The 144,179-nt window shown below is 44.1% G+C and overlaps 2 protein-coding genes and 1 pseudogene across 2 annotated transcripts; all 3 read right to left on the reverse strand.

Moving 5' to 3' along the window:
• Positions 1-1,366: 1,366 nt before the first annotated feature.
• LOC136651439 (transmembrane protease serine 11C-like) lies at positions 1,367-62,322 on the reverse strand. Its single transcript, XM_066627816.1, has 10 exons — positions 61,981-62,322; positions 41,433-41,554; positions 39,709-39,827; positions 30,503-30,570; positions 22,145-22,308; positions 12,452-12,490; positions 11,749-11,929; positions 9,986-10,245; positions 6,593-6,735; positions 1,367-1,560 (listed from the first exon to the last, which is right to left on the reverse strand). Exons 1-10 carry the CDS (start codon positions 62,139-62,141, stop codon positions 1,399-1,401), a joined length of 1,419 nt encoding a protein of 472 aa, XP_066483913.1. The 5' UTR covers positions 62,142-62,322; the 3' UTR covers positions 1,367-1,398.
• Positions 62,323-82,651: 20,329 nt separating this feature from the next.
• Positions 82,652-113,995, reverse strand: LOC136651928 (transmembrane protease serine 11E-like). The gene is made up of 9 exons (XM_066628679.1): positions 113,878-113,995; positions 109,144-109,262; positions 105,923-105,990; positions 104,345-104,508; positions 100,684-100,722; positions 90,013-90,181; positions 87,436-87,701; positions 85,851-85,993; positions 82,652-82,813 (listed from the first exon to the last, which is right to left on the reverse strand). The coding sequence occupies exons 1-9, from the start codon at positions 113,993-113,995 to the stop codon at positions 82,652-82,654; spliced, it is 1,248 nt and encodes a 415-aa protein (XP_066484776.1).
• Positions 113,996-121,754: 7,759 nt separating this feature from the next.
• On the reverse strand, positions 121,755-121,875 carry LOC136655180 (5S ribosomal RNA; annotated as a pseudogene).
• Positions 121,876-144,179: the final 22,304 nt, after the last annotated feature.

Raw genomic sequence — 144,179 nt, forward strand, 5'->3', positions numbered from 1 at the left:
GCACAGTACAGTATTTTTAAAGGGTGATACCAGAATGTAAGCCAGAAGAAAATGATTTGGACGATATTATTTACAGTATTTTTATCCTACCTTTCTCCTCAAAGGAACCGAAAGCAGTTTATGAAAGAGGTTTGAAAAACTTTGTTCTAATTAACTGGAACAGCAAGTATCAAACTTCTGAATCTTGCTGTTTAAATCAAAATCAAATCAATTTCTGATAATGTTCAAGGATATTTTAATGGCATAACTTTCAAGTATGAGTTTATGATTTTTTGGGTAAGCTGCTGTGGGTGCCCTTGGTACAGAAAAGCAGAAAATTTATTAGGTATATAAATTTTCACTTTCCATTTCACTGCAGATACTGAACAAGATGTGTATATTTCCATCACAAAGTGCCTCAAACTTTTCTTTACTGTACTGTATAATAGCAGCTCTGGAGACAATAGTTGCTCCCAGGAAGAAGCTAGGCTTGCAACTTTCACAGCTTGGTTAGATGTCTTTTTATATTACTTTCATATTCACCCTTATGTTCTCTTTCCATGTTTCCCCTGTACTTCAGCATTGATCATTACGGCTACAGCCACTCTCAAAAGAGTTCAGTGTCAGTTAACACAAGAATGTTAGTCAGCAGGAGCAGCCAAATGCAGAGAATGAACAAAATGTTATGGACTTCCAGGAAATCATTGCACCCACATACTTTACTGAGTTTAAAGTGCCAGTAATATGTTATGGAGTTCACATTAAAAAAAAAAAAGTTATGTTTTTGCCACTGGTTGGAAGCATTCCAACAGCTTAAAAATTCTGAGACAGCATTGGAAGCCGCTACATGAAAAGCTAGCATTAACATACTTCAAGGTTACAGCACACTGAAATCCAGCAATGATACTGCACAACAAAGTAAACTTAATTATTTCATTTGGGACAACAATATATATCTCACAGGAAGATGTTGCTGCCTCCCACTTTCTACGAAAATTCCACAGGAAAACACTATGCATTCAATTTCTGCAGTTCAGCCAAGCTTTCCATCCTCTCAGTAATACTGTCGTGTTGCAGCTTGATGGCTGAAGGCAATCAGTTGTTCTTTGGGTCTTTACTATCTTCCACTAATAGAATCCGTGAAGGAGATATGTGGATATGGGTCAAAAATGGTGGTGAACATGGAGGGATGTTATGCAACAGTTACTCTCTTTTAAAAGGAAACAGGGGCTCCACAATGGGTGCTTCTGCATTCAAAGTTTTCTTCCTAACCTCTCAGAGCAATGTTGCTGACTTTGGAAATAAGACAGATACTTGTACACAAGCTTACTATACTTTTGCACAAGATACAGAGAAGTATGGCCTGCATACTTGTTTCAAGCCTACATTTATGTATTTTGAAATACATGCAACTTTTTATCAGAGTCCAGTCTTTTCAGTAATCCAGTTCCGGAAATAAGTTACTCGTGTGTAGACTCCAGGCTTATTTGGTTTCCCACAGTCATATCCCCAGCTCACAATGCCAACAAGATACCACATGCTTCTTGAATCAGGTGTAACCAATGGACCACCAGAGTCACCCTAGAGAAGAACATTTACATATGAAGAAAATGAAATTATATACTTCGTTCATTTTTATGCATTTCACAAAAACAAAAAGTTATCCCTTGGAGATAAGGAAGAGAAAGGGAGGGCTTTTGTTGGAAGATTTTGCAACAGTTCAACCAACTCAAGAAAGGTATTGCATGCACAGAAGGAGAATACTATGTGCATGTCCTGCAGCATCAGGAACTTGGCAGACCAAAGGGAAGTGCATGCCATTCCCAAGGGTGGAACTCTGCCTCTGTTACTTGGGACTGCCATCTCCATCAGTGGCTTGGGAATCTTATATGCAATGCCTGACAACAGCTGGTGAAGGTACTGAATGCAAGCGTGGTCTTTCCTTCTGTTCCCCATTTTAGGGTGGCCACATTAGTTTCAGGCTACTCACCTCTTTAAACAAGTAATCAGTGCCATCAACTTTAGAACGAGCTGCCACATGACCAATGAATGTATAATAAATGTGACCCCCTCATATAGTGAAATACAATAAAATCATTTAATTTTTTTAAACAGAAGAACCTGCATTATTTGTTCTGACCTCTGTTTTATCATATACTGCACAATTACATGAATAAAAACAAGTACACAAGGGCCCCCACATCTATGGATCCTGTATTGGCAGATTGTGTCCGTGCCCCCCTGTGCCCCTCTGGAGGGTCCTCTGGGCCCAGCAGAGGTCACAGATGGCCCAGGCAAAACTCCAGTCATGTTCGGAGCACAGCAGGTGCAGAAATCCACAAATTTGATTATCCACAGATTTCGGTATTTGATAGGACTACTTGTTCCCTTCAAAAAAAATGAATGCGTAAATGCAATTCTAGAATTTGAACTAAATTGTGCATATAGATTTTATATGATAAATACAGATCTTTCGGATGCTAAAATTGGCTTTTACAGGGCAACAAAATTAGGATTGTTTACAGAAGAGAATTCAATATTTCATCCTGGGACTCCCAAGCATTTTTTTAATGTTGAAAACAGACAGGAACCCAGATGAAATGAAAATGAATTCTCTTTTCATGAACTTCCTGCTTACTATATGTCATATTAATTAATTAATTAATTGATTGATTGATTGATTGATTGATTAGATTTGTATTCCGCCTTTCTCCCCGAAGGGTACCCAAGGCAGCTAACAATCAAGTTAAATACAAGGAAACAAGGAAACAGATAAACATTAAAAATACAAAACACTTAAAAACAATTAAAACAAGATAAAATACATAGCAGCAGATTAAAAGCACACAGTAAAAGACATAATTTATAAAGTTATAAAGACAGCCCTTATAGTTCCTCGAAGGCCAGATTGCCAAAGCTCTGTTTACATGAACAGTCTCAGTCCATTTTGGTTAGATAAAGTACCGTATATACTCGTGTACAGTCAAAAAATTTATGCCTTAAAATTGATCTGGAAAACATGGGCCAATGTACAGTACATGGGTACTGTACATGGGGATGTACAGTAAATAAAGCTTTAAAGACCAGCTGCTTGGTGAGGTGAGGGTGGGACTGGGTTGAGAAGTAGGATGCAGGGGGGGAAGGGGCAATTTTACTTACCAGTAGTACTGAGGTAGCAACAGAAAACAAGCAAAAAAAAGGGAGCTATTTTACCTTTTTCTCCAAATAGGAAGAGAAGTGAAGGTATTTATGGAAATTGTAGTCTGTATGAGGGCTGCTGCTGTGGAAGTGTGACACTGTACTCCTCACAAAGCTTACAACACCCATAGGAACATAAGAACAGGCCCATCTAGTCCAGCTTCCTGTATCTCACAGTGGCCCACCAAATGCCCCAGGGAGCACACCAGATAACAAGAGACCTCATTCTGGCACCCTCCCTTGCATCTGGCATTCTGACATAGCCCATTTCTAAAATCAGGAGGTTGCACATACACATCATGGCTTGTAACCCGTAATGGATTTTTCCTCCAGAAACTTGTCCAATCCCCTTTTAAAGGCATCCAGGCCAGACGCCATCACCACATCCTGTGGCAAGGAGTTCCACAGACCAACCACACGCTGAGTAAAGAAATATTTTCTTTTGTCTTTCTAACTCTCCCAACACTCAATTTTAGTGGATGTCCCCTGGTTCTGGTGTTATGTGATAATGTAAAGAGCATCTCTCTATCCACTTTATCCTTCTCATGCATAAGCACTTTCATCTCCCTTCCTGTTTGGAAAAGAAACTAAAATGGCTTTTTTTCCTATCTGGCTTTTTGCTACTACCTCAGAACAATTCCTTGTCAGTCATTTTCAAAAAGTTTCACACCCCCTCAGTTTTATTCCCTCTCCAACTTATCTGAGGGTCATAGAAAATTTCTTGAGCTTTGGCTCAAAAGCTGCCCTTGATTTATCTGTGAGATCAACTTGTGCTCAAGTGTCTCCAGTGACTGGCTCCACAGAACTGACTGTTCATAGAGCTTTTCCAGGAATTATTACACTAGAAGGCAGCAACTGGTGGATAAGTAGAATTCTACATATAGTGCATTAGAGGTGATTTGTTCAAAAGCCTTGTTTTTATTGCCTGATGCAAAATCAGCTGCATGACATGCAAGGATAACATTTCATAATGAGCTGAAAAATTACTCACTAGATATGTCTATATTTTATTTAAGGAAACATTTAACCATACTGAGACTCCAGCAAATGCTCTCCATCATTCTAGATGGATACTTTATTTCAAGGTGCCTTTCAGATCTATTACATTGTGTGTGTGAGGAGAAGACATTCCCCTGTGTTATTTACAGGAACATTTAGGGCCCAAACTTGCCAGTGTTGATCAAAAGCAATGCAGTTCCAAGGTAAGGAACAAACAGTCCCTTACTTTGAGGAGGTCTGCCTCCACCACCACCACAGAGTGCAGCATACGCCTGCATCAGTGCTGCAAAGTTGCCTAGGATTGGGTCCTTAGGTGACAATCTTATACACCAGTGTTTCTCAAACTGTGGGCTGGAACCCACTAGGTGGGTTGCGAAGCAATATCAGGTGGGTCCCCATTCATTTCATTTCAATATGTATTACATTTTTAATATATTAGAGTTGATGCTACTATGGTATGTGACTGCTTTTGGGGAAATGTTACAGATCTGTACTTTTAACAGGCTAGTCTGCATATGCTTTTAATACTGATAGTCAATGGGGCTTCCTCCTGGGTATGTGTTTGTAGGATTGCAGCTGACGATTGTTAAAAACTTTCCTACTTGATGATATCACTTCTGGTCATGACATCACTTCCAGTGGGTCCTGACAGATTCTCATTTTAAAAAGTGAGTCCCAGTGCTAAAAGTGTGAGAACCACTGCTATACACATTTACCTGGGAGTAAGTACGGTTAAACTCAGTGGGATTTACTTTTGTGCAAGCCTATGAATATCTGCATAGACATGCATAGGCTTGTGCTTCCAAAATAGGTTCCTACAGCAACTCCTGTAAATCCTGTAAACTCCTGTAAAACAATTTTCCAATCAACAGAAGTTAATTTCTTCTGGCCAGTAACAGCCAGACTTCTTATACAGTGGGTGGTTTTTGTCAAAGTTGCAAAGCAATAGGAAAAAAGGCTTTTGTGGATTGTAACAATCGTGCTTGCCACTGAGCTTCTGCTGTTGGTCACCTTTCCCCCCCCCCAGAGCTAAGGTTCTCAAACTGGGGTGTCGCAATGCCCCAGTCTGAGAAGCCCTGCTTCTGCCCCGGGGGAAGGCAGAGACATGATCCCCAGGATCGCACTGCTGCAAGGGATGGAATGGTTTTGTTGTTGTTGTTTTTTTACTTACCTGAAGCCAGCTCCTGAGTTCCGGAGGGGTCCAGGGAGCCCACTGATCCCTCCGCAGCGCTCCCCGCGCCTCCCAACACCTAAAAAGAGCAAGCAACGGACACTTCCGGTTTTTGTTGTGTAACTGGAAGTGCCCATTTCTTGCTATTTTTAGATGTTTGGAGGTGCGGGGAGTCCTGAGAAGGGCTCCGTGGGGACCCTGGACCCCCAGGACCCCAGCACTGGCTGCAGATAAGTTAAAAAAACCCTCTCATCCCCAGCAGCAGTGCGATCCTGGGGATCGTGTCACTGCCTTAGCCTTCCCCTGCACACACTTTACCTTGGTTCCCAAACTCTCGAGGAGTTTGAGAACCACCTGACATACTCTAAGAGGTCAGAATGTGGCATAGGTTCATACACTGCTGCATTCTGTGGGGGGGGGGGGTTGCCAGTAAGAGCCAGTTGCCGGGAACATCAATGGCATTTCAAGCACAGCAGAAGACACCTCCACCCACATCCTCAGTATTCAAATATTAAAGAAAATGGTACCATAGTCATCAATGGTACACACCCCCAAAAAAACTTCTTTGGAAATTCAGAATGGGGTAATTCCCCTGGTTTATCCCTTCCCCTGCAAACTTCTCTAACACTAAATTAGAGAGAAACCACCCCAGCCCAAGCAATTTTATCTAATTTTTGCAATATTTATTAATAAACAAGCGAGGATACATTTTTGCAGACTCTTAACTTTTCTGGGCTTAATTACAAGGCCACAATATAATTTTTGTAGGTGCAACCTAAAAGAGAGGAAAATGATCTGAGGAGAGCACAGAAAAATAATCTTCTCTGGAGCAATAAGCCTAGTTCTTGAGTTCTTCCAATCCTGGAAATGTCCTAGGCTGGAAGACCAGAGCTGTGTTTTGTTTAGGTCCCCATGTTCCCGAAGGAATAACTCTTACTATTTATTGCAATCAAACAAACATTCTTCTTTACTGTAGAGCATAACACTACTCAGCTAGCAACTAAAAGGAACAAGAATGAAAAGGATGGAACCTAGTACCATCCCATAATAAAAGTTCTTGGATTGAACTCGTTAGTGGCCACCTGACTACACACAGGACTCTGTTGTACAGACCTTTGTGTAAGAAAAGGGCATTGTGGAGGGTAAACAGTCAGAAGCAGAAAGGGATGCTTCCATACACATTTTCCCCGCAAAGAAATAGTACACTCCCTTGCTAAAAGGGGAATCAGATGAGATCAAACATACCTGGCAGGCATCTACTCCTCCTTCCAGATATCCAGCGCACAACATTCCAGGTGTTATGGCCCCATCGTACACTTCTCTTCTGTTGCAAATTCTGGAGCTTATGAGCTTTACCGTTGCTTCCTGCAGAACATTAGGTGTTTCACCTAAATAGAAAAATCCTGTTAGTTATAATAATAACTATTTAATTATTTAACTATAATAATAAATAATTTGCTCTGGCCTAGACAAGTATAGATGAACAAGATTCTGTCCAAACAGCAGTAATGATAGTAAAAGCCTTCCTCCCAGGAGTTACTGGGAATTACTGCAGAGCGGGGGGGGGGGGGGCAGGGGAGTCAGCTTCATGAGCTTGTGCAACATGTACATTGCCATGCTGGGGGCAGCAGGACCACATGTGGGTAGTTACTAGATGTGGAGACTTTTCATTCATAGAGCAGCCTGTCGAGCATCCTTTAATAGCTAAAGACATAAGGAGGAGACAAAGCTATAGAAGTGGGCCTAGGTTTTTCACTTTGGAGAACAACTTTGAATTGCACCTTGAAGTAATGTACAACACAGTTAAGAAAGCCTAGACACTTACATTCTAAGTCTTCAGAATAAAAGAAATGTACAGTAATTCTCCCATGTACAGCAGCGGTTTTCAAACTCTCCAGGGAGCCCTGCACGACTGTCTGCAGGGCTTCCCAATGCTTCAAAAGTGAATCGCACACCACTTCCGGTTTAGCAGAGGTGGAGCACGATCACTCCACTTTCACTTCTAAAGCATTGGGGAGCCCTGCAGACACTCACGCAGGGCTCCCCGCACCCCAGGGAGGCTGCAGGAGGCTCTGATAAGTGCAGCCAAGCCCCTGCAGCCCCAAGCAGCGCAATCCTGGGGATCACACCGCTGCCTCCTCCATGCCTCCTCGCTGACCCCATCCCTTAAGGGGGCAGAGGCCAGGGCCCACAGGCTGCAGCATCGCAACACCCCAGTCTGATCAGGTATCAGTCCAGCAGAGATTCTTGTATCAGTCCAGCAGAGATTGTCTGACAGGTATGCTTACATTTGCAGTTCCAGATATCAGCAAGCAGAGGCAGTCTAGCAAACAGTCCAAATAGTCAGCAAATCAGGTATCTATCCAGCAGAGATTCGTGCAGCAACTCACTCCTACAACTCACACAGCGGAGTGTGCTTGTTGGACATTTATACTCCTGTCAGCCAATGGGAAAGGCCATTACCTCATCACTGAGGAATGTCATTGCATCATCCTGGGTGGGGATTGCATCAGCTTTTCCCATCTCTCCTTGTTCTGTGCAATGACTCAGCACTTTGCCCTGATTGGTCCTTGCCCCATTGTCTGACAGGTATGCTTACATTTGCTTACACACAGCAGCAGTGTGGTGGGCCTGCCTTATCTAGCCACCAAATTGCCTTACTGTATGGGGCACATACTGTAACAGAAGCATCCCTGACCTGACAGGCAATTGCCTGCCATCCCATCAGACACCAGAGAATATGCTGGGGAATGGAGGGTGGGGCCCCTTTAAGGATGTCTGGCAGAAAGGGGGAGGAGTCAGGTGGAGCTGATAAGCTCCATAAAGCTGGGGCTGGCCAGTGATGATAAGAAGTCTGAGGACAGGTGAGGCAGGCAACGTAAGGGAAGCCAGCCAGCCAGCCAGCCAAGGGGATCAGAGTGCATTCAAATCCCCCTCCTATGGGGGGGGGGGGTCTGAGGCCTCCCTGACCTTCCCCTTCAGACCCGTTGAAGGTTAGGGGTGAGCCACGCCTTGGGGGACCATCTGCTAGCCCAGTAACATTGAGCGGCTCCCTGGACCAGTGGCCTGACAGTCTCCTTGCTCTAGGGTAAGGCACCAGCAGTTGCTGGATCACTGATTCATGTTCGCATTGACCTGGGAAGGTGGATCAGACCCAGGAAGGGGATCAGGATTCAGTATCTGCCACCAATTCCACCCCCTCATGGGCCAGATCTGTCCTGCCCTTATCACCATCTTATTCTGCCCTCCCCCACCCTGTGCAGCCCCCTCCCCATCTCCCTCCAACCCCCTGAGCAGGCTTACCTACTCCAGCAATCTCTTTAGGTCTGCTGCCACTTAGGAGGCCGCTCCAGCCTCCTCACTGGTAGGTCTGCTGCGTCCATTGGCAGAGGCTGCTTTGCAATTACCATAAAGCAGTCTCCACCAGCGCAACACTAGTTACGCTGATGGGGGAGGGGGGGTTAAGACTGGGACATTAAAGTATTTATATCCTGCTTTTAATCCCAGGACAACAAAGTTATTCAGTCAGTGGTTATTCCCCATTTATTGGATTTATTTCTAAATTTGAGTAACTGTTGAAAAAGTGTTAAATTAACTTGTGGCAATGTGTGTGAAACCTGTGATAAAGGTACCTGTGAAATCTGATAAAGTACTTTACTATCTGAAAAAGTCATGACATCCTGTCTGTGGCTAAAATTTAAATGAAGAATTTCTAAGCAGCCCTTTTTTTTGCCTATCACAGAGATTATATAGAAGCCACAGAGTGCAGCAAAGGGAGTGTCTTTTCTATTAGCATCAAAGCAGATACTTATGCACTTAGTGGTGATCCTGGCCCCAGTACCACTCAGGGTCACGACCACAAGCTGCCACATCCCGTCCCCCCAGCAGCCAGGCTGCCACTTCCTGCCTCCCTTCCCAAGGCCCAGGGAGGCTGCACCCAACCCTTCGAAGGCCTCGCAAAACCCTCAGAGGGCCAAAAAACATTATCTCCAGTTTCACAGAGGAAACTGGAAGTAACTTTTTAAGTCTTTAGAAAGCTTCTAAAAATGACTTTTGAGGGCATAAAAACACCAGTTTCTTCCATGAAACTAGAAGTGATTTTTTTTTTTTTGCTGCTTCCCCAGCCCTCAGTCCTCTGGGCAAAAGGCCCTCAGATCAGCACACCAGCCGACTGAGTGCTGCAGGCAGTAGGGTGCAGGGGTGGAAGGCGGCACAGCACCTCCCTCCCAAGCCTGGCACCTGGGACATTTGTCCCCCTTGCCCCGTTCAGATACACCACAGTATGGACTATAAGCAAATATAAGAACTAGCATGAAAAACAAGAATTGCACCGTTATCCTCACTAAGTGCCAGCAGTGCCTCCTCTTTGAACAAGCAACCTCTAACTAAATGAATGACAATGGAAAAGAGAACTACATTGGTATACAAGTGTGAATAGAATTGAATGGGGACCAGGGACAGATAAAAGAGATGTGCACGTGTATGCCCATTTCCAGCACAGCTCATAGATCACTTTAAAATTGGCAATTAGTAGCTGAAAGCTACTTCCTATTCAAAGAATAATTTCCTCTACTTCTTCTGCTAGTCTTATCACTGATTAAAAATATAAAATCTTGTCATCTTAATGAATGGGTTTACCATTATTACTAAGTGCTCCCCATCCTGTAACTACAGCATCTATGTTATATGGAAATCTCTCATCTGGGTCTGGAAGGCAAACTCGATGAACAGCCTTTGTAAATTCCACATGATCAGCCAGCTGCACAAGAGCAATGTCATATTCATGGGCAGGATAATGGTACTTTTCATGAACTATAATAGTCTTGACCCCTTGAACTAGCAGAGGTGATCTTAAGTAAGTTCCAAAGCTAACAGTCCATTGCTGTGGATTTCTTGCCCTAAAAAAAAAAAAAGACAAAAGATCACAGTAAGTCCCAAAGACCACCAACAAAATAACTATTACTGACAAACCTGAACAGAATCCCATCCCAAGTTACATTATTCATGGCACTCTCCACATCAGAAAGTCTTGAGCAGTTTGCGTATCTTCCATGCAGCTGTGAAAAGTGTATATGTTTGTTGGCATTCTGATATCTCTTTGGTGGGTGGGTCTGTTAGAAGTCAACGAGCTAGTAATCATCACAGTTAGACAGGAGACTTTAAAATGTATGAGCAATGTCTGATGAAAACCCAGAGAGACTGCAAAGACGAACACATTGCTCTTTAGGGATTCTCTCCTCCAGGAAGGAGGAGCCCAGGTGCCCAGCCCCTGCCAAAAGAGGTGTCCAGAAAGTACAATGGTTGATGGTATCAGATGCCACTGAGAGGTTCAGCAGAACTAACAGTTTCATGTTCCTGGTGGAGGACATCAAACAGGGCAAATCACAGCCTGATCCAAACCTTGACTTGTGCTGGTGCAGGCCCCCATGCACTGGCTCCTGAGTGTCACAAATGTGCTGTAAAGCCACAGTGAGCAGGCCACACTGGGACATGTGCCAGTCTGCCACTGCCATGCAAGGTAGGTTTGCACTGGGCAGCACAAGGGGTAGGAGAGGGGAGGGGGGGTAGAATGGGAGGCAGATTGGACCCAGAAGGGGGTATTGGCGGCAGTAGTGCACACCATATCCTAACCCCATCCTTACATAGGCTGGACAGCCTTACATAGCTGGAGCAAATCCGAGTAGCCCCATAGGGCAGGCTGGGGTCAACATGGGGTAAGGAGAAAAATATCCTGTTATCCCGAGGTGAACTCCAGCAGCCTCCCAACCTGCATTGCATACAGTGCAGGCCATGCAGTAATTTCAGTCCCAAAACCAGGAGAGAAGCCAGATTGAAAAGTGCCATGATAATAAACTGTATGCTTAACCCCTTCACCACCATCTGTTTTTCTGCCCAACCAGAAAGAGTGAGGGGGCAGTCATCCACCCAGAACTTCAGCCTCTGCAGGTGCTTTTGGTAGAAATAAAAAGGCAAGAGAAACAAAATAATGCAATTGAATGTCATGTGTCATGGGCAGGGCTTGTGTTGGGATTGGCATAGCTGGACAGCTGCCAAGAGCCCTTTGCTAATCCACAAGACTGACTCTGTGCCCATAACCATTGTGTCCTGATGACAGAGCGACTCTTTCAGGGCCATGGAGGGCAGTTTGTTGCAGGCTCCCTGAACCCTGGAGTCAATCCTGATTTGAATACTGATTGCTATAGTGCATCTCTTTTATTCCATCTTATTCAAGCCATTTTCTATACATAAACTTGTTCTATAAAAATATTTATGCTGTTGATCAAACATGCTAGCAAGAGATCCTGCTGTGAATGGGGTCAAAGTCTCATGTGCTTCACTTTATTTTCAACAGTATCAGTTGCTGGTTAATGCCTATCATATATTACCCAAAATGAACTTACTCTCTGAAGCAATGAGCTGCAGAGACGAGCCATGTGTTACTGATCAATGTTGCACCACAACGATGCATGTTATCCCGCATAAGACTGGCCTGCCATGGCCATCCACCATACCCTGCATTAGCCAGTCCTCCAGTTATTCTTGACAATGAAATTCCTGATCTGTTATATCGTAGCCCACAGACTGTTAATGTAAAAAAAAAAAAAAAAAAAGATTACAAGGTATATTAAATACATCTATTGAGATGGGTAAGTACGTATATATGTGTCAAAAGTTCATTCAAAAAAGACAACTTAAGAAGGGAGACTCGTGTCCAACTTCAACTGTGTATCTCATGTCAAAGCTTGATCCTGTGGACCAAAGCTTGGTCCAGTTTGCTTGAATTGTGACTAGCACTGAATTTTCCCTTTCTATTCCTTGCTAGGCACTATAGATTTAGGAGCACCTCCTCATAGTCAAACTGTATCCACAGTACCTCACCAAGCCAAACATTTAAACATTATGAAGCATAAGCTCATCCCATTGAGAAAAAAAAAAGAATGCATATACACATTGCATGTAGATCTCATGTGGAAACAGTCAGCTTTAAGGGTACAAAATCAGTTTGTTAAACTCATCTGGACTGGCCTGACTAGTTTGAAAACTTCATTTTCAAAGATTTTTTTTTTTTTTTCAGAAAAACCAACAGAAGACCTTTAAACTTACAGTCATTTAAGATACTTTCAGCTGTTTGCATCTTCATAACTGGAAAAAGAAAGGAAAGAGGGTTAGACACCACTGCAATTCCATTTTTCCCCAACAAAGTTTGAATTGATTTGGTTAGAATTACCTTTAATCAGGTTGAATATAATTTTTCAATTTTTATACAATTTTTTCAATTTTTAAAAATTGGTATAATATGCCAATTTTTGCTAAGATACAAAAATGGGCTGGGCCTAACTAGTGGTCTGTGACAGTTGATTGATAGGGACATTCCTCTCCAAAATTTGCATAATGGATGTGAATCTCATTGGATGCCCTACATCCATATCAGCACTCTGTATGTATCATATGGTTTCCACTACAGCAAGCAGATCTCCATGAAAAGTACTGCTTCAGTTCTCCTGCTCGATCAAAGTATTTAATTTGCAAACAATGCCTTAATACAGCAGATGCAGAGTTCACTGGTGGACATATTTTCCTTAATACTGTGTGCAATTTCAGAGTTGGCATTAATAATATATCCACTATGGCTTCAACTCAGAGCCCTGGAAACTGTAGTTCTGCAAGAAAGGGCCAAACTAGAGATCCTATCCAATTTCCAGTGCCAGTGCAGCTGTGCCAATGAGGTGTGCGCTGCATCCTGGAGTGGTGGGGCAGTCACAGAGGCCTCCTCAAGGTATGGAAACACTTGTTCCCTTACCTCAGGGTTGCATTGCAGCTGCACCAGTGCTTGAAAGTTGGATAGGACTGGGCCCTTAATCTATTTTACGTCTATAGAAAAGATATGACCTAGAAATAGCCTTTCCCATGGTGCCCAGGATGTAATCACTTTTTCCTCACAGATATGCACTGCATACTACCCAAATGAATCTGGGTGTATGTTGCCTTTTCCAACATCACATGCCTCAAACAGTATGATAGTTGCTTATATCCACTAGACTGAATGTCCAGAAGGGGGCACTCTGAAGCAAAGAAAACTCAATTCTCCCAAGAGACACTTTGGCCAGGCAAAAATGTTACACCAAAAAAGAAAAAATAATTAGTAGTAATTACGTATCACTTTTCTACTTTACATAAAACTGCTCAGGGCAACCCAAAAGAAATAAAAATACAATATAAACATATATGTTAAAAGATTGGCTTTTTTTTTACAGTTAAGACAGAGTGCAAGTCTAATTTCAAACACTCAAAGTTTATCATGCTCCTTATTTATGAGATGTTGATTTTGCAGCCCTACTTTAATGATGTTTCAGAGTTAAACAGAAACACCACTGCTCTGTAACTCAGTGGAGGAGAAAAAGAAGGCAGCAGATGCTTCCTATCATTCTCTATACCCTGCAACCCACCACATGTCCTAATCTACTGATAAAGTTAAGAAAAGTAGAGAGTGAGCACCCCTCCTTGGGATCTTCTCATGACTGGAAAATTATATAACTGATATCCATTAATTTAAAACAAATGCAGTAGTACTGTCATTCAGACATGCAATAGCTGAGGGGTGTAGAGATTGACAGGAAGCACCACAAAGGGGAAGAGAAACCAAAGTTATTACCAACTACACAGAGAGAATACAAAGACACAAGAGGTTCTTTGTAAGGTTCCCTGAATTTACAGCTACATTACGATGACTTTCAACTGAGCAAGGGTTTTGAAACCAGTGAATGAAACTACACCAGAGATTTAGTGGAGCATGAACATAAGAGCCCTGCTGGATCAGGCCAAGGCCTACCTAGTCCAGCTTCCGATATATCACAACAGCCGACCAAATGCGTCCAGGGTCACACACAAGAACACGTATCCTGTATCCTGTTGCCACTCCCTTGTCACTCTAAAACCTGAAGGTTACATCCAGTCATCACGACTTGTAAGCTGTTTTCTCCATAAAACTGTCCAATTTCCTTTTAAAGGCATTTAGACCAGGTGACAATATCTTGTGGCAAGGAGTTCCACAGCTAGTAGAAAACTAGCTATTGCAAGAGATACACTTTAGAACAAACCCCAGCCTGGGGGCCAGATGCGGCCCATGATGAGCCTCTATCCGGCCCACGGCCAACCCCTGATCCCAAGAGCCTCTGGCCCAGTTGACCAAACACAACCAGAGATGTGCTTGTGGGGTGGGGGAATGGGGGTCTGTTTAAGTGTGTGCTTTGGGCTGTGTTGGTGTTTGGAGAAATCCTGGACATTTGAACCCATTTATTCATTCATCTAAGTTCCATCTCTAATGTATTTATTTAAATTTTATATTTAATTATTTTTTTCGGCCCTCAACACTGTGCCAGACATTTGATGCGGCCCTTTGGCTGAGAAGTTTAGAGACCCCTGCTTTAGAAGAAAGGGTTACAGGCATGCTGCTGTATTCACAAAGTTTCCATTCCTGAGCCCCCCATGGATAGTTGAATCCACAGATAGGGGGGACGACCCTGCCCCCTAGTGGCAAGGGGAGCTGCACTCCCCTCACCTCCAGAGGGTCTTCTGAGTCCTGCAAAGGCAGCGGCCATCCGCCCACAGTCTCTGTGGAGTTCAGAATGCCTTATAAGACAACAAAGATGTCACATCCAGTTTTACAATAAAATGGGAACTTTTTTTACTCTTACAGTCCTTCTGAGCCCCACAGAGGCAGATATGTGCGGCCTCTGCAGGGCTCAGAAGACCCTCCAGAGGCGAGGGGAGCCCATCATGGAGGGCAGCCGTTTTCACCACCACGGCAGTCCTGTGTTCCAGGCAGTTCAGGATTGGGTTGTTAGTTACAACAGTTTCTGTAAGACTGCTGTTGTTGTGTTCTCAGCTGACAATTTACCTTCTCAGGACAATGGCTGAAGTGTCTGTTAATGCCAGTTTGGATTGGGAGTTCCTATCCAAAATGCCACCAAATGAAACTAAGGACATATCTTAGCCACATAAGCCATTAATGATTTGATTTTTCTCTGTAAACTGCTTTGTGAACTTTTTGTTGAAAAGCGGTATATAAATACTGTTAATAATAATAATAATAATCATCATCATCATCATCAGTATGACAGACTTGAGTCAGTTTCGCTGTTAAGGGTTCCCCTGGGAAGTGTCATTCTAGGAAAGGTGGAGAGTTTTTTTAAAAATTGACAAAACTGTCCCAAAGCTACAATAATCTAGATTCTAGATCCTGTGGAAGAGTTTTCCTTTACTTCTGGTTGAGCCACTTTGGGCCCCTATCTTGCGCTGGATGCAGCGCAGGCCTCCTGGCCTGCCTGTTCCAGTGCAAGATAGGATTGCGCTGCACTATTGTTAATGTGCTCTAATCATCTATAACACAAACTAGTTGTTTTTGATATACCCAGAAAACAGATTTAATGAGGCCTTTAGAAGGGAAGGAAGAAAATTACTAAGGATTTCCTTATGAAGTGTATATGGCCATGTGTGCGTTTACACCAGCAATTTACCTTGTTATCTATCACAGTTCTCCCACACAACCTGCTACTACCTTCAGCAAGGTTTGGATGCATCCTGTGCTATCTATCTTGTTAAAATCTTGTTGAGCTAACTGTGGGAAGATTCAGAGATCTGGATCTCTGTGCGAGTGGGTGGAGAATTGTTATTTAAGTGCTTGCTAGGTTTAGAGCCAAACTATGTGTTACATTAAGTGCACACTTGGCTTTGATATGTTTGCTTTTTCTTCTGTAAACAACAGCGGGGGCAGGGGGAACGAAGGAAATGAAGATTGGGAGAGTGCAGGGATAAAACATGAAAGACCCTCTCTCTATAGCAGGGGTGTCCAAACTTTCTGGCAGGAGGGCCACATCATCTCTCTGATACTGTGTTGGGGGGGCACAGTATTGGGGAAAAAAAAAGAATTAATTTACATTTCAAATTTGAATAAATTTACATAAATGAATATATTAGAGGTGGAACTTATATGAATGAATGAAGGTCGCAACAGCTCAAGGCCTATAAAAGGCCTTGCACAAAGCCAGTCTTTCCTTTGCTGCTGCTGCTGCTGCACACAAGTGTGAAACAGCAAGCAGTGGAGGGAGCCCTTGTCCCACAGCTCACGTGAGAGGTCAAACAGTTGGCAGTCATGCTGAGAGCAGTTGCATCAGGCCAGTGCAGGCTCCAGCAAGTCTCCAGAGGGCCAGAGACATTGGAGACTGGGGGCTCCCTGAGGGCCGGATTGGGAGTCCTTGAGGGCCGCAGGTGGCTCCAGGGCCAGGGTTTGGGCCCCTCTGCTCTATAGTATACCACAGTATCAGCCTGGATTGAACCCCAGCAGCTTCTATTTAGAGAAGAACAAGCAAACAAGTTAGGCCAAACATATTGCTTTAAAAAAATGTGCAGCTTGGGTCCTAGTTATGAGCATGTGAGCATGAACATCTTTAGATACTGAGTGATATTCAAAGCCCCGATACTTTGGGCCAAACAACAAAAGCACATAAATATGGGCTTCAGAGGTGATCTTCCAACCAGAAGTGCCCCTCTTCTTCTTTAAAATTGCCGTGTGGGGTAGCAGTGGCATCACTGCAGCGGGGTGCGGGCCACACCAGGTGACACCATTACTGTAATGGTCATACCATTACTGGCCAAAATTGTTAAAATTTGGTATTTTCAAATAATACCATCATATATTGTTCAATGTGGAATTTAATGCAGAATGCAATGAAACAAACCACATTGAAATATCTCTGTTCTATCAAAAGTTATAGCAAAAAAAAATCAGAAAAGGAAAACAAAAAGTGGATTTACTTGACTCAAAACTGACTCATGAGACCGATTGTTCCATGAGCCAATGAGGTGTTATGACACAGCAGGGAACCAGTAAGTATGAATCAGCTTTCATTTCCATGGATCAGAGCTAACACTAGAACTCTTATTCAGTTGTACGAGTGTCATACATTAAAATAAATACATGATAAAGTTAATGGTGGTTACACCAACCCTAGTGGCGCCAACTGCATTTAGGCTGTGTGTAATATTGTAATTTATTCTGTATGGTCTAGTACAGGAGGAGGTCCTTCATGAAGTGATGCACTCAGCTCTTGCACAGGGTGACCAAACCCTGCTGATGCCTCTGGAGCTGTTCCCCAAGTTTTGTACTGTTTGTGTATTTGTTCCTAAGTACACACATTTAGGCTGTGTGTATTATATTGTGATTCAAAGGTGCAATTTTAATGATATGGGGATAGGGTGATGATGCATCACCTCGCCCACTGACTGGGGGGGGGTTGCCTTGCCCACTTCTGGGGAGGAGGTCCATCATGGGGATTACACACTGGCCTCCTGCACCGGATGATGCAAACCCTAGTAATGACACTGTGGGATTGTAATCCCAGTGGGAATCAGGATACTTGGAGAGGGGGAACCTCCTTCTCCCCTCATGAGCTGTTTCAAATCTGAAAATTGCCCCACAGAAATGGCAACATGTTCTGGAAGCGAAATTACACTTCAAGCAAGATGATTTTCAGGTTTAAAATAGCACGTTGGAGGAGAATGAACTGGGATTGTTGTCCCACCAAGTTGTTTTTGATGCTTTTTTTTTTTTTTTTAAGAGTGGCACTTTCAGCTGAATGCTGAATGCATATGTTTATGAGCTTATGTAATGTAACCCTTAGAGCAGGGGTGCCCAATATGTCGATCTCCAGGCGAAATGAGTCGATTGCAGGCTTCTCTCCCGTCCACGCATCCCTAGGAGTGAGCCCCTGGCAGGCTTGTGAGTCCAGGGAGCGAGCCCAGGGAGCGAGTCTAGGGAGCCTAGGGAGTGAGCCGAGGGAACCCAGGGAGTGAGCACCTGGCAGGCTCCTCCCTGGGAGAGGAGCCGCTGACAGGCTTCTCTCCCGTCCACGCATCCCTGGGAGTGAGCCCTATTGACTCTACTGGGGCTGACTTACCTTTCCCCTGCTTTTGCACTGGTATGTATGGAGATCTGCCCCCTCCCCCCAACTTCCATCTGTTGGTTCTGTGTGCAAGGGGTTTTGCACTGGTCTTGCTGTGATGTCTATACAGAGATCTTCCCTCCCCCACACCTTTCCCCTGTTTTTGCACTGGTATGCATGGAGATCTGCCCCCCCCCAACTTCCATCTGTTGGTTCTGTGTGCAAGGGGTTTTGCACTGGTCTTGCTGTGATGTCTATATAGAGATCTTCCCTCCCCCACACCTTTCCCCTGTTTTTGCACTGGTCTGTATAGAGATCTGCTCCCCCCCCCCACTTGTATTGGAATCCAGGAAGATCTGGTGAGGAGGTAGATGTGGTGTCAGCAGTGGCCCCTTTAAGGGTAAGGCCTGGGCATCCAGTAGAGTGTGCTGCACAGCTGCAGCCACTTGAAGGCAACAGGGCCCTCAGGGCTATAAGAGCACCTGAGGCAGGAAGGGCTCCACATATCTATGTGAGTCAGCCTTTTCCTACATGAAGATCATTAAGTCCAAGTACCGTTCCACCATGACTGATGAACATTCGGAAGTGTGCTTGAGGCTGGCTGTCAGCAGCTACTGTTCGGACTATGCATCCTTGGCTGATTCACTTCAGTGCAAGTCATCAAAGTAAACTCAAGTAATTACAAAAAATGTTTATAGTTAATTATGTTGTGTTGTGCAATATTGGCTCATTCGGTTATGCAAGGTACACCAACATACATTGTACACATAAATGTTATATGTTATGATTGTAAAAAAAACTCTGGTAGATCTCCGGGCCTTGCTGGGTTTCAAAGTAGCTCTCGAGCCAAAAAAGTGTGAGCACCCCTGCCTTAGAGTCATGTGATCAAGAATGCAGTTCAGCTACCCTTTTCAAACCCACTGCTTTCTTTTCTCTAACTGCTATTACTGGCAGATAAATTCTAAGAGTAAGCCCTAAATAAAAATATACCAAAAAAAATGACATTCAATTTTTTAAGCTCGTTTCATACAACTTGTTTTTTTTATTTTAAAACGTCATCCTTGTCAGCAGTCAGTCCAGTTCCCAACATCTGTTAATAACCAAGCAAACAAGAGATTCAAATCTATCTGAGGGTTTAACTGCTGGGAGAGCAACAGCTTGTAAGCAGACCCACCAAATACTGTCAACAGTGTGCCCTCAGTACTCGCGGGGGGTGGGGGTGGGAATCTGATCCAGGATCCCCCATGGATACTGAATTCCACGAATAGTCCCCTTCACCCTGTCCTCGTATCACACCAGCGAAGAGCCTTTCAGAAGCATCCGGAAGGCCTTCTGAGGCACAGGGAGGTGACATGTGGCCTCTCCACACCTCAGAAGACTTCTCAGATGCGACTGGAAAGCACTTCTAGTCATATCTGGAAGGTCACGGAAGTCCTCCAGCTGTGGGCTCGAAGTCCATGTATGGGCATGTGCCACTTAACAATTGTTCGCTTAACAACAGACTGCATATAAGTCAGTGGTCAAAGCACAACAAAGAGGCAACCTTAATGAGGCAATCAGGTCTCCCATAGCCAGCAGCAGAGTGTCTGTATACACAACAAAGAGGTTCTTAATGCAAAGAAGGGGCAATCTAACTCCAATAGCCTGTGCAGCCAGCTAGTGTCTGGCAGGGAGTGTCTTATACAACAAAACCAATAAATTGGGCTGAATGTTCGCTTAATGACCTAATCGCATAACAATGGGGATCGAAGAACGTATCCCCATCGTTAAGTGGCGCATACCTGTATATTCAAATTCGCTGATGCCGATCCCACAGATAAGGAGGGCTCACTGTATAGTCAGCCCACTGTTAATCCACACCATTAGGGAGATCTGTAATCTATCTTGTTGCCAGTTTAAAGGCTTGCTCTCTCCTACTTTGGCTAGATCTCTCGATTTCTTCTTCTTGTCTTGCTGTTCTGCCTATGTAACAATGGCTCCAGTTCTTACAGTAAAGATCTTAACAGCTTTGCTGTATGTGGGAGTGATCGATTTCCTCAGCTTGCTAAGGATATTCAGGATATTCCATTTCAGACTACCTAGTGGGCCCCACTTGTATTTGAAATTGGACCACATCCTGCAGTTGTTGCAAGTATTTAATACCACATAAATTAGCAGTGTTTCCTAAATATATTTAAGAGTGCCTACTTCTGTACAATACAAGCTTATCCCCTCAGGTCACTGGAGAAGGAGAAGGCCCTCTTACAAGTGCCATCACCCAGGGAGGGGCAAGGGGTGGTGGCAAGAAATAGGGTCTTCACAGTAGTGACACCAAACCTATCCTCCCTTCCTCTCTATCTATGAATTGCTCTCTCCTTCGAGACTTTCCGGTAAGGCCTTAAGACTTTCCCCCCAACCCCAGACAAGCCTTCTGAACTCTTGGCCTTTTTAATATGAATATGCAGCTTTTACTGGCTTAGTCTTCTTTTATAAAAGTATTTGCTGCTGTTCTTGTGCTCTATTGTAATGCTGTTTTATTGTTGTTTTAAGACTATAACATTTTGTGGGTTTTTAGATTATAGGGTAATTTGTTTTAATCGTGATTTTATGATTTGTACTTTTTATTTGTTTTGTAAGCTGCTTTGAGTCCCTTCCTGGGGGGGGGGGCAGGGTTAAGATGCTGTAAACAAACAAACAAACTTCCTAGAAGTCTCACTGTTGTGAAACATCCTATTCATCCTTAATGTACATATAAGTTGCACCATGGGTTACAACTAAGATGTTGTCATTACTGATTTGCATTGAAACTGCCATAGCAAAATGCATATATAAATAAATAAGCTAGTAAGCAACCTGCAGAAAATTTCCTTGATGTGAAAAAGGAATTCCCCAGAAAAGGAAGTTGGGCCAATGCATTTCTGACGTAAGCATATGATTTTCAATATCTCTATTTGGTCTATATGGCAACTGGCAGAGAGCAAATCCTACATCACAGGCTGATGACAGGAAAAACTGCTCCCATAAGTGTCCTACTCATGAAAAAACCATAAATTAAAGTTGCAACTCTTCCAGGAACTCTGGAAAATTATTAGGTTGCAGTCTGCCAGTTTAGGAAAGAAAAAACATGATATTGTATGAGCTAGTTGCTCTCTTTGCTCATATGAATAGACCACACTCACAAGAAGTTTCTCCCTCAAGTTGGTTGCTAACATCTTACTGGAAGCAATTTATTGTCACAATTAGGTGGGAGAGAAAAATTCAGGGAGGCTGTGGATGTGCATTTCACAAATCAGAGACCACAGAATTCCTTAGATACAGACAAAGAAAGCTGAAGAGGTTGTAGAGCCACTGGCTAGCTTTCTCCATCCATTAGCTGTGCTTTTCTTGCTTCTACCTCTCCTTGGCCTCTAATTTCCCATGCTTTCCCCCCTCCTAATCCCTAGGGAATATTAACTGCTAAAGTTGAGATAAGCAAACAACAGATGGAGACAGCACCTGTTTCTCTGTATTCACCTCCAACTTCCTCTGCCTCTCTTGGGTGGAGCTTTAGCATTTTCAATAGAGTTTGGCTTTCACATGACAATTTTTTTTGTGATGACTCTAATGTGATGACAGAGTCTTATGCCAAATGCAAAATACAATGTGAAGAAAGGACCATGGCTAAGTGGTAGAACACATGCTTTGCTCAATCCCTGGCATCTCCAGGTGAGCCAGAGAAAAGTTCCAGGTGAGCCACAGTCAGGCTGTGCTGACAATACTGACTAGGTGGCCCAATTGTCTAATTCTGAATAGGGCAGCTTCTGATGATCCTGTAATGCAACAACAATCAAGCCCAGAGGGCAACTCCCAATCAATAGTAAAGACCCAAGACACTTGCCTGTGAGGGAGGAAGAAGCGAGGTCTATGCGTCCAGATTCTGGATACATCTTCAACCTCTTTTGCAAAATTCTGTCTATAATCTGCCTTAGTGCCATGTTGTCATCAGTAGAGGAGAAGAGAAACTTCAGAACAACCTGTGCAACCACTCCTCCTGTATCTGGGCTGAAAGACAACCAAACCACAGCAGGTAACCTAACTGATTAAATTATACACAGTTAATTATACACTCTAACAGTTTTACAGTTAGAGTCTTCAGTGCTGGTAAATTCAGAAGATTAAAGGACAGCACGGGAGCTATAGGGAAAAGGATGGCAAAGTTGAATAATTTATTATTATTACTGTTACTATACCTACAACAAAGTGTTTCTGGTTTATTATTAAAGGAGAAAAAAGCAATAGACCCCCAATAAATGATACATGCAAGGGAAGAGGATATGGAAGGGCTAGAGAAAGCTCAGAAAGAAAAAAATAAAATAAACTGAAGTAGGAAAGCCTGACTGGAGAAAAATTGGTCTTGGGATACAGAATGACAGTCAATAGGAAGCCAATTCCAAAGATAAAGACTAACAACAGAAAGTGAGGTGTGGCTTAGCAAGGGAGACAGGAGGGTTATTTGTGTCCAACCTTTTTGCTCCAAAGAGCATCCTGAGGTGGGTTATTTGAGAACAATATGTGTGATACAAAACAAATAAGGAGTCATTTTGGAGTAGTCTCTGAAAATTCATAAATAGAGGTAGTGCCTTTGTATCCACGGGGATCCATTCCCAGACCCACCCACCCCCCCCCCCCCCGCAGTTACTGAAAATTGCAGATAATCAAATCCATGATTTCCAAACACATCCAGAGCCCTTCTGAACCTTGGACAGGCTGTGCATCACCATGCGCGGCCTCTCCAAGGCTCAGAGTGCCATCCAGAGCCTTTCTAAAGCAATTTCTGACAAAACCGTCTCATTCTGGCTATGTCTGGGTGATTTTCTGAGTCTTGGAGTGGTCACATGCCACTGTGCATGGCATCTCCAAGGCTCAGAAAGTCGCCCAGAGCAATTTTTAAGGTGACTCTGGTTTTTGGCAAAAGCCAGAAGTTGTGTTAGAAAGACTCCGGGCAGCATTCTGGACCTTGAAGAAATTGCGTCTCCCAGTCACATCTGGGAAGTCTGCAAGGGGGGTGATTTGGGGGTTCAGCATCCATGGTAAAGCAAATCCATGGATGCCAGATCCACGGATAAAGAGGCCCCACCTGTATATCCCTTTGCCTTCAATCAAGAAAAGGTATTGCGAATATATCTGTGAATATTATAATGCCATTGTACAAATGGATGGTAAGGCCACACCTGGAGCATTGCATCCAGTTATGGTCGCCATCTCAAAAAGGATATAGTGGAAATTGAAAAGGTGTGGAAGAGAGCAACCAGATTACTGGGCTGGGGCACTTTCCTGATGAGGAAAGGCTAAAGCGTTTGGGCTCTTCAGTCTAGAAAAAAGGAGCCAGGGGGACGACGACATGATTGAGACATAAAAAATTATGCAGGGGATGGAAAAAGTGGATAGGGGGGTATTCTTTTCCCCCTCACACAACACCAGAACTAGGGGACATCCACTAAAATTGAGTGTTGGGAGATTTAGGACAGACAAAAGAAAATATTTTTTTATCTAGCGTATCAGTCTGTGGAACTCCTTACCACAGTATGTGGTGATGGCATCTGGCCTGGATACCTTTAAAAAGGGATTAGACAAATTTCTGGAGGAAAAGTCCATCATGAGTTACAAGCCATGATGAATATGTGCAACCTTCTGATTTTAGTAGTAGGCTACCTCAGAATGCCAGATGCAAGGGAGGGCATCAAGATGCAGGTCTCTTGTTGTCTAAGTAGGCCACTGTGAAATACAGGATGAACTAGATGTGCTTTGGGCCTGATCCAGCAGGGCTCCTTCTTATGTTCTTATGTAAGAACTGGTATGCTGGAATTTGGTGTCTAGCTGTTCTTGTTGAGAAATTAATCCATGAAGTTTGTTTATTCATGAAATTTGGCTTTTTTACAAGTACAAAGCATATCATACCTGTTGAATGCAACATACAAGTTGCATGTGTCCAGTGCTTATTTATTAGCTATGCTTATATCCCACCCCTTCTCCTAGATATTCAGAGAGGCATTTTAGCTGTGCATCAACCCTGTGAGGTAAGACTAAGAGGCAGTAAAATGCTGAGAATACGCTACAATTTCAACCTAGGTTTTTCACCTCCTTGCTTATCTTTTTATCTCCTACACCACTATGACTGTATCTTAAGGATAAGCCATGGTTGTTTCCATCATCAGAACTGGCTACATAACTCAACATAACCACCATATCATTGCTAATTGCTCACTTGATCTTAGCAAGACTTCTGAAATGTTCTAATTATGATCAAAGCTCCAATCAAGCCATGTTATCAGACATTTTTGAAAACTTGGCATTTGATGACTACAAGGATTCCTCAAAGGAACCAAATAAAATCCTACAGACATAAAGTCAGACAAAGTAGAACTAGATATTACCTGTCCAAAAAAGTGCACACAGTTGCCAAAATGGCTACTGCAAGTAGTTTCCCATCACCGCCACCAGAACTTACTGGAATTCCCATCACCACCATGAGAACTTACTAGACAGGTGACTTCCCCAGTCCTGGCCAGCAACAGCCAAAGTTAGGAAGGAGGGTACAAAGAATGCTGATGCTTGACCAAATGTTACAAACTGTGGTGGGGTGAGGGGAACTCTCCCTGGTTTATGTAATCTAACATTCACTCATACAGAAATCTTTTGGGGGGTGCGCATCCATAGATTCTCAAGTATAGCAGGGGGATACATGCTACTGTGCACAAGAACTTCTACATGTTCATCCACCCAATTTTTGGTGTGTGATTGCAAATTCCCAGAAAAGCAGCCAAGTCCAGACAGAAGGCCCAAATTCAAAAAGCCAAGGAATACTGCCATAGCAATTAAGGGTACAATCCTAACCCACTTTCCATCACCAACATAAGGGCAATGCAGCACCAAGGTAAGGAAACAAACATTCCCTTACTTTGAGGAGGCTTCCGTGAATGCCACCCAACTGCAGGATGCAGCACACGTCCCATCAGCACGGCTGTGCCAGTGCTGGAAAGTTGGTTAGGATTTGGGCCTAACTCATAGAAATAATATTAAGGCTACAATCCTATACACACTTACTTGGGAGCAAACCCCACTGACTATAATGGGACTTACTGCAGACACCCGCCTATAAGTCGATCCCACAGATAAGTCGAGGGCAGGTTTGAGCAAAAATCATGGAATTTTCTATGACCCTCAGATAAGTTGGATGTTAAACTTGGGGGGGGGGGTGTCTGACTATAGTTTTGTCTGATTTTACCCGAGGCCAGATCCTGAAAAATAACCTACCACTAATTGTTACCTAAGAACTGTACAGTCTCTAATTTATTAAAAACATAGTAAAAGGTCATAAGATACATTTTAATTCTTTTTAAATTCTGGTCTTCACCCCCTTTTTGTAAACACTATCAGAGTAAGTGCACTGTAAACAACATACCAGTAAAACAGTGGTTCCCAGCCTGGGATTCATGTACTCCCAGGGATATTCAACAGGACTTTTAGAGGTACTTGAAAAAGAATGGCATAATGGCAGAAAAAGGCAGGTCATGCTCCAGAATGCTTTGCAGGGCCAGCAAGGCAGGAAGGAAGGTAGCTGGTTGGCTGTGAAAGCCCCACCAATAGCTAGTTTTTGGTCAACAATTCATCTATGAAACAATGATTGAAAACCGGCACAGTAAAAAAGCTGAAACATAACACGGAAAGTGATCAATCACCCAGAATTTCTCAGCACACTTCTGGTGCAAAACAGTGCAAAGGCAGAGTCTTCTGTTCTTCAAACAGATGAAAAGAAAAAATATGTGATAAATACATGAAGTCTGGGTTTTCATAGAGAGGAGATGAGGGCTTGTATTATTAATAACAAACATTTTGCTAATATGAAGGGTACAATTTATGGAAATGGGCTGCCAAGGCATATGCAAGTGAAAAGGGTTGGGAACCACTGGAGGAGATCCATGAATCAAATCCACCTTTAAGGTGTCTGGTATGTTAAGCCAGAAGCTCTATACATACAACATACAACCCATAACACATAACTGAGAGTGTGCAATTCAATTCACAGCAGAGAGATGCAACAGAGATATTTGCAACTCTTTTTACTCAGAAGTAGACCCACTGCTTTCCATGGGAGTTACTCTTAAGTAATGGTGCATTGAATTGTAGCCCAGGACTTTGCTTCAAATGGAAAGGAGAATCCCATCCTGGAGTTGGAAAAAACAGACCTGCTTTGCAAGCATTTGCAAAGCAGAACCAGGCTGCAGCAGAAGGAAGGAGAATAAAAGGTTAACTTTGGCTGGAATTTCCCAGTGAAGTTGCTGTAGAAACAAATTGCTTCTAATGAGGGATGCCTGCCTGCTGCTTGAGCAAGAAAGGAAACTTTTCAGAGTTGAAAGGCTCTGCCCTCTGATTGCCCTGGAGATAAGGTGAAGTGATAATTGGAGCTTGAGTACTTGGCAAAAATTTTATGTACTATGAGTACTTCTGAATAGACACACATAGGATTGGGCTCTCATGTAAATACTGAAACAATACAATCAATCCCAAACATATACAGGTTGAGACTAATTATTCTTGTGAGTTCCAAGCACTCACATGGATGGCAAAAAACGCACTATAGCAAAACAATTTAAAAAAGTTTCTTTGCTCCAGTGATTTAAAAACAGCCTTGCTGACCTTTGTGATGTAAGATAAGAGACATTAAGAAGACAATCCATCAATCAGTCATCCTCCAGGGCGCTTCACTCAGCCCCTCCCTTCACCAATGCAAAGTGATCATCTTTCTTTTAAGTGCTCAGGAGGAAGGGAGGGGTCCACTGGAGAGAGAAGGATTGATGGATTGTCAGTCAGCTGCCCCCCCTCTCATTAAGGAGGTTATTGTTAAAGGACTGTTCAGTTTTTTAAACTGATTTTAAAGGGGTGCATTTTTCCCCTTCTCCAGGGATCAGCACATTTGCAAGGGATTCCGTCTCATTTGCAGGGGCCTTTCATGTTGAGTCAAATCAGTGTATAAAAAATCCGTGTATAGATAGGCTGGACCTGTATATAGATAATGTTTTTCCTAAATATATTTAGAGCTAAATTGTTATATATCATCAGCTTCACACTGTGACCTTAAGGGGCTGGGAGCATTCATCCATCATTCCTAAGTATGCCACTCAGTTGATGTATTAATGTTGATGAATTGTGCTCATTTCCAGATTAAAGGTAATTTGTTGAGGATTGTATCACCTCAGGGTGACATGAAAATGATCTGTCAAATATGAGTTTACAAGTTGCATTTCAATGGCCCTTGGGCTGCTGCTTTGAAAGAAGAAAGCTGAAAGCAAAGCATCTTCCTGCTATAAGCATCACTATAAGGGAGCCTTATACTGCTAATGCAAACCTGTGGGTGGCCATGTTGCTCCACCAGAAGACAAATCCACTATCCAAATTAGGGGAATACTTTATTTAGGACCAACAGTATCAAATAGTTAGCTTTTGCAACCTGTAGAACTCTTCACCAAATAAACAGCTAGTGCAACACCAACTTAAACTTACCAGCTCTTGGTTTTCCTTGCTTGTCTATGTTTTCTGGATCTCTGCCTATGCGTTTCAAATTAGCATTGAGAATTGAGCACTGAGCATCAATCTTTATCGAATTAACTTCTATACTGTATATTCCAAACTATGGACAGAAGAACAATGTTTGTTTCCTTTGTCTAAGCAGTCCAATGTGTACACTGAGATAGTCGCATACCTTTCAGAAGTGAAGATTCCCTAAATTCCATCTCTAGATTTTACAAACTGCAGATTGTTGGAGCTACTACAATGTGCCCCATTCCGCCTTTGCACTTTTGCATGGTCCTAAATAAACAGCATTACCTTACTTTTGGCTGGTTAGTGCAAGGAACTTCAGTGTTTGTATCTATAAATATCTGGTAACAAGATAGAGTTTTAAATTAAAACACAGTTATTTGTATAATTTGTAAAATACAAATAATTATTCGTATTAACATAAGAACATAAGAACAGCCCCACTGGATCAGGCCATAGGCCCATCTAATCCAGCTTCCTGTATCTCACAGTGGCCCACCAAATGCCCCAGGGAGCACACCAGATAACAAGAGCATCCTGGTGCTCCAGATAACAAGAGCATCCTGGTGCCCTCCCTTGCATCTGGCATTCTGACATAGCCCATTTCTAAAATCAGGAGGTTGTGCATACACATCATGGCGTGTAACCCATAATGGATTTTTCCTCCAGAAGCTTGTCCAATCCCCTTTTAAAGGCGTCCAGGCCAGATGCCATCACCACATCCTGTGGCAAGGAGTTCCACAGACCAACCACACGCTGAGTAAAGAAATATTTTTTTTTGTATTTCTAACTCTCCCAACACTCAATTTTAGTGGATGTCCCCTGGTTCTGGTGTTATGTGAGAGTGTAAAGAGCATCTCTCTATCCACTCTGTCCACCCCCTGCATAATTTTGTATGTCTCAATCATGTCCCCCCTCTTTTCTAGGCTGAAGAGGCCCAAATGCCTTCTTCATAAGGAAGGTGCCCCAGCCCAGTAACATAATTTTAAAACAAATTAAATGGCATCCAGGTACATAGGAGGAAAGGAAACAGCCTCATTTACAATCTCAATTCCTTAAGGATCTATCAGCATATAATTAGGGCTTCTTCACATATCACACAGTAGCTAAGACATGTTTGTCAGTGACAGTAAATTTGAGGTCTATGCTGGCTTCTTAGCAAGCAAGGCATTTATAGACATGTATTTATTGCCTTGATATATGATTGTTTTACCCTGAAGTAGTATCAGAAAGAACTTGAACACATTTTTGCATGTACATCTTGAAAATGCAATATGTGAAGCATTTCTTAGTGGTGCTACATATCGAGCACAATAATTTGGTTTGGCTCAGAAGGACTGAACTGAAAGCATATGTAATGTTGTACCCTGAAGTAGTATCAGAAAGAACTTGAACACATTTTTGCATGTACATCTTGAAAATGCAATATGTGAAGCATTTCTTAGTGGTGCTACATATCGAGCACAATAATTTGGTTTGGCTCAGAAGGACTGAACTGAAAGCATATGTAATGTTGTACTTTACAGATGAAACTTTGGAGTCCCCATCTCAAGTATCTCCCATGTTATTGGCTTATTAGGGTTAAATCAGAAATGATGGCAAAAGCCATAATTGATTCATGTGTATGTCCCATTCATATATAGACTTAGGCTTGATTTTTACATCAAAACAGATGCACAGGTCAAGGGAGATTAACTATGCTACATCTCCCTTGACTCTTTCTCCTCACTTACCAGAAGTAAAGTTAATTGGGGGGGGGGGGAGGAAATGCCTGAAGCAATGGACCACAGGTAGGTATTACTGAACAGTGCATAATCTCTCCAGTTTGTGCAGCAGCACAAATGATGATGTTTTGCAAAATATTTTCAAAGGTTCTAAAGGCTGCCGGTGGGCATCACAGGACTCTCTGGTTTGAGGCCATACAACACAACAGTGCCAAAACAGAATTCTCACATGAATATTAAGCTGTACAAGGTGAATATAGGTGACCAATTTACTACACTATATTGTACATTTTAACACACTTCTGCACCTGATGTGTATGACAAAATTCTCCTTACTACATGACAGGATGGCACAAAGATGACTGAATTACTAAGGGACTGAGGTCCCTCAGTTGAGGATACTTTACAGTCCAATCCTGAAGGCAGCAGCTCCGCCGGGTGCAGCAGCACCAAAAGAGCTACTGCTGCATCCAGTGGCACCACGGAGGCTGCTGAAGATCTCCTTGGAGGAAGGGGACTTTTGGGAAAACTCCAAGCCCCACAACGGGGCTTCCCACATCTGCACCAGCTATTTTGCTGGCACAGACACGAGAGACTCCGTGTCGGACCTTCCAGTCAGACATGGAGTTCAGTATACGGCAGAACACAGCTCTGCCGGTCCGACCCCCTTCCTACCCTGGTTCCTCCCCCTGCTCCATCATTACCACCCTGGAACACCTCTTCCCCAACCCCACAGTACTCACCGCCACCTGGAATGTGTGCGGGGCTGGATGTGGTCCCAGGTCCATAGTTTGGAAACCCCTGATAACCCAGCATGACACACACACACACACACACACACACACACACACACACACACACACACACACGAAAAATTGACAACCTCTTCTTTGGAAACAGAAATTTACACATAAATTTAGATTGCGACTACATACCTCACTCTGACAAGCTGGGAGCCTCTGTAGTTTTGCCTTAAAATGGAATTATGAAATGTCTCATACATCTGTTGGAAGAAAAGAAAACCATTTTTTAGAACTTGGGGTCAACCATGGAACTTACCTGTAGTAAGGCTCTAATAATAACCGTGCTCTTGCAACAAGGCAACTATTACAAGAAATATTCTAGAAATATCCTCTAAAATACGTCTCTTATCAAGGGGTCCTCCATCCAGTTCCTTCTGCTTCAGACTAGTTATAATGGTGCAAAGCAGAGGCTTGCATCACAAATAGCTGCCCAGCTCTCTCTATTTGTTTTCCAGAATCCCAAAACTTTTTAGGCTGAGGTGAAAAAAAGCAATATTTCTCCCTATAGTTAGAGGTGATCCTTGACACTGTACCAATGGCTTAACTGGAAAATTTGAAGTATTGTTTTAAATCCTTAATTCACTTGTTTTGAAGTAGTCCCATTGGTTTCATGGCCATCAATCTGAGCAAGTACTTGATCTCAATTCTCCAAATTTAACACCTGCTGAACTGAAACCCTCTCTCAATTTGCATACAAAAAGTCTTTAAGAAATGCTTTAATACTAATGCACATTTTTGTCATTCACCAGTACTCTGACCTCAAAAACAATAACTGGTCCCAGCTGTAGGCATCTCAAAAAAGTTCTGAAAAAGTGATTTCCTAATACTTTTGCTTGTCTATCAGTGCAATCCTGAGCTGCACTTGCAACCCAGGAGGGTTGCAAACATGCTGTAAGGCATGTGCGCACCTCCTTGTGAGTTGGCTAGGTTGACACACAGAAGCACGATGGCCTGCGGAGGCTGGAATAAACCTCCACACCAACGGAGGCTCTGGGACTTGAAATGGGGGCAGGAGGGTGGGGAGCGGGAGGCAGGGCTCCAACCTCTATTCCAGGCGAGTTTGGAGCGGCTTCAAGACACTCCCCACTCCTTGGACTTGTGCCACCTCAGGAGACGGCGCAGGTCCAAGGAGACCCATAGGTGCAAGGATGGCTTGCCAGGAGGTAAGGGGAAAAGTTTCTCCTTACCTCTGGCTAAGCCACTTTGGGAATCTATCCTGCGCTGGATACAGTGCAAGCCTCTTGGCTTGCCTGTTTCTGCTAAGGATAGGATTGCACCCTACCTTTATTTAAAACAAGAACAGAAACAAGGGAAGGAGCTTTCCCTCTTCTTTCTATAACAGAGGTCTCTAAACTTTTTGGCCAAAGGGCCACATCAAATATTTGGCACAGTGTTGAGGGCCAGAAAAAAAATTAAATATAAAATTTAAATAAATACATTAGAGATGGATGAATTCATTAGATCAGGGGTCTCCAAACCCCGGCCCAGGGGTCAGATGCGGCCCGCAACAAGCCTCTTTCCAGCCTGCAGCCAACCTCTTGTCCCCTGAAAGCCTCTGGCCCACTCAACTGAACATGACCAGAACTGTGCTCTGATTGTGTCTGGAGGGTCTTCTGAGGGCCAGAGAGGTTGAACAAATGAGCCCATTCATTCATCTATTCACTCATCTATGTTACATCTCTAATTTATTTATTTAAATTTTATGTTTAAATTTTTTTTCCTCCCTCCACACCACGCCCGTTATTTGATGTGGCCCTCTGGCTAAAAAGTTTGAAGACCCCTGCATTAGATGAATGAATAAATGAATGAATAAGCTCAAATGTCCAGGATTTCTCCAAGCACCAACACAGCTCAAGAAATAAAGCACACACTTAAATGGACTTGCATTCCCACACCCCACAAGCACAACTCTGGTTGTATTTGGTCAGCTGGAATTAGAGGCTGGCTGAGGGCTGGATAGACTTGCTGCAGGCCACATCCGGACCCCGGGCTGGAGTTTGGAGACCCCTGTTCTATAACATTAAGGGTACAATTCTGAGTGCGCCTTGGGCCCAGGAGGGTCTCAAATGTGCCATAAAGCACATTTGCACTTCCTCAATAGTCGGCTGGGCTGGCGCAGGGACTCGCACCAGCCCACAGAGGCTGAATCCAGCATCCACGCCGACTCTGGCAGGGAGGGTTGTGTCAGCCAAACTCAGGAGGTGTTGCAAGGCAGGCAGTGGGCGGTCCTGGGGACAGATGGGTGAGCAGGGAACGAGAGGTAGAGCTGGGACCCAGCTGTTATGGCAGATCCCAACCCCTTTCCCCAAGCAGTGCGGAGCACCTCCAAGCAGTTCTACTCTCCATGGACTTGTGCCACCTCTTGAGGTGGCACAAGTCCAAGGAGACCCATTGGGGCTGTGATAACTTACCCAGGGGAAAAGTTTCAACCTCCCATTTCGGGCCCCTATCTTGCACTGGATACAGTGCAGGCCTCCTGGTCTGCCTGTTCCAGCACATGATAGGATTGTGCTGTAAATCGCTTTGGATAAAGCAAACTATTAATTTACTATATTTACAGATGATACAAAGTTCTTAGAACTTTTTAAAGTGAAATACATCTTTGAATGCCCTTATAAAATATTTAGGAGTTTCTTCTGTCCAGTGTTACTTTTGGATTGTTTATTACAAACCTTCTGTTTCTAATCTTTAGTTTTACGCTGGGTGGTTAAAACAAAGCTTAGTATTAAAGAAAGATTTAATCTTATTGTACAATGTAAATTTGGCTTTAAGAAAATCTTGCTAAGCTATTCTGACAAAAATTTCTTTTCCTCCCAGCATCACAAATTCCCAGCATATTCCAATGAACTTGCTTTTAATGCACCTGTGAACGGTGAATACTATACCTCCGACTTGACTAGCAGCTTGCAAGAGAGAATACAGACAGTGAGACAGTGAGGCAACTCAAGCACAAAAGAATGGTAGGATATTGAAGATAGTCACAGAGGATAGGGCAAGGCAAAATAGTTTCTGGTACATAAAGTTTTGATACTGTCATTGTTGTTTAACAACAACTTGAGAAGTGCTCAGGACTTTGGAATGTTAGACAGAGAGATGATGCACATGTAAGCAAAAAACTGCTGGTGAAAACAATCCCAAGTTTCCAAATGCATTCTAAGTTCATGCTGTCACATACCACAGCAGTTTGTCATATGGCTATCATCTTAATTTGTGCAGTATCTCTAGCCACAGAGATAGATATTATTCATATTTCCTGTCACCTAATGGCTGACAAAGTCATTTCTTGCAAAACCACTTCACTGCTCTGAGTATTGGATTGCAAAATCTTTTATTTAAAAAAAACACCGAATGATTGTGGACTTCACAGGGACAGAATCCCCACAGTTAACCATTTAATATTCTGAGCCCGCTCTAAATCTCTGCTCTGCAAAGTCCATTTTGATTAATTCAATGTCCATCCATGAATTATGACCCACCCCATTTTTCACTGAACTACAAAGCAGATTGCAATAAAAATTGCCAAAATACCTAATGACAACCCTCCTAAAAATAAAAATAAAAATATTTTAAGTATTCATTACAGTGAAAGCAAGATCTGAACACTGAAATACAAACAGTAATCCACTTGTAAGAGAGACACAAATTTATAATTATCAGCCCAAGAGATAATTTTTTTAACATGCTTTTCCAGGGCATCACACTGAGTAACTGGGGAAAATTCTATTGTTTTGAAAAGTGTGAGCAGCATCATATAACGAGGGTAGATTTCATGCAGGTACGATAGTATGACAAGTGGATCATATTATATTGGAGTAAAGTTTCAATGATTGTTGAAGAAATCAGTTATAAATCGCTACTGGGAGATTTCATCACAGTTTCTCATATGTAGATTGGCCCTTAAATATATCCGTATGTCAGCTAACAAATATGTTCACACAATAAATCTAAGCTAAATTTAGCTAACAAATATGTTCATGCTGTTACGCTAATAATTCAGAATGGCCACCTAGGAATGTGGGTGTTTCTAAGACATGTACATATTTCATAAGTTATATTATTAAACAAGGATGAACATCTATCCTTAGGCAGATATTCTATGGGAACTCTCCCTTCAATTAATCAGAACGAAGGTCATGCACATTAGTTCAAAATTCAGCTCTGAGGTGGCAAATGAAAGAGGACAGTAATACATCTACCACTCCCCGGAACACTTTTATAAAGATAAATAAATTAACGAAGTCATTTGTTTGCCTTCGTGTGCATTTGAAGGAAATGCACAACTGGACAAACCTATTTCACTTAGTTCCTGTTCTTTCACTAGTATTGGTACACAGACGGATAAAGCATTCATACAGAATCAGGGATAGTCTGAACTGCCAAATTGGGGGGAATTTGCGTTCATGGTAGAAGAGACTAAAGTGAGCAGAAGAAGGAAAATGGAAGAGGCTTGTCTAATAAGCCCCTTTGTAGCCATCCAGCCCCCTACAATATCAGCATCTCCTACTCAGTGAACCTAAACAAATTACAAGCCATCTCACTTCTGTCTATTTAAACACAATTCAGTCAACTTCAGTAACTAGAACTGGAAGTGATGTTTTTAGACTTTCCACAGGCCTCAGAAAGCCTTCTAAGGCCTTTTAAACAAACCAGCCTAGAAAAGGGGGGGGGAGGAAGTGTGGCAGCACCCCTCACCAGTTGGCACCCTGGGGCATTTCCCCCCATCCCCTTCTCAGTACAGTGGTGCCTCGCATAATGAAATTAATCCGTTCCGCGAGTCCTTTCGTTAAGCGAGTTTTTCGTTTTGCGAAGCGCGTTTTCCCATAGGAATGCATTGAAATTTAATTAATGCGTTCCCATGGGCAAGAAAAGTCAGAACAAAGTCAAATTTGGTTTACAAAGTGTTTATTAAGTGCTCTTTAAAGGCATACTTACTGTACAGAGGATTTCAAAAACGGGGGGATGCTGAGTGGGGAGCTTGAAGGCTGTAATCCTGTGCACACTTTCCTGGGAGTAAGCACAATGGGACTTACTTCTGAGGAGACACGCACAGGATTGTGCTCTAAGCTGGGGAGGACAGAGCAGCTGCACTCAATTGCTTGCTTTTGCCGTGATCATGGGGGAAATGTGAAGGAAATGGGGCAGTGAGAGGGTGAATGAGCGATGGGGGGGATGCTGAGTGCGGAGTTTGAAGGCTGTAATCCTGTGCACACTTTCCTGGGAGCAAGCACAATGGGACTTACTTACATAAAGTTCCTCCCCTTACTAGGGTGGACAGGATCATAAACTGACATGAAGATCCGCCCCTTACTAGGGTGAACGGGATCATAAACTGACATGAAGATCCTCCCCTTACTAGGGTGGATGGGATCATAAACTGACATGAAGATCCGCCCCTTACTAGGGTGAACGGGATCATAAACTGACATGAAGATCCGCCCCTTACTAGGGTGAACGGGATCATAAACTGACATGAAGACCCCCCCCTTAAGTCAAACCAAAACAAACAAACAAAAAATTCGTCTTGCGAAGCACAGGTAATAAAAATTCGTTGTGCGAGTTACCAAACTTCGCAAAACGCTTTCGTTCTGCGAGTTTTTCGCTTCGCAGGGCATTCGTTATGCGAGGTACCACTGTACACAAGTTGTAAGAGGTTAAGCTATGATGGATTTTCTGTGCACTCAACATCTTGGAAAAGCCCCCATTCCCCCTTGGCATCTTCACTTTAAGCAGCCAAGCACCTGAAGTATCTTGCACGCTGCTGTGGGTGCTTGAGAAAAGTTAGAACAGTAGAAGTTAAAATAAAGCAAAGGTTATGTCCTGTCATTCTCTCAGTTTACAACTGACAGGCTGCTCATAAACCCCATTTTAATGGGGTTTTTACAATTATTGTTCTATATACAATTCATAGAACCCTCAGTTCCTCCAGAAATCTTGCTTTCAATGCGCACCAGCCGCAAATCACATTTTGGCCAGTTCTCAAAATTTTATCTGTTTCTTGTCAGCTGATGCCATCACATTCCACACATTCCTCTATGAGCTCCATCAATGGTTACTAGTCTCCCATCCAAGGCAGACTCAAGGCTGATCCTACTTAGCATCTTCAGGCAGGGCAACAGCTCAATGTCCAGACCATATCTCCTGCTACACCTCCTGAGTACACCTGTGGCCCAGCATGGGGTTATCTCAGGCAAGGAAACAAATGTTCATTAATGTGAGGAGGGCTTCAGGTGCCATAAGTCCCCTGCTGGATACAACAGCTGTCACATGGATGCCGCTTCATGGCCACACAGGAAGTTGTGTTGGATTGGGCAGGTCATGTTTAACATGCAACACACTTAACATAAGAACATAAGAACAGCCCCACTGGATCAGGCCATAGGCCCATCTAGTTCAGCTTCCTGTATCTCACAGCGGCCCACCAAATGCCCCAGGGAGCACACCAGATAACAAGAGACCTGCATCCTGGTGCCCTCCCTTGCATCTGGCATTCTGACATAGCCCATTTCTAAAATCAGGAGGCTGCACATACACATCATGGCTTGTAACCCGTAATGGATTTTTCCTACAGAAACTTGTCCAATCCCCTTTTAAAGGCATCCAGGCCAGATGCCATCACCACATCCTGCGGCAAGGAGTTCCACAGACCGACCACACGCTGAGTAAAGAAATATTTTCTTTTGTCTGTCCTAACTCTCCCAACACTCAATTTTAGTGGATGTCCCCTGGTTCTGGTGTTATGTGAGAGTGTAAAGAGCATCCCTCTATCCACTTTATCCTTCCCGTGCATAATTTTGTATGTCTCAATCATGTCCCCCCTCAGGCGCCTCTTTTCTAGGCTGAAGAGGCCCAAACGCTGTAGCCTTTCCTCATAAGGAAAGTGCCCCAGCCCAGCAATCATCTTAGTTGCCCTCTTTTGCACCTTTTCCATTTCCACTATATCCTTTTTGAGATGTGGCGACCAGAACTGGACACACTACTCCAGGTGTGGCCTTACCATCGATTTGTACAACGGCATTATAAAATTAGCCGTTTTGTTCTCAATACCTTTTCTAATGAACCCAAGCATAGAATTGGCCTTCTTTACTGCCGCCACACATTGGGTCGACACTTTCATCAACTTGTCCACCACCAGCCCAAGATCTCTCTCCTGATCTGTCACAGACAGCTCAGAACCCATTAGCCTATATGTGAAGCTTTGATTTTTTGCCCTAATGTGCATGACTTTACACTTACTTAGTTGAAACGCATCTGCCATTTTGCTACCATTCTGCCAGTTTGGAGAGATCCTTCTGGAGCTCCTCACAATCACTTCTGGTCTTCACCAGTGGAAAAGTTTGGTGTCATCTGCAAACTTAGCCACTTCACTGCTCAACCCTGTCTCCAGGTCATTTATGAAGAGGTTGAAGAGCACTGGTCCCAGGACAGATCCTTGGGGCACACCGCTTTTCACCTCTCTCCATTGTGAAAATTGCCTATTGACATCCACTCTGTTTCCTGGTCTTCAACCAGTTCTCAATCCAGGAGAGGACCTGCCCTCTAATTCCCTGACTGTGGAGTTTTTTCAGTAGCCTTTGGTGAGGGACCGTGTCGAACGCCTTCTGAAACGCCTAACTTCATTGTTACGTCTTGCTTTAAAAGTCCAAATTAACTCACTCCTTGTCTTAAACTGTTTTTAGGCTGATTCACTGGTATTCACAGGCATACACTCATTCATCATTTGATCACTGCAATAACATGTGACTGAAGCCTGACAGAGCTAACACAATAGTTAGAACTTCTGCATCTTTTCAGGTGACCTCTGCACCTTTCCAGTGGGGTCAGGTCTTACATTCAGCCCCAAATCATTCAGAGCAGAGAAATCAAGGAATGCACTGGCATGCACAACCAGTTCTTGAGAAAACATGACTTGGAGTCCCCTATAAATAATGCAGGCATTTTATAGAGACTTCAAGGCCTGTTTCACAGCATTCTTCCCACACCTAACAAGAAGAAGGAACTAAGGAAAGAAAGAATAAGCAACAGTGATGCTAAACAAGTAGAAATATGAAACGCTGACAGAATTAACTCTGTAGAACTCTAATGACTAAGAAATGAAAACATTTTCATCACTGACTCATCCTCTTGTCTCAGCTCCACCTGAGGAGTGTGTTTTCCACAATTTTTCTTTTGGACTCCAGAAGCTGATAGTACACCCACCAGTTTATCACTCTGACATTCCTTGGCATGTTAAGGAAGTTGAAAAATTTATTCACACTCTGTGTTCAGGTGTTCACTGGGGGAAGTCTGGCAAGTGGAAGTACATGGGCTATTGCACCCACAGAAAGTTTTCCAGTGACTCTGCTCTGCTTCCAGTGACTCTGTGGGTGAACTCTGTTTATGCAACTGTCAGCCCCCCCCCCCACAAAGGGTCTACCCAGGAAGTCTGTTTCAAGAAGCAGAGCAGAACCTGATTTAAGGCAGGTAGACAAATAATATTTTCCATTTTATATTGTGACTTATGCTGTAAAATGTGGCAGTTTTATCAGCATGGAGCAGACCCTACGGGGAAATCTGGGGGATGTGAAAATGGACAACATACAGTATTATTCTCCACAGAGTTAATCCATGCAAAATGCATTCAAAATTTGAATTATTTTTTTTTTTTTTAATTATGACAAAAGAGCCCACTAAAGTTGCTTTACAACCACAGTGTAAGGCAATGGCTAGGAGTGAGAGATGTGCTTATTAAATTAATTATTTACAGTTATTGATTTAAAATTTGCCTTCCCCACCCCCCAAACACACAGACCCCTAAAGAAGATGGTAGATGCTCTAAAAATAAACATTAAGGAATTTATGGAGTGACATATGGACTCAAGGAAATGAAGGAAGCACCATCATGTATCAGCTGACTTAATCAGCAAAGATTAAGGCCACATTTACTATGTAGGGGTTAGAATCAGGGCTTCAATGTTAGGAAAATACTCCTTTGAAATGGCAGAGGTGTGAAACAAAATGGGGGCAAGCAACTGGAGGAGGCTTCACAGAAAAAGGGAGCAATGACTATCTGCCCAATGTCAAGATTAGCATGAAATCAAATTATTTATTTGTTTATTGGTATTGGTATTAAAAATTCCGCACACCCCCAAATATATACTGCCAACAACAAAGATAGAATTCTAGTCTCTATCCCTCTTTCGATACCTGTTTGATCACATTTTGCAGACCTTTCTTGTAAGACATGAGATTGCACATTGCACCTGACAACTAATGTGAGAAGTAGAGATTGGGGAATCATCATTCTTGTCCTATAGAACTTATATCAAGCAGTGAGGGTGCAGTGAGGTGACCAAGCATACCAGTTTTTCAAGCCAATTTCCCATCTCTCTAAACCTGTCTGAAGACTGCCGACCCAGAAGAGTACTGTAGTGAATATGGCTGACTTTGAATTTGCTGCTGTAATAAAATATCCTCTGATCTGGAAAAGAAAGAGTAAACAAATTAAACGCAAGACCCCTCATCTTTGTTGCGTTAACAGCCCATATATTCTCTAAGGTTTGCCTCTCTCACACTGTTTTTAAGAGTAATTATCTGAGACTCCCATACTGAAAAGCCTTTGCATCAATATCTTAGCAACCACACCAAAGTTTGCCACTCTGTATGGCACAAGTTTTTCTGCATATGTTTTTAAAGATGCTTACAGAAATACCTGCCAAGGACAAAGGCTAGAATTCCAACAACCATGACATTGCTTTTGGGCATGCACCAGGGTTCTTGAGAGTGGCAATTATTCTTAGCGAACTGAAATTCTTTACAACGCCAACAATACAGAATAGCCACAGAAACAGCATTGTCAATCCAAAGGCTTTCAGAGGAGGCATGTGACTTGTGCTCTTTGAAAAGCACCATAAAACCTCTTCCTCACCTCTTCAGGCAAGACATGATGTGGGGCCTTTCAGATAAAGGGCAATTATAGAAAAAGCCTAATTCTTGTCTCTACTTGCTGCAAAAAAATGGCACTGATAGTAATGCTTGTTGATCGAGTTCAGCTGGTGAGTGGGCTCTTATGAGGAAAAGATGATCCCTAAGTTGTAAGAGTTCCAGGTCATACAAGGCTTAAAGGTTTAAACCAGCAGAATTGTGCCCAAAAGCAAACTGGCAACAAATGCAAAAAAATGAAATGAAAATGAAATGAAATGAAAAAAAATATGGGAATTCTTCAGGTTTTATCCCCTCTCTTCCTAAACTTTAGATATTGAATATTGGGGGGAGGAATGATGAATCTTCATCCACATATACATGAATGACACAAAATGCCCTTGGGGTGTCTCCCATCCTCTCCTAACCACCTATCCAGATGCTAAACATTATACAATTTGAGCAATTTTGTTCAACAGTTCAAATATCTAACTATTTTAATGTTCTTTATTAATTTTGGTACAAGGATTTCAAAAATGCCACTATTTTTGGCATAGCAGCAATAGTTTAGGCACAGTTTACACTATGCAGTTTTATTAGACAACACGTATTACAATGCAACAGGCAATATATAGATAACACAAAATTTAGGACAACTGAAAAAGTTTGATGAAACAAAAAAACTAAAAGTACTAATGAATCAGAACCTCTGAACTGTATAAGAAATATTAAAAATTCAACATAAACAATTTTTGTTACACACAGTGTAATTAATGTGATTTGAATTGCAGTTATAATTGAACTGTAGTTATAATTGAATTGAATTGCATAATAACATAATAACATTCTGATCCATTATGAGATTAAAATGTTAATTGAAAACTTCTCAGTTCTAAACAAGGAAACTCATATGATTTAAAACTAACACACCCTATTTCAGAAACGACCATGGATGGATCAGTAAGTATAGAAAATAAAAGCAATCTATAACAAGCAGGGAAGGGGAAAGGAAGAAAATTTCGATAAAGAATATTGGGTGTGAGAATAGTTGCTACTAATGTATAAAGTTGCTTCTATTTTCTTCGATGAAGCACTAGAAGGTGTCCAAAACCTGATTTCTGTTCAGATATCACCTCCACAAATGGAACATGTAGATAATATTTACCCGGTTTTAAAAAACAAACCAGGAGGCTCATGGCAATGACTGCTGCTGATGCAAAGGCCAAGACGATGAGAGCAATCTTCCATGCTTCAAAAAGTCTTGGTTTTGTGGCCAATTGTTGGGCCCTGAAAAAGCAAGAGAGCAAAAGTATTTTACATATGGTCTACTATTTAGAACAGGAATCTCATCCTTCATTCTCAGTTACATTCCAGTTAATAGTATTTCGGTCCCTCATGTTAGCCTCCTACATTATTGCAACTCAGATTATAACCAAAAGAAGACTGTCAGCTGTGGCTGAAGGGTTAGTTTTGGACTAGGGAGGACCCAACCAGCACTCTAAGAAACAACCCAAAAACTCACAAAAGGTTTTTCATATGATACACTCCAGTTTGACTCATTTTATTACAGTATCCAAATAGAAATATACAATGCAATAAAGTTTATACAGTTGGACCTTGATATCCGCAGGGGATCTGTACTCCAGTGGATATCCATGTGTTTTGGAAAGCAAATCTGTGGGTTGGTCCAATATGACCTCCAGACACAGCTGGAGAGGTTTTCTGGTCACTTCCTGAGGTGTTTTGAGGCCCGGAGAAGCCAAATGTTTACGTAAAAATTTGAAGTGCTTTTCCGGCACTTCCAGGGTCCTTTCTGCGGGTCTCAGAAAGCCTTCCAAATGTAACCAGAAAACACCTTCAGCCATGTCCAGGAGTTCAAATCAAGCACTTCACCATGGGTTCAGAACCCGTGGCAAGTTAAATTCACTGGTTCCAAATCAGGTCAGACCTGTACAGTAAACTCAACAAAGACATTAAAAAAGAGTCTTTAAGTAATATTTGCATTATTAACAACTTCAAATATAGTTTTTAATAACCACTTGATTAAATGAAAACTGCTGAAGCAATATTATATAAATCATCATCCCAGACCTGCGATCAAATTCTCATTCAGCTCTGAAGCTCACTGGCAGATCTGGGATAACATATTCTCTCTCAGCCTACCAAAATTCACAAGGTTGTTGTCAGGGAGGTGGAGAAGAGATGCCACTTGAGCTCCTTTGAAGAAAAGTGGGTGCAAATTTAAGAAATAATGGTACTCAACATTTAGGACATAGCCTCTCAGGATGTTCTTCCACTCAAGCCCAATTGAAATGGATGAAAGTTATGCAAGAGCATTATTGATGCTGCTGAAATTCAGGTTTTGACCAAGATACTTAATATTGTGGTCTTCAAATTTGAAAACAAGACCTATAATTTTTCTGAAGTCAAATTTAAAACCAAAAAGTAGAATCTGAATATTTAAAAAATTACTATGAGTTGCTCCTAAATTGTGCAAAAATTAATTAGTTCTAGAAATAACCAAGAGAGGCTAGAGTTCTAGAGTAATTTGGAAAATTGTTGTGGATTTTGATTTGGAGAAACCAAGCAGGTATTCTCATGAGACTAGGTCTCTTATTTTGCTTAACTGGTATGACACTATTTATTAAAATCACTTGTACAAAGTCTGTGTTGGCATCCTTCAGTCTCGGAAGACTATGGTATCACGCTCTGAATAGTGGTTCTGGAACAGAGTGTCCTCTCAAGTGCACGCAGCCTGGGTAAAGTAGATCTGGAGGATAGACTGTTCCCATGCAGCAAATCCCCCCTCTCCATGTCGCTGAAATGGTCCAATGGAAAGGCAGAGGCTAATATGGTTGGTTCCAGCAGGCGTTGCAGGAGTTGCCAGAACGTGACTGTGTTTAGCCATGAATTGCTTCAGGGACTCCAGCTCCAGATTTTGCCTCGAGGTTGACTCCTGAAGCCTTTTCCCAAAGGTTTAGGTACAAAGTTTAGGTAATGTATTATGTTGCTGACATTGCCCTTCCTAGAATTAATCTTGAGCAATTGATGTAATGAATCTGAGGAACTGGATTTTTGTTTGCCAAAAACCAGTTCTAAAGCTGGCTGGTATTAATCAGTAAGAATATGAAAAGATGCAAAGAATTTGCTGATGTAAGATGACAGTTACTAGAAACCGCCAATACCATCCTGTTGGGCTGGCAGAGGAGTTTGGTGTTTGCCTCCCTGCAGCACAGCAAAGTAGCAGCATAGTGGGGCAGCACAGGAAAAGCAGTCCAGAAAGAAGCCACAGACACAGCAGGTTCTTTCAGCAGAGACTTGTATTGTAAAAGAAGCAGGCAGAAGAATGGTCCTCAAACAAATCCAAGGTCAGGTACACAGCAAGGCAGAACAAACAGCAAGCAAAATCAGCAACAACTCCAACAGCACTTCCCCTAGACATCCACCACAAACAACCCCAGTGACCGAGACAGCCACATTATATATTGGAGTCCTCAATCACAGTGAGGGCGACTCATATCTTGTGACTGGTTCCCAAGATCCTTTGCTCCATCTTTCCCAAAGGGTTACATTACTCATGTGTGTTACTTAGCATTTTTCCCCCTGAGGTCACGTGACTCCAAATTGTTCACACAGATGTACATCATTTATCATCAATACAGGAGAAGGGTTACAGAGTTACAGAATCATAGTTCCTAGCCCCGACATCAGGGCTCTTCTTGCATCATCCTGGACTTAAACAATCTTGTCTTGAGTGGGCTGAAGGCCCAACACATCCAATACATTTTTTCTATAGCTTTCTCACTCTGTTTGTCACAACGAAGATAAAGCACATTGTTTTCCAACATGCTTCATTTCAGGGTTTCTCAAACTGTGGGTAGTAACCTGACTGCGGGTGGGTCGGGAAGCTGCAACTGATAAGCTGACAGCAGATGAGTAAAATGCATTGAACCCTATGGAAAGTGAAACTGAGCTATACCATGTGTTTACTCATAAGTAGACAACCATGCCTTTGTCCATTCCAAAGGGCAGGCCAAGAAGAATCCAACACCACCAGAATGATCCTGATCCGATAAATACAGGTTCCAACTAACACATGAGAAGGAAGTCCCTCCCTCCAAGCTGACAAATGTAGTGAGACCTATGAAAAGCAAAACTAAGCCACAAATTTGTATTTACTCATGAGTAAGGAAGCATGCCTAAGCTCTTGAGGAAGATCAAGTGAGGGGGAGTGCAAGGCTACAAGAATGGTCCTGATTCTATGCATGTGGAGCTCAACAAGTGCTCCAGAAGGCAGCCCCCCCATAGTACAATAAAAATTGGTTTGAGCTGCTAAGACATTTTTCCTTTTTAGCTTTACAAGACTAGGTGGGTCCTGATGGTGTGTAATTTAAAAAGGGGGTTCCAGTGCTAATAGGTTTGGAACTACTGCTTGATTGGAAAGGGTTGTTGTCTTTTACAGATTCCTCTCCACCACCACCCCCAGGATAGTGGAGCCTCATTTCTTCTCCTCCTCATTCTGGAGTTTTATGCTGTTTAGAGGGAAGCTTTGAATCTCAGTCTAGCTAGCCCAAACAAAAAACATGTTGAATTTAAAATTGATTCAATTCCAAATCACACTAAAATGGCTTAAATATAAGAAATTGAGCTGGGCATTAGGTTGGGCTGTAAAATCTTATGGTGTTTTTTTTTTGGGGGGGGGGGGAGGTTTTTGCAGGCATGCTACAGAGAGAATTCACTTGGTGAAAAAGGTCTGGCTCTGTGCCATGAGCTTTAAGTAATCCTACAGGAAGTTTTTAATTAATAAGATCCTGAGGCAAACCAATACAATTTGTGACCTCCAAAATTGAATTTAATCTACCAACCACGTATGCTTGCCTAGGACTACCAGAACTGTGTCAGTGAATGTGTGGGGGAGTGTTCAACCACCAGGCTGCAATCAGGGTTGCTATAATAGGTATTTTTACCTGCTCATTTTGCATTTTTGCCTTGTGTTTAATATCAAGTATTTTGTTGAATAAACCATGTATTGTGAGCTGGGGGAGCAGAGGAGTTAAGCAGAGGAGTTAAGATTTCTATTGACCCACCACCCCTTCACCCTTTCCTGAGAGTAAGCCTCATTGAGTCTAATGGGACTTACTTCTGAGTAGACATGCATACGGTTGGGTTCTGACTCACTAAAGATTCATTAACCTCTGCCCCTAGCAAAAACTCTTTGTTTGGCTCTCCAGGTAACTTTGAAAGCATAAAGTGGCAACCCTAATTTAATATGTGGCTGTAGGACTCCATTTGGTTTGATACACCACAATCTGTGCAGGCCTAGCACAAAAATTCCATTCATGAAAATCAGTGGCCATTTGCTTGAAAGGCAAATCTTCAGAAACATTATTTAGAGACAGCACAGATACAGCAGCAGCAATTCCACTTTATGTATCAAATGACATGCAAGAGCACTTATATTTGAGTCTGTCTCCGCTGATGTATGGATCGCTTGAATGATCTTGTCTGATCTTGGAAGCTAAGCAGGGTCAGGCCTGGTTAGTACTTGGATGGGAGACCGCCTGGGAATACTGGGTGCTGTATGCTTCTACCATAGTCTTTCGAGACTGAAGGTTGCCAACCAACCATATTTGGGTCTAGCTCACAGTCCTATACACCAGTGGTTCTCAAACTCCCAGGGAGCTCGAGAACTGCTGTAATTGTGTGCGGGGAAAATGGAAAAGGCAACAGGTGGGAAGAAGGCAGCAACACAATCCCCAGGATCGCAAACCGGAAGTGGGATGCGATTGCTCCACTTTCAATTTTTAAAGCTCAGGGAGCCCTTCAGAGGGTCGCCCAGGGCTCCCTGCACCCCCGGGAGGCTGCTGCAAGGACTGGTAAGTACATGCTAGCCCCTACGCCCCCCTCAGTGATGCGATCCTAGGGATCATGTCGCTGCCTTCCCACCACCCCCACCCCTTAAGGGGGGAGCAGCCAGGGCTCTCTGGCTGGGGTATCACAACACCCCTGTTGAAGAACCACTGCTGTACACATAAGGTCAAATTTAAATTGGCAAGTGTATCCAGTATGCATGTCAAAGGCAGAAACTCCTTTGCTTCCCCCCCAAAAGGATCTGATTTGTCCCATTTTGATAATTCTCATGTCCCATTCTATCAGAATATAGTATAAATATAGTAATTTATTATGAAGTTTTAAAAATTAATAGTTATAATAAAAGCTCTTAAGATGCTTCTGAAATCTAAATTTAAATGTATACAATACTAGGCTTTGGATTTTCCTTACTCTCAACCCATCCCATGAAAACTTCTTCTCCTCCCCTGAAATCAGAAGAGGCAATTCAGCAAACCTCTCAAGAATTAGAAATTAAGCAAGAGGACACTGATGTGAGTGGATATCTCATTTGCAGCATGCACAGACATATACTGATATGTGCCACAGAGCAACATTTTGGCAAACGACTGACCACATGTACGACAGTGGTTCCACCAAACTCACTAAGCTATCTTTTTTCCCTCCTTGAGCTAGCTTTGAACATTTTCCGTTGGTGTTTTCAGCAGCTAGCTGCCTTCTTCCTGCTTTTCCTAGGCCTTGCAAGGCATTCAGGGGCACAACCCAGCAGCCATTAGCAGCTGCCCATTCAATGACTGATGCACCTAACAATGGGGTTTGCAGAACGGATTCCTGGCAGTAAGAGGCACATACCTGTACTAATAAATTCAGCTTGCATTCTGCAACATAGGTACGCATTACTGGTTGCTTCAAAATGCAACAGAAGGAGCTACTGAATCTCCAGAAACCAAAATTCTGTTCCATGTGTGCTTTACAGCCCAGACCTTTAGTGGGACTATGGCATCTGCTACCATAGGTCCTCTCAGGGCTAGCCTTAGGGTAATTTGACTAATGGGGGGGGCAATTTGAAGGGCCCCACACCGGGGCATCGAGTAGAACACACCGAGCCAGCATCTCGCTCTGTAGCTGACACTACAACATAAATCATCCATGTCAAGGCGTCGCAAGGAGAACACAGCAAATGGAGAACTGCCACTGGATGCCCTCCCCCCCGCGGAAGCAGTTGGCAGTGACATGCTGCTGAGTGTCTCACCACTAAAGCTCATTTTGGTGAGCAGGAGGCCCCCCAGGAGGATGGGGGCATAAAAATGTTTTGCACTGGACCCCGCGGCTCCTAAGGCTGACCCTGGGTATTGCGGACCCTTAGGCATCGTAAATGTCATGCTGATATCAAATGTATTGGAGCCACCACTGCATACGGCTGGAGCTCTGCACACCTGCCAGAGATGGATCCAGTCTGCATCAAAGCAGGTGAGGTGCTAGTGGGGGTGAGTTGTGGGCGGTTCAGGACAGTATCTCAGTGGCACTAGTGCACACCGGATCCTATCCCTGTTCTCCCAGCCAACGCGCTCCTTGCCTCTCCTAGGACTTATGCCAGCGAAATAGCTGGCAAAGGCCCAAGGAGACCCATTGAAAGCCAGGTGACCTATGGAGAGACAAGTAAAAACCATTTTTACTTACCTCTCTTAGGTTGTTTGGTCACTCCCCACCCCCAAGACATCATAGCATGCAGCACATGCTCCATAGCATAAAATGAGATAGGACTGGGCCATTTGTTCTGTGCTGTGCTGTGCTGTGCTGGAATGCTGGCCTCCATTACAAAAACACTTTCATGCTATAAGTCGCTAACTAGAGATATGAAAACATCTCTATTAATCAGGATGTCTTGGGCAATCCATGTGCTAAATTTCAGCTTTCTCAGTTATGTAGAAGTAGCATTATTTGGGGGTAGATTTCACGCATAAACATTCCACTTACGAACTTTTTTCCAGTAATCAGGATGCCTTGGACTACATGCATATCGTATTTCAACTTTCTAGCTAGTCTGCAAGTAACTTAATGTTTCATAAGTATACTATCATACCCCACCAAAGTAGGATTAATGGGAACAAGACAGGTATTCAGATGAGCAACCCAAACCTGAGCTGCCAGGCGTGCAGGGCTCCAGCGGCACCAAAAATGGCTGCTGCCGAATCCTGCGTGCTCCAGGCAGTCGCCGCCGCCTCCTCCTCAGGAGAAGGGGACTTTCATCCCCTTCCCCTGGGTAAAGCGAGTAGCCCCACAAGGGGGCTACTCAATTCTACAGTGCTCCAAAGGTCGGCATAGAATGAAGAGCCTCTGTGTCAGATAACTAGCCTGACACGGAGCCTCTGGATCCGGTGGAACAAAGCTCTACCGGTCCTGCCTCCCTCCCGTCCTGCTCTCTCCCCCCAGAATGCCTCCTCCCCACACTCTCCCTGCCCTTCCTCTGCCTCCCTTCACCCCGGAATGCCACCTCCCCGCCTCCCCACACACCCCACCTACCTCTCCACTGCTCAGCACTCCATGCAACTTCTGAGCGACGGAGCTCTGGTGCTCCACTGGCACTAGCCTGGCACCGGCCAGCACCGGGCTAGCACCAGCAGAGCACCAGCACTAGGGCCCACAAACATGCCTTACAGCAAGTTTGCTACAGTGCGTGCCAGCAGCGAGCCAGTGCGTGAAGCTTAGGATTGTGCCCTAAGTTTGAGAAAGAGCTGGTTAAAAACTACCTAACTGCTTAAATGAAATCAAGTCATTTAGACCAGATTAACTGTGTCCTAGAGTACTAAAAGAACTTGCCAACATACTCTCAGCACCTTTATTAATTTGAGAAATTCTGGAAGACAGGGTACATGCCACAAAACTGGAGATAAGCTATTGTTGTCCTGCTCTTCAATACGGAGAAAATGGAGGACCTGTGAAATTACAGACCTGTCACTAGATACTAAAAAGAATTATAAAATAGTCAATCTGCACACATAAGGATATCAGTGCAATGATTGCTAAAAGCCAACATGGATTCGTCAAAATAAACCTTACCAAATAAATATTGGGCCCAATCCTATCCAGCTTTACAGCACTGATGCAGCCATGCCAACAGGGCATGCACTGCATCCTGCATTGGGGAAGGCAGTACAGGAGGCCTCCTCAAGCTAAGGGAACAAATATTCTCTACCTCAGGGCTGGATTGTGGCTTCATCAGTGCTGGAAAGTTTGATAGAATTGGGCCCTACATCCCCTTTTCTGACAGTATCACTAGCTTGCTGGTTGGTGGGAATGTTGTGGTTGTAATTTGTCTTAGTTTTCAATAAAGCATTCAACAACTTCTTGATTAGCATGTTACAGCTGAATCCTATCCAGGCTTGGGCTGATGTGTGCAGCCATTTAAAGCTGTAAAATGGCTGCCAATGGAGTGTGTAGCACTCTGTGGGTGGATATTTTGGGAGCGCTGCAATAAGAGTAGAACTAGATCTAATGGGCTTCAGCTGCAAGAGAAGATTTTCCAGTTGGATATCAGGAAGAAATTCTTAACAGTAAGAGCTGTTCAACAGTGGAACCAGTTACCAAGGGAAGTGGTAGGCTCTCCCTGACTGGAGATCTTCAAGCAGAGGCTTGATTGACACCATTTGGAGATGCTCTAGAGCAGATTTTCCAGCTTCAATTAGAGGGTTGGACAGACGGCTTTCAAGGCTTCTTCCAATTTTGTGTGTCTATGGTTTGTTCTCCTTTTCAAGAAAGATGTGTACCTCATAATGACCACCCTAACAACTGTTAAATCATTAGAATATTTTAAACCAGTGGTTCCCAAAGTGTGGGTTGCAACTCATCAGTGGATCATGAGCCAATTTTTGGTGGGTTGCAAGGCTTCCTGGGTGAGCATTACAACATCCTCCAAACCTGGTGGCCTCTGGACCTGGAGGGAAACCCAAGATGCTGATCTGCACCACCTTGCCTGCGCATGGCCAGCTTCCCTCCTTCCCATCAGCCCTGATGTCATGATCCACATTCTTGCGAGATCAGCAGCCCTACTTAGGCGCCTCACTGGCTGTTATGCAGCCTTGTTGACTCACAGGAAGTGGCACTGTGGATGAGTAGACATGAGTGGAGATAGGCTAAAAATCCATTGCCATCTGCTTGGTTAATATCATGGGCAGAAGGAGACTTCCTGGGTAAAGATTTAGGGGTTCTAAAGCTTAGTTGGTTGAGTCAGCCAGTTAGTGCCCCAGAATGCCTTGCAGCATTACAGCTGGCATCCAGCCTGTTGAATTGTTTACGTTCTCCGATCTGACTAGGCATTATTTAAATTATTTATTCCTGGCCGTCTAGGGCTGGGGTCGGCAACCCGCGGCTCCGGAGCCGCATGCAGTTCTTTCAGCCATCTGCTGCGGCTCCGGAATCTGGGTGAAAATGGCAAAGGAGGTGACAGAGCACCTCTCACCAGAATGCACTTGAAGAGGTTGCTCTCCTTGGGCGGCAGCAGCATGGACGGCGTGGTGGGGCGGCTTGTGGGCGGCGGCCTCTTCGTGGTGGCGGAGGGGGGTGCGGTCGCGCTACCTCATGGCCCTGCTCCTGCTGCCCCTCGCTGCACGCCCAGGATGCTCGTCAGCCGCACGCGGCCTTGCACGGAGCGGCCCGGCCGAGGCAGAAGCAGCGCCGCCAGCCAGCCAGCCCCTTCCGCCGCTCAGACACCCAGCAGGCCCAGCACGTGCACCACTCACCTGCCCCGCCCACTGCTGCTACTGAGGCCAGCCCTGCGTGGGCGCCCGCTGGGCCTCCTCTCTGCCCCTCGCTAGTTCCGCCATAAAATGGCTTCTGAGCCTCCACAGACGCCTCCCGCCTGGCCTGGCAGAAGGGCAGAGGAGGATGGGATCACCTTTGCCACCGAGAAGCCCCCTGGCAGGCTCAGTTGGAGCCCAATCCTATGCATGCGTACTCTGAAGTTGGTCCCATTGGAGTAAGTGGGGCTTACTCCCAGGAAAGAGTGCCTAGGATTGCAACCTCAGAGCCCAATCCAGTGCATGCCCACTCATAAGTAAGCCCCATTGGAGACAATGGGTCTCACTCCCTGAAAAGTGTGGCTCGCATTGTAGCCTAAGAGCCCAAACCTCTGCCTGCCTACTCAGACGTAAGTCCCATTATAGCCAATGGGGCTTACTCCCATGAAATTGTGGCTAGGATTGCAGCCTCAGTCTATATGTATGCAGTGTTATCTTCATTTTAGATGTCAAAAGGGTTTTGTGGCTCCCAAGGTTTTCTTTTCTCCGGAAAACAGGTCCAAATGGCTCTTTGAGTGTTTAAGGTTGCCGACCCCTGGTTTAGGGGCTTCCACCTCAGGCTGAACACTCTGGGCACCTCAGAACACCTCAGTGTCTCAGGCTGAACACTTTGGGCAATGACGCTCTGAACAGGACCAATAGGAGTATTTTGTGCAGATTATGGGACATTAAAGCCAGGAAATTGATGCAGCTGCTAATAAGACCTGCACCTCCCTTCAGCTGCAGTTACTATTGGACCTTGGCTGTCATCCCAGATATGTTTCTTAAATGATCCTCAGGCATGTCAAGCTTTTACACTTGCCCGTTGTAATGTGTTTCCATCTTGTGAACTAGATGCCAGATTTCGTCGACACCCTCAGACGTCTAATTGAGGCTGCAATCTGGAGTCACTGAATTCTTACCCCATATTGAACTGTATTGTATTGTATTGTCCTTGTTATAAAGATATGAGAAGTATGCTTTTATATCCAATTCCAGATGGCCTGTTTTGGGCACAGGAAGTTGAAATCTTACACTTGCTTCTTACTTCTACTGATGTGTTAGTTATAAGCCAAACAGCAAATTTTTTACTTGATATTTTAAAAAACACAGACTTAATTCTGCCATTTACCTTAATGATTCCACTTTTTAGACAGTCTGTTTATATTGCCTTTTCCCTGAATGTCTGCATGTTTGCCTTCTCATTTGTTTTGTTTGTTAATGCCTAATAAAGGTTTCTGAGTTGAACTGAAATTGTTAATAATAATAATAATAATAATAATAATAATAATAATAATAATAAACTTTATTTCTATCCCGTCCTTCTCCCTAAAGGGACCCATATATATATTTATTTATATAAAGTATTTAGTTATACAAATCATTTATTTATATGAAGTAGGTCACAGTGCTAAAAAGTTTGGGAAACATTGTCTTAGTCTGTATTTATTAAGCTTCAGATATTTTGGGTGCATTGGAAATACCTTAAACTTGTTAATGTGTTTTTAATATGTTTTTATCTGTTTGTTAAATTATGTTTTAATCTGTTTTTATATGTTGTAAGCCGCCCTGGGTCCCTTTAGGGAGAAGGGCGGGATAGAAATAAAGTTTATTATTATTATTAACCATTTTGGGATACACTATGTCCTTTTTACACAGAGCAAAAAAAAATACAGATTTTTCTTGTAGGTTTGGCCTGGAACAACTTGTGTGCCTTGTTAAGTCCTGCTGGTATCCTCGGCTTGTAAGATCTCTCTTTCCATATTTGCATTTTCAGCATTTAACACAGCATTCTTCCCTGGGATACAGAAAATCTAAACCAGGTAATACTGCCAAATCAGACACACTTACAAGATTGTTAACAACCCCAAGAATACATTCAGCATAATTAAAAATAATTACTTTCAGCAAGTGAAATCTAGATTAAGTTCTTAAATTTTACTACATGCTGCTTTAGAGCCTGATCCAGAGCCCTGTGTGTTGGCTCACCACTCCAGACTGCCTGGAGGCAGAGAGGTGAATGGAGGTATGGGGGGAGGGTGGGGATGAGGCATGGCAGGTGAAGGAGCAGGGAGGGAGGGGCAGAACCAGTGCAGCTCTGCTCCACCAAATCCTAAGCCCTGTGTGTGACCATGCGGTCTGACACAGGGCTCTCCGATTCTGTGGCAGCTCCACAGCTGCCACAGAATTAAGTAGCCCCATTGTGGGTCTATTTTCCTTACCCAGGGGAAGGGGAAGAAAGTCCTCTCCCCAAAGAGCCGGCAGTGGCTGCCTGGTTGTACGCTGGATACCACGGCAGCCATTTTGGCACCGCAGTAGCCCTGCACGCCAGGCAGCTCAGAATTGGGCTGCCCATTACTGTAAGGGACTGAAACAGTCTAAAAAACTTAACAGCTCAATCCTATCTCCTGCCAACTCATAGACAAGTTGTTTACACTTGTCCCGCTAAGTTGCAAGTTTGCAAGTTGTTTACACTGAGCAGGAGACTGTACTCAATGTCCTCTAATAGCCTTCAATTCTTAACCTTCTATGAGTGTGTGACAGAATCTGCATCTGCTGGATTACCTGTCTTTCTTAAAATTATTCTGGGTTAAAGAAATAGGAGGCAAGATTTACTGGAGTGGGGGAGTTTGGTGGTATGCTATTGCAGTCAGTCTGTGAAAGAGAAGGCCATCCAAAAGTGTGACTTTATCAGATCTATTCCAGAATTGATACTTGAGGTCACTTTCCTCAGTATAGGCACTTGGGGTCAGCCCCACCATGGAGCAGGCTGCTTCAGAAAGCAGACGTGGCCAAGGTTTTAGGAGCATTGCAGCACACCTAGCAGCCCCCCCCCCCCAATGAATGGCTACAGAGGAAGGAAGGTGTAATGGTATCATGCAGTTTTTCATCTTCCCTTCCGAATAGAAAAAGAAAAAAGGGGGAGACGTTTGAAAGGGGAGATACCATTTAGTGCTCTTTGTCATGCAGCAAAATGTTATGGACTACCTCTGTATGCAATACAGGTTCCAAGGTTCTTTGGAGCTTTGTGAAAATAAATCTTTATTCTTGGTAATATATAATATTTTTATGGTTTAAATCCTAAAAAAGGGGGTATTAAGGTGTATTAAGTCTGGAAGAGAGAATGTTGAATCTGTGGTCCCTAATTCCAGCTGACAATAAGTGGGCTGCATTTTTGTTGTGTGTAGAAAGAAAAGCACTCTGAACATGATCAGAGGTTGTTACTATTTTCTGTTGCTCTTTCTGTTTTTAAATTTGGAAATAAGGTTTAAAGGTTTCTAACTCAGTTTATATTCTGGGGTTTGCCTTTCAATGGTTAAACTGCAGTTTTGAGATTTCTTTCTTCAAAATTGAAGGATTGGGTCCTTAACTGGCAGCATGAACCTGAAAATACTGCTGATAAATGAAAGATTTCTACTTCTGAACAACAAATTATTGAAATATAGGATCAGGATACTGGTGTTCACATTCTTCAGAATGATCCATAAGTGTTTGTTTACATTAAAATAGGGGTAGAATATGAAGAAAGTGGGTTAAAAATTGTGCAAAAAGAAAAAGTTTTGAGTTTGCAGCAGGTGAAAAGGAGAACACAAGTCTGATTTCTTGCCTGCTAAAGTTTTGGCTTTTCCAACTGTTCATCACTAACAATATGTGCATATGTAAAACTTGGTGATTTGCCAGTCCTTACCTGTAAGTGTGATCTTATCTTTAATAATGAAGATTTCATGAATTTTACATAATGAGAGAATTATGGAGTCATGTTGCTGCTTGCCAGGGTAGTAAACCAAATCAAAACTGCACAGTGTTTTTAACTGCCAGAGAGCTTAGGTTTTCAGGGTGATTTTGAGGTCATACCTCAGTATAAGTAGTAGTTCAGTGTTCCTAGAAAGGAAGGGGATTGTATGAAAACTTCACCCATCCTCCCCAACAGGAAGCTCTTAGGTTAGGCCAGGGTTGTCCGAACTTTTTGGCAGGAGGGCCACATCATCTCTCTGACGCTGTCTGGGGCCAGGAAAAAAAAAATTAATTTACATTTCAAATTTGCATAAATTTGCATAAATGAATATATTAAAGATGGAACTTATATGAATGAATGAATGAATGAAGGTCTTGCAACCTCATAGACAAGTTGTTTCCACATTTCTCCCGCTAAGGCAGAGCTGTTCAAACTGGAGCATTGCGATGCCCCACCCTGAGGGCCCTGGCCTCTGCCCCCTTAAGGGGCAGGGGCAGGGGGACGGCAGCAACGTGATCCCTAGGATCGCGTCGCTCAGGGGGGTTACAGGGACTGGGATGTACCTGGGATGCTCCTGAGGAGCATCTGCAGGGCTCCCCAGCCTGCTAAAAGTGAAAGTGGAGTGGTCACCTCCACAAAACCAGAAGTGGAGCGCCATCACTCCGCTTTCACCTTCAGAAGGCTGGGGAGACTTCCCCATACTTACCTGCATGCTAGGAGAAGCTTCAGTTTATCTTTGCCTGTTAAAGGCAATCCTCTACTTAGCAAAGAATGAATTTTTTCCTGTACCTTTTGCGACTCTCTTACCAGCAACACATTTTTGGATGACAGTAGGCCTTTGGTATCCATGGGAGATCCATTCCAGGACCCCTAGCAGATACTAAAATCCGCGGATACTGAAATCTGCCGGGAGGGCTGGCACAGTGCCACAATTACCTGCAGGCTGTGCCTATCCCTTTGGAGGTTGCACCAGCTTCCCTGCCTCTTCAGAAGGCCACCTGGATACAACTAGAAGCCACTTCCTGGTTCACACAAGCAACTTCTGGTTGTGTCTGGGAGGTGTTCATGCGGCTGGCAGGCCCTCAGCAGCACGGGCTTGTAAACTGCAGATGCTCAAATCCACAGATGCCAAGGCCGCAGGTAAGGTGGGCCCATGGTATTTTCTTTGGAATATACACCAATGTACCATAATATGAACCATGGATGCTGCTCTTCCTGAAATCTCAGGTCAAGCATTGAACTCCAATGAACTCTGCCCTGGCATTACATTCATGACACACACCTTGGGAAGGGGGAAATAATGATGCAATTCTCATTCATTGTATTGTGAAATTTCTACCTCCTACCTGTGCCTGGTTGACATCTTTTTGTACATCTGCATTTTGTCTGTCTCCACTGAGCCATGCTCTCCATTATACCCTTCTAACCAGGCAAAGAGGCACTTTCTGAAGTGGTGCTCCTCTTATATTTAGAAGAGAAACTGTCCCTTTCCACCTAGCACAATGTCTTTTCTAGTGGCCACTGCTGGTGTCTGTTCTACACACCTTTTTAGATTGTGAGCCTTTTCAGGACAGGGAGCCATTTAATTATTTGATTTTGTCTGTAACCCTGGAGGCCAAGTAGTCTAATAAGGAATTCTTGGCAATGACCCAGAAACAACATTTCTTGAAGGAAGTGAAGGTTGTTAAATCAATTTTAGAGACCTATTCAAGGTTGACACAGCCTAAAAGGATCATTTCAAGATGCAATACAAAGCACATTTACTAGAAAGTAAGCATTGTTAGGATTCTCCTGCATGCAATTACATTGCCTCAAGCTCTGTTCAGCTGACTCTTTGCCCCAAGTCCTGCTTCCAATGCACTGTCCTGTCACAAGTTCCTACTGAGATTCTCTTCACAGTCCATAGTGGTGAAGTTACTGATGATGATCATTTCTAGATTATAAGCAGCCAGTTTTGCTGGAGAGCTTCTTTGAAGAAAGGATGGTGGAACAACACTATACTACTCCCTCTTCAAATGGGCTACTACCCTCAAATCTCATTGCCAGGGGCACTGCTGTCCTTAAACCACCCCTTTGGGTTGGCAATAGCGGAAAAGATGGTACTCACCAGGAAGGACATTTGTCTGAGAAGGCACTTGAAGTACTCTAACCCAGCTGTTCCCAAAGTCCTACTCAGACTTTGAGACTGCACTAAATTGTTGAGGAGGGAGGACAGGAGGGGACAGCCCGATGATGAAGCAGCAATCACAGCACTGCAGGGACTTGGGACATGTAAGCGTATCTGGGGGAGGCATGAAGCCTCCTGGAGGATTGCAGCCCCCTCCACAAGCCTCCCCGCTGCTGCACTGAGCTCCAATCACTCATCGGAGTTCACTTCCAGTTTGCGACCACAGCTCTGAATGCAACCAGAATTGAGCTCCGATGAGTAACTGGAGCTCAGTGCTGCAGCGGGGAGGCTTGCAGAGGGGGCTGTGAGCCTCTAGGAGGCTTCATGAACCCACCCCCTGGTACGTTTACATGTCGCTGGGTTCCCACAATACCATAATCACTGCAGCACCATCAGGAACCTATTTCCAGTTCCCCTGGCAGGTTGTGACCCACCAGTTTCGGAACTGCTGCTTTACCTTTGTCAAAAAGAGAGAATAAATTTTGAGAACCTATAACAGTCTCATATCTACTTGGAAATCATGAGAACTGGAATTTAACTTCTTAAAAACAAAAAGCTAGCCAGTTCATAAATTTAATATTTCATCATAAGTCTTGTGATTTATAGTAAGCACTCTCGAACTACATGAGGTAAGCTAAAGAAGGGTGTGAGGGGTCAGCTGCATTTTACACCCTCCTGTTAGCTACTTTTCCTGCTGCACAACCCTTACCTGCTGTTGTAATTTACCATCTTTTTTTAACCCACGCACTAAGCACCAAATTGATACAAGTTGTACTGCTTTACCAACTACACCCATGCGCTCAGTACATGCTAGAGTTTACACTGTCAGGGTGTGTCATGGCAAGCACCCTGTCCTGATAAAAGTCCTTATCTTTCCCTAAAAGACAGCTCTCTGCGTACAGTACACTGAAACAGACCGAGGAAGCAGCCTGTCTAATTCGCCATTCATAGAACAGAACACCATAGAACAGGGGTGCCCAAACCCTGGCCCTGGGGTCACTTGTGGCCCTTGGGGGCTCCCAATCTGGCCCGCAGGGAGCCCCCATAGCCAATGAGCCTCTGGCCCTTTTGAGACTTGCTGGAACCCATGCTGACCTGACACAGCTGCTCTCAGCGTGAGGGCAACTGTTTGACCATTTGCATGAACTGTGGGACAAGGGTTCCCTCCACTGCTTGCTGTTTCATATCTGTGATGCTGCAGCAGCAGGGAAGGAAAGGTCAGCCTTGCTTTGTACAAGGCCTTTTATAGGCCTTGAGCTACTGCAAGACCTTCATTCATTCATATAAGTTCCATCTCTAATAAATTCATTATGTAAATTTATTCAAATTTGAAATGTAAATTCTCTTCTTCCTGGCCCCTGACACAGTGTCAGAGAGATGATGTGGCCCTCTTGCCAAATTGTTTGGACACCCCTGCCATCCAGCTGGTGGTAGTCCGGAGATCCAGATCAAGACAGGTGTCAAAGCCAGAGAAAGCAAGATGCAAGTCAACCTTTGCAAGATGCCAGGATAACCAGATGGGAAAGAGTTAACCAATATGGGAATTGTCCTCCCATCTCAGCCTTATCCTCCCAGTCTTGCACACTACCCAAAAAGACTTGAGAGTGTGTGCGCGCATAGTTGTATGGGGATATGTGGATGAGAGAGGGAGAGAAGTGAAGCAAAGGAGCTCTCCATTCTTCTCCATCCTCTATTAACTCAGCATGAGAGCTGTCAGACAGCAGACAGACTCTCGGCTGGATGAAGGGGTGGAAACATGACTCTCATCTTGTATTTCTGTTGGCAGTGGAGAATCTACCCCACATGCACAACCAGGGCATGACTGCATACATGGTCTTAATGAGTTGAGAGAAGCACTTGATTTCGCAGAGGGGAACACAGTCCTCCTTAGTGCTACCCTGGAGATGGCCACAATGGTCTCAATTCAACTGCCATGGACATTACAACTCTTTTTTTTCCTAGCACATCCCTGATCTTGTCTGATCTTGGAAGCTAAGCAGAGTCAGGCCTGGTTAGTACTTGGATGGGAGACCGCCTGGGAATACCGGGTGCTATAGGCCTATACCATAGTCTTTCGAGACTGAAGGTTGCCAACCATTTTTTCCTAGAAAGCTTCTTTTGGGTCAGTATTCTAAGAAAGGCAAACTTAAGAACAAATTATGTGGTTTAATTTATTCTGCTCCCTTTAGGGTTCTCAATATTCTCTCTCTCTAAGAGATTGGTGCCTTGAACAACAACGTGGCAAGTTCATGTTCAGCAGCTGAAGCTTTCCTGCAGCCTGAGGGTGCAGTGTTGAAAAAGACTTAATCTGCTAATATACTCTTGTGGCGCAGCTGCTAACAGTACAAAGGCTCTTCCAGAAAAAAAAAATATTGGTAACCGTAATTCCCTAGAACTGCTCTACGATTATGGCACATTGACAGACAATCTTGGTTACCAGGTCTTGAAATCAAACATTCTGGAACTTGGGTGGGCTTTGGGAGCAAGACCTCTGGACCCAGGAGGCAAGAAGCTCAAAGCAGATCAAGTTGAACCAGGAGGTAGTGTCCAGTCTAAGGGTACAATCAACAAGGAAATTCTCCCATTCGCTTCTCATGACATTAGCAGGAGCAGCACAACAACATCACCCATTAACTTTCATGAAGCTTATTGTCAAGGCATACCATCAGTTTCTGGACAATTGATAAGGCACACCAGACTGCTGGTTAGGGGCTCACACACCCCAATGGCCCTAAACCCAATTTTGCCCAGCTCACAGGTGTACACAGTTTATTCCTGTTGCATACATGCAATGTTGGGCAGAAATGGCTTTAATATATGACCCTTCCCAAATTCCTGCAGCACATCTGCAGACCACTGCAGTACAGTGGTTGAAAATGGTTGGTCTAACTCAGGGGTGCCCAAACCCCAGCCCTGGGGCCACTTGCAGCCCTTGAGGACTCCCAATCTGGCCCTCAGGGAACCCCAGCCTCTGGCCCTCTGGAGACTTGCTGAAGCCCGTGCTGGCCTGATGCAACTGCTCTCGGCATGACTGTTCAACCTCTCACGTGAGCTGTGGGACGAGGGCTTTCTCCACTGCTTGTTCTTTCATGTCTGTGATGCTGCAGCAGCAAAGGAAAGGCTGACCTTACTTTGTGCAAGGCCTTTTATAGGCCTTGTGCCGTTGCAAGACCTTCATTCATTCATATAAGTTCCATCTTTAATATATTCATTTATGCAAATTTATGCAAATTTATGCAAATTTGAAATGTAAATTAATTCTTTTTTTTCCTGGCCCCAGACAGCGTCAGAGAGATGATGTGGCCCTCCTGCCAAAAAGTTCGGACAACCCTGGCCTAACCTAAGAGCTTCCTGTTGGGGAGGATGAGTGAAGTTTTCATACAATCCCCTTCCTTTCTAGGAACACTGAACTACTACTTATACTGAGGTATGACCTCAAAATCACCCTGAAAACCTAAGCTCTCTGGCAGTTAAAAACATTGTGCAGTTTTGATTTGGTTTACTACCCTGGCAAGCAGCAACATGACTCCATAATTCTCTCATTATGTAAAATTCACGAAATCTTCATTATTAAAGATAAGATCACACTTACAGGTAAGGACTGGCAAATCACCAAGTTTTACATATGCACATATTGTTAGTGATGAACAGTTGGAAAAGCCAAAACTTTAGCAGGCAAGAAATCAGACTTGTGTTCTCCTTTTCACCTGCTGCAAACTCAAAACTTTTTCTTTTTGCACAATTTTTAACCCACTTTCTTCATATTCTACCCCTATTTTAATGTAAACAAACACTTATGGATCATTCTGAAGAATGTGAACACCAATATCCTGATCCTATATTTCAATAATTTGTTGTTCAGAATTAGAAATCTTTCATTTATCAGCAGTATTTTCAGGTTCACGCTGCCAGTTAAGGACCCAATCCTTCAATTTTGAAGAAAGAAATCTCAAATCTCAATCTGCAGTTTAACCATTGAAAGGCAAACCCCAGAATATAATCTGAGTTAGAAACCTTTAAACCTTATTTCCAAATTTAAAAACAGAAAGAGCAACAGAAAATAGTAACAACCTCTGATCATGTTCAGAGTGCTTTTCTTTCTACACACAACAAAAATGCAGCCCACTTATTGTCAGCTGGAATTAGGGACCACAGATTCAACATTCTCTCTTCCAGACTTAATACACCTTAATACCCCCTTTTTTTTAGGATTTAAACCATAAAAATATTATATATTACCAAGAATAAAGATTTATTTTCACAAAGCTCCAAAGAACCTTGGAACCTGTATTGCATACAGAGGTAGTCCATAACATTTTGCTGCATGACAAAGAGCACTAAATGGTATCTCCCCTTTCAAACGTCTCCCCCTTTTTTCTTTTTCTATTCGGAAGGGAAGATGAAAAACTGCATGATACCATTACACCTTCCTTCCTCTGTAGCCATTCATTGGGGGGGGGGGCTGCTAGGTGTGCTGCAATGCTCCTAAAACCTTGGCCACGTCTGCTTTCTGAAGCAGCCTGCTCCATGGTGGGGCTGACCCCAAGTGCCTATACTGAGGAAAGTGACCTCAAGTATCAATTCTGGAATAGATCTGATAAAGTCACACTTTTGGATGGCCTTCTCTTTCACAGACTGACTGCAATAGCATACCACCAAACTCCCCCACTCCAGTAAATCTTGCCTCCTATTTCTTTAACCCAGAATAATTTTAAGAAAGACAGGTAATCCAGCAGATGCAGATTCTGTCACACACTCATAGAAGGTTAAGAATTGAAGGCTATTAGAGGACATTGAGTACAGTCTCCTGCTCAGTGTAAACAACTTCAGCATCCAACAGGTGGCTATCCAGCCTCTGCTTGAAAACTTACAGGGAGGGTGAGCCCATAACTGTACAGGCAGACTATTCCTGTGCCAGACCACTCTGATCATTAAAAAAAAAAAAATCACAGAGTTGCAATGACAGGAAAAGATGCACCTGCTGAATTTCTCCCTGACCACTTCCAGCCCCTTTTCAAATGATAAATTCACAATTTTTACCTAGAGCAATTTGGCATCAGAGGAAAGGCTGACCAAGAGCAAACCTTCTCTCAATGTAGGATCCATTTAAGATTTCAGAAACCCAAGGCTTTTGCAAACAGCATTCCTCTAAAAACAATCCATGAATCAAACTCATACTACCTACCTCTGAAGGGCCCAAGGATCATGATGAAAGTCGCGGTAGTCAACACAGGCTCCAGACCCAGTTCGGCTGAAATCATTAACACTTTGAGAACGTTGTTGAAATATGCTGTTGTCATACCCTCTGGTATGACAGGCCAAGTAAATTGCTGGAAGGTCCTTCATTGAGATATTTATGGCACAACACTCAGCAGTGTGTAGAAATGCAGAATGTGGGTGAGTCAAAGAACAAATCAAAACAATAGAGAGATGTCAGCATTGAGATGTTGAGACTCCAAGCTTCTGATTAGCACCATGGAAATTCTCAGACAGAAGAGGAGAAGATCAGCATAGTCAGCCACGTGTGAATAGTCTTGGCCTTTTCCAGGAGGACCTCCAAGTTTCCAAGGTGGCAGTGGTGCCACACTGTCGCCAATAGCTAGCACTTTCCAGTGAGATTTTCCATCACTATTGTTCTATATTGTTCCTCTTTAAGACCAGTCCACAGTGGCCAAATGGAATCCTGGATTAAATAAGCAAGTCATATAAAGACAGTTTAGATGTCTCCAACTGTGTACTCCTCCACAGACATCTCTATCTACTATGTCATTAATTTTATAGCTATAAAGTATCTAATCTTCTAATTATCTGTTAGACTTTCTGGATTGGGAACCTCCTATGGGAGGTGATTGCTATGCCATAAGATCATCTCAGTTGTTAGCCCTTTTTCTCCCAACACAATATATTACTAGGAACCTGCCAGAACCTAATGAACCTAGAAGTAGGGATTAGCAACATGAAACTCCAAAGTGAAATCAGGCTCTCAAAGAAGATCTAGCTGCCATTTCAACTGCCAAGTCAGATGCAAAAGAAGAGAGTGGAGACTGGCAACAAGACTTGCAAACAGTTCACTTTGCTAGAGAACCTAAACCCTAATCATGCCCCTCAAGGGTTGCCAGACCTCAAGGTCTTAACCTCTAAGAATCTGCAGGGGAAGGACTAAAATCTCCGGGTATGGAACCAAGGACCAAACTACTTTTTGCATGGCTTCATGGGAGCTTTTGCCATTTGCTCTGCTCCTCTCATCACAAGGCCCACCTGCCAGGAGTCCTTAGAACAGTAGAACTTAGAAAACGTTTTGAGTATGAGTCAAAAACCAAGATCCCTTCTCAGGCTACCTAAATGTGTGCATAATGGCAAGTAAGACTAGCCATTGCCTTCCAGAGTGGGCTTTTCTCCCAAAGAAACCAAGATCAGGGGGATAAGAGTGCAATGCAAGAACAACAGAATGTGGTTGGTGCATAACTGTGAAATGACTCCACATTTCATCATTTCTCTTTCCATAATCCCAGAGTGATTGTTGCTTTCATCAGATAACCTGAAGGTTTAAACTGTTGCTAGATATTGCCTCTTATCATGGCAGACTCGGAGCCCAATCCTAGACATGTCTACTCAGAAGTAAGCCCCATTATATGACTATAAAGGGGCTTACTTCCAAGTAAGTGTGGATAGAATTCCAGCCTCATTCACTAAAATTGAAATCAAGTCAGAAGGTGGTAATGGGAAGCAATACATAATTACAAGCAACATAGTGAATGATGCCTGCAATTTAAATGTGCAAAACTATGTAGCACAGGGGTCTCAAATAGCTCCAAGGTTCACTTTTACAGCTCAAGCAGCCCACACAGAGTAGAATAGCATGTTTTCTTATTTTCAAGTTACCTTTACCTTTAAGAGAGGAGGATTTGTTAGTAAAGCTCTTGCCAAGCCTGCACCTCTTTATAAAGTAGGAACAATGTAGCTGGCAACAATGGATATTTGCCACAATCTTATAAAGGACAACATCTAAAGAAATCATTTCCATAAAAATGGAACAACAACAACAACACAGGTATTTATATACCACCTTTCTTGGTCATCAGATTTCTCCTCAGACTCTAATTCAAGGCGGTTTACATAGGCAGGCTGTTCTAAATCCCCATAGGGATTTTTACAATGGAAGAAAGGTTCTATCTTTCAAGAACCACACAACATTTCAGATGGATCTTTTGTGGTCTGTTATCACTTTCTGGCCTCCAGATTCCTCCCACGCAGGCTGACAAGCAGCTCCTTCATCTCTCCAAGATCAGGTGGGATAACTCAGCTCTGCTTGTCAGCTGCCTCAAGGTCTCGCCATTCACGGTGCTGGTGGCCTCGAACTGGCGACCTTTGGATGTTATCTTCAGGCAAACGGAGGTCAACCCTCTAGACCAGACCTCCTGCCCACTAACAGCCTAATCCTAAATAAAACACTAAATAAATAAAAATAAGGAAATAAAACACCCACTAAATAAAACACCGCTAACAGCCTAATCCTGTTCACACTTTCCTGGGAGTAAGCCCCATTGACTCTAATGGAATTTACTTCTGAATAGACATCATAGGATTGGGCTGTAAGTCTTATCAGATGATTTCGCTGTCTTTACACAGGAGTGCACACTTCTCCAAGCATCCTTCACACATACCCAAAATCTACAATTTGTGAGAAATGATTTTGTAGACAGAGTAAAATAAAATGCCTACTAAATCCTAAAAAGCAAAATTTCTTTCTGCACAAAGGTGGATAAATATTGCCAAATAGACAGTAGGACTCGGAGGAACTTTTGAGAATGTAAGTCTAGCAATGGTCCCCAGTCTTTTACCTACAACAGGTGCATAACTAACAGCCCAATCCTAGCCACACTTTCCTGGGAGGAAGCACCACTGACTCTAATGGAACTTACTTCCTGAGTAGACATGCATAGGATTGGGCTGAAAGGGCCCAATCCTATTGGGTACTGTGCCAGTGGTAGCTTGCACTGCTAATACTCAATTTCATGAGTCCCATGAAAGTCCCATAAGGCACTATCCAGCGGGCATTCAGTTGTGGCCGAATCCTATGCCCCCTCTCATGCGTGGAAGACCAATATGTGGCCTTCTTGGTTCTGCACCCACTAAATAGCGGGCACAGAACCACAGAGACCCTTTGCTGACCACAGAGCTCAACATGGGGTAAGCGAGACTCCAGCAGCTGCCCTGGCCCCACAGGTTAAGTGTTGGCCATTTCAGCACTGCTGTTTCGTGCGATGCTGGGGCAACTTAGGATTGGGCTGCCCAAACGTTCACAACAGGACAAAAATATTTTCAATATTTTGAGCTACAGAATTTCTTGCTGCCTCCTCTCAACTGGGCTCTCACCAAGCGTGACCCATGCCAGCACTAGCAGGAGGAAAAAGATGCTTTGTGGCAAACAGAGAGCAGGGAACAGAGGTGGGGTGCAGGTTAATTTAATGCCACTGGCCTCACCTGGCAGGTCAAAAATGTTGGTGAGCTGGATATGGTTCACAGAGTGTCATTTGGAGTCCCCTAATCTAAAGCATCTAAACATATGCAGTGCCTTGCTTTGGGCTAAATGGCACAGTGAAGACCATCTTTCCTACAGTATTTAGTACATTTATATATTGCATTTTTATCCCACTTTCCTCCAAGGTGCTCCAGGCTGCATCCATTGTCACCCCCCCTACAGTGACACAGGGCTTAGGGGAAGGCTTATATAAGAAGAGCCCCGCTGGATCAGGCCAAGGGCCCATCTAGTCCAGTTTCCTGTATCTCACTGTGGACCACCAAATGCTTCAGGGAGCACACAAGACAACAGACACAACCTGCATCCTAGCACCCTACCCTGCATCTGGCAATCAGAGGCAGCCTACTTCTACCTTGCACATAGCTACCATGATTTGTAACCTGTGATGAACTTTTCCTCCAGAAATTTGTTCAATCCCCTCTTAAAGGCATCTAGGCAAGGTGCCATCGCTACTCACTGTGGCAAGGAGTTCCACAGACTAATAACACGCTGGGCTTGTGGAAAAGTAAAGACACCTTGAATTTTCAGCAGAGATCAGAAAAGCGTTTAATAAACAAGGAAAAGAAGGCAGGGGAGAAATGAGGAAGGCCAGGCAGATCAATGCCACCACACGAAAGGAGGACTACAGTGCACCCTTTTTGCATTGTTCTATTGAACGTTGTCTTCTTGAACAATGGCAACTATTGAACTAATAGGGCCAATTCTATTGAACACAATGGGACTTGCCCCTGGCTTGCCCTGAGAGTGGGAAGGGACTGCAGGCTTGGCTGATTAGGACTGCTCCGGTTGCAAAGTGGTCTGCACCAGGCACTACGAAAGCGGTGGGTTAGCAAGGCGGAGGGGAACCTTGGCTTTCCCTGAACTCGGCCGCTTGGAAATCCCCGCCGCCCCCTTGGCGGCGTCCCGTGCCCCGATCCCGTCTCAAGGGGGGACAGGAGGCGATGCGGGGGCGCCACCAGCCGGGCGCCTCCCTGCGCCAGGAACAGCCCTTGCCAGGAGGAGACCACCGGGGCGCACCGGGGAGGCAGGTGAGACGGAGCCTCCCCGCCCAGCGACGTCCCTCACATCGCTCCGTCTCCCCCGCCCGCCTCGCGCCTCGGCGCTGCTCGTGCTCCCGCGGCCCGCCCCTCACCTCGCTCCAGGGCTGAGGCGGTCTCCGCGGCGGCACCAGCCTCTGCAGCGCCGCTGCGCCTGAATGGCCCGCAGGAAGAGGCACGTGCGTGCGCGGCGGCGGCTCTGCCTGCTCCAGGGGTGGCCTTAGCTGCAGTCTCCCCATCCACTCGCCGGAATGAGAAAGGAGAAGCCTCCGCTAGGCGCCCGCCCCGCTTTAATGACTCGTTCCTGTCCTCTCGGCCGCAGACGCCCTGCAGGGGCCGTGCTTTCTGCATCGGAGAGGCGCCGCCCTCGGGCATGAAGTCGCTTCCCCCTTTTCTCCCAGTGGTAGTTTCCTTGGGGGTGAAGACTCTTCTCCCTTTTCTCCCAGTAGTAGAGATGGAGTAGTTCCCTTGGGGTGAAGACTCTTCTCCCTTTTCTCCCAGTGGTAGAGATGGAGTAGTTCCTTTGGGGGTAAAGACTCTTCCCCCTTTCTCCCCGTGGTAGTTCCCTTGGGGGTGAAGACTCTTGCCCCTTTCTCCCAGTGGTAGTTCCCTTGGGGGTGAAGACTCTTCCCCCTTTCTCCCAGTAGTAGAGATGGAGTAGTTCCCTTGGGGGTGAAGACTCTTCCCCCTTTTCTCCCAGTGGTAGAGATGGTGTAGTTCCCTTGGGGGTGAAGACTCTTCCCCCTTTTCTCCCAGTGGTAGAGATGGAGTAGTTCCCTTGGGGGTGAAGACTCTTCCCCCTTTTCTCCCAGTGGTAGAGATGGAGTAGTTCCCTTGGGGGTAAAGACTCTTCCCCCATTCCTCCCAGTGGTAGTGATGGGATACTTCCCTGTGCAGGGAACAGACATAATTGCATCAAGAGTTGCAAAAAAGTTAATTTTTTTTTCTATCCTACAAAAATTTTTGGGATAAAAAAGATTTTTACCATGTTTCACCTTTTCCAAAAGGTAAGACAAGGGTGACCCAATCACAAGGGAAAAGGGAATGCAAATATTTTAATTTTAAAAAAAATCCTCAGAGCTAAATACAAACAAAAATGCTTATTTTCTAACTCTTCCTGAAAAATTGCTTTCCCTATCCACACAAATTAGAATAGTTAACAAGCATGAGTTGCTATGCCCCTTCTTAATACAAAGATAAGTCATCTGGTCAAGAAAGGAGATGGACTCTGGAGTTTGCCTAGAGCAGCTATTTCAACCACTGTGCCATGGCACATTGGTGCACCATGAATGGTCTGCAGGTCTCCTGCAGGAGTTGGGGGGGGGTCATTTATTATTAGGACAATTGGGGATGTAAGCCCCCCACCAGCAGCCTTGTCAATTGTCCAAAAACTGATGGTTTGCCTTGACAATTTTAGTGCCATGAGATGAAAACGGTTGAAAATTGCTGGTCTAGAAGGTTAATTATGTAGTGAAATAACACATAGCTTGAGTGGGAACAACCTCCAGCTAAGGTGTGCTTTCAGGTACTCTCCCCTTTCCTTGCAGTAAAGTAGCAGTTGCAGTTAAGAATGATCTTTTTATCTGACCCAGGTTCTGGAATCTCAGGTCCAAACAAAACAATTTATTAAATAGATCATCATCTTCTCTATGTTTTCTTTTGGCTGCAATCTTATTGTCATTTACTTGGGAGTAAGCCCCATTGACTACAGTTTTGTTGACATGGATAGGATTGATTCTTTATCTCTAAAATAACAAACAGGGGAAGATGAGGATCCAGACTGGGATCACAACATGGGTGGAAAGAGCCATTAATCCTGTCTGCATTCACTCTTTTCCCACTGCAAATTCCCCCACAAAGTGGCTATTTGTCTGCAGCCATTTGCAGTAAGGTGGCAACCTGTGTGGCAATCGGATGCTGAGGCCTGGTTGGGGACGAAGGAGAGCTGAGGTGAGATGACAGCAACCAGAGAAGCTGGTTCTGACTGTAAGAACAACTATGAAGCAAGTTGTCAACTTCTTTGCAGAGCAGCCATCTCTGCTAATGGCTTGCAGTCATAGTACTGTACCTGCCAAGGCAGTAGTTGAAAGAGGAAAAAAAGGGGAAGTTGTAAATCTCTGCTGTAGCCATTTCATCATGCTGGCACTCAATATACTTGGGGGTGGCTAGGGCATTATGCCATTATAATAACATTCTAAATTTGCTATTCCATACATAACCCAAATGCGTATGCTTCAACATGTGTTGAAAGTGTGGCATATCCCTATCTAGGGCTGTCCCACCCATCAGTGGTTGCATCAGGCAGCAGATTGGGGGAGGCACTCCTCTCTATCTTCATGCAGTTACTCCTTTTTCTCCTTCCTGGACTGGAACAGGAAGGGGACTACAAGGAAGAGGAAATGTGGAGGGGAGGAAGGTGTACTGAGCTAGAACATTGGAGAGTTGGAAGAACAGAGGCCGGTTAAGGGGGGAAGCATTTGGCATGCTGCTTCAGGCATCAGAAGGTCAGCCCTGTCCCTTTCCTTTTACAACTTTTGAAGTCAATATTAAGTGTTTTGCCCCCTTATAGAAGAAATTGAAGGCGATGATTTTTGTCACACCCTGATTCAGATTTGTTAGAACCTTTAGGGTCCGCAAAAGGCTTTGTGGACTACCTGTAGACTGCAAGCCTCCAGTTGTCCACCCTTGGTTTGGGTTATTTATTTCATGCTTCCTTGTTGAAGAACTGCCTGATCCTGAACAAACTTGGAAGCAAATTGTATTAGAATTAGTGGCACTTATATCTGCTGAAATATGCTAAGGTCTGCAGGACTTTGAAAGGAAAAATGAGCTAATAATAATAATAATAATTAATACAGGTATTTCTATACCGCCTTTCTTGGTCCTCAGATTTCTCCTCGGACTTTATTCAAGGCGGTTTACATAGGCAGGCAAATTTAAATCCCTGAAGGGATTTTTACAATTTGAAAGGTTCTATCTTTCAAGAAACCACAACAGCTAAGCATGGCCAGTTAGCTATCTTCAGGAATAATCTCTTATGTCAAGGCAACATACAATAGCTGCTGTTTGCTTCTTCAATGCTCTTTAAGCTTTAAGCTCTTCACCAACAGACAAATAAGGTGGCTTAATGCAAAAGAGGAAGTGCTCCTGCATCTTTAAACACAGTAAGGAAATTCAGCAGAGCTCTTTTTTGCCCCCCCATGTGATTATTTCCAAGCCCCACATTCTAAAAACCTATTAAAAGGTAGAGAAACCTCCACCTTCCTTTGTATCTTGATCACCCAGCAGATGGACATTGTTGTCACACTGACAAAATTTAGTGAGAAGTACAGTACTAAATGTGATTTGTGTCCTTAGAGGAAGAGGCAAGTCTTGCTCCTTATATAGAGTGCATAGAGTACCAAACAACCTTCTTTCCTTTGAGTTAATGGCTTGGAGATTATTCTTTTTGAAATAGTCTGGAATAGTCAGTGCAGCAATGTAAGGGGGGACCTGGCTTGTAGGGGACTGGACCACTACACTGAGTATGTGTAGAACTGTTGGGTGGAGGAGCCTGGAAGGACAGCCTAGTGGAGGTAGCCTGGGTTGGCTTGCACATCAAGCGATTGCCAGTAGAATGAATGAAAGCAGCCCATTTTATACATGCCTTGTAGCTCCTGAGTGCCACTTCTTGTCCAAGAAACAGAAGATCAGGCTACAGTGAAAGAGAACTCTAGGTAGCCAGGTGTGAAAGAAAAATCAGAATTTTCCTTTCTCTTGGCGATGCTGGAAGTGAAGACAGGCACTTAAAGGGGGCAATACTGAGCAAGCCAGATGGGGATGTGAGAGTTTCCCCTCTTATTTTTTTTCAGTAAAGCTCTGTGCTGATTGCTAATCTCAGGCTGTCCTTCCTTTCTCCTTCTTCCATTTCCCCTTCAGCTAGATAGTGAGCATGTAAGATCTCTCTCTCTCTCTCTCCTGGAAATTCTGTGTCCAAGTACAGAGTTCGCCTAAATACAGTACAATTTTTAATGACCACACGCCTTGAAGTGATCTTCTTAACAGAAGTCTGTCTATCCCTTGCTATGTAAACCAGCTATGATAATAGGGTAGGGCAGTGGTATTTAAACTGGGGCATTGCGACGCCCCAGCCTGTGGGTCCTGGCCCCTGCCCCCTTAAGGGGCAGGGGCAGCCAGGAGACAGGGCAAGGCAGGATCGCGCTGCTCAAGGGGGCTGCAGGGGCTTGGGTGCACTTGCCCAAGCCTCCTGCAGCCTCCCGGGGGTGCCCTGCGCAACCTTCGGCAGGGCTCCCCAGGTCAGGAAAAGTGAAAGCGGAGCAATTGCGTCCTGCTCCACAAAACCAGAAGCCGAGCATGATCGCTCCGCTTTCCCTTCTGACAGGACTGCAAGGACTGGGGTGCACCCTCCAGTCCCTGCAGCAGCCATCCCTGTGTGCGGAGAGCCCTGCGTGAGTGCCTGCAGGGCACCCCAGGTCAGGGAAAGGGAGAGTGGGGCGATCACACACTTCCGCTTTTGCGGAGGCAGAGCAGATCGCTCCGCTCTCCCTTTCCCTGATGTGGGGTGCCCTGAAGGCGTTCACGCAGGGCTTCCCGCACACAGGGACGGCTGCTGCAGGGACTGGAGGGTGCACCCCAGTCCCTGCAGCCTCCTGAGCGACGTGATCCTGGGGATCGCATTGCTGCCTTCCCCTGCCCCCGCGAAGACTTACTGCGGGTTTCAAACTCCCGGAGAGTTTGTAAACAGCAGGGGTATGGGTAGAAGAGAATATTTTGTGGATAAATTCTCCAAAAGGAAATTGATTTGGGAGGGAAGGGATGACTCATTTGCCTCCTGTAAAACTGATGTCGTAACAGCATGATTGGAGGCAAAGGAGAGGTTTGCCTGACATGTGATGCATCTTGGTGATGTGATGTGATGTGATGACATGTGATGTGATTCCTGACATGTGATGCATCTTGGCAGTTGCTCGGTTTCTTTGTTGGAGTAAGGGTGACGTATCCCATACTGTGGTGTGGCAAGCCACTTGTTCCTGTATAGTACAGCACTGCTTTCGACTGTGGCTGGCCAAATGAGTCTGAGAAGCTTACAAGGAGCTCATGAAGGTCTTGTGATAACCACTTTGGGTAGTATCGATTGTGTTGAGATGAATATTTTTTCTTCAGGTGAATACAAAAAAATCCAACTCGACCAATTTTTGCCCAGCCCACAGGCATACACATTTGATCCCTATTGCGTATGCGCAGCATTGGGCAGAAATGGCTTAACTTACCCCTTGATATGACAATTATTGATGAATGCTCCAAAATGATTACTCCCTATCAGCAACATGCTAAGTGGGGGTAGTACATGATGCATGCAAACTCCTTCCTTATCTTAATTTCCTGTTTTTTGCACAGACTACATTCCTGACATGTGATGCATCTTGGTAGTTGCTCGGTTTCTTTACTGGAGTGAGGGTGACGTATCCCATACAGTGGTTCATATTGAGAAAGAAGTTAGTGATGAGGGAAGAGGAAGTCACATCCCCCTATCTCTATGTGACTATTCATGTAAACATCATGAGAGTAGGTCTGCCTCTTCCCAGGATGCCTCTGCCCACCAAAAAGAATATGTTTACTTGCATTTTGGAAAAGAACCAAGAGTGCTGAGGTTTCATTCCACCTGACTGAAAACAGGACTCCTTGGGACTTCAAATACACCTGTTCTTAAAATATGAGTGAGCTACACAGGTGAAAGGCATATACTCCAGCCTCACACTGTTCATTTGTGTTTATTAGTACGCACCCTTAGGGGGGGAGATCTGCAGGAATAGGATCCCCTATTCTACAGATGAGGGTTCCTCAGAGACAGGAGATGGAGTATTCAGCTTTCATCTGGAGATATACATATCTGAAACAAACCACCATAGATCTCTCCAGGTATCGTGTTCCTATCACCTCTCACATGTCAAATATACTACAGACACATGAGTATAAGTCAATCTCACAGATAAGTTGAGGAGACAGATTTTGAGCTGAAAATCATGGAATGTTCTGTGACCATTGGATAAGTCGGGGGTTAAACTTAGGGGGTGTCCGACTATAGTTTTGTCTGGTTTTACCGGAGGCCAGATCCTGAAAAATAATCCACCAATAATTGTTACCTAAGAACTGTACAGTCGCTAATTTATTAAAAATATAGTAAAAGATCCTAAGACACATTTTTATTAAACTTTTTAAATTCTGGTCTTTACAACCATTTTGTAAACACTATCAGAGAGAGTGCACTGTAAACAACCCACCAGGAGAACCATCAAGCAAATCCTTCTTTAAGGTACCTGGTGTGTTAAGCCAGAGGCTCTACATATAACATGCAACATTTAACACATAACTGGGACTGTGCAATTCAGTTCACAGCAGAGAGACAAGAGACAACAGGAATTGAGCATGAGCAAGCACAACTACAACTAGTTGCAACCCAATTTACTCAGAAGTAGACCCATTTCTTTCCATGGGTGTTATTCTTAAGGAATAGTGCACTGAATTTTAGCCTGGGACTTTGTTTCAGATGGAAATGAGGATTACACCCTGGTGTTTTAAAAACCAGACCTCTACCAAACATTTGCAAAATGGAAGGAGAGTGCAGAAGGGTTTGGTGTGATCCTGCCAAAGAGAATGAGGCTTGCTTGATTAAAATGGAAATATTGAGCCCTGATTTACTTTTTTCTCTGGAGGTTAACTTTGGCTGCAGCTTGCAGAGACTAATGCCCTGGTTGCCCTGGAAACCCGCAGATAAGCAAGGAGATTATTTAATGTCAGAAATTTCTTGACTTATAGGCGAGTATCTACGGCAGCCATTTTCAAGCACTGTGCCATGGCACACTGGTGTGCTGCGAGTGGTCCACAGGTGTGCCACATAAATTTGGGGGAAGGTCATTTATTAATAGGGCCAATGGGAGATGTGAGCCCCCCACTGGCAGCATGGTGTGCCTTGTCAATTGTCAAAAACCTGATGGTGTGCCTTGACCATTTTAGTGCCTTGTCAGTGTGCCCTGAGGTGGAAAAGGTTGAAAATCACTGATCTACGGTAATGCTTTTTATTCCTGTCAGCTCACATCCCTTGAAGTTGCCAGTTCATTAACAGAAACCAACTTTGGAGAAACCAAGTAACTATAATGTCTGAAAAATTGGGCAGTATGTTGTGGCTGTATGCTATACATAATATAGGATAATTCCATGAGTCTAGATAAGTGTGCCTTGGCCAAGAAACTGTGTTATATGTCTTTGAATAGCAGAGACTTACTGACCATTCTAAGACTTAAATAAAGAGAGCCTGAAGTAATTGTCACTGAGCAAAAGTTGTTACACTGTATATCCGATGGAATGTTTCAAGTGCTTTAAAAGCCCTGAGGTTTTAGAGGTGCAATCTTGGAAAATTTGCTCAAGAATTTTGAGCTTGTTTCATTCATTCAAATGAAAATGTGGGTTATAGGAGTCTACAGAGCTTGCGTCCTGAGTACACTTCTGTACTGCAGTAAGTCATGGACTCTTCGCTCACAACAGGAGAGGAAACTGAGCGCTTTCCACATGCGCTGCCTCCGACGCATCGTCGGCATCACCTGGCAGGACAAAGTTCCAAACAACACAGTCCTGGAAAGTGCTGGAATCCCTAGCATGTATGCACTGCTGAAACAGAGACGCCTGCGTTGGCTCGGTCATGTCGTGAGAATGGATGATGGCCGGATCCCAAAGGATCTCCTCTATGGAGAACTCGTGCAAGGAAAGCGCCCTACAGGTAGACCACAGCTGCGATACAAGGACATCTGCAAGAGGGATCTGAAGGCCTTAGGAGTGGACCTCAACAAGTGGGAAACCCTGGCCTCTGAGCGGCCCGCTTGGAGGCAGACTGTGCAGCATGGCCTTTCCCAGTTTGAAGAGACACTTGGCCAACAGTCTGAGGCTAAGAGGCAAAGAAGGAAGGCCCATAGCCAGGGAGACAGACCAGGGACAGACTGCACTTGCTCCCAGTGTGGAAGGGATTGTCACTCCCGAATTGGCCTTTTCAGCCACACTAGACGCTGTGCCAGAACCACCATTTAGAGCACGATACCATAGTCTTTCGAGACTGAAGGTTGCCAGCATGATGAGGAGTTGGCAGAGAACAGAAGAGAAAGATACACTGCAGCTGCAGGTGGGCTTCCTAGGAGAAAAACCCCCTGCAATACAATAGGACTTATTTCTGAATAAGATATGCAGAGGATTGTGCTATCATTCACAACAAAACTTTACTGAACATTATAGGTTACCTCTTGCAAGACTGTTGTATATATAAGAGAGATTGTACATGTATGTGTGTCAGTACATAGCAGGTATATTCTTGAGTACAGATGACAATTTACCAAATGATACTGTATCACAAGGCTTTTCAAACTGGGGCGTCGTGATGCCCCCAGCCTGTGGGCCCTGGCCTCTGCCCCCTTAAGGGGTGGGGTCAGGCTAGAGGCAGGGAGGAGGCAGTGGCGCGATCCCCAGGAAATCCCGCTAAAGCGGAAGTGGAACGCGATCGCTCCGCTTTCACTTCCACTGCTGCAGGGAGCCCTGCTGAAGATCGCACCAGGCTTCCCGCACCCCCGGGAGGCTGCAGGAGGCTTGGGTAAGTCCACCCAAGCCCCTGTAGCCCCCTGAGTGGCGCAATCCTGGGGATCGCGCTGCTGCCTCCCGCCACCCCGCTGCCTCCCCCCGCCCCCGCAAGCACTTACAGTGGCTCAAACTCTCCATGACCAGTTGATAAGCGGAAGGGTTCTGATTATGGCTGAAACATCTGGGTGATTAGATCCACCCATATGGTTGTGGGCCTTAAGTAATGTTACCACTGTGTTGTGAAAGCAACTCTTAGGAAGCCGCTCCCGAAAGCAGGGCTGTAGCATACAGGGGGTATCTCAGTGGGGACAACACAAAATACCACATCACTGGAAATATTTGGTAGATTATGCAAATTGGGGTGTGTAAAAAAATCAGTCTTCTCGGTTTGGATACCAAATGGAAAACACTTGTTTGTGCATTATCAGAAGAACTGAGACCTTGCCAGTTTCAGTGATGGCCATTGGACCCAACCTTAGCAAGGTAAGTCCTAGGAATCCAACTTCCTGGAAGACTCTTTTTCACTTGAAGACCAATAATCAGATAATCAAAAATGATTGATACCTAGCAACTCTTAAACAATTATGATCATAGACTCACTATGCAATCCTATACATACCATCTGCGAGTGCAATGGTCCCTGCGCAGCCTGGAGTGTGGCAAATGTGCCATAAAATACGTATGTGACAACTCTAGAGTAAGCAGCACTGGCAGGATGTCCTGTGCTGGCCCACCAGCACTGCAATCAGGCCCTCAGATGCTGGCAAAGATGAATTTTACACCAAGTGGCACCAAGGCTGGAAGAGGGTGGAAGGGTATGTTTGGTGTGGGAGGGCAGACAGAGGGCAGACCAGATCCAGGAGAGAGCAGGAATGGGGAGGCTCCCTCCAACATGTCCTATCCTTCCTCCTGGGCCTTGCAGCATTATACCAGGCTTCCTGGATTTGTGCCAGCTAAATAGCCCCATAGGAGCTCCAAGGAGCACCAAGCCAAGCCCCAAGGAGCCCCATAGGGCATGCTGTGGCTTTACCCAGTGTAAGGGGAAAAATATCCCTTATTTACACCTCCCACCACCACCTAACCTGTGCTGGAAACAGTGCAGGCCATGAGACCAGCTGCACCAGCAAAGGTTGGCATTGGGATGCCTGCAAACCATAGTGCTTCATTCCTGAAAAGCGATAAGGTTGAGAGTTGTTTGGAGGTCATGAAATTAATGGAAGTTGGCCAGATACTACTCCCTGATGCATGAGGGATGGCTGCAGTCTCTCATATTCTCCTTATGTTCAGGGATCCATCTTCTTTATTATTAGTCTATATATGTCTTTCAAAACAGGTTCTGGGACTGAAGTCTGGTCAAAATAAAGCCTGTTAGTCACCAAGTTAATTAGTCATTGTAGGGCAATGACTAGAAGGTGATAAAGAACAGTGTGCTAATAGAGAGACATGCCTAAATTAAAAATATGTGTTTCCCATTACAGTGCCTTTCATTCTGCCTTTGCTTCTCATGTGATCAGTTAACGTTATGATGAATTGGAGTTAATCAAGTGAGGTAAGTGTTCATTTAAAGAGGCTCTGTGCAAATTTGTTGTAGCTGCACAGTCCTTTGAGAAGCTCCACATTTTTGGTGATGCAAACTAGGAGTTCCCTAATTTTATATGGTACAGTGGGTATTTCAACATTCTCCTGACTCTTTCTTGCACCACTGGAGCTCCAGCTTGCAAAACTGTAGATGTGTGCCTGTTGGGGTAGTGGTAGCAGCACCATCTTGGTACAAACCTGCAAGCAAAGCAAAAGAGTTAACTTTTTCTAAAACAATACTGTAGTGCAGTTTTTCTCAAACTGGGTCAGGATCCACTAGGTGGATCACGAGCCAATTTCAAGTGGGTCCCCATTCATTTCAGTATTTTATTTTTAATATATTAGACTTGATGTGACTGCATTTGGGGAAATGTGACAGATCTTTACTTTGAACAGGCTACTATATATATTCTTTTAACAATGATACTAACAATGGGACTTACTCCTGCGTGTGGGTAGGATTGCTGCCTAAGATTGTTAAAAAATTTCCTGATGACATCACTTCCGGTCATGACATCACTACTGTTGGGTCCTGACAGATTCTCATTCTAAAAAGTTGGTCCCAGCGTTAAATGTTTGAGAACCACTACTATAGTGCACTGTTCATAATGCATTAGAGTTCAACACTCTGAAGATGTTATCCGAGGAAAAGATTGAAGAGTCATCCTTGCTGGAGCTGAAACTCAAAATACAGGACAACATCAGATCCTGATCCTTCATTTAGATCTGCAGTGGGCAGAGAATTCTGGATGGATGGCATACTTTTGATTTCATAGAGGCAACCCCATAAATACAAAGACCCAGAGGTGTCTGGTGCTTTTTTTCCCTCCCAGATCAAGTTATTTTGTTAGTTCTTCTTTGAAATCAATTTTTCATTCACTGAATCAACAGTTTAAGTTTAGCCATTCTAGTTTGTGTCATTGTGCATGAATCACCCCAGAAAAATGTGATGAGCAAAAAATTGATCCTGGAGCTATTAGGTTTGATTAATACAGACCATGAAGGATGATGAATTGTTGACTGATGAGGTTATAGAAAGGTAAAGAAAATTGCAACTTCAGAACTGGACTGGATCAAGACGAGACCTAGACCCTAAAGACTGACTGATTTGGAGCCATACGTTTATACTGAAAAGGAAGCAATTTCAGTGATACAGCTGGGCGCCCGTCTTCATTTCTTATTACTCTTTAACTGAAGGTTACTTTATTCAGGTATCTTTATTCAGGTAACGTTTATTATGTTTTTCAAAAATATGACACAGTTTCAAACAGGTTCAAAAGCGCTTACTGTGAAATGTGCACCTGAGACATGATGAGTTATGCTTGACAGTTCAACTTTAATTGTATTGCAATTTGTAAAGATTCAGTATGTGCCTATGTGGAATTTGGGGAATGGAAAGCAAGAAAGAAATAATAAAGGTCTTCGGAGTCCCATTGAAAGCAATTTCACTGGGACTTACAGTTGCCTTCGAATTATGAAGTCAATGTTAATCAGGTAAAATGATCGGCTAATTTATCTGATCATTGTTCATGCAGATTAGAAAGCACAAGGCAGGTGTTTGTAAGGCAAATGAGCATAGTGGCAAATCTAACACATTCACCCTACAAATTTGACTTCAAGCAACATTCCCTTTAAGTTTCATGTGTGAAGAAATGATCTCAGGCACAACTAAGTTCAGAGGAACTGACAGTGCAATTCTAAGCATCTTTAATCAGAATTTACACTGAATTCACGGTAAGTGTGCTCAGGATTGTTGACTTAGTCACAACTATTTTTCTGGATTGTTCATCCTTCTCCTTGCTGTTGTTTGCAGATGCACTTTGTCAGAATTTACATAATTAGAAACCATGGGGCTAACAGAGGAATGAAGGGGATACAGGGGGGCCCCTATATCCATGGATCCACTTATCTGTGGATTGGGTCCAGGGTCGTCCCCCCACGCATGTCCCCTCGCCTCAGGAGGGGCTTCTAAGCTAAGCAGAGGCCAAGGATGTCTGTCCCTGGTCTCTGCCAAGCTCAGATGGCAAAATAATGTGACTTCCAGTTTCACCACCAGCATTGGGAGGCCCAAGGAAGCCCTGGAGGGCTCAGCAAAGACCAGGGACAGACGTTCTTGGCCTCTGTTGATCTCAGAAGCCCTCCAGAGGTGAGGGGAGCTCTGCTTCTGAGGGGGAGGTGGCGGCCCTCAGGACTGTGGGGATGTGCCCATATCTGTGGTTTCAGCTATCAGTGGGGGGTTCTGGAACAGAACACACATGGATAAGGGGTTGGCCCTGTATACATGCTCCTATTCCCTGACTCTCTTTCTAGGCAAAGGACACACTAAAAAAAGGAAAGGACCACAATGGGTAAGAACTGGAAGAAACTCAAGTTGCATAAATGGAAAATAAAACAGGTTAGCATGTGTGTGCTCACTCGGAGGAGGGGGGTATGTGTGCTAAAAGCAAATATTTCATCAAAATCTGAAAAGAAAGTGTAGTTTCTTTTTTTTACCTGCTTAAACTATCCCCAGGGAGTTGCTTTATCTCAACAGAATTAAGCAAACATGCAAGTGTTTTTAAAACTCTTTGGCCACAATCCTAACCAACTTTTCAGCACTGACATAAGGGCAATGCAAATCCAAGGTAAGGAAACAAGCATTGCCTTACCTTGAAGAGGCCTCCATGATTTCCCCCCAACTGCAGGATGCAGCATATGCCCCACTGGCACAGCTATGCCAGTGCTAGAAAGTTGGTTAGGATTGTGCCCTTAGTGGACTAAAAAAGGAATACAAGGATATTTCTTCATTTATCTACTGGATGGAGTGTCTAGAAGCTTTCTGTAGTTTTAAGAGGAGAATGCAGTTACATAATGTTCTGCTGCAGATGATGATGCTTGCACTGAGCAGGGAGTTGGACTAGATGATCTCCAAGGTCCCTTCCAACTCTTATTCTGTGATGCTCCAGCACATTTTTGTTTGCAATACAACTGCTATACCTTTTTAAAGATTAATGCCCACAATTACCAAGCAGTGGGCTCTGTCTCTTTTCTTTGTATGAGGAATTAATGTTCTTGCAGCACAATCCTATGCATGCTTACTTAGAAGTAAATCCTACTAATCTCAATGGGACTAACGGTCCAATCCTGAGCTTCCTGGCGCCCACTAGAGCAGCGGCACCAAAGCAACTCCCATTGTATCCAGCAGGTGCTGGGAAGCAGCGGGAGGTCTTTCGTCCCCTTCACCTGGGGAAAGCCCCAAGCCCTGCAACAGGGCTTCTCATGTCTGCGCTGGCTATTTTACTGGTGCAAACTTGAGAGACTCTGTGTTGGGCCTTTTGGCCCAACACAAAGTACAGAATACAGTGGAGCAGAGCTCCACTGGTTCCCCTCCCCCCACCCTCCCCCTCCCCCCCAGAGGCTGCACTGCCGCTCTGCAGTAGCACTCACCACCGTCCTCCTTCTGCTGGCACTTCCTACTCACCCAGCGCCCTACATGTGCTTTACAGCACCCATCGCTGGTGCTAGGGCTCAGTGCCAGCACTGGCCTCTTTAGGATTGGCCTCTAACTCTCTTGTAAGTTTGCATTAAAGTGCAGCCGCAGCCTTTGAAGAGAAATGATTTGCCTTGTTTACATTACATCCTGTGTTCACTAAATGATAGCTTGTCCCTTTGAACCCATTTGTGAGAAAGCTGACAATGTATGCAGCACTTGTCAGGGCCCACAAGAAAATGCCAGGGTTCCCAAATTAGGTTCAGTGGAAATTCCTTTACTTTTGTACATGGATGATATGGCCTTGATATCTTGTACTAAAATAGGATTACGGAGACTGGTTAACGCCTGCATAGAATATTTTACCAACAACGCTCTGCAGTTAAACTATGAAAAGTCCAAGATTGTGGTGTTTGGGCACTCTTGGAAACCGTAGTCTTAATTTTTCAGTGGTAAATCAATACAACAAGTCAAGGAATTCCAGTATCTTGGTCTCCGGTTCCACTACCGGCACTTCTGGTCTTCCCATCGTCGCACAGTAATTAACTCATCCAAATTATTTGTCCAGGCTATAACCTGCTTTTTCTTCTCTTGGGGTAACTCATTTATTCCAGCTGCTCTCCAAGCTTTTAATGCTAAAGTTACACCTCGAATTCTGTATGGCATTCCTGTATGGATGCCAGCATTAAATGATTTGATTGAAAAGATCCATTCAAATTTTCTATACAAAATCTTAGGTGTTCTGCATTGCATTCCCTATGCGGCACTCTGCCTGGAGACAGGCCAATATAGGCTGGAGTTTCTAGCATGGTCCAGTTTCTTAAAATACTGGGCCAAAGTGTGCTTCAGGGCTGATCAAAACCCATTGTTAAAAGGGATACTGACTGACCCGCTGTTATCTCCCTGCTTAGCTCTTTTCTATAAGAAAATCAGACAAATGGGCCTTGAGGCAGATCTACAAGGAGCTGCTACACCTGAGGTTTCTATTAGGCTCCTGATAACAAAATTAACTGATATAGAAAGGCAAGAGATTTTGGGTGCAGCACAAAAAAAATGTTCGCCCCTGAATTTCTACCTTAATAATACATTTGGTCAACAACCAAAGTATCTGACCTTCTTGGAGTGATCCTTCGCAAGGAGGGCTTTTACATTAGCTCGCTGCAACGTGTTGCCTTCTAAAGACCTACTTGGCAGTTTTAAAAATGCCCCGAAGGAAGAACGAGTCTGTAACTGCGGCCTTAGAGAGGCAGACTCTCTTTTACACATTGTTTTGCAGTGTGTTAGCAATCAATGGGGATGTAGCCACAAGGCAGTGGAGGTTTGGGATCAGAGTTTTCCTTCTCTCAGATGAGCTGCCTTCCCAGGCTGACGAGTCCCATCTACCCGGTGGCTGTTTAGTCGCCTCTTACGACAAGTACAGCCAAACTGAGGGCCTATTCTTATCCCCAGCCCTCAGAAGGATGCCAACAACATAGCAATCAAGTGCCCAGAGACCAGTACCTGCTCCCATTGTTAAGAACTAAAAAAGGTCTTCCTGAGAATGTTTGCCTACAACTTTTGTTGGCGGGGGATTCTGAACTCGTGACCCTTCCAGTTGCAAAATTTTTACACCTGAGTAACTTGAAGCAGGCTAATCTGTTGGTCCTAAGCAACCTGGAGTTACCTCGCAAGTAAATTGTTTTGTTTTAACCTTTATCTTTATTTCTCTTTTTAAACATATATTTATATATTGGATTGTTTAGAGATATTATCTGTTAATTTTTATGCCTAATAAAGGTTTGATTGATTGATTGAAAATGTCAGGGGTCCACCAGGCCTCAAACATCACCATTACATCACACTGTACAGGGAGACAGACAAATGCTCCATATTGCCTCTGATCTTGGACCCACCGCACAATGTGAAAGATCGCATTTTGCCAGAATCTTTTGCAACATGTGGAGGGCTCTGGCGAATCAGAGGAAAATAAGTGCTGGTCCAATTGAAAGTAACAGCACACCACAAGTGCCTTGCCCCTCTTCACTATTCACCAGAAGGGGGACCACTGATGGCTGCTTACAGGTGGCTCCTTACAAGCCCCCCACATAAGATCCTGATAATTATGAGTATGAGATTTGTTCTTGGAAGAGAGCGGTAATAAATTAGGGTACTCCCAGTCCCTAACAGGGAATACGCAGCAATTCCACTTGAACGAAATACATTACGTACACTTTAAAATACTGTCGGTTAGACTTTGAAAATAGTTATGAGAGCAGAAAATCCATCTGAGTCCACTGAGGCCCCACAAATGCAATTGTTTTAAGGAATGCAGTCTAAAAGAACAAGAATCTAAAGCTTTTTTTCTGGTTAGTTGCAAATGTATGCCTCAGTCTGTTCCTCCTCTTGTTTCTTGTGTGAAACAATGTCTGAAAATAAAATGCTTTTGGAGGATGTGGCATAAGTTGTGAAGGGAATATGTTGGCACCTCCAGCAGAGACCTCAGTGCTTGCTCTGGAACCAGACCAGGCCAAAGATACAGACTATGTACACGTATGAAAATATCTTTTTATAGTCCAAACGTCTTGGGTTTCAGGCTCATATGTTGCCTGGGAAGTCAATCCTTCCCAGAATGTCAGACTCCAGTATGTTCAAAAATCCAGTTTCGATAATAGGTCACTCGTGTGTAGACTCCAGGCTTGTTTGGTTTAGCACATTCATCTCCCCAGCTCACTATGCCAACAAGGTACCATATTCCTCTTGGATCTGGAGTAACCAGTGGGCCACCAGAGTCACCCTAGGAGGAAATAAAAAGATCATTTTAAATCTACAGAAAGGAAAATATCTTCCTCTGCAAAAGCAATATCACAGGCTGAGCTGTGGGTACAAAATATTGTGCCAAACAAAGCTGAACTGCAGCTGGTTTAAATTCAGCAAATTAAGCATTTTTTGCATACTTTATTTTACTTTTGCTAATTGTTGGAAAGGCAGGAAGTTATTTTGGCCCCTGGGGATTCTTCTCAGACCATCATGTCAGGTTTGAAATGTGCAAGAAAAGCTTCCCTGTGCACTCACTTTCCCTTAAGTGCAGCATGAGTGCACTAGAGATGTGTAGTCTGAGTAAGTGCCAGGCTGGCATGCTAATGTAGTGGTTGATGGCCTAGTAGAAACAGGAAGTTAAGTGTTTGGAATGCTGCAGGTGCATGCTTGATGTTGCTTGCCCAATGGCAAAGTTAAATCATGTCTGAGGTTTCACCAGAGATTGCTCACACTTCTAGGTATATCTTTCCAATCATAACGGTTAGAAATTTTAACAAATAAAAACTGATATTCACAGGAAGTTGATTCCTGTGTCCATAACCCTATCCTATGTTTGTACAGAACTGCAACATACAGCTCTGGTGATGGAGATGGGAAAAGAAAAGAAAGAATTATGTAATTAAAAGGATCATCAACATCATCATATCAGTTCACTTTTACAGAATACAGAAGTTCAGAAGATATTTTAGTATCTTACTGCTGTAACTGAATTGCCTCTCAGTTGATTATTATGGTTTCACAATTACAGGTGTGTGCCAATCCCCGTTGTTATGCAATTAGATCATTAAGCGAACATTCAGCCCAATCTATTCCCTTTGTTGTGTAAACAGAAACTCCCTGCCAGACACTAGCTGACTGTACAGGCTACCGGAGATAGATTGCCTCTTCTTTGCATTAAGCGCCTTTTTGTTGTGCTTTGACCACCATCTTATATGCAGTCCTGTCATTTAGCGAACAGTTGTTGAGCAGTGCACACCTGGATACTTTGTCCTTTACAAAGAAGAGAAAAAATATCACACATACTCTTGTTGCCTTGTTGCCCCATGCTCACAACTGGGGAAGGGAGATAAGCACAATATTCTTGGCCCACTATGGGGCAGGAACATATAAATGGTTCATTCCCCAATCAGTTTGTGGCCATGTCATGTCACATCTGTGGTCCTTTGTTTCCCACCCACTCCTTCCCACAATCAACTGTAGGCATTGCAAATGCCTAAAGGCCTTTTGATGAGGAAAGAAGTCACTCTTTTCAATTACTCCCTTATGCACTGAAGACCTCAGACAGCAAAGCAGAGAGGTGGGAGTAGCATGGCACAGCTGTGGTTTCCCCTCCTGTTAGAAAGGTGTTCAAGGTGGTCACCGGCACAAAGTTTTGAAAAACCAAAAACCACTAAAAATACAGCCCAAAAATCAATTATTAATAATACTGAAAGCAGATCAGACGCAGCGGACAGAAAAACCACACCAGCACTACAATCGAGAAAGGAAAGCTCACTGTGATCTGTGACACTCGCTCCTGCAGAGGGTGATGACTGTGGGATGGGGCTTCTGCTTTGTTGGCCTGGCAATGATGTCACTGCCAGGCAACAAAACCTCATGAGATATGGTTGGCAATGCAGCCAGTCACGGTTTCACCAATTCATTCAGCAGGGAGTGGGGGAATTTAAAGACAGAAAACCTTTCATATATTACTGCCAGTTGTTGACAATGAAACACATAAAAGGGACATTCCTGAAGACAGGCACTTTCATGTGAGCTGTCCTCAGGGTGCATAAAGGTGCTATTTTGCATGCCCAAGAGCTCCAGCACAACTAGGAAGCAGTATTTTCTCCAAATCCTGTCTATGTCACAACCCTTTGGGCATTTGCAGCTGTTTGGCATATCCTTGACTGCTGTGGACCCTCCTCTCACACGCTGTGGCACAACCAGGAATTGGAGAAAATACCAGCTGCTAAACCAGCTGCATAAACACTCTGCTTATTTTCAGAATGGCCCAGAACCTGTTGTAATGGAAGATCAGAAGATCATCAGGTGGATTATGTGGTGTTGACAGCAATTCCATGTTTTGACAGCTGTTTGACAGCTCTGGGAAGGGCAGGGCTGGCTCCATAGCTGTAATGGACCTGGTTGGACACCTGAGCTTCATTTGACCTTGATGGGACATTGAATGGACATGAACCAAGAGATTTCATACCTGAGCCTAATTTGGACTTAACAAGGGGCTAACAAGGTAGCTTGCAGGTGAGCTGCATTTTGGATTATGAGACATCCAAGGATAAAAGGCAGCTTCAGAAGGAGACAGAACTACCTGACCAGAGGGAACCTGGCTAGATAGGCTACCCTGATCTGGGTGGTGCTACCAGACCAAGAGGGCTACCTGACCCAGACCTATTGGAGAAGGGAACTGCCAGGACTCTGCTGGAGGAGACACACTGCTGGAGAGGAGGGACTCTGCTGCAGAAGACTGAATTGGGAAGACTGAACTGTGCTTTGGAGATTAGACTGTGGACTTGGACTGGAGGCTTCAGACCTTTGCCCACTAAGTGGAGTTTTGGGGAGGGAAAGCCTCTGGACAAGAGGACTTCAGGGAGTGTATGTGTTCATAGCAATAAATTTTGTTAATTGCTCAACTGATAAGGAGTTCTGCATTTCTTTGCACACCACAGCTGTTGTTCTTGGAAAAGGAGGGTGTCTTCCCCTCCAAAAATTAGCCGAAATGTGGGCATTAGAAGGGAGCTGGAATATTTGGATGGGACACCTGTCTCCACATTATTTCTTTCCAACAGTACTTTCACCTCAGCTAGTGCTAGATTGGAATTGCTTGTGGTATCCCTAGAAAGCAGGTAAGAATAACAGCTGTCTCCTTCTAGAACAATAGTTGTGTTTATATGTCAGGTAGCAATTGTCCCGGAGTAAATTATGCAAAAGAGTAATATGTGCAGAAGCCCAGGGTGTGGGTGTTTAACCTTCTCACAATTAATGCTGATTCTGCTGTTTTCAGTTATTAGACTTACCTGGCAAGCATCACTCCCTCCTTCCAGGTATCCAGCACACAGCATCCCAGGTGTGATGGCTCCATTGTATACTTCTCCTCTATTGCAAATGTTGTTGCTTATAATTTCCACTTTGGTTTGGCGAAGTTCAGAAACACTGGGACCTGATTTACAAATAATAATGGGATTATAAATGACAAGCAGAGACTTATACAATGTAATGGGAAGGCTTTGGCTTAGCCAAATAACACATACCTCTCATCCCATCATACATAATGCCATGCATCTCTCATAACCAACCACACAACATTAATTCATGCACGCTTTCTGTCCAAGTCAAATGTCTCTGCTCTAGGGCGGGGTAGGATGTTATAAGACTCCAAGCTTGAACTAGGAACCTCAAGGGCTGAGGCTTTGAATACCATGGGAACTTTTTGTGCGAAGTTCTCAGGACCCACTTTTGCCACACAACAGAATAGGGGATATGCAGCATCTCCCCTTGCAATTGGCAGGCAGTATGAAGTCACTGGATTGGTCAGGTCTGCTATAAATGCTAGGAATTGGACCTTCTTTCTTTGTCTAGTCATCAGAATAGTACCTTTTGCTTACTGCATTTTAGGAACTCCATTCCATATCCACATCATGCTTCTAGTCCAGTGGTTTTCAAACTCTTCGGTTCTTGCGGGGGTGGTGGGAGAGGTGGTGGGGGGAAGGCAGTGGCATGATCCCCACGATTGCGCTGCTGCCTCCTCCCTGCCCCCACCCCCTAAGGGGGCAGAGGCCAGGGCCCACACCCCAGTCTGAAAAGCCCTGTTCTAGTCCCTACAACTGACTCAAGAGACTCTAGATTGAGGAATACTCACATCTGGCTACCTCTAGTCTAAGCCCTGAGGCACAGAAGATATCCAGACTGCAAGCGTGATCATCAAGACGGACGGAATGCAGATCTTTTTCTTTTAGAAGCTATTTGCCATGATTCCTGGCATTTAAAAGTTAAGACTCAGCAGCTACCTCAGAAATAAGCCTTCTTGCAAGTTTGCTACCAGGCCTCCTGTGATAAGCTCCAGGCTAGATTTTCTTGCAGAGAAGGATCTCCAACTGTCATAAGCACCAGGATGAACACCTTTCCCACAAGAAGTGGACCTATGCGAAAGGAGGATGTCTCTTGTGCTGTCAAGGAAGTGAAGCCTAAGGGCGCACATTCTCAGCCCCCTATTGCAGGACATAATTTCTGAACAGGGCTAAGAATGCAGATGAACAAGCAAGAGGAGGCAGCAACTGCTTCTTACAGGAGCAGCTGCCACATCTGCCCATACCTTTCCCTCTTTCTTGCCAGTGTGGCTGGAAAGACTGAGCCCACATGAACCCAATCTCAAGCAGCAGGTTCCATCTCTACTTGTTCACTCACCTGTGATCTCTCTCTCTCTCTAAACATGTGGAAGTTGGAATTGGACATGCTGGCAAAGAGGAGGATGGGGGACCACCAAGGGCCTGTTGTCAAGGGCTCCCAATAACCTGAACCAACCTTTCCATGGATGAAGAATCTACTATGACTGTTCTTAAAATCCCACGTCTTCACCCTGGAGAAATAATTACTAATAATTACCATCATCTCTCAGTGCACCCCACCCTGTGACATAGCAGGTGGTGTTGTCCGGAAAGACGTGTGTAGCCTCGGGAAGGCAAACGCGATGCACAGCAGATGTATACTGCACAGGGGTTGCAAGCTGAACCACAGCAATATCGTATTCATGATCCATGACGCTTTCAGCATAATGCTCATGGACGATGATCTGGCGAAGGTTCCTTTTTTCTGTTGGTGGATTTAAACGGGCCCCAAAGCTAGTTGTCCAACTTCTGAGTTCTCTAAATCTGAAAGACATTTCAAATTACAGAGAATGTAAGAATAATTAATAATTCCTAACATTTTCTTTTTGCTCCAGGCTTTCTTAGGGTGGAAGTGGGCAAATATGGATAACTTCCCCTACAAGACTGTCTCAGCTGTAGAGGGTGTGAATAATTTGAGCTTGACCTAAATGTGAGAAGTTCAATTGATGTCTAACAGTGTGATTTTCTGCATACTTACGAGGGAGTACACTCCATTGACCACAGTGGAACTTATATCTGAGTAAACTTGTGTAGAACTGTGCTGCATAGCAAGGTAAATGTTTTAAGTCTAAATAGTTTTTGTACGTTGAAATGGTAGTGATGGGTTTTTTTGGGGGGTGATAATAAAATAAAAATATGTAACAGCTTTCTGCACTTCTCATTTTTGGAAAACAACAACAAAAACCCTTGAAATCTTAAAAATAAAACTGTTTTCACCCAGTTTAATTAATTGGATGTTTACGTATTTGTGTATTACCAATATATACCCAAGGCTGGGTGTAGAAGATCCAATCCTATCCTCCACCCCACCCCCCACCAGTGCAGCCACACAAAAAATGAGCATGCTGTATCTAGTGGGTGGGGCAATCAGGATGCTTTACAGGGGGAAGAGGAATTATTTCTCCTTCCATAAGCTTCCTATTCTGCAATGGGTCTCCTCAGACCTGTGCCAGCTCTGTAGCTGGTGCAAGTCCAAGGGCTGGGAGGGGCTGCTAAAAGAGGGGATAGGATATGGTGCATGCCATTGCCACCAGACCCACATCCTTCCACTGCCTCCAAGCCCCAGTTCCTCCCCCTCTCCACCCAGTTTCTGGGAGTAGGTCCGGCAGCAATGGCACATGCGGGATCCTATCACCTCTTTTCACAACCTCCCCACCCCTCTCTTCTCTTTGGAGAAGAGTTTTCCACTGTCGCAATGCACTCCAGCTGGCAGCCCAATCCTGGATTTTGGGCTGCCCAACTATTTGCAAAGCAAAGGGCACAACCCTACTCTGCGCTGGAACAGGCAAGCCAAGAGGCTTATGCTGTATCCAGCACAGGATAGGGGCCAAAAGCGGCTCAGCCAGAGGCAAGGGGAAACATTTCCCCTTATTTCCAGGTAAGGACTGCTGGCCCCTAGGGGTCTCCTTGGACTTGCGCCACCTGTTGAGGCCCTGCCTGCCTGCCTGCCCCCAGGGCCACCCACTGCCCGCCCAGGAACGCCTCCCTCCCGCCTCCTCTGCAAGACTTGCATCTTGGAACTCCTCCTTGGGACTTGCACTGGCCCAAGTCAAGGGCTGGACTGCTCCCAAAGTAGTCTAAATTTTATTTTACACAAGCTAAAACTTAGCAGAAGGTGGATGAGTATTATATTTGTGCAGGAATCACTACATGATACACTTCATATGAAGGTAGTTTTTAATGTTTAATATTTTTGAATAGCTATTTAATTAACATTATGCAGTTTACACGTATGCAATAATGCCTCTCTTAACATGGAATTCATTCTGGAAAGTCAAGCTCTGTGTGAAACAGCACTATAGGATACATTGTTAATCTAACAGGTAGGAAACAGCAGCTGATTGGCCCAGAATGTAATACTACCATTGGCTAGAATAGCTGTGAATCACAACTGGACAAAGAGCACTGTAATGAATCAGTGCTAAAAGAAGAAACGTTATGGGAGGTATTTGTCTATATTGAATGTTTTTTAAGTAATCATAATCTGTTATGTGCTGCTTGTGTGTTTCTGAAGTTTCCCTCTACTTTAAGATAGCTTTAATGGGAAAAATCAGTAGCTCAGAACAGGTATTCAGCTTACTGTGATGTCTCTTGGCATTAAGTTTGGTGTACAGGTATGCTTCCCAGGAATGATTTGGAATGATCTCAAGTACAATGAGCTGATTGCGGTTCAGTCTCACTCAGGCCTGATTAGATCATCTTAGGTTAATGCCAAGCCCTTTAGGCACAATCCTAACCAGGTCTATTCAGAAGTAAGCCCTATTTTATTCAATGGGGCTTACTCTCATGAAAGTGTGGTTAGGACTGCAGCCTTTGTCTTGCTGCACTGCTAATTATGCGACTGGGAACAGTATCAGGTTTTTTAACCAGATTATCCATCTGCATGCTCAGCAATCTTCTCTGCCTGTAATCTCAACATGTTTTGCTTTTCTTTCTGATTCCGAGCATACATAGCCATGTGCAGCTGGAAAAAGTGATGTACATAAGTGCACAATTTGGATGTGATCATTTTTAAAAGTGTGATAACTGAAGTGGTGCAAATACAATCTCAGAATGGCAGGGGAAGTCCTCTCACCCTCTAAAGCAGTGCGCTGCCGTTACAAGCCACTCATCACTGATCAGTGTTGCCCCACAGCGATGGATGCCATTATTCTGGAGACTAGCTTGCCAAGGCCATTCCCCTTCCCCTGCGATGTTTCCTCCAGTGATTCTCTCTGCAGATCTGTCCATTCGTGTTCCACAGCCTGCAAAGGAATATTTTCTTAGCCCAATTACTTTTCAGAAAACAAACATATTTTTCTGCATAATCTTAACTTTTATTTGGGAATCTATGTCCCATCAATTTCTAGAAAAATTTTTGTTGTTTAGAAAAGACCAACTTTCTGGAAGTTTTGGAATTAGCCTGTTTCTGTGCATGTTTATTCAGAAGATATCCCCCTTGATTTTGATGGGACTGATTCCCTGCAAAATGTGTACAAGATTGTAGTATTAGTATGACATTTTAAAATATCCAGCCTGAAGAAGCTTGTTTACTGAGCCATGAAACTCAAATGCTTGTCTACTGATTGTGAATATCAGTTGCCCTTAACACAGAGGATTTTTTTTTTTTTTGCTAGCCCCTGTGATTTAGGTAGGAAGCTTGAAAAGTGGTTTAAGAGAAGTTTCACTTCCCATAATGGATTCACGGAGATCTTCTCAAGGAGATATTTATCCCCTTACCTCAGGGCTGCATTGCTGCTACACTGGAATGTTGGATAGGATTGGGCCCCAAATGTGAATTCGACACATACATTCATAAATAAAGGGTAGGCTAGAAAAAGAAAAGAATTAGACTAACTGCTCACTGAGTTTAGGATGAAATCCTATGCATGCTTACCTCAGAGTAGGCTCAATGAGCTAATGGTAAACTTGCTCAGATTAGGCCGTATACCTCTTAAAACTCTGAAGTTCCTATATATCCTAGTTACTGGTGTAATTACTAATAGTCATTCCTTTTCCCCATGAATGCCAGGAAATTGCAGTTCTAGAGGAGTGTAACAGATTTCCCGGCATACTCACTAAAAATCAATTCCCAGGATTCTTTGGGGGAAGCCAAGACAGTTAATAGTATAAAATCAATTAATATTTTATGTGTAGATTTGACCTATTAACTAACATAGACCTAAATCCTAACCAACATTCCAGCACTGGCATAGCTGTGCCAATGGGACGTGTGCTGCATCCTGCAGTTGGGGGGCACTCACGGAGGCCTCCTTACCTTACCTCGGAGCTGCATAGCCCTTATGTTGGTGCTGGAAAGTGGGTTAGGGTTGCACCCGTAGTTGATTAATTGGCAACCTTATAGTACCGTCACAAAGGCAATGCAGAAAATATTGTACTATACATTTTTTTAGTTAAATTCCTTTGAAAACATGATTGCAGATGTCACCAATACAGCAGCCAAATCAAGAGACTACACAGATTGCTTAATGTACTCATCACTTAGCATTCTTTCACAACCGACAGACGGCAATTGAATTAAAATTTTATCATTATTACTCTGCAGTAAATTAATTAACCACAGATTAATGTATAAATGTTCCCAGTTAATTTGTGGTAATCCTCTGTAATGATACTAATGGAAAGAGATCAGACAGCTACAGGTGTTGACTTCTTGAAAGCCATATGATGGAAATAAGCAAAACCCAGTATTAAACAAAAGTTTATAAGCTTTGCTGAAGACCATGTTACTAGCTGACTCACATGTCTTAACCCTCAGGCTGTTTCTCTACCACAAAGTAGCATCTGGCAGGGCAATTTGCAGACAAAGCGTAATGGATGGGAGGAGATGCGGTTAATTCCTCTTGCTATTTTTCTCCTGAAACTCTCCCATCCAGCTGGGATTTCAGGTTCAGACTACATATCAGTTCGGGTGGGGAGCATGGAAGCTAAACAAGCTTGAAATTTGTAGGGCAGGTGTGCCCTTAAACTGCTCTAAAGTGTGGAGAGGGTTCTGTTTTGTTCTTTTTCAATACGGGCCCCAACTTGGATTATCAAATGTGCTCTCCTCTCTTTGGTTTTATAAACTCTGAGGAGTAGTGAATGACACCCCGATCATGACAGCGCTCAGGTTCTTCAAAGAGGGACACTATGGTTGGACTAAGATATATAGGCTCTTGGTATGGTAAATCCAGTTGGTACCTCTGCACAAACACAAATTGGAAAGAGGAAGAGGGGAATGGAACAAAGAGGGAGTGTGGAGGAGAACATTGAGATACCTCACAATAAGCCAGCCCACCAAATACCCTTGAATGATGGTGGGACTATCTAATACAAAGTGTTGTCATTCCTGCTCTCAGTAAGTTTACCTACAAGTAGGTAAGCTTGAAAGTAGATATGGAAGCCTGCCACTTGAAAAATAATTGTTCCCTGTTTTTTAAAACTATCTTTAAATTTGAATATGCTCACAAATGTTTGTGCACGTGTTCAATTCCTATAATTCTTTTTTACACTACTAGTTTTTGATATTATGCAGGGGTGCCCAAACCTCGGCCCGGGGGCCACCTGCAGCCCTCAGGGGCTTCCAATCCAGTCCACAGAGAGCCCCCAGTCTCCAATGAGCCTCTGGCCCTCCAGAGACTTGCTGGAGCCTGTGCTGGCCCAACACAACTGCTCTCAGTGTGAGGACAACTGTTCAATCTCTCACCTGAGCTGTGGGAGAGGGCTCCCTCTGCTACTTGCTGTTTCACATCTGTGATGCAGCAGTGGCAGCAAAGGAAAGGTTGGTTTTGCTTTGTGCAAGACCTTTTATAGGCCTTGAGCTACTGCAAGACCTTCATTCATTCATATAAGTTCCATCTCTAATATATTCATATATGTAAATTTATTCACATTTAAAATGTAAATTAATTCTTTTTTTTCCCTGGCCCCCAACACAGTGTCAGAGAGATGATGTGGCCCTCCTGCCAAAATGTTTGGACACCCCTGATATTATGTACAGGAAACTATTTACTATTCCTAAGGAATTAATATTTTCTAGGTAGTATACCTCATCTTAAATCATAACAGATGAAGGACATCTTATGAAAAAGGAGGAATGAAAGCAGAAGAATTTTAAAACAAACATACCTTCAGATGTAGCCATGCATGTTTGAAATTTGAAGGCTGCTTATTTTTCTGTGTGCATTTTGTTATATCTCCACCAGATGGCATATGTCTCCAAGGCCCAAACTTGACCCATCTCTTAAATTTGTCATTGAGATAAGTAAAGCAAAACTGTCTCTTTTTCACAAAAAGCAACCATGGTGGGTGGAAATGTGGGTTGGGACAATGGAACATGATGGAATTCATATGTCCTCCCCGCACCATGAACCCAGTCCAGATCAGGCCCCCCACAGCTTCTATTTACATAAAATACAAACTCACAGGACTGTATGATGTGACTAAGATCACATCTACATTGGTCCTGACTCCTGAGAACCTGTATGGCAAATCAATATCAACCATTGTAGGGGCTTTGGGGAGGGGGTAAATAGGCAGAACAAAATGGAATTAAAACTGAACTAACTTCTAGGAACAAAACATATTCAGAAGACATAAACTGCTTACAAATTCACATGTGTGACAAAAACAAAAACCATGGACATTGTAAGTTAAGGTGCCCATCTTGACTTCTGCACCATGAAGCAATAAACTAATTATACAGTGTAACACAAGGGTGGTGTACCTACTTTGGCATGCATGTCTAAGGTGGCATGCAAAAAATATTGTTGGCATGTGGCATGCAGTGCTGCTCAATAAATGAAAGCGGGAATTGGATAATTCCCTTCCCTCCCCATGCTTCATTCTCACATGGCGTTTAAAGGGAACTCATCCTTTTAAACTTTAAATGCTGCACAAGGAAAGAGCACTTCACTACCCCTTTCCTTGCTCTTTACTCAGTAGTGTAGCCATGGGTGGCAGAGCACTAGGATTGCAGGGTTCCTCAACACACCATGTAAGCTGCCCCTCTGTCTTGCTGTCAGAGCCATTCCCAGCAGTGAGAGCAAAGTGGAGGTATCTCCTCTACTTTGCTCTCACTGCTGGAAGTGGCTTTGGCAGCGAGGGGAAGGGGCAACTTACACAGCAAGTTGAGGCACCCTGCAAACCTAGTGCTCTGCCCCCCCATAGCTATGCTATTGTCCTTACTTGCATGGCAATTAAAGTTTAAAGGGTATTTAAACTTTAAAGCAGTGATTTCCAACCTTTTTCATCTCATGGCGAGGCACTGACAAGGCATTTAAAGTTTAAAGGGTATTTAAAGTATAAACGTGTGAGGATGGAGCACAGTGAGGAGGTAAGGAGCTTTTTCCCATTCTTCTTCTAGTGCTGCGAGAAGAAGAAAGGGAGAAAGAATGTCATGTTCTAGATTACTTACAAATAGGCAGGAACAGGCAATTTGGAACCTGTCCCCTTCTCTTTAATTTATTTATGAGGAGTGAGACCTGCAGCCTGCCTAGTCCACACTACTTCTGTTTGATATGAGCAGTAGCATATCAGGCTGGGAACCCTAACTGTACCACTTCCATTTCATACTGAAGTGGCATGGACCAGGTAGGCTTCAGTTGTGCTCCTCATAAGTAAAAGGATGTGGGTATGCAAACATTAAAAACATTTTGTTCTCTTTCTCAAAATTTTGTTTGTAAAATACAAATATAACAACAACAACAACAACAACAACAACAACAAAATAGGAGTATGGGAAGTATAGGAAGCTTATTCTTTTCTAATAAGTGTGAACCTTAATCTGAGTTGGAGAGGAATTCAGGGGGCTTTTCACCTTTGCTTCCACTTTGATGTGGACTACAGTGAGTCCCCCCACCCCCCAAATTTGTTTCTGAGCCTTGTTTGAGAGACCTTCACTGAAATCCCTATGGAAGGTGGGTTTCTGTGTAATGCATTGTATGTGGGGATCTGAAAGTCCAATGGAAGGTATGGGTGCATGGAGACGGTCAGCCCAATCTTATATGGCTGAGCAACTGATAGCTGACTGGCTGATCCACTGGCATTCTGCCAGCAGAGACTGTCCTATGGCTGTCAGAAAAGCTGCCCTGGCAGGGAGGCTGCAGAGGCCCACCACGCAACAGAGCACCTACTGATGATGGTAAGTCAGCAGCAGGGGTGGGATGAGTTGAGGCCAGTATAGGCAGGAGGTACATTGAGGGGATGGAAGGGGGCAGCACCCAGGATGGGCAACTTGCGCCAGATGTTATCCCCTTCTTTGCCTCCCGAAATGCTCCCTTTCTTTCCTCAGACTTATGCCAACTAACAGCCCAATCCTGAGCTGCCCGGGGCACCCAGCCTTGGTGGCACCAAGAACTGGATGCCGCCGGATCCTGCATGCCCCGGGCTACCATGGGAGGCACCTTGGGAGAAGGGGACTCTCGTCCCCTTCCCCCAGGTAAGGTAAGCAGCCCTGCAATGGGCTACTCACTTTACCACCGACCAAAAGGTCGGCAGTAAGGTAAAGGCACTTGTGTAGGGCGCAGAGCCCTCTCCGAGCGCCTTGGATCCTGCGGAGCAGAGCTCCGTGGACCCACCTCCCGCCCTACCACAGCACGCCTCCAGCCTGCCCCCTCCCTGCATCACACCTCTGCATCACGCCTCTTCCCCACCCTCACTCTGCCCGCCGCTGGCCTCCCCCTCCCTGGAACGCCTCCTCCCCCCGCTCCCGCTTACCATGTCACGGCTCAGCGGTCCGGGAGACCGCCAAGCTGCGGGAGCCCAGCGGTGAGGCTAGCAAACATGCCTTATGGCACGTTTGCAACAGTACTCAGTGACACGGAGCTGTACTGCTGAGCACAGGATTGGACTCTAAATATGCAGGTCTGAGGAGACCCATTGGCAGGGAGGCAAGGGGAGATATGTTCCTTCACACTCCCCAAGCTTCCTGAACTGCCCCTCCCCCACAGGCTGTAGAGCAAGCCTTTTTGGCACAGCTGCATTGGCATGGGAGAGAGATTGGGCCCTAAGTTTTAAGCCAGCACAATGTGTGAAACTGTATAATGTGTTGACTGCATGCATGATGTGGCACTTAGGGCAGGTAACATAATTTATAATATAATTTATATAATTATATGTAATTTCTATGCTTTTGGTCCATGAGTAGATTTGTGAGCTCTTTAACTGATTGCTGAAACCAACAACTTTTTCATGTTAAAATTTCCTTTGTTTTTTTGAATATGAACTATCATGGGTTGGAGGAGCAAGCAGCAAAATTTAACTTCATTGCAGCTCTACCATAAGCATATGTGTTGAAAGTCATTCACATATATCTTAGAAATTTTTACACCAAGCCTGCAAAGTATGGCCATTTGACTATTAGTCCTTTTTAAAAAAAATAATTATTACTACTATTATCCTCAAAAGTTTGTCCACTGGTTTATGAAATGCATCAAGCATATGATATTGTTCATTGTTATCCTCATGTTGAGTTTAAAACAGACTCAGGGAGTGTCTTACAACCATGCAGCCCCCTACTGTATTATAGAACGAAAATCAAATGTATCAGGGACAAAAAACCCAAAACCCAAGAAGATCACTCAAGGAAATGAGCCAAACCATTCATTAAAACAGAAGATACAATCAAGTATAGTCAAAGAATTAACAGCTCAATCCTCAGCTTCCCAGCACAAAATCCTGAGTGCGCTGGGCAGCCGCTGTGGCTCCTTGGGGGAAAGGGATATTTGTCCCCTTCCCCCAGTTAAGGTAAGTTGCCCGCAATGGGACTACTTGACCTGTGCCAGCTATTTAGCTGGCACAAAGTGAAGACGCCTCACGTCAGGTGGCAAGGCCTGGCACAGGGCTCTGGATCCTTTGCAAGCAAACTTTGTTTCAAAACTTCCTTATTCCCCCAATGTGTGCTGTTTGTGGATCTGGCCTTCCTTCCTGTCTACCCCCTACCTCCAGAATAGACATGTGTTGAGTGAATGGGGAGCCAAACCTGCCCTTTTAGGCCAAGGAAGTGGGGTGGAGTGACCAGGTGAGTTCCAGCAATCATGTAGCTTGATGACATCATCTAGCACATCCTCCCCATGTGCATATATTGATCAGGCAAATCATTTTCATTTTATAAGGAACAGAATGTTCAGGTTGTACAGTGACAGACTGCCACAGAAGCACTTGACAGTGGTTTTTAAAAACCAAAACATGTGCCACCATTTGGTATTATAGGCATTTAAATTCTAGTAGATTGGCATCTATTTATAAAATACCACACAAACTGTTTATAATCATGCATGTAATAGTAGCAAACTGTAATTTATCAAACTGTAGCAAACTGTAATGTAAGTTGTGTGTATGCTATGATTCCACAGAGAAAAGTACTAACAATGCTTTGGTTGCAAAATATGAGTATCTAAGAATGTCAGATTTCATGTGTAAATAAGCAGTTTTTCTAGCTCATATGATTCCAAAGATATGCTTGAAAATAAGCAATCACTGGCGAGTTCTCAGAAGCCAGAGGAATTACTGAATAAGATTTGCAGTAGCTGGGCTTTGGTGTCATCAACGTTGACAATAAGCCAGAAGCTACAGTCTGTTTTAAAAGGCCACTGGAGAATAAACAAGTTTTTCCAGTCCTTGTGGAGTACTTAGGGTGTACCTCGTCTTTAGCACACACAATCAATTGCTGAATAGCAACTTTTCAGTACGTGGAGTCATGAAAATTTATATATGCACTGAGTTCCCTGACAGGTGTACTGACTACACCTACGGCTGAAAAGATTGTAATCTTCTTTCCCCACACTGATGACTAAAGGCTAGAATGTGTCATTGTTACACACCAAGGATATTGAATAAGAACTGGTCACAGCCAAAAATAATAAGCACAATGTGACGGGTCAGGTCCTCAAAATTCTGTGTTCCATGGCGTCAGACTTGGAGAGGACTCTCCCTAGTTCCCACTCAGTCACCTCCACTCCAGGAGCAAGGCTACCTTCCACCCTCATTTGTGCCTCCAATGGATAAATAGTGTGCTGCACTTGGTGCATGCATACAGATCCTACGTCAAAGGTGTAATGGAAGGTCAGGAGATCATCAGGTGGATGATGCGGTGTTGACAGCAATTCCAGGTTTTGACAGCTGTTTGACAGCTCTGGGAAGGGCAGGGCTGGCTCTACAGCTGTAATCAATCAAGGCCAATGGAGACCTGGATCGACACCTGAGCTTCATTTGACCTTAATGGGACTTTGAATGAGCTAACAAGGTAGCTCACAGCTGAGCTGCATTTTGGATTATGGATATCCAAGGATAAAAGGCAGCTTCAGAAGAAGACCAGATACTACCTGACCAACAGCTACAGGAGAAGGGGACTGCCAGGACTCTGCTGGAGGAGACACTCTGCTGGAGAGGACACTGCTGGAGAGGAGGGACTCTGCTGCAAAAGACTGGACTGTGCTTTGGAGACTGGATTGGACTTGGACTGGATGCTTCAGACCTTTACCCACTGAGTTTTGGGGAGGGAAAGCCTCTGGACAAGAGGACTTGCAGGGAGTGTCTGTGTTTGTAGCAATAAATACTTGTTAATTGCTCAACTGAATTGTTCTGTTCATTTCTTTGCACATCACAGCTGTTGTTCTTGGAAAAGGAGGGTGTTAATTAGCCAAAAAGTGGGCATTAGAAGGGAGCTGGAATATTTGGACAGGACAAAAGGATCTTGCAAGGCATCTGAATTCTCCCTGGGGAATTTCCAAAAGCCTGAGCGCCAATTACAACTCGGTTCTTGCAGTATCTTGGAGACTTGTACACTTGATCTTGTAGTGTTTGTTTTTGCTTTATTGCCTTAGTTTTGAATTGTATTTTAAAGCTTTTGCATTCTAATTTTGTTTTAAGATGTTGTAAATAGACTTGTGTGCCTCACTGTTAGGGATGGGGGGCATAAATACAGGGGGTTCATAATGGTCTCTGGGATTTTAGTGTACCACTAAATTGGAAAGGGATAGGGTAAGCATAGTTAAGAGCAATGGAAAGAGAAATGTTCAAAGTTTTTTTTCAGACCTTACAAATGCTGGATGTGTCCACCCTGCGTGACATGAAAAATGTTTATCCTGTAATCCAGTTTGGGCTGTACTCACACGTGCCTGGTGCACCTGAGTGATAGCCGTGGTAAAGCTTTGTTTCAATTCCATTAAATCTTGGGGCAGGGTTGGCACAAACACCTTGTCTTTAAAGTAGCTCCAGAAGAAATCAACAGGGATGGGAGCTTAAGTCAGGTGACTCGTGCCCGAACCACAAAAACGTGTGTTTTGCTGACTCATTTCTATTTGAGTCACCCGTGACAATGACTCAGGCACTGACTCGAGTCTGAGGCCACTAACTCAGAAATGAGCCCCCACGAATGCAGATCAAGTCTGTCTGTGACTGGCTATGCTTGTTTACTTTTTTTGTGGCATAAATGACATTGGAGGGCCAACATTCAGACCTGGCGAGCAACAGGAAAGTTCCAGCCAGGAGGCAGGGAAGGGTTAATGTTTTGCTTTTGCATCAAGCAGAAGCGGGGGAGGGGAAGGTGGGAGCCAGCTCTCTTGTCCATCTCTGAAGGAACTGATGATTATTGGATGAGGGATAGGCAGTCTGAATTTTTTTTTTGGATGAGGTAGGGCAGAAGGAGGAACTCAAGGGAGTTCTCGTGTTAGGATTAGCTGGAGAAGCCCAGGAAGAGGGAGGTGGTTCATAGCGATCACACTTTCCAACCATGGCTCCATTATTACTTGGGAGGAGGAAGCCTCCTTGAATGATCTGTGCAAATGGGACTACTCCTGAGTAGAGCTGCAAAGGATCAGGTCATACTAGTAAGTCTCCCAGCTGCTGCACATGACCCTCCTTCCTCCTGCCACTTCCTTCTCCACTCTCATGCAGTCCATCACACCCTTTCCCACCTTGTTTACAGATGGGATGGGGACAGCAGGGAAATGCTCAAAGAGAACTCTCTCACACACACTCACACACTCACACTCACACACACTACAACAGCAGCAGCCCCATTTTTTTCCATGGAGCCACGGCTGGCTTTTTAAAGGGAAAGACTCATGACTTGAGTCTTTTCAAATTGTGAAACCGCTCTGGGCGACTTGGAAAGTCCATCTGTTAGGACTCATTTTGGAGATGAGTCGTGGGAGGCAGAGACTCATGACTCGACTCAAGTCAAGCTGCACTGGACTTGCCCATCCCTGGAAACAGAGCACAAAAATGTCATTGAACCACGATAATGGACTCTGTTTTTGCATACTTCAAAATGCAGTAATTCTTCTCTACAACTGATGCCATCCTGACTAACATGAACTCCCCCTACCAGCCAAAGACACACCAATTCCCCATAGAATTGTGCACATACAAAACTTGGATACTTTCTCTTTCCATCACCATGCACTATGTTTCCACATTCCTTACTGTTACAGTGTTATGGCTCAGAGACCAATCTCAGAGACCATTATGACTCATTTTGTATTTTAAATATATATCTTGATCAACAAATGTGGTAGTAATGCAGCACTAACTATGCAATGCTTCTCCCTTTCCTTACCCACATATTTGGTACAACTGCAATGCAGTCTAGAAGGATCTAAAGAGCCTTTTACATGGCCTCTCCTATAATAGACCTGACTTCCTTGGTAGTCCAGAAAGAATAAGCAAATCAGAAAAGTCCTACACATTACAAGAAGATTACTTTGCTAAACCAATTGCATTCTAGCAACCCTCTTTCAGAACACAACCCAATGTTAGTACTTACAACTGTTGAGAAGATTTGAACCATATTCCTCGTTAATCTCTGGAAAAGAAGACAGTGTTGAATTAAATACAATTGAAGATGTACACTCTACAACATTTCAGATGAGTGCAGCTTCAGTAAGCATGATTTGTATTACATTAGAAAGCCAATATGAAAATAGAGGTTACAGACATAGTTCCAAGTTTCTAGGAGCTCTGCATTTTCATCAATGGATTGGAAATCATGCCATGATGCAACTTGGTTGGAGCACTGGCAATCCTAGCCCTTGTGCTGCCCAGGGCCAGGACCACTGAATGCCCCCACAGAGGAGAATGCTGCCACCCCACACTGTCTCGTCTGGGGGCCTTCTGAGGCTACCGGAAGACCTTAAAACATCATTTCTGGTTTTCAGCCAAAAATCAGAAGTGAGGTATAAAGGCCTTCCAGAGGCCTTAGAAGGCCTTTTGAAGGCTGAGGAGGCTGCATACAACCTCCCAGGCCTTCAGAGAGGGGCAAGGAAAGTGGCAGGGGGTTAGAAAGGTGGGGGCACCACCAGAGGCAGGGCATCCTGGGGCATTTAACCCCCCTCAGGTACACGTGGGTTGAAGTTAGGGGACCCTTAATTTAAACTCTTCACACACTTTGTGCTTTGTAAATGTGTGCAAAAATAGATATATATATATTTACAGGTTGGGCATCCCTTATCCGAAGTGCTTGCGAAGTGTTTTGGATTTCTGATTTTTCCTCATTTTGGAATACTTGCATATACATAATGAGAGATCTTGGGGATGGGGCCCACGTCTAAACACAACATTCATTTACATTTCATGTACCTCTTATACACATAGGTTGAAGGTAATTTTATACAATATTTTAAATAATTTTGTGCATGAAACAAGATTTGTGCATGAAACACAGTTCGTTATTTTATTTCTTTAGAAAAAAAGTAAAAAAAATCATAAAGAAGTCATATTGGCACTCTAAGAAGTTCTGTATTTTGGAATATTCCATATTTTGGAGTTCCTGACGGGGGGTACTCAATTGTTACATCTTTTGTTTTACTTTGCTTTGTTTTATTTTTCATTAGCTTAATTGTTTTGTTTTACTATACTTTAATTCTTTTTTAAAAATAAAACAAACTGTTTTTCTTTCTTATATATAGCAACATGGTTCCAGCCAAAGCTTGATTGCACAGCTACCTCTTTGAGGAACCATTTTCATTTCTCATATGCCCCAGGATGCATTGTTGTTGTGGGGCAATGTGAGTAAACAGAATTCTGAATTGGGACTGACTTTTTAAAATGAAAAAAGCATATATTAAAAAAATTCTAAAAACATTATTTAAATAATTTTTTAATTCATTTTGGATGCAGTCCTAACCTTTCCTAACCTTTCCAGCACTCCTAACCTTCGGATGCAGGATGTTAGGACTTCGGATGCAGTCCTAACCTTTCCAGCACTGGCATAGCGGTGCCAATGGGACATGTGCAGCTTCCTGAAGTTGGGTGTCATTCACGGAGGCCTCCTCAAAGTAAGGGAATGTTTGTTCCCCTACCTCAGAGCTGCATTGCCCTTATGTCAGTGCTGGAAAGCACTGACATAAGGGGTTAGGATTGCACCCTTCATGAATTCTAAAATAGCACACTCTATTCACTGCCATTCGTTTCATTTGTCTCATGGCCCAGTCATTTTCTAACAAAGGAAGACAGATATAAATGGGAACCATTTAAATATGTTTCCAACTGTTCCTAAAGTGAGAGCCCATGCATAATGTTTGGTGATGTCAGAATTGACTGTACTGACCACTCTTGGGTAGGCATGTGCATAATTGAATCAGATGCTACAGAGTTGCCACCAACATTCCATCTAAAACAATCCTGTACAACTTGTGATCCATCACACTTTATGTAACCAATCAACAATGTTTGCCAGATTGACAGCCTTCCTTTTTCTTCATGTTCGTGAGAGCAGCAGAAATAATTGTAAGGGAGTCGGGCCATATCCGCAGATCTAGTATCCACGGTTTCACTTATCCACAGTTCCACTGGTGCAGGAGCCTCCCACATCCCTCCTGTGCAACCTCCGGAGGATCTTCTGAGCCCCGCAGAGCCTGCAGCTTCTGTTTCCTCCAGAGGATTGTGGTCAACTGGTCCCACAGGTTCAGGAACCTCACACTTCCCCAAACTGTGCGCCACAATACACAAAGCTGTCACGATGTAGAGTTTGGGAACCTCTGAACTATTGGGTGCAAGAGGGGGAGTCCAGTGTATCCAAAGTTTCCAGTATCCATGGGGGGGGGATTCCAGAACGGGGCACCATTGGATTGATACCGGGGCACCACTGGATTGAGTTTCTGGTTGGCTATCATATATGGCTGCATTCAGTCTTGCCCAGAGTAAAGTGAAATTCAAAGCAAACTGGGGGGAGGTGGCAACAGATTTGGCATGAATCAACAGCATGGTGTGCCTTGTCAATTGTAAAAAAATCTGATGGTGGGCCTTGACATTTTTAATACCTTGTCAGTGTGCTGTGAGATGAAAAAGGTTGAAAATCACTGCTTTAGGATAACTTTTCCTAGCAACTGTTAGGTGCATAATTATCATTTTGGAAACCTGTGCACCTCTTTAGTAATGCTATTATCAGAGACAGAATAACACAGGATTATGGTTGAACCAATCTGGACATCAGTGAAGGAGCAGCTGTCTATCATATATCTGCAAGAGTCATGTCAGAAACTCCTTTCTTTTTCATTTTACTTACTCTGGGCATGAACAGGTCATAAATCCTACCCTCCCACTTGCTGATCAGAGTTATACAAACCTCACAGAGGTAATCAAAAGCATTCAAGTAATGTAATGGCTAGAGGTTTTCTTAAATGTTTTAATTTTTTCACAGATATCATTTTTCCCAAGGTGAATAGTGCAGAAAGCAATGTTATGTGCTTTTATTCCAAGGGTGTAGTTTTATACATTATAATGATAAAGTATAATAGTTTTCAAATTGTACTAGGTACGTGATATAGGTACCAGTACACTACACCAGTAGTGTCAGCAGATGTAGCCACAGCCATTATCCATGCATCAACCCAGTTCAGCCCAACCAGCCTACAGTGACCAATTAGAAAATGGTTTTATTTTTTCACAGATTTTAGAGTTGTTTTGTTTTACAAAAATGAGAAATGCAGAAAGTGGTGTTATGTGTTTTTATTTCATTATTACCAAAAAATGGCACCATAGTGATGGCTACTGGTACTAGCTCCAGTCAAAAATAACTGCAGTCCTGGGTATACTCCATTAATGCTTAAGGTTAGCTTCTTTTAAATCCATGAGTGCTGGGCCGCTGGGCATAGCCAGAGAGCACAAGGTAGTGAAAGCCAAGCAAACCAAGGGGAAAACCTAGCAGGCTGGGAATGGACACTGTGCATTGTCTTATCCTCAAAGGGAAAAGAAGCCTAGTGTAGACCACAAGCAACCTAAGAGCAGGAGCAGGTGATGAATTTACGAACTCAAAAAACTTCAGGGCACAATGCAGAAAAAGAAAGCACCAATCATATGAAATCATATAATATAATTAGATCATTATTTTCTATTAAATAATATTTAGGTAATTGTTATTATATAATAAAACATAATAAGAAGAAAATAATCTGACCAACATTAAAGTTGTCACCTGTGACACTTGCCTGAGAGGTGGTAAGATGAAACATCAATACTCAAAGGCTGTGTGGATGATTGAAGCCTCCGCAGCAAAAAATTGTTAACACTCTCCCAGAGCAATGTTCTGCTGTCTGAGGCAACAAACCGAAACACCAGCACCATGTCTACCAGCACTCCACCATTGTCTGGGCTGCAAAAAAAGGGAAATCTCACATAGCTGGGATATTTTCTACCAACTGTTCAAGGGCCATTCTGCACAACTGACCCAAGACATAAGCACATCATGAAGGTACTTGCTATAGACATCTTGCATTCCCTCACCCGTTCCTATTATCCATGGTAGGTAAAAACTGACTTAAATAAAAAGATACATCAATTCATTGTATTGAAACCCAGCTGAATACTACAGTACAAATGCAAAAATCTACTTCTGCACACAATCCACTGCTAACTGGGCAAGAGTCACTTTCACAAGTGGCGCTTGTCTTATATTTAGCAGGCGGAGAGCAACTGTCCCTTTTCACCCCAGCACAGTGTCTTTTCTAGCTGCTTTTTTATTGTGAGCCTTTTTGGACAGAGAGCCACCTAGGGCCCAATCCTACCCAACTTTCCAGCACTGGTGCAGCCCCAAGGTAAGGGAACAAACATTCCCTTACCTTCCCTGACTGCCCTACCACCACAGGATGCAGCACACATGTCAGCACTGGCAGTGGAAAATTGTATAGGATTGGGCCCTTAGTTATTTGATTTCTCTCTGTAAACTGTTTTGTGAACATTTTTGTTGAAAAGCGATATATAAATACTGTTCATCATCATCATCATCATCATCATCATCATCATCTCCCCTGCTGAACTGAAACAGGAGTTTTTTGAGCATCATAGGGCCCAATCCTATCCAATTTTAAAGCACTGCTGCAGCCGCAATGCAGCCCCAAGGTAAGGGAACAAATGTTCCCATACCTTGAGGAGGCCTCTGTGACTGCCTCCCCAACACAGGAAGCAATGCATACCCCATAGGCATAGCAGCACTAACAATGGAAAATTGGATAGGATTGGGCCCATAATCACCCCAATCAATTTGCATGGTTAGTAGAATAGAATCCCAGTTGCTCCAGTTCATTGTCTGTTCACATGTTACACAGAAGTGGGAAAAGAAAAAATACATTTCTGTTGTAACTAGGATTGCCAAGTTGGAGGCAACCCCAAGCCTGAGATTCAGGAGGCAGAGTGCGTGATGTCACATAATTGCATACTATTGAATGACCCAAAAAATCTGGTGATAGAGTGGAGCCCTGCAGCACAGGAATAGGAAACAAAATTAAGGAGGTGGAAATAAATTTTTCAAACTTTGTAATTATTTACTGGGTATAAACTCAAAATCCATTGGATTAAAAAAAGTTTTTAATGTTCATGGTGAGTAAATATATTTAAGAATTTAAATGCTTCTTAAATATTGTTTCATAAATATTCTCCCAACATATGAAGTTTATCATTAAAGCAAGTTTGGCCATCCCTGATGTATAGAGGACTCATAAGACAATTTCTTCCAATTTCTACCAATAAGTTCTTTCCCAGTCACATGGCTAAATTTTCATTTCATGTACCTTAGCCTTATGACATGTGATTGAACCATTCTCTTCTCTAAAGGAGTACTTCGAAATGCCTGATTAACCTGTAGAAAGGACAGAAAAGTATGGAAGTTAGGGTTTTATAAATAAAATAAGCTTCAGGAAAGGAATACTGCATGACCACACTGACTATAATTATCAGGCCAGGATTCAAGAGTAAGAGGACATTTATTCCTTTCCCTAGGGTAAGCCCCAGCAACCACAATGGGTCAACTCATACCTGTGCCAGCCCTATTGCTGGGAGATCAGGCCTGGGAAAGGGGTTAGGATACAATGCACACCAGCACCACCAACCTTGCCCCCTCCCAGATCCAAACCACTCATCCCCCACCCTTGTCGTTGCCCTCATTTGTCCCTTTCCACCCCACCCCAACCTCCCCCCACCCCTGCGCTGAACTCACCTGGACTGGCAGGCATCCCTGTGGCTACCAGCAAGAAGGCTTCTGCCTTCCTGCCAGCGTGCCCGGCCTTCGTGCTGTCACAAAGCATTTTACGGCACTTTTGCAACAGCACAACATATGCTCCGCTGGCAGTACTAATGAATAGGATTGGGCCGTTAGAATCCCATGCTCACACAGGCCTCAGCCCCACATTCAGTGACCCTGTAACACTGTGCTAGCAAAAAAGCTGATTTATGTAAACCAAACATTTTAACTGAATTAAATGGAATGCACAAAACTACTGCCCCTTCCTACTCCTGCTTCATTGCCTCAACAATAAAGGAAACTGGATTCTGACTAGTGAAATAGGATTATGCATAGTGAAGAAAATAGGAGAAGAATACCCCCATGGGAAAGATGGGGAACTATTGACCTAGAACAGTGGGAACCAAACATTGGCCCACGGGCCAGATATGACACCCATGAAAACCCCACCTCCACGTGAATGGAGCTTACCATTCTGCAGATGAGTCTGCTAACTTCCTTTCTGATCTCCCCCAAACATCATGCCGGCCAGCCACTTCCACATTGTCGCCCCAGCAGGCTCTGCACCTGGATTTCCAGGAGACATGGCTGATCAGCACAACATTTGGGGGGATCCAAGAGGAAGATAGCAGGCTCCCCCACAGAATGAGGGTTTTTTTCAGCACACAGCAGCCCCGAGTTTAGAGACCACTGGCCTAGAATGCTGTAGTGCATTGGCCCTCCTGGCTTGACACACCAGGAAATGCCTGAACTCAGCTATCATGTAGTAGCGTGTTCAGTTTCCAGTTCAGATCAGTGTTGCCTGCTGCAGATATTTTCCGCATGGATTCTTCTGCAGTCTTTTGTATTCAATACAGCTGCAAGTTAGTTTAGCACACACTGTGGCATCCTCATGATACATAAGAAATACTCCTGTCTAGGTAAGCTTCCACCATGCACTCGTAAAAGTAATGATAAGCACAGCCACCTTTCTGAATGAGCATCAGACACTTCTCTTTCACAACTGCTACTCTTGGTTAAGCACACATAACCTCTTTTTCCTTGCTGAATCAAAGTCATGACAGATGAAAAAGCACAAACAGAAACTGCAGGCAAATATCAGTTACAACTCCCTAAAGCGCACGGGTGAATGTTGTCCCAGTAGTTACAGAATCTACTACAAATGAGGTACCACTGTGTGGGGACTGAGGCTAAGGCATAGAAACTGGAAATGCACCAAAGTGGTAATGCTTTCCACAATAACTGAAGGAAAATCTTAGATTGGACACTTTGTTTTCCACCCTTTACATTCATTTGCAATTTTGGGAGCATATTTCACGCACCACTTACAACAGCAAAAATCCTTGGTTCGGGAAGAATTACATTTTCCCAACAACCAATTTCCAATATGAGAAGAAGGCTATCATCTTTCTAGCCTACTTATATGGGCCAGTTGACATGTTAATGATAAATACGATACATAGTCCTGTGTTTTTCAATCTTATTTTGAAATATCACATGAGGGAGGCATGAAACAGGGCAAAACTGCTGCAGAAAGTAGGAGTGCTTTAGGATTTCATGGTTCTGATCCCAGATGCATCTCTCCATGTGCTATATTTATTTGAAAAAAAGCTTCCACTGGCTTTCAATGGGGTGATGGTAGACAAACCTTGGTCTGAACCAGTCAAGTAATTTTTGTATTTGTAGTGGGAGTGCTGAGGAAAAGTCACATCCCCAAAACATAATTCTTTCTTTAAAGGAAGACGTCTATTTCCTATGCAAAAACATGAATTAAAATTAAGTGAACATATTACACACATTTACAATTGCCCACAAATAATACTTGAAAGGGAAGTCCCTTAAATAATTCACAAACAAAAGCTAAATATTTGGTCAGTCTGATGTATGCATGACACATATGCATACATGAATACATGAAGCTGCCTTATACTGAGTGAGACCACTTGTCCATCTCAGTCAATATTTCACAGGCAACATTTTTCCAGGACTTCAGACTGGGATTTTTCCCAGCCCTACCTGAAAAAAAGGTAGGAGACTCTCTGCATGCAAGCAGGTGCTCTCCCACTGAGCTATGGGCCCTCCAAAAAATCCCCTGAAAATGTGGTTGCATGTGACAGAACTATTAAGAGCTGCCAAGTACACAGCAATTTTAATAACTTGGCCATTATGTGAGATATACATGGAAACAGATCTTGTGCAAACTTGATTCTAAGCCTGACTGCACACAAAAAAGTCCCTTACAGCAATGGTTCCCAAAGTGTACGTCATGACACCCAGGGGCATCAAGAGGCACTTGCCAGAACATTGCAGGTTGCCCATGTCCTGGCAGGAAGACCGCAGTGTGAGACTCCAAACAGCAGGAGGAGGCTGCAGCGTGCAAAAACTGCATGCTGGAGAAAGCCCTCCTGCCCACTCTGACCCCCTTACTACTGTTTAGAAGCTTGCAACAATCTCCAAACTCGGAAGTGAATGGATGGTGCCGTCATTGTGAGGTGTTTCATGTCACCATCACCCACTTCCAGGTTCCAAAGGTATCACAGCAGCAGCAGTAAATGTGGGAACTACTTCCTTACAGGGCTGAATTCGAGGTTCCACAATCCCCAAATCCAATTCTTCATACATAGTGAGTGGCTCTTCTTGTATACCAGCTTCTATTGGTTGTCCTTGAAGCATTATGCTGTGATTATAAGATAGTTTTCTTTGTATTTATTTCAGCACTAGAAGTGGTATTTAGAGAAGAAAGCACAAAGAAAAGAGACCAGTCCCACTTACCACAAACTCGATGCTTGCACTCAGCTCTCTGAACTCTGCTGATGTCTGTCTTTGCAAGTTAGGACTGTATTGCACATTTTTGATTCGAAAGGTAGCATTGTAAAAGAACAACTTCTGATCTGCGCAGGGAGAGAAAGGGAAGACACAAATGATGTTCACTTTTCCTTCTGAACACAAGTAATATAATCAACTAATCAGCAAGAATATGGCACAACTGTGCAGTAGCTGACAGAGGTACGCATCATAGACCAAAGGTTTTGAAGGGCAAGATCTTGCAAGGGGCAAGAAGAAACTTTGTATGTAGAACAAACAAAACTAGCTGAAGCATGTTGCTTCCACATACATCTGCTTCGACCAGGATGAGAGAAAAGCAGGAAGTGCCAGCCTTTAGACTTCAGTCCTTGCATATCAGAGGTTGAGCCTCAGGAGTCCTGACACCTATAATGTGCTCCCTACAGTAGGAATATTTGCATTGGGCTTTTTACAGGGTTTACTATTTACCTAAATTTGAGTCCAATCCTATGGGCTCTCAGCACTGGTCCTGAGCTCTAGCGCTGGCACTGGGTGTTGCAAACATGCCATAAAGCACGTCCACAACACCCAGAGAGAAGGGGCCACCGGTACTGGGCCAGCACCAGTCAGCACTGAGCCTCAACACTGTATGGAGGGTCGGCCAGTGCTCCTGCAGCACAGGTTGGCACTGAGTACTTTTGGGGTGGGAGAGGCGGGGAGTGGGTGGAATGGGGCAAGGGAGGGTGGGGCAAAGCCCATTGGCAAAATAGCCAATGCAGACTTGAGAAGCCCCATTGTGGGGCCTGGGGCTTTCCCCAGGGGAAGGGGACAGAAGTCCTCTTTCCCCAAGACTTCTGGCAGTCTCGGCGGTGCCACTGGATGTAGCAGTAACCATTTTGGCACCGCTACACCTGGCAGAGTCACCAGCTATAGGATTTTGTCGCCCGTCTTCCAGAGGCATATCTGCCCTGCACCAACACATGGAGCCTGCCATGGGTGCCATTTGTGGAGGGGCGCCAAAAAGCCTCCTTGACCTGAGTAGTGCTCACTGCACAGCCTTCTCCGACACAACTTGATTGCTCCAGTGCCGGCATCGTCCTGGCACTGGCTGGTTGCCTTCCAGGGACCACAGTTCATTGGCAGTCACCACAATCGATAGGGCAATCTGCTGCAGAGTTTCCTGGGAGATGCAATTCTTCAGGAGGAGGGCTGCTCTGAGGAGGCTGCTGGCTGCTGGGTGGTGGCGCACAGGTATACTGCAAAGAGGGCGAGCACATGAAACCCTGCCTTCCCATTCAGCCGTACCAACAGCGTGCAGCCTGACCCTCCCCCTCACTCATTGGCAGGTGCCACATCCTTCTCAGCCCTGGGCAGCCTGATTTTTCTCCATTCCCTGAGGTGAGCACTGGCAGCCCCTTTTGCCGGGAGAGGGGGGGTGCAGCCTACACAAGGGGTCAAAAGGCTGAGCAGGAGGACGAGAGGCAGGAGCATCTCGCCACAGGCATCACCAGCTAGGAGTGGGGGGGGGAGCACTCTGGGCTCTACTTGCAGTTTCTTCCCTGGGCAAAAAAAGCAACCCCATTCTGCAGCTGCCCACCCATTTCATCTTCACCTCCCCCAGTTGCCTAGATGGGTTTTTGCTTCCTTGTTGGACCTGAATAGATAGGCGTGTGTGTGTGTGTGGGGGGGGGGATTCTGCAGGATTGTTGTGTTAGGATGGAATGGGGCATATGCAATACAGTAATGAGGTCGGGGGAGAATGGCATTAACATAGCTTTAGACTAGAGTGTGAGTTTGTCATATTTGGTGCGGGGGGAGGAGGTTTTCCTCTACTTTAAAAAAAATCTCACTGCAAGTAGAAAGCTAATTCAGCAGGGAGGAGTGTGGAGACTTCTCCCTGATGTTCTTCTTCTTTTCTGACAGGGAGATGGGGGGGGGACACATTTAATAATGAAACCTGCAGCCTAAAGTGAGACAACCCACTCTGCCAACTCATTCTGTTACACATGCATGCCAGGCCACAGATACTCAGTGAATACTCAGTTCATTACTCAGTTCATTACGGGTTACAAGTCATGGTAGGTATGTGCAAGGTAGAGGTAGGCTGCTTCTGGTTGCCAGATACAGGGGAGGGCACCAGGACACAGGTTGTGTCTGTTGTCTTGTGTGCTCCCTCAGACATTTGGTAGGCCACTGTGAGATACAGGAAGTTGGACTAGATGGGCCCTTGACCTGATCCAGCGGGGCTCTTCTTATGTTCTTCATAGCAAGGGGCAAGGCTTTCAATAGACTGGATTGCTTTAAATTGCACACTGGAGTCTAACAAATGAGCTAGTTTAACAAGCTTGATTTGTATTTTGATATTATGGTATTATCCAAAAGATGGGTTACAGGTGTTTTGATAGGGGAGCAATTTCAGAGCTTGCCATGGGCGCCTTTTTTCCTAGGTATGCCTCTGCCGTCCAAACCAGCACTGTCTGCTGCCAAGGTCAAAGGACTCTTGAGTGATGTCTGCATACCCCACTCCTTCCTGCTTATGGTTTCTTGCCCAGGACCCACAAAATCCTGAAACAAGCCCAATTTCAATAGCTGTCAACAGGAATGATAATGTTCAAAACGTCCTTCAAAAGCCATGCCTGCAGGCAGGAGTGCCTTTCAGATGTTGGTAGAGACCATCAGGATTCACAGCAAGGTTCTAAGACCTATTCTTAGATATAGGCATTCTGCAGATCTGCTTATCTGTGGTTCTCTGCCTACACCCCAGTGCCCCATTACCTTCGTTTCTGTTGATTACCTTCATGTGCAGGGAAAATGTTTCTTGCTTTAATTAAAAGCTATAAACACACAGTTCATAGCAAGCAGAGCAGGCAAGCAGCCTGAAGCCTAGATAGGACACCAAGAGTGAACGTTAACTTCCTGCTCGCTCTGAGTGTACTTTCTAGGCTGCAGGCTGGTTGCCTGCTCTACTTACTATAAGCCAGGGTGCCCAAACCCCAGCCCGGGTGCCATTTGTGGCCCTTGGGGACCCCTAATCCAGCCCACGGGGAGCCCTCAGTCTCCACTGTTCCTCTGGCCCTCAGAAAACATGCTGGAGCCCGCGCTGGCCTGACGCAACTGCTCTCAGCATGAGGGTGATTGTTCAACCTCTTACATGAGCTGTGGGCCAAGGGCTCCCTCCACTGTTTGCTGTTTCACATTTGTGATGCAGCAGCAAAGGAAAGGCCAGCCTTGCTTTGTGCAAGGCCTTTTATAGGCCTTGAGCTATTGCAAGACCTTCCTTCATTCATATAAGTTCCACCTGTAACATTTTATTTCTGTAAATTTATGTAAATTTTTTCAAATTTTCAATGTCTATTAATTCTTTTTTTCCCAGCCCCCAACATAGTGTCAGAGAGATGATGTGGCCCTCTTGCCAAAAAGTTTGGACACCTCTGCTTACAGCATTTGTTATCTTATCTTTCTTTCTGCTTACAGCATTTGTTTAAAGCAAGAAACATCCCTTCATGCGAAGGTCATCAACATAAACAAAGGTAATGGGACGCAGGGGGATGTGGAGATAGAAACCCTTATACATGGTTTCTGCTATCCACAGGAGGAGGGGAGTAGGAATGCATCCCCTGAGGATACTGGGGAATATGTTTCGTTGTGCATTCGTTGTGATTATGTTTCATTATTATTAAGAATAGTAATATATCACTTTTCAACCAGAGTACTGGCGTGCCCCGGTATCCGCAGATACCAGGGACACATCCTCTGGAGGCTCTTCTGAGCCCCACAGAGGCTGCATGCATCTGCCCCGCCATTTAGGCCAAAAAATTGTGACTTCCAGGTTTTGTTTTGTTTTTGTAAAACCAGATGTGATGTTTTTGTGCCTTTCAAAGGCCTTTCAAAGGCTGGGGAAGCCACTCGCCTCAAGGGTGTGTGGAGGGGTGCACAGGGGACCCGCATCTGCGGATCTGTGGATAAGCAAAACTGTGGATCCACGGATAAGCAAAACCACAGATATGGTATCCATGGATACAGGGGTCACCCTGTTATTTGCAAAGCAGCTTACATAATAAAATCAATCAATGGTTCCCTGACCCAAAGGGTTCACAGTCTTAAAAATAAAATACAGAAGAGGCACCAGCAACAGCCACAAGAAAGGACACCATGTTGGGGAGGCAAGGGACACTTTCTCTCCCCCTCCTAAATATAACTGTACACCACTTTAAAAGATGCCTCTTTGCCCAGTTAGCAAGGTTAAATATATTTTAAACATAAGCTCTAGACATAAAATGAACTGGAACATGGAAAATGGACTGCTGTGCTACCCTTGGCAATTCCTCACTGCGGGCATGACTGTCTCAGGCTCAGGACATCCTCATTTTTGAAACATTCAAATGACATGCTTCTGCTCTGGGTGTTACACAGATATGGAGATTAGAAGTAGAGAGGTTGTGCTTGTTCTGGAACTCATGACTTGACATGACTGCTTCATGACTAGCCCTGCTTGAGGCAGTTCAGATTGACAGTAGAGGGCCATACAGAGAGATGTCTTACTGGAAGGCAGTGGATAGGAGCCCTTGAGGAAATGGTATCATCCCAAATGGTGGCCCTTCTTAATCCTGATGTAGTGTATGCCCTGGAGTAGTCTTTAACACACATTCTGAGTAACATAATTTTAACTGCCAACTGAGAACAATTCATGTCAGATAAACTGATAGTATTCAATGTACTCACCATATACCAAAAAATATACAAGCAAACCGATAACTATGGCCAGGACCACCACCACTGCAAGGACGATCAGTGCAATCTTCCATGGCTCCAGCAATGTTCTTCTCACTGACCTAGCCATTCTGAGGAGAGAGCTGAGAATAAGGTTTTATATGAAATGCCACTGAAATTAAACAACTGATTCACAGTGCAATCCTATGCACACTTACCTGGGAGTAAGCCCCACTGACTACAATGTGACTTACTTCTGAGTAAACATGCATAGGCTTGTGCTGTCATTCCTTCCCCCATGATAAAATTATCAGAAATGGATAACATGAATTTTCAGTCTTATTTTAATTTTTCCCATTGAAAGCATGTTTAACACCAAACATTTTTTTTGTAAACTACATTCTTTGTAAACAGAGGTTCCCCTGTGGAAGGGTTCACCCTTCCTCCCATTTTGGGAATCCCGTTCAAGATGGTATTTAATGGTGGTTGCTCCCAATGCTGTTTAGAGGGCTAGATCCCTCATCTTGGAGAGAGGGGTAAAAGACCACCCCCAATGCAAGACCCTCTGACCTAGAGGGTGTCCATGGGTCTTCATCTCTCGGGAGAAGCTCTTCTTAAGCTCCTTTGCTCCCTATTTAATTTAATGGAGCTATAGAGCCTTTAATCTGAGTTCAAAAGAAATTGGGAGGCTATTGAAATTTGCCTCTCCTTGGAAGGATATTTTAATATTTGAACAATTTCATTTGTTTCTGAAACTGGCTTGGGAAAATTTCACTGGCATCTCTTATGTCAGCCATGGGCTCTTCTTAGATGGCAATTAACCATATACACTGGGTAGGTCATACTCTTGATTTGATGTTTTGTACTGGGCAGGAGGAAAGTGATCCTTGGCACTAGGGGGTTGCGGGGGGTGCAGGCCGCACTGGGTGACACGCCGGGGGGGGTGACGCACCCTGGGGGAGGGCACGCTAACATCACGGCGTTAGGAGCTACCCTGTCATGCCATATACTGTTGGATGCAGAATGGCCAGCAGAGTGCAATGCAAAAAACAGAATTGAAATCGCACCTTTCTTTCAAAAGTTATGGCCAAAAAACCGGAAGGATAAAATGCATGGAGCCCTATGGAAAGTTAAAGTGAGTCGTATCGCGCGTTTACTCGTGAGTAGGTGTCCTTGCCATAGTCCTTCAGAAAGGGCAGGCTGAGAGGAATCCAATGACACCACAGCGCTCCCGATCCAATGAATGCAGCCCCCCAAAACCCCCAAGAAATTCCCCCCTCCCAGCTGCGAGTCTGAGCCTAAAACAATGCCACGTGGTCGTGTTTACTCGCAAGTAGGCGGGCTTGCCTCGGTCAAGTCAGGCTGAGAGGACTCCAAAGAGGTCAGAATAATAATAATAATAATAATAATAATAATAATAATAATAATAATAATAATAATAATAATAATATACAGTATTTATATACCGCCTTTCTTGGTCTTTATTCAAGACATTATTCAAGGCGGTTTACATAGGCAGGCTTATTAAATCCACGCAGGGATTTTTACAAATTGAAAGAAGGTTCTTTCTTTCAAGAACCACTACATTCAAGGTGTTTCGTTCCGATCTGGCTTCACATTCTGGCCTCCATCCTCCCACGCTCCGAGCAGATGGAACAGCTCAGCTGCAGCTTGCCAGCTGTTTCAAGGTCGCACGGTGCCGGTGGCCTCGAACTGGCGACCTTGTGGATGTTAATCTTCAGGCAAATGGAGGCTCTACCCTCTAGACCAGACCATCCTGTCAGAATGGTCCTGATCCAATGAATGCAGGCCCCCAAAGCACAGAGAAGAAGGTCCCCCCTCCCAGCTGCTAGTCTATGGAGCCCTATGGAAAGTGAAGCAGCCTCATGTTGCGTTTACTTGCGAGTAGGCAGACGTGCCTTGGCTGGTGGTCAGGCCAGGCAAAGGGGAATGTGAGGACACCAGAATGGTCCCGATCTGATGGAGCTGGAGTGCAACAAATGTCCAGAGGCAGCCTCCCCCCACACTAAAAAGGACAAAAAGGAGGCTTGAACTGGTAAGGGGCATGTTTTCTATTTTGCACTTGCAAATCCAGATGGGTCTTTATCTTGATGTGCCTGAAATAGAAAAACTTTAACTGGGCACTGGGGAGGGCTGGAAATCTCACTGATATTTTTTTTTTTTGGGGGGGGGGGGTTATTGCAGGCAGACTATTGAGTAAGCTCCATTGACCACTATGGGACTTACTTCTGAGTAGACATGCATAGGATTGGGCTCACACACTGCAATCCTACCCACACTTTCCTGAGAGTAAGCCCCATTGACCACAATAGGAATTACTTCAGAGTAGATTCACTTGGTGGAACAGGACTGGCTCCCCCTTATTTAATTATTTTATTTTAATTTAATTATTTATAATTATTTATTTTAATTTGCTTGATGATGTCACTTCTGGCCATGACATCACTTCCAATGGGTCCTGGACAGACCCATTCTAAAAAGTGGGTCCCAGTGCTAAAAGTTTGAGAACTGCTGCAATAAAGTGTTAGTAAGTTGACTCGGGTGTGTGTGAGAGACTTACCCCAGGAGTAAATCTCCTGGGAAGTTTGAGAACCTCTGGGCTAGAGAGTAACATCGGAGGAAAACCCAATCTGAATCCAACCAAATATGAGTAAAGCTTGTTTTAAAGCAAGGGTGGCCAACCTTTCAATTTTAGGGTTCCTGGACCTTTAACAATTGTGTAGAGGGGAGAATTTCAGCAGGTGCAGCATGTGATGACACACTGCACCTGCTGGAATTCACTCTTCTACACAATTATTAAAGGTCCACAACCCCTGAAGTTGAAAGATTGGCCAATCCTATTTTAAAGCCTAATCGTGGTGATATTTTTTTGCCATCATTTAATCTGCTCCATACTGTCTACTGATACTTTTCTAGGTGGAATGGAGCCTTTTACAGCTCAGTCTTCAAGGGGAGTTGAAAGAGCTCCCAGTGCTCTAGCTAAAAAGTGCTAAAAAGTGGTTCCTAAACTTTTTAGCAGCAGGACTCACTTTTTTAAATGACACTCTATCAGGACCCACCTAGGTATACCAGACTTTTAAAAAAGAAGATTTAGAAAGAAAAAATATTTTATTTATAAGTATAACCGGAAAAAAGACCCTCAAACATTTATCTCCCTCTATTTAAACTGCAAGAGCTGAGCTCTTTGCAGAATAATTAGCAGCTACAGTATCTGATTTTTGAATAGCCTCAAGTGGTATTTTTCATTGCATCCTGCTGTAAATTACGCATTGAATGGTATATAACATGATGGTATTATTCCTACAAATTGCAATTTTAGCTACTAATAGTGTCACCTTATTAACACCTTATTGGTCCCATGCTGTGTCATAATAACATCTCATTGGCTCTTTGAACAATCAGTCTCATTGGTCCATTTTGAATTAAGGGAATGTACTTTTTTGTTACATAAGGCAGTTGCATTTTTGATTTCTGGTTTTTTGGCCATTTGATAGAATGGAGATATTTCACTAAGGTCTTTTTTCCATTGCGTTCTGCTGTAAATTACACATCAAATGGTATATAACTGTAATGGAAGATCAGAAGATCATCAGGTGGATGATGAGGTGTTGACAGCGATTCCCTGTTTTGACAGCTGTTTGACAGCTCTGGGAAGGGCAGGGCTGCTCCACAGCTGTAATCAATTGAGGCCAATGGAGACCTGGATGGACACCTGAGCTTCATTTGACCTTGATGGGACTTTGAATGGACATGGACTGAAGGGATGGCTCACCTGAGCCTAATTTGGAGCTAATGAGGTAGCTCACAGCTGAGCTGCATTTGGATCATGAGACATCCAAGGACAAAAGGCAGCTTTGGAAGGAGACAGAGCTACCCTGACCCAGGACCAAGAGCGGGACCCTGACCCAGCTAGAAGCTGGACCCTGACCCTGACCCAGAGCCAGAAGCGGGACGGACCCACACTGGGAGAAGGGGACTGCCAGAACTCTGCTGGAGGACACAGAAGAGAGGACTGCCAGGACCCTGCTGGAGGAGACACTCTACTGGAGAGAACACTGCTGGAGAGGAGGAACTCTACTGCAGAAGATTGGACTGGGAATACTGGATGGGGAAGACTGGACTGTGCTTTGGAGACTGGATTGGACTTCGACTGGAGGCTTCAGACCTCTACCCACTAAGTTAAGTGGAGTTTTGGGGAGGGAAAGCCTCTGGACAAGAGGACTTGCAGGGAGTGTATGTGTTTGTAGCAATAAATTCTTGTTAATTGCTATAGATAAGAAGTTCTGTGTTTATTCCTTTGTACACCACAGTTGTTGTTCTTGGGAAAGGGGATGGTTAATTAGCCAAAAAGTGGGCATTAGAAGGGAGTTGAGATATTTGGCACAATAACATGATTATATTTTTCCTACAAACCATGAGTTTAGCAAATTTAATCACTAGTGTGCATCACACGCACCCCCACGTGCGTGTTACCCGGTGCACCCTGCACTCCACCGCATCCCACTGGCTGGATGTGTGTGTGTAATGGAAGATCAGAAGATCATCAGGTGAATGATGTGGTGTTGCCAGCGATTCCATGTTTTGACAGCTGGTTGATAGCTCTGGGAAGGGCAGGGCTGGCTCCACAGCTGTAATCAATCAAGGCCAATGGAGACTCTGATGGACACCTGAGCTTCATTTGACCTTGATGAGACTTTGAATGGACATGGACTGAAGAGATGGCTCAGCTGAGCCTAACTTGGACTTAACAAGGGGCTGCAGGATAAAAGGCAGCTTCAGAAGGAGCAAAGGGCTGGCCAAGCAGGATGCTGACCCAGCTGGAAGCAGGATGCTGACGGAGCCAGGAGCCGGACTCTGACCCAGAGGGAGAGCAGGACGCTGATCCAGCCAGATGCTGACCAAGAGGGCTACCTGACCCAGACCTACAGGAAGAGAGGACTGCCAGGACCCTGCTGGAGGAGACACTCTGCTGGAGAGAACACTGCCGGAGAGGAGGAACTCTACTGCAGAAGACTGGACCGGGAAGACTGGACTGTGCTTTGGAGATTAGACCGTGGACTTGGACTGGAGGCGTCAGACCTTCCACTCACTAAGTTAAGTGAAGTTTTGGTAGAGGGAAAGCCTCTGGACAAGAGGATAGACCTTCACCCACTAAGTTAAGTGGAGTTTTGGGGAGGGAAAGCCTCTGGACAAGAGGACTTGCAGGGAGTGTCTGTGTTTGTAGCAATAAATTCTTGTTAATTGCTCAAACAGATAAGGAGTTCTGTGTTCATTCCTTTGCACACCACAGCTGTTGTTCCTGGAGATAGAGGGTGTTAATTAGCCAAAAAGCAGGCATTGGAAGGGAGTTGGGATATCTGGATGGGACAAATTGGTGTAGTCGGCAGGATAGGACAAATTGGGACAGAACAGTGTGTTGCTCCTTCTTAATTGTGTTTTGATGAATACTTCTCAGTTTATGAAGCTTGAAGATGTGGGCAGGGTCTGAGACCTACCATGTGCACAATTGACCCTTGCCCTTCCTGGCTTAATACATCCACTAGAGTGGGTGAACAGAATCTATCACAAAAGTTGTAAATGCTTCACTGATGGGATGGAAGGTCCACGTAGCATTAAGAGAGAAAATGGTGAGAGCCCAAGCAGCCATCATTAAACCCAAAAGGTTTGAACAATAATGTCAAGTGTTCCCCAGCACAGCTGAAGACCTCCTGATGCCTGAGGAGGCCTGCCAAATGCTGACCTCCCCCTTAGCCAATGATGTACCATCCTCTCTGCTCTTCCCACTCCAACGTTCTAGCTCTGCATTCTCTCCCCCTCCGCATTTCCTCTTTCTCTCTGTTCCCCTTTTCCTTTGCCAATCCAGGAAGTAAAAGGATGAAGAGGCAAGTTTGCAGTCTGAAATGGGCGTCCCCCACCAATCTGCTGCCTGATGCTACTGTTTCAGTTTGCTTCAGACTCAACTCGGAGGGGGGGCCCTAAAGCTGTCCGGCCAGCAGCTGAAGCCCCCCCTCCTGCCCCAACTGGCAACAGAGGCTCAGCCTGCCTACAGGTGCTCCCAGGGCGCTCAAAATGGCTGCCGCAACCTGCTCCAGCGGGGCAGAAGCACCAGGGAGCCCAAGAGGTCTCAGGGAGACAGCCCTGCGGGACAAAATGGAAGGGAGACAAGCACTCCCAAAAAGGGGCTAATAGCCCAGAAAAGGAAGGACCCAATAGGGTCCAAAGAGGCGCTGGGCAGATAAGCTGCCCAGAGCACCAAGCAACGCAACCTGCTTGGTTGCCAGGCAAGGTCAGCCTGGGAAAGCTAGGAGGAGCTCCTCTCCACAGAAAACTTTTCTTTGACTTGCCTGCCTGGGAAGAGGAGCTACCCATCCTAGGAAGACTGACTGAACCTGCCATGGATTCCATCGAGAAGGTATGCTCAATTCACAGGTAAGCTCAAATCTCCCGTTTGCTTAATAGGTGGGTCGGCATGTTGTCAGCCCTGGGTGTTCCATTCTTGGATAAAGTTAGTATGTTAGTATGTCTTGGCAGTTCAGCTCCAGGTTTTCCTGGATAAGACTATTTAGATCCATTTCAGTCAGGCATCAGATCTACCTTTGGTAAATCACCCCGTGGATTATCTGCGCCAGGAGATGTATGGGGAGATGTGAGTTAACCTATTCATTCTGCTGTGCCTCTTAGTGGTATTCAGTACCATCAGCCATGGTGTCCTTCTGGGTTACCCACCAGGAATGGGACTGGTGGGACAAAGTTTGTGCAAACTTTGTGTCTGTATAAAGGCTAAGAGCCCAATCCTGTGGTCGGAGGCACGGCTCTGTGCTGCCGGCCACAGTCACAAACGTGCCATGAGGCACATTTGCGGGGCCCACCACTGGGCTCCCGTCGGTGCTAGCGCCCGGTGGTGTCCCAAGTTCCGCGGCTGGTCGGTCTCCCAGACCACCGGGCTGCGCAACGGGAGGTGGGGGCGTGGATGGGGGCATGGGGGAGGCATTCTGGGGAGGGGGGAGGCCGGCGGGGTGGGCGGGAGGCGTGCCAGAGGGCGGACAGGAGGAAGATCCGCTGAGCTCCGCAGGATCCAGGGCACTTGTGGAGGGCTGTGCACCCTACACGAGTGCCTTTACTAAAGTGAGTAGACCCATTGCGGGGCTGCTTAAGGAGCCTCCCGCAGTAGCGTGGGAGGCGCAGGATTCAGTGGCAGCCCTTTTTGGTGCCGAAGAGCCTGGGCGCTCCGGGCAGCTCAGGATTGGGCTGTAAGTGGAGGCAACCACCTCCCAAAATGGTGTATCACAGCATTCTCTTTCATTTGTGCGTCAGCAGCAAATGTCAGCAGCAAATGCCTGAACTTCTTTACAATCTATTAATTACATAACCATGTTCCGGACACTACAGTGAGTAAGACCTGAATGCTGGCCTGATCTTGCAGAACAAGTAACTCAGCAGCAAAATTTGTTTATTTTTCCTAAGACAGAGCATAAGTTCTTTCAAGCCAGCATATACAATGCTAGTTTAGAGCGTGGCAGATCCTTGTGGTGGTAGTGGTGATGATTTTGCCTTGACTAAGCAAGCCAGTCAGCCTGTATTTTTTGCCTTTCCAACTACCAGTGCAAACTGAAGACCACCTTTCAGTTCTCTTTCATGTTACCTCCAAATGAGTTCTATGATACTTGCGTTGATATGGTGCTTTTAGCATGTGCTACGTTTTTCATATACATCACATTGCTCTAATTGAGGGATGTCAAACTAGTTTCATACAGTGGGCAGAATAGCTCCCTTGAAGCCTGCTGAGGGCCAAAGTGACATCATTAAGCAGTAAGTGATGTCATTAAGCAAATGGTTGGCAACCTTCAGTCTCGAAAGACTATGGTATAAGCCTACAGCACCCGGTATTCCCAGGCGGTCTCCCATCCAAGTACTAACCAGGCCTGACCCTGCTTAGCTTCCAAGATCAGACGAGATTGGGCATGTGCAGGGTAACAGTTGCTAGTAAGCAAATGATGGCCAGAAATAAGCCATCATCTTATTCATCATCATAAGCCATAAGTTCCTTTGTTTTCACATAGAAACTTCATAACTGCAAACGACAGAAGGGAACATGTGCAAATCTTGATCATATTTTCAAGATACAGGAGTGCCCAATTATCACATGGGCTGCCCTTTCAGCAGCATTGCTTCTGCCACAGCATCACTTCTTAGCTCAGCAACCAAGAGGTGGACTACAAAGATGTGGTGCTGCTGAAAGGGCAGCCCATGTGATAATTGGGCTCTCCCAGCATCTCAACATTATCTCCTTCTCTCACCCTTCTTGGTCTGTTCCTTACCCCATAGCATTCCTACCTTTTGAGGACTCCTTCCATCTCTCCCTCCCAGAGCCTCAGGAGAATCGAAGTTGCTGAAAGGGCAGCATTGAGAGAGCCCATTTATCATGGGGGCTGGATAAAAAGTTTTCAGGGGTCACATCTGGCCCATGGGTGTTTGACATCCTGCTCTAATTCACCCAACCATCCTGCAGTTGCAATAGTTGTAGTAGAAGTAGTATTATCCAGAGATGAAGGGCCAAAGCTGAGACAAAAGAGCTTGTCTGAAGTCAGTGAGTGAGTAGTGAATTCATGGAATATTTGATTCAGAGACTTCCTGGTTCACAGGAACTTCCTGATCCTTCACCATTATGCTCTCTCTCTCTCCCTGTCTAGTTTGTTCCAATTTGCAAGTAGCAAAGAAATGTTTGTAATACTACTACCCACTTGAAGATTACTGAGGTGTGGAGGCACTCCCAGAAGACAGACATTCTGTGGGGCCAGCTCATACATTTATGTTCCTCCTTTGATTAATGCAGCTTCAAGTGGTGACTTGTGTATGTAAATGCATCATCATATATCCAGCCCCATAACAACATCTCTCTCTCTGACTTCCACATAATGCCTTTCAAAGGAGTCAATTCACACATTCAGCTGAGTCACAGAGTTTTGAGTATTCAGGTGCTGAGAAATCAAGGCATGTGTGAACCAACCCTATGTTAGCTTTATGAAAGAAAAAAGAACTAGAATCACATACACTCACTGCCAGTTCCCATTTGAAAGTCACAGTTTGGGTGGTAGATGATGCATAATACAAACTGTGGGAGACTCTCTGCATCTTTGTGGGGAATTTGCCTGGTATGTGTCACCACCCAAATAGGAAGCCACAAGTGTCAGCCTAACTATACTAATAATACTTAATATTTGAATAGCCCAGTGGTTCCCAAACATTTTAGCATTGGGACCCACTTCTTAATATATTATTGGGACGCACCTAACTTTATGAGAATAGGGTTTTAAAAGGGTTCCGAGGAAAACCGGAAGTCACATTTTTAAGCCTGAAATGGTCATTCTGAAGCCCATAGAGGTAGTGCTGCCTTTGCAGGCCTCAGAAAACCCTCTGGAGGTGATCAGAGTACAGCTGGAGGGCTCAGGTGAGGCCAAGACTGGCTCAACACGGGTCCGGGGGACCCGCTTGCCTAAGGTCACCTAGTGAGTTAATGAAAGAGGCAAGACCGAAATTGGGGAAATCTTAAGTTAAAATTAGAGCACAATCCTATGCATGTATACTCAGAAGTAAGGCCCACTGATGTCAAAGGAATTCACTAGCAGGTAAGTGTGTATAGGATTGCAATCTTAAACTGCAGTCTTATCCTTTTCCTCCCCAGTCAATGCAGCAGTGCCACCAGAGCACACACTCTTTACTGTGGGGTGGGAGGAAGTCCTGGAGGTCTCCTCTGGGTAAGGGAATTTGTTCTCTTATCTGGGGGTAAGCCTCTGGCACCAGAACAGATCTACTTGGACCTGCACTAGCAATTTCACTGATACAAATCTGAATGAACTGGGAAGGCAGATTGTGGCCTGAATGCTGGAATAGGATACTGTGACCTAACCCTGTTGCACCCGTCTTCTCCCCATTCCACCCCTCCCCACGTCCTTCCTACCCACCCACCCCCCATGCTGACGTTAGCTCTAGGGCTGGGGTCGGCAACCTGTGTTTTCAGAGCCACATGCTGCTCTTTCAGTCCTCTGATGCGGCTCCCCAGTGGGGGCTGGAAGCGGGGCGCCTTCCCCTTGGCCTCCGCACAGCCAGCCCAGCCCCAAGGGTGCCTCACTCCGGCGCGATGTGCTGCGGGCACTGGCTGCTAGTGAGTATGGGGCGCCGCTCCTCCCTGCAAAGCTGCAGCTCCTTCCCTGCAGCTCCTTCCCTGCAAAGCGCCCCCAGCACGCACACAGCAGCTCCTTCCTCGGCAGGCAGGCAGGGGCAGCGGCCGCTCTCCTGGACCTGCTCTCCTCGCCCCACTGTGAGCAGGCGACTGCAGGCGCCCCACTGCGAGCAGGTGCGGGGGGGCAGCTGAGCACCTCTTCCCTGCGCTCTTCCTTCCTTCGCCCTGCAGCGGGCAGGTGGCTGGACGGAAGAGGCGAGGCAAGGCTGGTCGGAGAAGCGCGGGAGACGCAGCACTGCTGAGGCAATGGGCAGGAAGGAGCGAGGTGAGCTGCATTCCTGTCCCCACTTCCCTGGGAGGAAGCCCCGTTCACTGTACTGGGGCTGACTTCTGAGTAGACAGGGAGAGGAGCCTGTCCACACTTCCCTGGGAGGAAGCCCCATTCACTCTACGCCGTAGCCTTTCCTCATAAGGAAGGTGCCCAGCACCTACAAGGGAGCTACAAGAAGGGGCTACATTATAAAAATGGGACCTGTAAGAGGGGAGCGCATTATAAAAGTTGCATATACAAGAGGGGAGTGCACTATAAATTGGGACATACAAGGGGGAGTAATAACTATAAATCTCTTTATTGTATTGAAAAATACTAGTCATTAGATTTTGTATTTCATTGTACCTCTTTTACATTACTGTGGAAAAGACACAAAGATGACTATTTACTGTTGGTCAGGATTTTCTGCTAGGGAGGGCACCAGCCCAAGTCTTGCCTATAGCACCAAATTGGCTAGGGCAGGCCCTGGGAAAATAAATTAGTATTTAATTTAAATGTATTTTATTTTAGCTTTAGTTTTTTATATGTAATTCTAAATTTAAGATTATGGTGATCTTGTAACATTAAAATATGTTACATATTGTTTTCTCTGTAGCAGTTCATTCATTTCAAAAATGCAACACACTATAGTTTTTTTATACATAGCATAAAGGTAAAAAAAAAACTATATATGCAGTGTTATCTTCATTTTAGATGTCAAAAGGGTTTTGTGGCTCCTGAGGTTTTCTTTTCTCCAGAAAACAGGTCCAAATGGCTCTTTGAATGTTTAAGGTTGTCGACCCCTGCTCTAGGGAATGTGGCGAATCTGCTGGCGGGCCATTGAGACCATGAGTGGTGACGGCGCATCTACTCCAAATAGCATGTCATGTTTTGTGACAAGCCATACAGAACCTTACACTGCCTGAACATTAGTTCTGGCAGTATAAGGCCCACACAGGATTAGGCTGTCTATTTCATAGCCACTTTTCTTCTGCTCTGAATGTGGTCTCAACAGCACAGTAAGAAGGAACAGAGTTGGACAGAACACAACCTGGATCCTAGATTTGCCAATTCAGGGTCATAGATGTTGTTCTGTTCACTGCAGAGTATATTAGATACCCATAATTGCATGCCTTAATGTGCATTAATATGCCCCATGAGAACAGCAAGTTTGGGAGAAAAAAACAAAAAACAAAATCCCACATCACAATAAATAATTTGTTTTCTATGGTCCAAAGACCCTGCTGTCCAAGACTTTGTGTCTCTGAATGATGCGCTGTCTCTCTTAATTATACACTGCCTTACCCCCTTCCAGTTAGCTTCCACTGGAGACAATCTGCCATTTCTCTGCACCAGACACAATTAGATCACTCAGTGCCCAATCCTATCCAGCTTTCCAATGGTGATGCAGCTGTGCCAACTTCATCCTGGGGTGGGTAGGTGGGCACTGCATCCTCCTCAAGGTACCTTGGGGCTGCAATGCAGCTGCATTGGCACTGGAAAGTTGGATAGGATTGGACCCTCAATCACTCTTGATGCAAAGATGCAGCAAAATTATCCACTTTCCGAAGAGAGTTCCCATTACTGAGACACTGTCCTAGGCTTGCCTTCTCCAGATCAGTGACTCAAGCAGACTCTCAAGGAGCAGGGACCTCTAAAAGTATGTGTGGGGGTGGAGTCATTCTTACTTTTATATACCTCCAAATGAGTCCTCTTGGGGTGTTACAGTGAATGGTGTCTCTGATTTTAATTCAGAAATGAAGTTTGCTTCAGTGAGCCAAAGTTTGGGAAACCTCTCATGAATCCTAAGCAATCTGTATAGCCATTTTCTGATTCTCAGTAGCTCTAAGCACTATTCTGACCCATTCAAGAACTTGTTCTCAGATGTAAGCAGTTGCTTGAAAAGATGTCTAACGCCTCCCAGATAATTACTTTGAGAGCTGCAGTCTCTTTTGCCACATCATTACTAACCCTCTTAATTGACAAAAACTTTTCAAAAGGATCAAGACTACCAGGAAACCTGACTCCAAGGCACCAACTGGTTTTATAAGAGCAGATAAACATGTCCTATAAGCATTGGGAAAGGGGAAGGGAATTGAAGGAAGAAAGACAGGTTGAAGAGGAAAGGATTCATCTGGAATGATCTAACTCAGTGCTTCTCAAACTGTGGGTCAAGACCCACTGGGTGGGTTGTGAACCAATTTCATGTGGGTTCCCATTCACTTCAATATTTTATTTTTAATATATTAGACTTGATGCTACCATGCTATGTGACTGCATTTGGGGAAATGTTACAGACCTGTACTTTTAACAAGCTACTATGTATATTCTTTTAACAATGATAGTCAATGAGACTTACTCCTGGGTAAGTGTGGGTAGGATTGCAGCCTAGGATTGTTAAAAATTTTCATGTCACTTCTGGTCATGACATCACTTCTGGTGGGTCCTGACAATTCTTATTCTAAAAAGTGGGTCCCAGTGCTCACTGTGTGAGAATCACTGATCTAACTTAATTGTGAGCAAAACAATAAATCAACAAGACATCCAAGAAGGCAAATTAATCCAAGGGGAGGTCTAGGGTTGCTTACAAAATTGTCCCCATCCAAATTTCTCCCCAGATTTTAAAGTTTCAAATCACATGGTCTTGTGGTGAATTCTCCATTTTTAATGCTGTAGTTCTTTATATTCTGCCTCCACTTTCAGTTTGTTTTAGTTCATTCATATTTTGTTGCCCTTCTACATTAATGATGCACACATGCACATTAGTAAAATATTACACTGCATTGGCACTTGCATTTTTATTGTATTTGTGCTTTTATTGTAATCTGTTTATAGACTGTTTCAATGTTTCATTATTATATTGTAATTTTTAATTGGCTTTTATTTTTTGTACTTCTTGTAAGGAGTACAAAAAAGGTTCTCTTAGGAGAAGAGAGGCGGGATAAAAATATGATAAATAAATAATAGAAAAGAAATCTGAGTGCAATCGTGTACTGTTATATGCTTGCATTGATCCTTTTTGTGCAATGTCTTACCACTTTGCATATTTAGTTGTGCATATTGATACTACACCCAAAAAATAAACAAATCATCATGTGATCGTACAATCAGTTGTATCAAAGATGGTATCAAGATTTTTTTTTGCATGGAGCTTTACCAACTCACAGAAGCACATCTAAATATCAATGAAACACCACACACACAAAATCTGGGTGCTGTTGTTATGTATAATAATACTGATTCCTTTTGTTGTAGTCTTTTAACAATGTGCATGTGCGAATTGGTAATTGATGTGAATTGAGGTGGAAAGATGCAAATAAACTGAAGAAACTGAAAGCTGTAACAAACTATCTATGATCCAATCTGGAATTAAAGTTAGAAATTATCCTAGTTACACCATTTCTGCCCAACATTGCATATATGCAACAGGGATCAAATGTGTAAACCTGTGGGCTGGGCAGAAATGGGTTAAACTGGAACTCAGGTGGAGGGGGACAGGAGAGGGCAGAGTTAACCCATACAACAGTAAAAGAATAGAATGAGGAAATCCAACCAGTGCTTCTTTGGTTACGATGGAAAAATGAAGTACATCTTCTAGCCTTAAATGAAAAAGTTCCTGGATATCATTTGCTGACAAAATTGTGATCTGTAATCTTTAGAAGTTGGAAGTGGTCTTAATAGCAATGATAGTCTGGATATAAATCAGATAAAAACCTGAAACCAAATTGGCACCCTTTTGTTCTTAAGCTCTCATTTCCACATTTAAAAAAAATGGGTTGGTTTTACATGCATGTAGCTCACTTGCTTACTCAGTGCTTGATCATTAAAATTTTGATGACAGCAGCTGAATGGACAAAGTGGCTCCATTCAGTGTTGTTACATTTGAGATGATATAAACTTTCAGCAGGTGGTGGCTGATTCTTAACGTTTTATTCATACATGCAAATCACTTGAGATTGCAGCCATGGTAAGATGCATGTGTGAACCGCTTACCAAAGAAAGCGGCCCCATAACTCGCATTGATGCCCATATTACCGAAGTGAATGAGATCTTTGGATTAGAGTATGCACTACTTTAGTACCTGGTTTTGACTGAACTTTAATGAGAGCAACAGACTTCCTAATCTGACCTGTCAAATGAGTTCTTCTATCCAAAGGATTACAAAGCCACCTGGAGCCATGGAGTCGTCCACGTTAAGCAACTGTAATTCCTGACTTTGGGGCCTGCCCACCCACACTCTCACAAGGTTTTGAGTTCAATAACAAGATAGAAGTATCTCCTAGAAAAATGTTTGTATAGCTGGATTGTGGAGTGCAATATCATAATGGGACCATATTGCCTGAGATTCTGATTAGAGCTGAAGAAAAACATTTAACATTTTGTGACATCAAAAGAAAACTGAAATCCCTTTTCCTCATAACAATTGCAGATTCATATTCAAAGCCACTCAGCATTTTGGTGCTTACAAATTTGCATTTCTTTGTTCATGACTTCGTAACCTTTGAATTTGTAAAGCAAATTCCTCATTATGCCAAAATAGTTTAAGTAACCTGAGATATTAACTCTCTGGCATGTGCCAGAGAGATAAACAAAGTTATCTGATTTGATTTAAGTCAAGAGTTTTCAAAATAAACCAGAGTTATCTAGGAATAGGAAGTACTTGTCAAAGTGAACAAATATTTGATTTAAAACTAGAATTTGATTCAACTGTTTGAATTTTTTTAAAGAAAGGTACCTATTAAACTGAATTATTTCAAGATAGCAGTGCTAAATGTTTTCAGCATAAAACATGCAGCACATTAGGGTTAGCTCTTCTGTGCATAGCTATGATTCTTTGGAAACACACAGGGTAAGGAAAAGTGATGGTTCCACCAGTGTAATGTCACAGCATACACTGCTGTCCTGCTATTATCACATAAAGCTATCATTGCATTATACCAGTGGTTTTCACACACTTAGCACCAGAACCCTCTTTTTACAATTAGAATCTGTCATGATCCACCGGAAGTGAAGTCATGACCGCAATGACATCATCAGGCAGGAACATTTTTAACAATCCGAGGCTGCAATCCTACCCGCACTTACCCAGGAGTAAGTCCCATTTACTATCATTGTTAAAAGTACATACATAGTGGCTTGTTAAAAGTACAGGCGTGTAACATTTCCCCAAATGCAATCACATACTATGGTAGCATCAAGTCTAATATATTAAAAATAAAATATTGAAATCGATGGGGACCCACCTGAAATTGAATCGTGACCCACCTAGTGAGTCCCAACCCACAACTTGAGATACACTGCATTATACCATCACACAGCAGATCAACCTGGTGGGGCATAACAGACTTCTGAAGCCTGCTACCCCAATACATGGTGATAGTGGCAAAAAGACTACTATGGCTGCTGCTTACCCAACACCTCTCATGGGCCCATGCGAGTGCCCCCGAGGCCTCTGTGTCACCTCAGGGTCTCTGAGGATTCCCTTATTGGCTGGGGGTGGCAGGAGAAAGAGCTGCCTTGTGAGTCCCTTGTCTGGAGGCTAGTATAGCAGCTTCTGCCATCCCCATGACTCAGTGGGCTTTCCAAAGCCCCTGCATTATCGCTTCAATTCTGGGGGGAAAGTCCATTCACCCATGGGGAGGGTAGAAGAAGGAACTGCTGCATAGGTCTCTTGCAAAGAGATTTGCACAGCTGCTCTCTCCCTCCTCAGGCAGCTACCCTCTGAGACAAGAAGACAGAGGACTGGCTGAAGCTGCTGAAGTCACTGCTGTGCATCACCAGGTACTGATAAGCTTGAAGGAGGATGGCTACATGTACTATAGCAGGGGTGGGCAAACTTGTATAATGTAAGAGCCACATATGATAAATTTCAGATGTTTGAGAGCAGCAATATTTAAGAAGTATTCAATTCTTCAGTGTATTTACTCACCATGAACATTAAACTTAAGTTTTAATCTAGTGGACTCTCAGTTTATACATGGTAAATAATTATAAAGCTTGAATATTTTATTTATCATTTGTATTTATGATACAAAAAGGAGCTCAGCCTACACATTTCTGAGAGCCACAAATTATATGACAAAGCACCACATGTAGTTCACAAGCCACAGTTTGGCCAACTCTACTATACGGTAGAGGTACATGCTATAAGGTTAGCGCTAGGGCTGGACTTTGCCCCAGAGTCCACCTCCTACTTGGTGCTGGCATTATCACTGCATTGGCATTCACAAACATCAGACATGGCATAGTAGTTAGGGGCTGAAAATGGGCACAGTAGGATTGACAGAGCACAGAGCAGGATTGACTATTATTTAGTGGTGATGAAGAAATCATACTTTTCACATTTACCTATAAGTGCATTCATACCCCAGTCTCCATAAATATGCAACTGCTTAAAAACAAACAAACAAAATGAGAGACTCTCTGCCTTGAGAAATGTAAATAATATGTTCAATAATTGCTCATCTTGCAACAAAGGCTAAAAACAGCACTTAAAGAGAAAAATAGGAAAGTGGAATTCTTGGGGGGGGTGAGGTGCAGCAACAGTCACAAGGTTCAAGTACAATCATAAGCTATGAAAATCAGGCTGGCATCACACTGTGAGCAGGGTTTTTCCTCTACATTTATTTTTTATGCCATCAGTCACCACCCTCCTTCAATTACATGTTGCTCATGGCAGAATTGTTGAAGGTAGTTCATTTTGAATACAGCCTTAAATGGATTTTCCCCTAAATTTAATCAACTGATGCTCAACTTTGAGAGTTGCGAAGTGGCAACAGGACAGTGTCCAACACACATCTTGACAGAGTAGCCAGATATGAAGGAGAACAGCGGGGCTACTAGTCACCCAGGAAACTTTTACCCTGGGTTAAAAGAAAGGATTTTATTAGGTGAAATGTTCCTTTCTCCCCTGTCAAAATTGAGCTTTTACCCAAACTTGCTCTCCCTTTCCACATCTGGGCCCCCGAATTCATAATACCCTCTTGTAAACTTTTAGAGCACCTAAGAAAATTCTAGACACAGTCCAGTTTTGCCATACAACAATTTCCAATTTACTAACAATTAGAAACTACCTACCGTGTAACAATGCCCACTGCAGCATACAAGTCCTCAGCAAGGAATTGCCTCTAGACCCAGCATCATCCTGAGGTTCCTTAAGATAGTCAACACAGAGGACGTGACCTAATACACTAAATTGTCACCCTGTGCCTTGCTCCTCCCTTCATCCAAGACAAGACAGCCTGCAGCTCAAGATCTCTGTCTGCAGTGACAGGACCTGTTCAGGGAGCTGCTAGATCAGGAGAATCACAATGAAGAAGTATTTCAAGAGTTAGCCTCAAAATTCAACAACACTAAAACTACAGAGTAGATGTTTAAACAGAACAGTGCAACCAAGATGCCATTTTCAGTACAACTCAGATGGCTCTGGTGGATCACACATGTTTTGAAGCATAAGCTAATGAAATATATTTCATCTGTACTTATTATAAGGCTGCAATTCTATTTACACTTGCCTGAGGGTAAGACCCATTGAACACAATGGGACTTAACTTCTGAATAAACATGTATGGTATAGGATTGTGTCGTAATTATAGTATATCTTTCAAAAGGCAGGGTAATCTCAAAAATCCAAATGTTCTGTTTGAAGCAATACAGTTAATAAATGATCTTAAAATACTTGAAATAGTGTTTTGAGAGCAAGGACTTAGACCTGGAAGATCCAAGTTCAAATCCCCATTCAGTCATGCACCTTCCTGGGTGACCTTGCACAACTCAATCCTATCTTGCACTGGAATAGGCAAGCCAAGAGGCTTGCGCTGTATCCAGTGCAAGATAGGGTGCAAAGTGACTCAGCTGAAGGTAAGGGGAAACTACTCCCCTTACCCCGGGTAAACCCCTATGGGTCTTCTCAGACTTGTGCCACCTCAGGAGGTAGCACGAGTTCAGGGAGGGCGGAGCGGCTTGAAGCCACTCTATGCTGCTCAGGAAAGGGGGTAGGGATCCAGCATAATAGCCAGATCCCAGCTCTGCCTCCAGCTATCTGCCCACCCATCCCCACCTCCTCCCCGCCCACCCCAGAGCCTTGTGTCAGCCAAGTTCGGCTGACACAAGGCTCGCCCCCGCAAGCCGGCATGGACGCTAGATGCAGCCTCCATGTGCCAGTGCACCTTTCTCTCGAGGAGGCACAAACATGCTTTACGGCACGTTTGCAACCCTCCTAGGCTGGCGCAAGGGACTTGCGCCAACCTAACTCATAGTTAGGATTGCGCCCTCAGTTTATGAATTGTGCAACTCATATCTCTCTCAGCCTCACCTACCTCATAGGGCTGTTGTAAGGACAAAAGAAGGGAAGAAACCATGGCCACCACCCTGAACTCCTTGGAGAAAGAGTGGAATAAAAATGTGAAGAATAAAGAAAATAATTTTCCCCAGTGCATGTAATTTCAGGCACTGCAGCATGAACCCACCCACAGATGTGAAGTAGCAAGTGGTATCCAAAATGTACTGTCTAGTGCTTGCTTCTGAGGACACCCTTTGTATCAATGCTGTTTCTCTTATTTTCTTATTTTCTGAACAGACATTCAGCAGGGCACGTTTTTCTGGCATGGAGATAAAGTGATGGGGAAAATTTTCACCTGATTCATGCCTGCATGTTAGGAGGTATTTAATAAATTTTTTTGTTTAAAAAAGGCACATGAAAGGATCATTAAAAAGTTGGTGACCTTATGTTACTAAAGACTACTTTCCAAAACATACAGAACTAAACAGTTTCTACTTGTCAGCCTGCAAGGACATCCTCACAGAAGAGAGCTACTGCTATTTTTGATACTGGAGCCTCATGGAATGAGCGCCTAAAAGAAAACTGTAATGCAATTAGTACATGCAACATTATATCTGGAAGACAATTATTAAGCAAGAGTCAGAGAGGGCCTGGAATCTAAATTACCTCTCAGGGTAATCATAAGTAATCATACCAAGCCCTTTGAGAAGAGATTATGTTCAAAGATATAAATCAGAGATATATATGCATTAGGTTTGGAGATGAAGCACCCGTGGAAGTCAGACCACATTTATAAGTCAGTAGAGTGAGCCAGGCAAATTGTTTCTGCAACTGGGAAACCTAATTGAAAACATACTGGATTGAGTGAGAAATGTCTGTTAATATAACAGGTTTTCAATTAGGTTTTCAATTTTAATACATCTTACAATCAACCTTAAGAAAGGAGATTATTTTAGTTTTTTAGAAGTGCTAATGAAATATCTCTACCATAACTTCTCTGGAGTGCACCTGTTCTGGGGTGATCCCCTCTTCCTAAGTCCTGCTTCCATGCCTTTTAACAGCAAGCTTACATAAAGAAATTTAAAAACATGAATGCCCAGTTGTAAAGGATCATCTGCTACATCTAGAAACGTTCGATAAGGCACTGAGGTTTCAGCTTAGCTTTCTCTTCCAGTCTGGCCTTACAAATTGTGCCCCTGGTTAAACCAGGAATGGAGCACATCACACAATGCTTTATAATGCAGACTGTACTCTATGTAAAGTTGCAATGACAAAGGTAGTTCTTCCTTTTTTGCTCTTCCCACACTCCTTCCCCCTCCTCTGCTCCTTTCCTTTCTGACATTTTTCCTTCCATTTCTGCATCTGCTGTTCAAGGACCAATTCCACGTTCTGCTCTCTCCCTTTTAATCATTTTTCCTCTAGCTTTATATTATCACAAATAAAATATGACAGTGCAGCCTAACCTACTATTTTCCAGTCCTGAAAAGGCTATCCTGACCACAATTTCCCCTTTGCTTCATATTCATGCATCAGCTGACCTTGATCCTCCCTGATTGTGATTGTACATCTGTTGGAAGCATGTGCTGATCTGTGTTCAACACCTCCATGCTTTTATATACTCGTATCTATACAGGGCTTTGTTTTTTTAAGTTCAACTTTGACAACTAAGAACATAAGAACATAAGAACAGCCCCACTGGATCAGGCCATAGGCCCATCTAGTCCAGCTTCCTGTATCTCACAGCGGCTCACCAAATGCCCCAGGGAGCACACCAGATAACAAGAGACCTCATCCAGGTGCCCTCCCTTGCATCTGGCATTCTGACATAACCCATTTCTAAAATCAGGAGGTTGCGCATACACATCTTGGCTTGTACCCCATAATGGATTTTTCCTCCAGAAACTTGTCCAATCCCCTTTTAAAGGTGTCTAGGCTAGACGCCATCACCACATCCTGTGGCAAGGAGTTCCACAGACCGACCACACGCTGAGTAAAGAAATATTTTCTTTTGTCTGTCCTAACCCGCCCAACACTCAATTTTAGTGGATGTCCCCTGGTTCTGGTATTATGTGAGAGTGTAAAGAGCATCTCCCTATCCACTCTGTCCATCCCCTGTATAATTTTGTATGTCTCAATCATGTCCCCCCTCAGGCGTCTCTTTTCTAGGCTGAAGAGGCCCAAACGCCGTAGCCTTTCCTCATAAGGAAGGTGCCCCAGCCCCGTAATCATCTTAGTCGCTCTCTTTTGCACCTTTTCCATTTCCACTATGTCTTTTTTGAGATGTGGCAACCAGAACTGGACACAATACTCCAGGTGTGACCTTACCATAGATTTGTACAACGGCATTATAATACTAGCCGTTTTGTTCTCAATACCCTTCCTAATGATCCCAAGCATAGAATTGGCCTTCTTCACTGCCGCTACACATTGGGTCGACACTTTCATCGACCTGTCCACCACCACCCCAAGATCTCTCTCCTGATCTGTCACAGACAGCTCAGAACCCATCAGCCTATATCTAAAGTTTTGATTTTTTGCCCCAATGTGCATGACTTTACACTTACTGACATTGAAGCGCATCTGCCATTTTGCTGCCCATTCTGCCAGTCTGGAGAGATCCTTCTGGAGCTCCTCACAATCACTTCTGGTCTTCACCATTTGGAAAAGTTTGGTGTCGTCTGCAAACTTAGCCACTTCACTGCTCAACCCTGTCTCCAGGTCATTTATGAAGAGGTTGAAAAGCACCGGTCCCAGGACAGATCCTTGGGGCACACCGCTTTTCAACTCTCTCCATTGTGAAAATTGCCCATTGACACCCACTCTCTGCTTCCTGGCCTCCAACCAGTTCTCAATCCACGAGAGGACCTGTCCTCTAATTCCCTGACTGTGGAGTTTTTTCAGTAGCCTTTGGTGAGGGACCGTGTCAAATGCCTTCTGAAAGTCCAGATATATAATGTCCATGGGTTGTCCCGCATCCACATGCCTGTTGACCTTTTCAAAGAATTCTATAAGGTTCGTGAGGCAAGACTTACCCTTACAGAAGCCATGCTGACTCTCCCTCAGCAAGGCCTGTTCGTTTATGTGTTTTGAGATCCTATCTTTGATGAGGCATTCCACCATCTTACCCGGTATGGATGTTAGTTTGACCTGCCTATAGTTTCCCGGGTCCCCCCTCTTTCCCTTTTTAAAAATAGGCGTGACATTTGCTATCCTCCAATCTTCTGGCACCATGGCCGTTTTGAGGGACAAGTTGCATACCTTAGTCAAGAGGTCTGCAACTTCATTCTTCAATTCCTTAATAACTCTTGGGTGGATGCCATCAGGGCCCGGTGACTTATTGATCTTTAATTTATCAATGAGGTCTGAAAAACATCTTCTCTTTTAACCTCTATCTGACTTAACTCCTCGGTCAGGTGGGGCCGTTCGGGCAGCGGTATCTAGTCTGTCATTTCCCTGAGGTGATGTCGTAGTTGTGCTTCACAGTGTAGTGAGTTCTTTTGTCAGATTTTTTGAGAAAAGTTGGTTTTTCAATGTAAAAGATGTTTAAAAAAATGGAAGTTCAGATGAAAAAATTTGCACACTGGCCCTCACTTTGAAATTACATACAAAAAAGTTTCCCTTCATTGCTGATTAAACAGATGCTGCATGTTTCCATAAATTAAAAAACTAATTAAAAAAATTAATTGACCAAAAAAATTAATTTATCGATGTGACATCAATGGAGGCATCAATTAAAGGAGAAAATGATCTCCCTATTAATTTATGTGTAGTATCATAAACTGAGTTGGATATATCTGTCTAGCTCCAAAGTTAAACATCTGATCAACACAGCAGTTTTTTTTTTCATCAAGCTTATATCCATAAAGGAAGTGCAAGATACTTGCAAGGAAGTGCAAAATTAACAGATCTTAATGCTGGGGAAACATCAACAGCTGACAGTTTTTCCCATTTTATAAGTTTTTTTTCTGAGGCTTCAGCCTCTTCTTAGTAAAGGTCTTTAATGAGCTGCTAACCTAACTCCCAGATAGATGCCCATGCTGTAACCCCAAGCCCAAGGATAATAAGACAGAAAGACAGATCTTTCTGTCCAGTCTGTCTTTTAAATGCTAATCATACAATATTTCCCTGAAAGAATCAATATCTTTCTAAGAGATTATATTCACAAAGAATAAACATTTCATCCCACAGATACAGGTATTAGTATTTATACATCACCATCAGTGTGCATTGTGTTTTACAACAGCAGGCATAAGAACATAAGAACATAAGAACAGCCCCACTGGATCAGGCCATAGGCCCATCTAGTCCAGCTTCCTGTATCTCACAGCGGCCCACCAAATGCCCCAGGGAGCACACCAGATAACAAGAGACCTCATCCTGGTGCTCTCCCCTACATCTGGCATTCTGACTTAACCCATTCCTAAAATCAGGAGGTTGCGCATACACAAAAGGCACAAAAGGTTCCTGCCATGAAGGGTTCAGAATCCAACACACAGGCAACTACAGAGGAACTGGATGGTAGGGTAAACAGAGGAGGAATATGTTATTTATTTCATGAACATGTACATACTTGGGTGTAGTTCAGGGCCAGCCACTCATGAGGTTGAATGAAGTGTCTAATTTGAGTGGTAGACTGGCGGAAGCAGAAAACTGACAGAGGTGCTCTGAGCCCCAACTCAGGCTATTGCCCTCTTCCAACCCACTACCCACCCAGCTGCTTCAGCTAGGACTCTAATCTTCTTCATCCTAGTTGAGAGTGAACAATAAGAGAACTGGGGCACCTCTTCCATGCAGCGCTGCTGGCACAAGGCACCTCAGAGGTGCTTCAGAAAGTAACAGCAGGACAATTCTGTTCTGATTGCTCCACTTCCACAAGCAAAGCAAGATCTCTCCACCTCTGAACGTTTTGCCCACCCAGCAAAAGGCCAGGTGGGCAGGAAGGAGAAGGAGGTGGAGTGCCCTGCTCTTCCTTATCTTTGCTTGTGCTTACTGCTTGTTCTCAGCTGGCCATGCAAAACAAACAGGCTGGGCAAAGTGTGCCAGAAGTGGAAGAGGCCTCTGTCCCCAATATGCTCTGTTTAGCCTGTATACATGGCTAGGCAGGAAGAAGTGAAAGGTGGCGGTAGGTCTGGAGGAGTGGGGACCAGGGCCCATGAGAGGAGGAGGGCAGGGGGTAAATCATACCTGGGCCTGGGGTCAAGAAAAGGAGTCCCAGGAGCCAAAGAGGGGAGCTGGAAATTTCCTGGGATCTCAGAAAAGGTTTGCATATATTGTATGAAGCCTAGCATTCATATTTTTGTGTAACCCTGCATTTGTAAAAATTATGATCCAATGATCATACGAAATTATGATCCAATTGAGAAAGGAATGGGCCCAAAAGAAAAGTTGTACCCCCAAAAGGGTCATGACTCACTTGGTGGTTCAGGACCCGATTGTTGGTGGGTCACGAAGCTGAAACTAACAAGGAGATAGCGAGAAGGAAAATACATGGAGCCCTATGGAAAATGAAACTGAGCCACATCACATGTTTACTCACCAGTAGGCAAATGTGCCATAGTCAGTTACACAGGGCAGGCCGAAAGGAATCCAATGCCACCAGAATGGTCCCGATCCAATGAACGCAACCCCCCAAAAACACTCAAGAAGGAAGTCCCTCCCTCCAAGCTGATGAATGTATTGAGCCTAATGGAAAGCGAAACAAAGGTACACGGTCGAATTTACTCATGAGTAAGCAGACGGGTCTTAGTTCCTATTGACGGTCAGGCAAAGGGGAATGTAAGGCTACTTGAATGGTCCCAATTCAATGAACTCAACAAGTGGAGCTCAACAAGTGATCTAGACAGCAACCCGTGAATTTTTTTATTTTTTAGACTTGTAAAGCTAGGTGAGCCCTGATAGTGATATGGTTTAAATATAAGAACTTAAATTGAACTGGGCACTGGGTAGGACTGAAAATCATACTGATTTATTTTTGGGGGGTGGGGGGGTGTCTTGAGATTATTGCAGGCAGGCTACAGAGAGCATTCACTTGGTGGAATAGGGCTGGCTTCCCCATCTCATCTCCCCTTATTTATTTGCATTACTTTAATTATATCTAATTATTCATTTTAATTTGCATGTAGTGACTTCCAGCCATGACATCACTTCCAGTGGGTCCCAGATAGATTGTCATTCTAAAAAGTGGGTCCCAGTGCTAAAATGTTTGAGAATCACTGCGGTAGGGTGAAAGGAATAGGTAGGTATTAAGGAAGGATTTGAGGGAAGGAAGAGAGTAGGCATCCTTTAGGTGATATGGGAGGGACTTCCAGGCAGAAGGGCTGCAGGGCAGAGGCAGCAGCCTGCATTTTCAAGATCCTTAATATAATGTACTAGAAGGAAAAAGGAGATCCCCCTTAGCAATTTTGTATCAAGATGCAGATAAGATATTTGATTGCCTGAAGGGACTGTATAATATTGCGCATTTGCTAAATAATTTAGGCATGAGATCACACTTCCTCTGGGCAATCAAAATCCTGTTTGCTAAACTTGGAGCTACAGGGAAGGTTAATCAGTTCAGTTCATTACTGGAAGGCAAACCCAACAGGGATACCCTCTCCATTTTTTTTTAATTATTTTTTTTTGCTGTTTCTCTGGAGCAACTTGTAGCAACTCTCAAATGACTCAGCAACTCTCAAATACACAGCAACTCTCAAATGACTTAGGGCCCAATCCTATCCAGCATTCCAGCTCTGGTGTAGCCACACTGCAGCCCTGTGGTCAGGAAACAAATGTTCCTATACCTTGAGAAGGCCCCAGTGACTGCTCCTTGACTGTAGGATGCAGCATCCACCCCACCGGCACAACTGCACCAGCTGTGGATAGGATCGGGCCCTAAGGGTGGGGTGTGTGCTGCATCCTGCGGTGGAGGAGCAGTCACTGGGGCCTTCTCAAGGTATGGAAACGTGTTCCCTTACCATGGGGCTGCACTGTGGTTACACCAGAGCTCAAAAGTTGGATAGTTGGACAAACCGGTTAAAAAAAATCTCTCTTTGGTGTTTACCATCTTCAAACATACTCAATTCATTGCAACATTTCAGCTAATTTCTCAACTTTTATTTTAATGTAAGAAAAACAGGTTTATGTAATTAATTTGCTATCAGAATTTTTGTAGTTGTTAACAGATTCCAAATGAGCTCATGTTGAACCTGTTTAACTTGTCCACTAAAATGCCCAAGTTATATCACCACCAGATCAGAGGGATAATATTTGGGATGGATTCCTATGCACACTTACCTGAGAGTAAGCTCCACTGAACTCAGTGGGGCTTTGTTTGAGTAGGAATGCATAGGATTGTCCTGTGTTAATCACTGTCAATTATAAACAATTTATTCCCCAGTGTTTTCATCTTAGGACAATGCCACCACATGTCCAAAATTCCAGTTTTTAACTGAACCCATTTGCAGCAGTTATCATCCCTATTTCTATACTACTTACTTACTTACGACTTAAGTGTGTGGAAGGAGGGGCAATAGGCAGCAATGTGATCCCCAGAATTGTGCTGCTACCAGGGACAGGAGGATTTTTCTAAACCTACCTGCAGCCAGCACCAGAATCCTGGGGAGTCCGGGGAGCCCACGACTCCAAACTTTTTGATTTAGATTTAGAAAGCAGAAACTGGGCACTTCAATTTTTCGTCGTAAAACCGGAAGTTTTTATTTATTTGCCCATTTATTTGCTTTTTTTAAAGATGTTTTGAGGTGCTCCCAGACTCCCCAGGACTCTGATACTAGCTGCAGGTAGGTTAAAAAAAACACCCTCTCATCCCTGGCAGCAGCACAATCTTGGGGAGCGCATTGCTGCTTTCCCCTACCCCTTAAGGGGCCAGAGGCAGGGCTTCTCAAGCTGAGGTGTCATGATGCTTCGGTTTGAGAACCTCTGACTTACTGCAATATCTTATAATGGTTCTTTTTTGTACAGTTAAATGTATAGAGACATTGTGGGCCCAATTCTATCCAAATTTCCAACACTGATGCAGCCATGCCAACAGTGGTTTGCTCTGCATCCTGCAGTGTGTGTGTGTGTGTGGGGGGGGGGTAGTTATGGAGGCCTGCTTCAAGTTATGGAAATATTTGTTCCCTTACCTTGAGGTTGCACTGCAGCTGCATCCACGTTGGAAAGTTAGGTAGGACTGGGCCCTTTTTGACACTCCAGTTCATTAGATGTTTCAGTCCAATCTGCCACACATCAGTGGATAGATATCCTTTTGTTACTTCTGTGATAATAATCCCCCCAAATTCATTCTTCTGGAATTCAGTTTCTATGCCCTGTTACAAATTCATATTCTGAAAGTGCAATCACATGTTTACTCAGAAGTAAGTCGCATTGTGTTCAATGAGTCTTACTCTCAATGTGTATAGGGTATAGGATAGCAGCCGGGCAGCTCACTCCTATCCCTGGCAGCATTGCCGGGTGCAGAGGTGCCAAATGGTGACTGCTGAATCCAGTGGTGCCACCAGAGATCTCCTCAGGGGAAGCCCCAAGAAGTGCAATGGGGTTTCTAAAGTCTGCGCCAGCTATTTTGCTGGCACAGACTTGAAAGTCTCAGTGTCAGGCTTTGTAGCCCGACACAGAGGGTAGGATATGGCAGAGCAGGGCTCTACCAGTCGCTCCCCCTCACCCCGGTTCCTCCATCTACCCCACCCTCCCAAGCCTCCAAGGCCCTCACTGGCACCCAGAGTTTTTACTGTGCTCCAGGCAGTGTCCGTTCATCACTGGGCTCTGTGCTGACTAGCACTGGGCTGACACCAGCACTCACTCCTCTCTGGGTGTTGTGGATATGCTTACAACATGTTTGCGAAACCCAGCGCTAGTGCAGGAGCTCAGTGACGGCACTGGCCCACCTCAGGATTGGGCCCTAAGATACCTTTAACTGGAAGGGAGAGAATGGAAGGGGCGATGAAACAGAGCTTACTTCTTTGCCTCTATTACTGCTGTTTTAGCCAGTTTCAGAGCAATGGCAGTGATCCTCCTGACAGTTGGTGACTGCCTTTTTAAAATCCAGAAGTCCCTCAGAGCTATGCAGGAATACCAGATGCAAGGGACTGACAATGGGATGCAGGTATCTTGTTATGTGCTCCCGAGGCATCTAGTGGGCCACTGTGAGATACAAGAAGCTGAATAGGCCTTTGGCCTGATCCAGCAGGGCTGTTAAGAACATAAGAACAGCCCCACTGGATCAGGCCATAGGCCCATCTAGTCCAGCTTCCTGTATCTCACAGCGGCCCACCAAATGCCCCAGGGAGCACACCTGATAACAAGAGACCTCATCCTGGTGCCCTCCCTTGCATTGGCATTCTGACATGGCCCATTTCTAAAATCAGAAGGTTGCACAAACACATCATGGCTGGTAACCCATAATGGATTTTTCCTCCAGAAACTTGTCCAATCCCCTTTTAAAGGCATCCAGGCTAGACGCCATCACCACATCCTGCAGCAAGGAGTTCCACAGACCGACCACACGCTGAGTAAAGAAATATTTTCTTTTGTCTGTCCTAACCCTCCCAACAATCAATTTTAGTGGATGTCCCCTGGTTCTGGTGTTATGTGAGAGTGTAAAGAGCATCTCTCTATCCACTTTATCCTTCCCATGCATAATTTTGTATGTCTCAATCATGCCCCCCCTTAGGCGTCTCTTTTCTAGGCTGAAGAGGCCCAAACTCCGTAGCCTTTCCTCATAAGGTAGGTGCCCCAGCCCAGTAATCATCTTAATTGCCCTCTTTTGCACCTTTTCCATTTCCACTATGTCTTTTTGAGATGTGGCGACCAGAACTGGACGCAATACTCCAGGTGTGGCCTTACCATCGATTTGTACAACGGCATTATAATATTAGCTGTTTTGTTCTCAATACCTTTTCTAATGATCCCAAGCATAGAATTGGCCTTCTTCACTGCCGCCACACATTGGGTCAACACTTTCATCAACCTGTCCACCACCACGCCCCCAAGATCTCTCTCCTGATCTATTACAGACAGCTCAGAACCCATCAGCCTATATGTGAAGTTTTGATTTTTTGCCGTAATGTGCCTGACTTTACACTTACTTACATTGAAACGAAGCTGCCATTTTGCTGCCCATTCTGCCAGTTTGGAGAGATCCTTCTGGAGCTCCTCACAGTCACGTCTGGTCTTCACCACTTGGAAAAGTTTGGTGTCGTCTGCAAACGTAGCCACCTCACTGCTCACCCCTGTCTCCAGGTCATTTATGAAGAGGTTGAAAAGCACCGGTCCCAGGACAGATCCTTGGGGCACACCGCTTTTCACCTCTCTCCATTGTGAAAATTGCCCATTGACACCCATTCTCTGTTTCCTGGTCTTCAACCAGGTCTCAATCCAGGAGAGGACCTGTCCTCTAATTCCCTGACTGTGGAGTTTTTTAAGTGGCCTTTGGTGAGGGACCGTGTCCAACGCCTTCTGAAAGTCCAGATATATTATGTCCACGGGTTCTCCCGCATCCACATGCCTGTTGACCTTTTCAAAGAATTCTAAAAGGTTTGTGAGGTAAGATTTACCCTTACAGAAGCCATGCTGATTCTCCCTCAGCAAGGCCTGTTCGTCTATGTGTTTTGAGATTCTACCTTTGTTGAGGCATTCCGGTACAGATGTTAGGCTGACTAGCCTATAGTTTCCCAGGTCCCCCCTCTTTCCCTTTTTAAAGATTGGTATGACATTTGCTATCCTCCAATCCTCTGGCACCATGGCTGTTTTGAGGGACAAGTTGCATATTTTAGTCAAGAGATCAGCAACTTCATTCTTTAATTCCTTAATAACTCTTGGGTGGATGCCATCCAGGCCCAGTGACTTATTGATCTTTAATTTATCAATTAGGTCTGAAACATCTTCTCTTTCAACCTCTATCTGACTTAATTCCTTGGTCAGGAGGGGCTGTTCAGGCAGCGGTATCCACTGGGCCTCTATTACTGTTGTTTTAAGCAGCCTCCATGCACTCTGAAGAGATTGGACTCTTTTTACCTTCCCTTTCAACCTCCTTCTAACCAGCCTCCTCATTTGAGGGAAGTCCGCTAGTCGGAAGTCAAGGGTTTTTGTGAGAGATTTGCCCAGTATTCTTCCCCCAACGTGCATGTCGAAACGGATCACAGCATGATCACTGTTCCCCAATGGCTCAGTAACACTGACATCTCTAACCAGGTCCTGAGTACCACACAATATTAAATCCAGAGTCACCTGTCCTCTGGTGGGCTCCATGACTAGCTGCTCTAAGTCACCTTATATTGTATCATGCTTTTATGTAATTAAAAAAGAGCTCTTGAAATTTCCTGTAGTACTGCCTTAAAATTATTCATCCAGAGAGTTTGAAGGGCTATTTTGTATTGAGAAAGCCAGGCACTTCCTTTTTATTATAGAAACAATCATTGATAAAATTAAGTGCTCTCCTAGTATTGTTCAATATCAGATGGGCTGATAAAAGCCTAATTGATCAAGGTATATATTTTGCAATAAATGTTTACATGAGATACCATTTACCA

This window comes from Tiliqua scincoides, chromosome 5, assembly GCF_035046505.1.
Source record: "Tiliqua scincoides isolate rTilSci1 chromosome 5, rTilSci1.hap2, whole genome shotgun sequence".
Lineage (NCBI taxonomy): Eukaryota > Metazoa > Chordata > Lepidosauria > Squamata > Scincidae > Tiliqua > Tiliqua scincoides.

Coding starts and splice junctions, on each gene's coding strand:
- LOC136651928 (XM_066628679.1), bottom strand. CDS start 113,995: ATGGCTAGGTCAGTGAGAAGAACATTGCTGGAGCCATGGAAGATTGCA. Junction 109,263..113,877: donor TGTATATTTTTTGGTATATG/GTGAGTACATTG, acceptor CTCCCTGCGCAG/ATCAGAAGTTGTTCTTTTAC. Junction 104,509..105,922: donor TCACATGTCATAAGGCTAAG/GTACATGAAATG, acceptor CTTTTTTTGCAG/CCCAGACAATGGTGGAGTGC.
- LOC136651439 (XM_066627816.1), bottom strand. CDS start 62,141: ATGAAGGACCTTCCAGCAATTTACTTGGCCTGTCATACCAGAGGGTAT. Junction 39,828..41,432: donor GGTTTGTTTTTTAAAACCGG/GTAAATATTATC, acceptor TTTCTTTTCCAG/ATCAGAGGATATTTTATTAC. Junction 11,930..12,451: donor TGAAAGTATCTTAAATGACT/GTAAGTTTAAAG, acceptor TTACATTAACAG/TCTGTGGGCTACGATATAAC.